This window comes from Lepidochelys kempii, chromosome 14 (assembly GCF_965140265.1).
Source record: "Lepidochelys kempii isolate rLepKem1 chromosome 14, rLepKem1.hap2, whole genome shotgun sequence".
Classification (NCBI taxonomy): Eukaryota; Metazoa; Chordata; order Testudines; family Cheloniidae; genus Lepidochelys; species Lepidochelys kempii.
Genome location: NC_133269.1, coordinates 43,770,634 through 43,904,360, shown reverse-complemented (window position 1 = coordinate 43,904,360; position 133,727 = coordinate 43,770,634). Strand labels below are relative to the sequence as shown.

Here is a 133,727-nt window from a genome sequence, read left to right as displayed (position 1 = left end):
GGGGCTGATTTAACCCCTCGTAGGCCACATCCCCCCATGCACCCCACCCCCCCCACGACAGAGCCCCTGGGTGGCTGCTCGGCCTGGGTTACCCATTAACCAGCAACACCTTCCCCTGCCCTGGGCTGGCACCCAGCTACAGCCCCCGCTGACCAGCCCTGGGAGCTCAGCCTGCAGCTCCGGGCCAGCACTGGGGTCCCAGTGTAACCAGCCGCCGTGCCCCACCCCAGAGGGGCCGCATCTCTGCACTGGACAAGGGGTCCCCATGTCATCAGTCCCCCCACACTCCCTGGAGGGGCTGCGTTTCTGTGCCGGGCCAGGAGTCCCTGTGTAACCAGCTGCTGTGTCCCACCGCAGAGGGGTCCCCGTATAACCAGCCCCCACCCCAGAGGTGGCTGCATCTCAGGGTCAGTGACGGGGCAGCCAAACGTAGGGACCCGGCGAGCCGCGAACAATAATCCTCAGACTTTCGAGAGCTGTGAGACGCCCACAACCTGCCCCGTGGGGTGGCGCCTGCCAGGGCCTGCGGGTTCTGCCCCCCCCAGCCCTGCCGGTGCCCCTCACTCCTGACCCACAGCCATGGGTCACTGGTTTTCTCTGCCACTTTCCTCCTTTGTCCTTAGGCTCCTCGGACTCCCAGTCCCAGATGCCGCGAGTGGCAGCTGCTATCTTGGCTGGGCCCACATCCCCCCCGCCTCCGCCCCCCGGCACCCAGGGGGAGATGAACAGACGGTCCCCGGGGCCTGGAGCCGACAGCTGCTCTCTGCCAACCAGCCAGAGCCGGGAACTCAATCCGGAGGCGCCAGCCCTGGGGACCAGAGAGAGAAAGAGCCAGACAGCGAACGGGGAAAGAGTCCCACTGGGCTGGCAGGGGCTGCGGGTCGGGAGTGTGGGGCACTGGCAGGGCTGTGGGGGGCAGGTCTGGGCTAGCAGGGGGCTGTGGGTCAGGAGTGAGGGGCACCGGCAGAGCTGGGGGGGGCAGGGCTGGGCTAGGAGGGGCTGTGGGTCGGGAGTGAGGGGCACCGGCAGAGCTGGGGGGGCAGGTCTGGGCTGGCAGGGGGCTGTGGGTTGGGAGTGAGGGCACCGGCAGAGCTGGGGGGCAGGTCTGGGCTGGCAGGGGGCTGTGGGTCGGGAGTGAGGGGACCGGCAGAGCTGGAGGGGGCAGGTCTGGGCTGGCAGGGGGCTGTGGGTCAGGAGTGAGGGCACCGGCAGAGCTGGGGGGCAGGGCCGGGCTGGCAGGGGGCTGTGGGTCGGGAGTGAGGGCACCGGCAGAGCTGGGGGGCAGGGCCGGGCTGGCAGGGGGCTGTGCGTCGGGAGTGAGGGCACCGGCAGAGCTGGGGGGCAGGTCTGGGCTGGCAGGGGGCTGTGGGTCGGGAGTGAGGGCACCGGCAGAGCTGGGGGGCAGGTCTGGGCTGGCAGGGGGCTGTGGGTCGGGAGTGAGGGGACCGGCAGAGCTGGAGGGGGCAGGTCTGGGCTAGCAGGGGGCTGTGGGTCGGGAGTGAGGGGCACCGGCAGAGCTGGGGGGCAGGGCCGGGCTGGCAGGGGGCTGTGGGTCGGGAGTGAGGGGACCGGCAGAGCTGGAGGGGGCAGGTCTGGGCTGGCAGGGGGCTGTGGGTCGGGAGTGAGGGGACCGGCAGAGCTGGAGGGGGCAGGTCTGGGCTGGCAGGGGGGCTGTGGGTCGGGAGTGAGGGCCACCGGCAGAGCTGGGGGGCAGGTCTGGGCTGGCAGGGGGCTGTGGGTCGGGAGTGAGGGCACCGGCAGAGCTGGGGGGCAGGGCCGGGCTGGCAGGGGGCTGTGGGTCGGGAGTGAGGGGCCCGGCAGAGCTGGGGGGAGCCTTGCCATCCATATGCTGCAGCGCTGCTACTGGCCACAAGGTGCCAGGCTTGTGCCACTCAACCTCCCTCCCCCTCCCCCAGCCCCCCCTCCCCTCCCCAGCCCCGTTCTCTGGGGGTCTCCCCGCAGGAGCCGGGGGCGGATTCTCCGGTCGGACAGAGGGTCCCGCTGCCCCCGGGGGGAGGAGGAGGGCAGAGAGGGTGGGGTGTGATGGGGGGCGGGTGTGAGGGCGAGGGGTGGAAGGCCAGGGGGCACCACGGGGTGAGGGCCCCTCACTGCATGGCGGGTTACAGGGGCCACCACTCCCTGGCTTGGGCTGAGCTGGCTTCACAGTAGGTCCTACAATAACCAGCACGTCCGCGAAACCGGACCTCAACAAACCAGCCCCGCCCCAGCGCCTGGGGAGACCCTACCAGAACCAAACCATCCCACCCCACTTTTGATCTGGGAGACCCTACAACAACAAAGGGCACCCAGACCCAGGGAGCAGACAAAGGAGCGAAAGGGAAGGCAGCTGATGGGGGTAGGGGCTGGTTTCTTTGGGTCTCCCCGTCCCCCTCCAAGGGGTTGACCCCCTGGCCCCGATCCCGGGGTGGGGAAGGTTCATTAGCCGGAGCCGCTAATCAGCTGGCCTGGAGGATTAAGTGGACAGGCTGGTGAGTCACGTGGCTGGCTCCCAGCTGGGATCCCACCCCCCCTCGGCTCAGCCGCTCTGGCTCCGAGATGGGCTGGCGAGGGACGGACAGACGGACGAAGCCACCGCCACAGAGAGAACCCAGGCGTCCTGGCTCCCAGCCTCCCCTGCTCTAACCCACCAGACCCCACTCCCCTCCCAGAGAACCCAGGCGTCCTGGCTCCCAGTCCCCCAGCCCGCCCTGACCCATGACCTCCCTGGTTGCCTCCCCTCCCCCTGCTGCCCCCGAGGATCCTGCCCTGGGCCTGGCCCCACGGCTGCCCCGGCCCTTCCTCCGTAGCCTCCGGACCCTCTTCGAGATCCTGGACGAGCAGCGGAGTGGGGCCGTGCACCTGTCGGAGATCGAGAGCCGCTGGGGCCGGGGGGGCCCGGGCCTGAGCCCCCCGGGGGGGCCACAGCATGAGCTCCTGCCCCCCGGGGTGCTGCCTGCCCTGCAGCAGGTGGCAGGGCCCAGCGGGGGGTTCCTGAGCTTCCCCTGCCTAGTGGCGGGGCTGAGAATCGCGCTGCTCCGGGACCAGGAGGAGGAGCAGGGGCCCAGGGCGGAGGCGGCTGAGACCGGACACAACTCGGCGCAGGAGAGGACAAGCGGGGGCCAGACACGTGAGTGAGGGGGGCAGAGCGGGGGGCCTGGACTCCTGGGTTCTCTCCCTGACTCCAGAAAGGGAGTGGGGGCTAGTGGTTAGAGCAGAGGGGAGCTGGGAGCCCGGACACCTGGGTTCTCTCCCCAGCTTTGGGAGGGGAGTGGGGTCTAGTGGTTAGAGCAGGGGGGCTGGGAGCCAGGACGCCTGGGTTCTCGGAGGGGCAGGGGTTTGTGGGGAGGAAGACCCCGAGAGGCACAGTTGTCGGGGGTGAGGGGGGGGTTCAGACACACCCGGGGCCCTGCTCAGGCTCAGCAGGAAGCTGCCCCACTGGGGGCAGCCAAGAACTCAGGTTCTTGACCCCCCCCCCCGGCTCCTTCTCAGCTCAGTGAGTGACCCCAAGGCCCCGGTGGCATCTCTCGCGGCTGGGGGTGATGGGGGCGGGGGAAGATACTGGATCTGTATGGGAATGGATGGGGGGGATGGGCAGCCAGGAGGCTGTAGGGCCAGACACCCCCCCTTGGTCTCTCAGGCAGGAGGGAGGGGGGGGCCTCAGCCTGGCAGCATACGGCCGGGGGCTTAGCAGGGCTGATCCTGTCTCCCCGGCCATGGAGAGCCCCAATCCTCTTAGAGCCGGGCCCGCGCCAGCCCCACGGCCAGCCAGAGCCCTGGGGAGCCGGCCCCACGGCGGGGGAGGGGCGAGCCGTGGATTTCCGGTACGAGAGGGGCCCAATTCTGCCCTAGTCCCCCCCACACACACCCTCGCCACCTACCCCAGCTCCCACGGGCGCTGCTCCGAGCGTCTCTCCCCCCAGCCTGGCACCTGGGAGATTTCACTCGCTTTAAGCCGCAGATTAAGGCGTCTAATCCGACCCACCGGCCGGCCCAGCGCCAGCCCCAGCTGCCGCGGACGCCTCCCTTCCCGGATCGCCAGCCTTCGGCCCACGGAACACCCGCCGGAGAATACAAGCAGCCGCCCCGCCCCAGAGGTGGCTGCATCTCAGTGCTGGGTGAGGGGTCCCTGTATAACCAGCCGCCCCGCCCCAGAGGTGGCTGCATCTCAGTGCTGGGGGATGGGGCTCCCTCGGTGGCTGTATCTGCTCCAACCTGGGGCACGTGGCACTTTACCAGAGCCCGGCCCGCCAGGAGAAAAGGTTTGGGCTAAAGGTGACAGGGAAAGACCCGAATCCATGAGATAGATGGAGCTAAATGCACCTCGAACAGCCCGGGGCTGCGGGTCGGGAGGGAGGGGCACCGACAGGGCTGCGGGGGCAGGGCTGGGCTGGCAGGGGGCTGCGGGTCGGGAGGGAGGGGCACCGGCAGGGCTGGGCTGGCAGGGGGCTGCGGGTCGGGAGCGAGGGGCACCGGCAGGGCTGGGGGGCAGGACTGGGCTGGCAGGGGCCTGTGGGTCGGGAGCGAGGGGCACCGGCAGGGCTGCAGGGGCAGGGCCAGGCTGGCAGGGGGCTGTGGGTCGGGAGTGAGGGGCACCAGCAGGGCTGGGGGGCAGGGCTGGGCTGGCAGGGGGCTGTGGGTCGGGAGTGAGGGGCACCGGCAGGCTGGGGGGCAGGGCTGGGCTGGCAGGGGGCTGCGGGTCGGGAGTGAGGGGCACCGGCAGGGCTGCGGGGGCAGGGCCGGGCTGGCAGGGGGCTGCGGGTCGGGAGTGAGGGGCACCGGCAGAGCTGCCTACGTGCGGCCCGGCATCGGGCAGACAGCTGTGTCCGTGGGGGGTGGGGGGGGCAGCGCCAGTCACTCCTGGCGCCGGGCCCCGGGCTACCCTGTTTCTGCTGAGTTGGCCGGGCTGGGCCAGAAGCCCCGGCTTTGTCCCTCGGTCTGTCTCCATGGGAACCCTGCCCCACGGGCCCCACGGCCCCTCAGCCAGCCCTCGAGGCTCCCATTCCCCTCAGTGCCCCCCCAGCCTCTCCCCCGCCCCTTGAATCCCTGCACCCCCCACCCCCACTTCTCTAGCACGCAGGGCTCTCCCAAGCCGAGGGGCTGAGACACATGGGGGGAGCCCAGGGCTGGGGCAGCAGGGGCTGCGGGTTGGGAGTGAGGGGCACCAGCGTGGGACACCCGCCCGTTAATTCCATTGACGAGGGGCGTATCCCTGTCTCCAATACGAGGATTTGTGCCCTCAGTTCAGGCCCAGCTGGGGAATCAATGAGGCCCTGTAATTAATTAGAGGTTTAATTACAGCAGCAAGGACAGGGCAAGGGGACAAAATCTCCCAGAGGGGACAGGCCCCGTGCCCCGTTCCCTGCCCCCTGAGCCAGCCAGTCCCCGCCCTGGGGCCAGATGGGAGCTGACGCCCCCTAGAGGGCACAGGCCCCGCGCCCCAGGCTGGGGCTCACCCCCACCCTTCTCCCCGCAGGCGAGGGGGAGCCGAGGGGCGTGACCCGATCTCGCAGCATCAACAGCGCCCTGAGCCAGGCGGGGCAGCCCCGGAGCCTCCGAGTCCCGAAGGAGCCGCGACGCCACACGATCACCCACGGCATCGACTACGGGGCAGTGAGTCCCCCCTGCCCGGCCCGGCTCCCCACATCCCTGCCGGAGCCCCTCACTCCCGACCCGCAGCCCCTGGGCTCCCCACATCCCTGCCGGAGCCCCTCACTCCCGACCCGCGGCCCCCTGGGCTCCCCACATCCCTGCCGGAGCCCCTCACTCCCGACCCGCGGCCCCCTGGGCTCCCCACATCCCTGCCGGAGCCCCTCACTCCCGACCCGCGGCCCCCTGGGCTCCCCACATCCCTGCCGGAGCCCCTCACTCCCGACCCGCGGCCCCCTGGGCTCCCCACATCCCTGCCGGAGCCCCTCACTCCCGACCCGCGGCCCCCTGGGCTCCCCACATCCCTGCCGGAGCCCCTCACTCCCGACCCGCGGCCCCCTGGGCTCCCCACATCCCTGCCGGTGCCCCTCACTCCCGAGCCGCGGCCCCCTGGGCTCCCCACATCCCTGCCGGAGCCCCTCACTCCCGACCCACAGCCCCTGCTAGCCCTGTCCCCCTTAGCTCTGCCAGAGCCCCTCACTCCCGACCCGCAGCCCCCTGGGCTCCCCACATCCCTGCCAGAGCCCCTCACTCCCGACCCGCAGCCCCCTGGGCTCCCCACATCCCTGCCTGTGCCCCTCACTCCCGACCCGCAGCCCCCTGCGCTCCCCACATCCCTGCCGGAGCCCCTCACTCCCGACCCGCAGCCCCCTGGGCTACCCACATCCCTGCTGGAGCCCCTCACTCCCGACCCGCGGCCCCCGGGCTCCCCACATCCCTGCCTGTGCCCCTCACTCCCGACCCGCGGCCCCCTGGGCTCCCCACATCCCAGCCGGAGCCCCTCACTCCCGACCCGTGGCCCCCTGGGCTCCCCACATCCATGCCGGAGCCCCTCACTCCCGACCCGCGGCCCCCTGGGCTCCCCACATCCCTGCCTGTGCCCCTCACTCCCGACCAGCGGCCCCCTGCGCTCCCCACATCCCTGCCGGAGCCCCTCACTCCCGACCCGCGGCCCCCTAGGCTCCCCACATCCCTGCCGGAGCCCCTCACTCCTGACCCACAGCCCCTGCTAGCCCTGTCCCCCTTAGCTCTGCCGGAGCCCCTCACTCCCGACCCGCAGCCCCCTGGGCTCCCCACATCCCTGCCGGAGCCCCTCACTCCCGACCCGCAGCCCCCTGGGCTCCCCACATCCCTGCCTGTGCCCCTCACTCCCGACCCGCAGCCCCCTGCGCTCCCCACATCCCTGCCGGAGCCCCTCACTCCCGACCCGCAGCCCCCTGGGCTACCCACATCCCTGCTGGAGCCCCTCACTCCTGACCCGCGGCCCCCTGGGCTCCCCTCAGCCCTGCCGGAGCCCCTCACTCCCGACCCGCAGCCCCCTGCGCTCCCCACATCCCTGCCGGAGCCCCTCACTCCCGACCCGCGGCCCCCTGGGCTCCCCACATCCCTGCCGGAGCCCCTCACTCCCGACCCGCGGCCCCCTGGGCTCCCCACATCCCTGCCGGAGCCCCTCACTCCCGACCCGTGGCCCCCTGGGCTCCCCACATCCATGCCGGTGCCCCTCACTCCCGACCCACAGCACCCTGGACTCCCCCATGCCCTGCCAGTGCCCCTCACTCCCAACCCGCAGCCCCCCTGGGATATTTGTGGGACGTGCTGGTGTTCTCTTCTGGGGAAGAACAGACATAATTAGTGAAGTCTTAGAGGATGGGGGGGAATGGGGCCAGGGCCTGTCCCTCTGGGGGGCGCCGGCTCCCATCAGCCCCAGGGCGGGGACTGGCTGGCTCATGGGGGTGGGGAATGGGGCCTGTCCGCTCTAGGGCTGGCAGGGGGACGGTTTCTTTCCGTCCCCATCTCCCTGGCTAGCCGGGCGGAAGCCGGGGCTTAGGGCCATTGTCTCTGGGCGGGAAGCGATGCTGGGCGGCTTAGCAGGGCACAGGCCCCCCCCCAGACTGGGCTCCCCCGGGGGGGCCGGGCCCCTCAGTCAGTGCCGGGCTGGGCTGCCGAGCGGAGCAGGGCAGAGAGGAGTGGGGTGAAGGGGCCAGCGCAGACGGGGAAGGACACGGGGCCCCCCCACCGGCCCCCGCACCCCGCCATGCAGCGCAGCCCCCTGCTGTCGCTGCTGCTGGCCCCTGCGGCCGTGCAACGGGGCTACACCATCCTCATCCTGCCCCTGGGCACCGGGCTGGGCAGCTGGGAGGCGGAGCACTTCTTCCTGTGGGTGAGTGACAACCCCGCCCCCGGGAACCCAGGCGTCCGGGGCGCCCCGCTCTAGCCACCAGCCCCCACTCCCCTCCCAGAGCCAGGGAGAGAACCCAGGAGTCCGGGCTCCCAGCCCCCCTGCTATAACCACTAGACCCCACTCCCCTCCCAGAGCCGGGGAGAGAACCCAGGAGTCCTGGCTCCCGGAGCCCCCCTGCTGTACCCACTAGACCCCACTCCCCTCCCAGAGCCGGGGAGAGAACCCAGGCGTCCTGGCTCCCAGAGCCCCCCTGCTGTACCCACTAGACCCCACTCCCCTCCCCCAGCCGGGGAGAGAACCCAGGAGTCCTGGCTCCCAGAGCCCCCCTGCTGTACCCACTAGACCCCACTCCCCTCCCCCAGCCGGGGAGAGAACCCAGGAGTCCGGGCTCCCAGAGCCCCCCTGCTGTACCCACCAGACCCCACTCCCCTCCCCCAGCCGGGGAGAGAACCCAGGCGTCCGGGCGCCCCGCCCCCCGCTGACCCCCATCTGCCCCCAGCTGCAGCGCCGGCAGGCCCAGGAGCGGGAGCGGGACGCGCTGCTGCAGGGGCTGGATCTCGCCGAGCGCCTGCGGGGCTGGTACCGGCGCCACCTGCTGGAGGCCCAGCGCAAGCAGGAGCAGGTGGGGGCGGAGCCGGTACGTACCAACGCCCCCTAACGGGAGGGGGGGAGAATGGGTCAGTTCATTGTCTTTGGGGGGGTTGGGAGGGGTCAGACCAGTCCACTGTCACAATGGGGGGTGGTTGCGTCCGGTGGTTTTAATTGAGGGGTGGGCAATAGGAGCAGTCAATTGTTTTTCATGGGGGTGGATAAATCTATTGTTAGCCTGGGGAACATGGATCAAACCATTTTTATTGGAAGGGGGGATGGATTAATCCATTGTTATCGTGGGGGGGACTGGATTGATCTGTTAGTATTAATTAGGGGATGGGGATGGATCGATTTTTGGGGTGGATCAAACCATTGTGATTAGAACGGGGATGGATCAGTCCATTGTGAACAAGGGGGGGGTGGAAGGATCAGTCCATTAGGATGATGGGGGCAATAGATTGGTCCATTGTCATGAATAGGGTGGTAATGAAGCAGTCTGTTGTTACTGTCGGGGGAGCAGAGCACAGTCCACTGTGTAAAGTGTGATGGGAGTGGTTTGGTCCATTATTAATAATGGGGGGGATGGAGCGGTCCATTGTGTTTAGTAGGGGAGTGGAGAGAAGAGATTATTTCATTATTACTGTATAGAAGGGGCAGGTGTCCGGTTTTCAACTGGAACGCCCGGTCGAAAAGGGACCCGGGCGACTCCGGTCAGCACCACAGACTGGGCCATTAAAAGTCTGGTCGTGGCTGCTGTGGGGCCAAGGCAGGCTCCCTACCTGTTCTGGGGCACCGCACTGCACCCTGGAAGCTGCCAGCAAGTCCAGCTCCTTGGGGGGGAGGGGGGAGTGGGATGGACTCCGGGGGTCTGCACGCTGCCCCCACCCTGAGCACCGGCTCTGTACTCGCATTGGCCAGGAACCGTGGGGGGAGAGCGGCGCATGGAGCCTCCTGGCCCCCCGCTCCAAGACCCGGACCTGCTGGCTGCTCCCGGGGTGCAGCGTGGTGCCCCAGGACAGGCAGGGAGCCTGCCTGAGCCCCCCCGCCCATCGTGGCACTGACTGGGAGCCCGAGCCCAGAGCCTCCTCCCACACCCTGAACCCCTCACTCACGGCCCCACCCCACAGCCCTTACCCCTTCTGTCATCCCAACCCCCTGCCTCAACCCACAGCCCCCCCCCCGCACTCCAAATCCCTCGGCCCCACCCCACAACCTGGAGCCCCCTCCTGCACCCCCCAACCCCACCCCAGAGCCCACACCCCCAGGTGAAGCCCTCAGCCCCTCCCACACCCCAACCCCCTGGCCCAGGCCAGTGAAAGTGAGTGAGGGTGGGGGAGAGCGAGCCACGGAGGGAAGGGGAAACGAGGTGAGTGGGGGAGCGGGCCAGGGGCTGGGCTAGAGGGTTTGGTTTTGTGCGACCAGAAAGTTGGCAGCCCTAAGAGGGGTGGGTTGTTCTGTTGTTATAAAGAGTAGGTGGGGGTCAGCGGGGTGGATCAGTCCATTGTTATATGGAGGGGGAATGGATTGGTCCATTGTTACCATTAGGGGTGAACGGACTGGACCATTGCCACAGTCTCATGGAGGGGAAATGGACCGATCCATTGTAATGGCTGTGGGACAGATGGGTCCACAGTATTATTGGGAGGAGGCAATGGGTCATTTCATTCTTATTATTAGGGGGATGAGGGGGTGGAACAATCCATTGTTACTGGTGGAGAATATTGGATCATTTCATAATGATTTAGTGTGGATGGATCATTCCACTGTTTAGCGTTGGGGGGAGTGAAACGGATCATTCCATTGTTCCCATGACAGAGGGGCAAACTGTGATATGGGATTCAGTGGGTCAGCCCAAGCTGCCCATGGTGGATACAGGGGACCCAGACGTCCGGCAGGTGACCTGCACGCTCGTTGCAGGAATTTTCCCCTATTGACTATTTCTCCTCACTGCCTCCCAGGATTATTTCCCAGATTCCTGCCCCAATCAGAGCTGCCTCCTGCTGGCCAAGATCCAGGAGGTGAATCTCGGGCTGCGAAACCTACTAGCCAGCCCTGGAAAGGTCAGCGCAGCCGTGGCGGGAGTGAGGGGCACCAGCAGAGCTGGGGGCGGGGAGGGCAGGGAGCCCAGGGCCGGGCAGCAGGGGGCTGCGGGTTGGGAGTGAGGGGCACAGAGCTATTCACTCTCTTAGCTGGTATGAAAAGGGACTCAACTGATCTGTTCCCCCCCATCCCGGCTTCCAGGCTGACCCTCGCCCCTGCTTCCCCTCCAGCCGGTTTGGGGCCCCCCTTGTCCAGGCGGGGAAGCAGCAGGCATTGCAGCAGCAAGCCGTGAGCGTGCTGAAGGAGCAGAACCGGCTCCTCATCAAGGTACGGAGGCGGCCATGGGCCTGGGAGGGGAAATTCGGGCCTCAGAAAATGGCAGCAGAGAAGGGTTCAAGGTGGCCAACTCCGCAAAGTCCGCCCTGCCCCCCTCCGTGCGGGGCAATGGGTCAAGCTGGCCGACGCGCCAGGGGCCTCTGCGCTGCCCCCTGGTGGCTCTGCTGGCTGAGAAGTCGCATCCCCCGGTGGCCCCCAGATCATCCTGCTCCTAGAGTGGGGCAGGGGGAGAGAGTCAAGGTGGCCGACCCCCCCGAGCTCTGCTTGGGGCAAGGTTGGGTTTGAGGCCCGGCTTCGAGAAGGGGGGCGGAGGTGCCGACCTATGAGCTTGGGGGGGGGAGGGCAACGAGGGGAGAGCTCTTGGCTGCCACGGTTGGGAAGTGGGTTCAAGATGGCCACCTCCCGCGTCTTCATCGCCAGGCAGCCAGGAGGTGAGGCAAGGAGGCAGCACCACCCACTGGCCGCCCGAGGAGCCCGCGCTTCCCATCCTGGGGGGCGGCTGCGGGGCCAGGCCAATATGGCCGCCCGAGCGTGACCGCTGTCCTCTCGGCGGCAGGAGGTGTCGGAGAAGAGCGACCGCATCGCCCAGCTGGAGCAGGAGAAGGCGGCTCTGTGCAGGCAACTCCAGGAGAGCCGGGGCTACCGGCTGCCCAGCCACAAGGAGTCCACCTTCATCTGACGGATGAGGTCACTTCCTCCCGCAGACCTACGTGACGGTCACTTCCTGTCTCACACCAGCCGGACCCAAGTCACTTCCTTCTGAGAGAAAAGACGTAATTTTCTCCCGGTGCAATGACATCACTTCCTATCGTTCTCCCAGGGCCACTGAGGTCACTTCCTTCTGCTCCACCCCCCCAATGCACAATGAAGTCATTTCCTGCTGGACCTGGAAGCAACTAGCTCACTTCCTCCTCTGGTCCTATTCTGTCATTTCTTCCTTCCTGTCAGTGGTCCATGATGTCACACTCCTGATGGTATGACATCATCTTCAGACGCTGCTGACATCACTTCCTCTTCAGAGCCTTTAGTGTCACTTCCTCTCCCTCTTCCTCGCCGTTTCTGATGATGTCACTGACTTCTTCACTTCCTGTCCCTTCTTCCGCCAACCCTTGTGTGGTTGCTTCCTGGTCAATTCCAACCCCATCCCACCCTCTGAGGTCACGGCCTTTCTCGTGGACACACACACACACCCCATGATGTCACACTCCTGGCATCTGGGAGCCTCCAGGTGACATCACTTCCCATTTTGACAGGCTGGTCTCCCAGACTGGGGAGTGGGGGGAACAACAGTGAAGGATTATGGGTAACAAGAGGTCTAATAACCGACTGTCCAAAGAGGTTTTTAATGGGGAATACCCACACTGCTTTGCACCAGCATGACCTTTGGCTATAGATCTATGGGGTCCCCACCCCACCGCCCCACACACACGCGTACACACACCCGTCAACCCGTACTTTTACTCTTGTGCATTTTCAGGGTTCCCTGGGGGGGGTGATATATTGTCTCTGTCTAAGTGCCCTCTAGTGGCTGGATTCAGCCCTGCACGTGTGTCATTAGCCCTCTAGAGCTAAAAGCTGATGGGGATTCTCCTTCCACCACCTTCCTTTACCCACAGCATCCCTTTGACAACACATAGTGTGAGCTTTAACCTCTGTGTTAGCCCCCGTCCTCCCCCACTTCAGACAATGGATGTGGGGGGGAGACTCCTCCGCGGTATTTATTCTAACGGCTGTAAATAAATTGATTGCAATTAATATAATAAACTTGGTCAAAAGGAAAAGGACAGAATTCAAGCTTCACCTCTGCATTCAATGTCCCATTCCCCGCCTCGCTGAGCCAGCCAGGCCCCTGGACTGGGGCCAGATGGGAGCCAGCGCCCCCTAGAGGGGACAGGCCCCATGTCCCAGCGTCACAACTAAGAATTGAAACTCACCTCTTCTGCGGCTTTATCAATTTTCTTTATTAACAGCAGGTTAATTAAAAAAACAGTGGTATTTTTAACCAATAAAACATTTGCACAAACACCCAAACAATAAACCCAATTTAAAATCATAACCCCGAAACACCAGAATCACCGGAAACAAATATGATCCAAAAATAATTCACTGAATGGAAATAATTAGCCAAAATATACAGATCAGCCACAACTCTTCCAACCATTAGGAGACGAAATTTAAAAGGCTTCTCGGGATGATCACTGGGCAGCATCGGAAGGCAAAATAGAGATCACAGCCCCCTCATGCTGGGCACTGCAGACCTCACCCTCCCCAACTAAGATCAGGGCCCCATGCACTGCACACACCCCTCCTGACGGAGATCAGGGCACCAGTTGCACTAGGTCTGCATACAGACACTGGATAGTTTCAGCCTTGAAGTGCTTACACACTAGACAGAGCAAGGAGTGGCATGGGAAACTGAGGCACAGACTGGGAAAGGGACTTGCCCAGCAGAGGCAGGAATGGACTCCAGGAGTCCTGATACTCAGCCCTGTGCGTTAACACAAGGCAGCCCGGCTGTTCTGGGCTCTGTGGCCTAGGAGAACGTCCAAGCGGGTGGGCACCCAGGAGGTTCTGAGTTCGAATCCTGCCGCTGCGACTGAGAGGCTCCGACCTCCAGGAGCTCTCGCCATGCCTCACGGGGAGCGCTGGTGCTGGGGAGTCAGGGACGTAAGGTTAGTCCCCCAAAGTTGGGGGGAAATATATTTTTTGCTGGAAATTATTTGTATTTTTAGTGTCGGCTCAGAAAAGCATCTCAAACAGCCCGGTCCTGGGTTCCCCACCCAAGGGTGTCATGGTATGAACCCTGAGTCCCACCCCCCCACACCCAACACGCACTCACTGCACAGTGTTAGAGCCACACGGTCACCAGTCCCTTTTCCCCCAGCAGCCCCCAGTGCAGCTGCAGAAGAGAGCTGACCTGGATGCTCTACCGCAGTTCCCCCCTAGAGGGCATCCAATAGCAAGAGCATCCCAGCCCAGCGCAGTACCACTTGTCTCCACTAGCGGGTGCCATAGCCGGACTGGATGATGTACCCTAGCTCCCCCTCCCACCACCAGGGGGCGCCCTGCAGCATCAGTGTCCCAGCCCAACATGGAAGGCCACATGAACGGCCAATGCTGCCATCCACCACCAGGGGGCGACAGCCAGGTCCCCCGCGGTGCCAGCAGGAGGTGCCGCCACCAGGCACCGATACTCCTCCCCGAGCCGGTTGGTCACCAGAAGCTCCGCCTCCCGGGTGCAGCAGTCAGAGGAGTAGGTGGCCGTCGCCGCCGCCCCGTCGGCCCAGTGGGGCACGGCCACGCCCCCTGCCCGCACCGACCGGATGCCGGCCCCGTCCCAGAGCCGCAGCCTGGCCGTCCAGCGGCGCTCGCGGCAGGGGGAGCCTGGCGGGCCGCAGGTGCCAGCCACCGGGGTGGCGTTGCAGGGAGGAGAGGCGCGATTCGGCACCTGCAGGAAGAACGGGACAGGGTGGCGGTGAGGACGGGCAGGGTGGGCAAACAGGCCAGAGCCAGGCCAGGCACCCACCGGCTAGGGCCACACAGAGATTTTTAACACAGAACTAGGGCAATTACCTGTTAACAACTCACCAAGTTTGGGGGCATTTCCTTTCCTTTGTTTTTTTCCGAATGATTCACAAAGCTTTCTGGGTATTCAATTTCCCCCATTGCTTCATGTCGCTTCCCAAAGTTTTATAGAAACGCTTCCCAAAGTTGCTTGGTTGTTAACTGCCCTCGTTTTATAGTAACGAATCACCACGTTTCTTTGCCATTTCACTTCTGTTAACCCTCGACGACGTTTCATGGCCTTCAACGGACCTAGTCTTACACTGGCGGCGTCTTTGCATATTTCATTTCCCTAGTTTTAGATTAATGACGCTTTGGCATTTTCCTTCCCTAGGTTTACAGTGAAAACTCAAAAAGTTTTTTTTTTTTTTTTTAACATTTCCTTTCCTTAGTTTGAAAGGACAAGGATTTGCCTTGTAGGCAAATCGCTAAGTTTACGGCATTTACTTTCCCGAATTTTATCCTAATGATTCACAGTTTGGGGACGCATTTAAATTTCTCATCTTAACGATTCCCAAGGGTTTGGGGTATTTCATCTCTCTAGTTTTAAGCCAATGTTTCACAGTTTGTCTAGGGAATCAATTGCCCTGGTTTTCTACGGCCGACTGACAAAGCTCTGGCCGCCTTCTCGGTCCCTGCGTTTTGCAGGGACTCACCAAGCTTTTGGGCGTTTGATTTCTCTGGGCGTTTTCTAAAAGACTCACGAAGTTTGGGCCGTTTCAGTTTCAGCGAGTCGGGAAGTTTGCTGGAGGACATTTCCCTGGTTTTCTCGTGGCCATCACAGATCTAGTGCCGCGGTGCCATGTGCTGGCCGCAGCTGACCTTGCACCCCCCGGACTCACCGGCGGCCGGGGCATCACCAGCAGCTGGATGAAGGCGAAGTTGGCGTCCCCGGCCGGGGAAAGGGGGTCGGCGCGGAGGGTGACGGTGACGGCCGAACCGGGGGTGGCGCTGCCGGGCACCCGCAGCGAGATGACGCCCGTCGCCGTCTGGTTCCTGCCCAGCTGCAGCCTGCAGGAGAGGAGGGCTCGGCATCGGTGGTGGCGGGTCGGACAGGGACGGGCAAGGGACAGAGGGATGGAAGCTGGGAGCCGAAGAGAGACAGACGGATGCTCTGGGGCAAGGAGGGACGGGCAGACAGACTGACCCAAGGAGCCAAGGGATGGATGGACCGACGGACAGACCGACCAACCCCGGGAGCCAATGGACAGACTAACGGCCAGACTGACCAACACCGGGAGCCAAGGGATGGATGGACAGACCGACCCAAGGAGCCAAAGGAGGGATGGATGGACAGACTGACCAACCCAGGGAGCCAGGGGATGGATAGACGACTGGGAGCTGAGGGATGGATGGATGGAAGGAAGGAAGGAAGGACGGACGGGCAGACCGACCAACCCAGGGAGCCAGGGGATGGATAGACGACTGGGAGCCGAGGGATGGATGGATGGAAGGAAGGAAGGACGGACGGACCGACCAACCCAGGGAGCCAAGGGATGGATGGTCAGACAGACCGACCCAGGGAGCTGATGGACTGAGAGACGGGTGGCCAGTCTGGGAAGCGGAGGGCTGGACGGAGCCGAGCACAGACAGACAGACAGACAGCCCCGGGGGCGTTACCGTTGGCTGGAGGTGCTGACGGGGTAGCTGGGGTCGCTGCTCACGGCCAGGCCCAGCTCCTGGGGCTCCTCGGGGCTCCAGACCCACCAGGCCACGGTGCCCGTCTGCCCCGGGAACAGGGGCCCGGCGCTGCTCAGCTGGGGGGAGAACCGTGGAGAGCTGGCTCTGGGGTAGGGGAGCACTGCACGCTGACCCCCACTGGGCCCCCTCCCTTTCACATGGCGACCCCCATTGCCTCCCCACCTCCTCCCTGCGGCATGATGCCCCCCTGACCCCCCCACCCTCCTACCTGCCCCCTCCCTGCAGCACAGAGCCCCGACCCCCTCCTTACAGTTCAGTGCCACCCCCCCAGAGTTCCCCAGACTCCCTCACTGCAGCACGGTGCCCCCCACCGAGCTCCCCGCCCCCTCCCTGCACCACTGCACCCCCCACCGAGCCCCCCGCCCCCTCCCTGCACCACTGCACCCCCCACCGAGCTCCCTGCCCCCTCCCTGCAGCCCAGCCCCCCTAGCGCCGCCCTGGGGCCCAGCAGCACCAACCTGCAGCAGGAACCCCACGGCCGAGGTGACCTGGGGGGCCGGTCTCTCCACGCGGCGGCCCCGGCCGTCAGACCCTCTCAGGATCAGCGCAAAGCCCCCCCGGGGCAGGGCTGGGGGCAGGGCCGCAGCGTAAAGCCCTGTCCCGTTAGCCACTTCCCGGAGCGGCAGCTTCCCCCCAAGCCGCCGGCCCGTGATGGGGTTCGCCAGCTCCACCGCCTCCATCCGGACCGAGCCCCCACCCGGCCGGGTCAGCCCCGTCACGGCCAGGACCAATGACAGCGGGAGCCCTGTCGGGTCAGAACCAGAACCGAGTCCAAGCCCCCGTCAAGACAGTCCCTGACCTTGGCAGAGCCCAAAGCCCTTGGCCTCGGATGCAGCCAGCTCTGGAGCAGGGCAGATGGGGGAACAGCTACACACAACGCCACATGGGGACAGCTCACCAGGCACTGAGATGCAGCCAGCTCTGGGGCGGGGCAGCGGGGAACAGCCGCACATAACGCCACATGGGGATGGCTCACCCGGCGCTGAGATGCAGCCAGCTCTGGGGCGGGGCAGCGGGGAACAGCCGCACATAACGCCACATGGGGATGGCTCACCCGGCGCTGAGATGCGGCCAGCTCTGGGGTGGGGCAGCGGGGAACAGCCGCACATAACGCCACATGGGGATGGCTCACCCGGCGCTGAGATGCAGCCAGCTCTGGGGTGGGGCAGCTGGGGGAACAGCCGCAAATAACGCCACATGGGGATGGCTCACCCGGCGCTGAGATGCAGCCAGCTCTGGGGCAGGGCAGCGGGGAACAGCCCCACAACAACTTGGGAGAGGAAGTGACGAGAGGTTCACAGCTGAGTGAAATCAGAGTGACCCGAGGCTGGAATCTGCCCAGCACACGGGGGTTCCCCACAGCCCAGCCCCCTCGCGCTGCCCTGGGGCAATGGGGCCAGCCCAGGAAAGTGAGAGCCCCCTGCTGAGCCCCCCACCCCGCTCTTACCTCTCACGGGGCGACTGTCCAGCTTGAAGAGTCCGGGGTGGGGCCCCTCGGACGGGACAGCGAAGTAATACAGGAAATCCAGCGAGCTGTTGCCTGGTAACAGAGCGGGGGGACCCCATTAGGGGAGAGGTCCCGGGCCCCATTCCCTGCCCCCCCTGAGCCAGCCAGTCCCCGCCCTGGGGCTGGATGGGAACCGGCGCCCCCTAGAGGGGACAGGCCCATGCCCCATTCCCGCCCCCCTGAGCCAGCCAGTCCCTGCCCTGGGGCTGGATGGGAGCCGGCGCCCCCTGGAGGGGGCAGACCCCGGCCCCATTCCCTCACCTCGCACGTGCACCGAATAGTTGCCTTGCACCTGCACCTCCAGGGTCCAGCGGCCGACGGGCGGCCGGGGCGATAGCTCGAGCCGGTGGAAAGTCCCGAGTCGCCGGCCGGTGCCCAGGGGGCCGTTGGCGGTGTCCGAGGTCTGGGAGGTTCCTGGGGGACGAAGGGGCAGATGGGCAGAGGCCGGGACACACAGATCCCTTCCCCCACCCCGATCGGGTGGGGCGTCTCCCCCTCCACTCACCAGTGGGGTCCCAGAGCCGGAAGGCACCCACGTCCCCCTGGATGGTCACGACGGCCCCGTCCACCCGGCTGTCGATCCAGAAGTGGTGGCTCTCCCAGGCGGCCCGCTTCTTCCGCCCCCTCCGGCCCAGCCCCCCAGGGCCCAAGCTGCCCCCCTTCTGGAACTGGAACAGGGTCACCTGGAAACACAGGGCCCCCACCCCGAAAACACAGCAGGGTCAGCACCGTCCCAGACGCCGGGGTCCTCCTCTCCATCCCCCTCCAAGAGGTGAGGGACATGAGCTGCCGTCCCAGACGCCTGGGTCCCATTCCCCATCCCTGTCTCCAGCCCCACCCAAGGGGCTGCGCTGCCGTCCCGGATGCCTGGGTCCCCTCTCCATACCGAGGAAGCAGTGGTCTCGCCGATGATGCCCGCCACCTGCTGGATGTTGGCGTTGTCGGTGAAGATGACCTGGCCCCCGGAGCTACGGGCCAGGTCTACATACAGGTCAAAGCGGTCAGTGGCCAGCACCTCCCGCCTCACCCGCGTCCTGGAGGGGTCCTCTGTGATCAGGAAAGTCACCTGGTGAGGAAACAAGAGGAGGTTAGACCCCCCCAGGGAGTTGCGAGACGGTGGCTTTGTTATTGTAGGGCCTCCTCGAAGTGCTGACGTGGTTTTGGTTTGTTATTTAATCGTTAGGCCCAGATATAACACAAACCACCCTACTAACAAAATGCTCTTTTTGTTTTGGTTTCCTGTCGTTAGGGAGGTTTGTTATTGTAGGGCCTATCAAAAGTGCTCTCCTTGTTTTGATTTCTCGCTTCTCTCGGTTCAGGCGGTTCATTATTGCAGGGCCTCCCGGAAGTCCTGACGTCGTTTTGCTTTATCGCTTACCTTTGCTCTGCCAGTTTGTTACCGTAGGGCCTCTGGGGCATCCGTTTGTTTTGGTAGGGTCTCCCACCCCGCCAGGGGCTGCCCACCTTGCACCTGCGCTCCTGGATCAGGGCCTCCACGCTGTTCCGGAGGTGGGCGTCCTTCGCCGAGGCGTCCGTGAAGACGAAGATCTCGGACATGGGGGGCGAATGCAGCAGGGCCAGCTGGGGGGGATACAGAGAGCTGTCGGGGAGGGGTCAGATGGTGAGGGGTCTGGGGGACCAGAGAGCTGCGGGCGGGGGGAGAGTAGGAGATCAGAAATGGGGGGGTTGTGGGGTGGAACAGGAGGGGAGGTGCCTGGGCAGGGAAATCGGGGGGCTGTAGTGTGGGGCTTTGGATTGGATAAGGGGGTGCTGCTTCAGGGAGTGGGGGGATGGGAACAGGGGAGGTAAAAACTGGGGGGCTGGGGGGAATCAAGGGAGCAGGATTGGGGGGCTCAGAAATCGGGAGCTCAGATGTGGGGGGCTGCAGGGGGTCAGGGGAGCAGGATTGGGGGGCTGCGGGGACAAGGGGGATGGGACTGAGGGGCTGCAGAGCTGGGATCAGATGTGGGGGGACAGCAAGGGTCAGGACGGGGGGGTTGCAGGGCAGGGATTGTGGGGGATGAGAAGTGGGGGGGGTTGGGGGGGGCAGGAGAAGCAGGATTGGGAGGCTGAGAAATGAGGGAGTCATGGGGGGCAGGGGAAGCAGGATTGGGGGGAGGATGAGAAGTGGGGGGCCCGCAGGGGGGCAGGACCCGTCTCTGGTACCTGTAGCGCCGACAGACACATCTCGGGCTCATCGCCCCCGGCCAGGGGGCTGATCGAATTGAGGATCCTCAGGAACTCGTCAGCGTCACTTGTCTTGTGCACAGGGCCGAAGCCTGAAGGGGGAAACCGAGGCAGGGGGGACAGGATCGGGGAAGGGGGGAGTCAAAGAGCAATCGCCTAAATCCCACTTGGCCTCACCCCTGAATCCTCTGACTGGCCCCACTCAGCCCCCCAGTTCTCATTCTGAACCCCACAGCCCGTCCGCCCTGTGACACGACACCCCCATAGTCCGCACAGACCTGTGGTCATGGCGTAACTAAGATATTTTCCATGCAAGATGGGTCACGTGAGGGGTCATCGGAAAGGTTAGAATTCCCCGAATGTGATTATCCTACTTGGGCGCCTGGGTCATTTCTGTATCTGCAGTTAGGAATATTGTCGAGGCATCGATTACAGATGTGGTGACACCTGGGGAACACCCACGAGCCAGGCTGCAATCGGCCCGGATGGCCCCATTCCACCCCTTCCTCCAAGCCCCCGTCCCGCCTTTTCCAGCTTCTGCCCCCGAGCGACGCCGGGAGACGGCGGGGCGGCTTGGGGCCGGTCGCTCGCTTGCTGCTGGCCCCCCTCCCGCTAACCTCCAGGCCTCCCTGGACCCTGCGTCCCCCTGAAATGCGGAGCCCCCCCAAAGTGTGTTAAGCCCAAACATTGGTGGAGCCGGGCCCATATAACTCGCCACCGATGCACCTGAGAGCAAAAGCCTGGAGTCGGGGAGACGGGCTGAGCCCAGGCCGGACGGTGTCTGGCCTGAGAAAGGAATAACTGGCGGGTTAAGCTGCAGGCCAGGGCAGCTGGCCTCAGAAACCTCTGCAAACTGCCTAGAACAGCGTTTAGGGTGGGAATTTGCTGCTTATAACCAGCAGCTTTAGCGCATTAAGCTTCGTTTGCGTATTGCTTTGATCCATTTGCTATGCCGTATAATCACGAAAATCTATTGCTTGTAGTCAGTAAACTTGTGTTTGGTCAAAAACCAGTGCGTGGAAATCCTACCCCGGGGCAGAAAGCTGTTGTATATTCCCCTTCCCAATGAGGGAGGGGGCGAATTTCATGAGCTTGTGCTGTGCAGATCGCTGCGCAGCACAAGATGGTAAAATTTGAGGTTTACCCTCCCGGCCCCTCCCCTGAGCCCAGGGACCCCCGAACGCACCAGGGTCGTGGAAGGGGACAAGCAGGTAGAAGTCGGGCTCCTCGGTCCCCCCCAGCCGGCGGGTGAGGATGTTGCGGGCCTGGAGCCGGGCGGCGCCGATCTCCTCACCCATGCTGCCCGTGGTGTCCAGCACGAAGCTGAGCCCCACGGTGGGGCTGATGTCCAGCAGCCTGTGGGGCCAGGGGGCACAGATGGTTGCTCAGTCACCAGTGGGGCCCGCACCCCCCATCCTGCACCCCAGGGGGCCACCCGGGCTGGGGCAGGAGGGAACGTGGGTGGGGGGCAACATCACGAGGGACAGGGCCAAGCAGGGGGACATCACCCCAGGATCCGGGTGTGGGGGCCAGGTCCGAGTAGGGGGACGTTGCCCCACAATCCAGGGACAGGGGACGGGTCCGAGTGGCGGGACGTGACTCCGGATCCGGGAGTGGGGATGGGGCTGATACAGGGGTGGGGGGCCAGATCCGAGGAGGTGAACATCACCCCACGAGCCAGGTGCGGGGGACGGGGTCCGAGCGGGGATGTGGGGCGGATGGATCGCAGTGGGGGGCTCTCACCTCATGAATCGCTTGTCGTGGGCCAGGTCCCGCCGCAGGTCGTGCAGGAACCGGGCCGAGGCCTCGAGGGCCAGGCCGGCCGCCGGGCCATGCAGATAATGGTGAGGCGAGAAGAGGGGGGATGAACTGTCCTTGTTTATCCCCCCTTGGGGGTCCCGCAGGCGGCTGCTGTCGAACTGCCCCCCGTGGCTGCATTTCCCTGCGGCGGGGGGGGGGAGGACAGAGGAGACGGGGTCCATTAGCCCCTCTGCTCCCCTAAATCTCATCCCCAGAACGCCCCCAAACCACTCCCCATTAAAATCTCCCCCACATTGTCCTGCCTGATTCTTCGGGTTACCCCCTCTGATGCCCCCCATGAGCTCCATCACCCCAATATCAACCCCAACCCTCCCTCGCAAAGGTAACCCCCCAATTATTGGGGTCACCTCTGTCTCCCCAAACCTTAGCCAGCAGCCCCTTCACCCCCAAATCATCCATAGCAACCCTGAGCTCCCTGAAAGGTACCCCACAAATTATTGGAGTCACTGTCTGTGCGCCCCCAAACCTCTTCACCCTCGGTATTATTGGGTGCTCGTTGCCTGCAGCAGAAATCAGAGGCAGCCCCATAAATTTTTGGGGTCCTGCCCTCTGCCCCCCAACCTAACCAGGAACCCCAAATCAGCAAGCTTCGTACCCCCCAGACCTTGGTATTACCCCTTAAAATCTTGGGGGCCTCTCCCTGAAGCCTTGGTACGCACCAGGCATGCACCCCAAGACCGGTGTTTCCACATCACCCCCACATAAGCCCTCCCCCTGGGGGGTCACAGCCCCCCTTTGTTCCCTCCAAATCGTGGCTGCACCTGCAAAATTTTGGGGGTGCTGGTCAATGCCTGGGCCACAAAGCTGTGGGAAATCGGGGGGTGTCTCCCCTACCCGTGGAGAATGGTCACCCCCAAACCCAGCCCAGCCCAGCCGTACCGGGCGGTTTCTCCGGCTCGGTGCCGAAATACCCGCTGGTCAGCAACCCGCGCTCCTGGAGTGACCCCAGGAGGTTCCCCTCACACGTCCAGCCGGTGCAGCTGCAGCAGGTCCGGACATCGGCTGCGGGAGAGACGGGGAAAGGGGGGGTCTGAAGGCAGGTCCGGCCGGACACCTGGGTTCTATCCCCAGCGCCCTGCCAGGACTCCACGCTCCCCCTGGCATGCCGCTGTTCCGTGCCTCAGTTTCCCCAGGAGAACGGAGGAGAAACCATCTGAGTTATGACTGCAAGATGGTTGGGACCAAGAATGTCTTAGGAGTGCAGCGCCCAGCGCGACGGGGCCCCAATTTCAGTCGGGGGGGGGGGCTGTGCAGCGCCTGGCACGAGGGGGTCCCCGATCTCAGTCAGGAGGCGTCTGGGCAGTGCCTGGCATGAGGGGGTCCCGATCTCACTCGGGGGGGGGTCTGGGCAGCGCCTGGCACGAGGGGGTCCCCGATCTCAGTCAGGAGGCGTCTGGGCAGCGCCTGGCACGAGGGGGTCCCCGATCTCAGTCAGGAGGCGTCTGGGCAGCGCCTGGCACGAGGGGGTCCCAATCTCACTCGGGGGGGGGGTCTGGGCACCACCCGGCGCAAGGGGTCCCCAATGTCGGTCGGGGGGGGGGCTGTGCAGCGCCTGGCACGAGGGGGTCCCCGATCTCAGTCAGGAGGCGTCTGGGCAGCGCCTGGCACGAGGGGGTCCCGATCTCACTCGGGGGCGGGGGTCTGGGCAGCACCCGGCGCAAGGGGTCCCCAATGTCGGTCGGGGGGGGGATCTGGAAAAGGCCCAGCGCGACGGGGCCCCGACCTCGGGACGGGCAGACGGCCGGGGTGGGGCTGGTACCTCCGGCGATGGAGCCCAGCTCACGGCCGGGTTGGAGCAGGTCCGGGTGGATCCCGCGGTGGCCCAGTTCGACCCAGTTACTGTGGCTGTAGAAATCCTGCCGGGAGGGGAGGGGGAGATTGATCGGGGGGTGGGGGGAGTTGGGGGGAAGACGGGAGAGAGAGAAATAAATGGACGGACCATGAGCAATCGGCCCAAGGGGCCCCTCGAGACGGGGACCCCGGCCACCCGCTCCTGGCCTTCTGGGTCACCCCATGGGCCGTGGAGCACGACAGCACCTACCCCACCCCACACTGGGGCCGTACAGAGCTAGGGCCGGCCGGAGGGAAGGGGGCAGCAGCCGGGAGAGAGACGGGAGGAGATGGATGGATGGACGGACAGAGCTGGGATGGGTGAATGGATGGACGGACGGATGGACGGACAGACGGGATAGAGATGGATGTGTAGCATGGGTGGATGGACAGACGGATGGACGCAGAGAAGGACAGACGGATGGATGGGGGCAGAGGTGGAAGCGTGGATGGACAGACGGGCAGAGATGGAGGGGTAGCATAGGCAGACGGACGGGGCAGAGGTGGATGGACGGACAGATGGGGGCATAGGTGGACGAACGGATGGACAGACGGACGGACAGATGGGGGCATAGGTGGACGAACGGATGGACAGACGGACGGACGAACGGGGGGCAGAGATGGACGGACGGACGGACAGACGAACAGGGGCAGAGGCGGGCGGACGGACAGATGGGGGCAGAGGTGGATGAACGGATGGACAGACGAACGGGGGCAGAGGCGGACGGACGGACGAACGGGGGCAGAGGCGGACGGACGGACGAACGGGGGCAGAGGCGGACGGACGGACGAACGGGGGCAGAGGCGGACGGACGGACAGATGGGAGCAGAGACGGACGGGTGGGTGGGTGGATGGACGGACAGACGGACGGACGAACGGGGGCAGAGGCGGACGGACGGACAGATGGGAGCAGAGATGGACGGGTGGGTGGGTGGACGGACGGACAGATGGGGGGCAGAGGTGGATGGACGGACGGACAGACGGACGGAGGAACGGGGGCAGAGGCGGACGGGCGGACGGATGGGGGCAGAGATGGACGGGTGGGTGGATGGACGGACGGACGGACGAACGGGGGCAGAGGCGGATGGACGGACGCTGGGTAACCAGAGGGCTGGAGCTGAGCCGCGCCGGCCGGGGACGGCCAAGGGGCCAGGTCCCCGGGGGGCAGGGGGACCCCGGCGTCCGGGGCTGACCTGCAGGGAGTGGAGCAGCTGGCCGAGGCGCTGGCGGGCCAGGGGGTAGAGCTCGGCGCCCAGGGCCTGCAGCAGCTCGCGCCGGGCCCGCAGGAGGGAGGCGCCGGCCGGCCGCAGCCGCTCGGCGTCGAAGTGCAGCACGGGGTCGTCCCGCGCCCAGGGCAGGAAGTCCAGGCCCGCGTTGGCGTTGGCCACCTCCACCAGCGCGGCGCGGAACCGCCGGGCCGAGGCCCCGGGGCCGTAATAGGCCGCGAAGACCTCGTCCGCCAGCAGGGGGCGGCCCTGGGGGGAGAGAGAGGGAGAGAGCGGCCGTGAGACGCCGGGGCCTTCCCCTGGGGGGCGCTGCCTGCCGTCCGGGCCCAGGGCAGGGACTGGCTGGCTCAGGGGGGCAGGGAATGGGGCAGGGGCCTGTCCCCTCTAGGGGGCGCCGGTTCCCATCCGGCCACAGGGCAGGGACTGGCTGGCTCAGGGGGCGGGGAATGGGGCAGGGGCCTGTCCCCTCTAGGGGGCACCGGTTCCCATCCGGCCACAGGGCAGGGACTGGCTGGCTCAGGGGGCAGGGAATGGGGCAGGGGCCTGTCCCCTCTAGGGGGCGCCGGTTTCCATCCTGCCCCGGGGCGGGGACTGGCTGGCTCGGGGGGCAGGAAACGGGGCAGGGGCCTGTCCCCTCTAGGGGGCGCCGGTTTCCATCCTGCCCCGGGGCGGGGACTGGCTGGCTCAGGGGGGCGGGGAATGGGGCAGGGGCCTGTCCCCTCTAGGGGGCACCGGTTCCCATCCGGCCCCAGGGCGGGGACTGGCTGGCTCAGGGGGCGGGGAATGGGGCAGGGGCCTGTCCCCTCTAGGGGGCACCGGTTCCCATCCGGCCACAGGGCAGGGACTGGCTGACTCAGGGGGGCGGGGAATGGGGCAGGGGCCTGTCCCCTCTAGGGGGCGCCGGCTCCCATCCGGCCCCAGGGCGGGGACTGGGGCCCGGAGCCTGGTTGCCCCCCGGGCCAGGCTCACCTGGAACTGCTCCAGGGCGAGGCGCCGGCCCTGGGGGGGGCGGCAGGTCCCGGAAGAGCTCCAGGGTGGCGTTGAGCAGGGCGTCCTCCGTCAGGTCCTGGTGGGTGGCGGAGCCCCAGGCCAGGGCCATGGCCCGGGACCAGAAGTTGGGGAAGAAGCCGAGGGCCCCGTGGGGCGCCAGGAGCAGCAGCAGCAGGGGCAGGGCCCAGAGGGGGCCCCACAGCCGGACCGGGGAACGCGCCATAGCGGGAACATTGAGCTGCGGGGAGCAAAGGGTTAAACAGGGGCAGATGCTCCGGGCAGCCTGGCGCCCCCTAGTGGCGCCCTGGGGCATTGGGTCCTGCAGCGCCCCCTGCTGCCCCCCAACCCTGATTCTTGCAGCCCAGTGACCCCTAGAGACCCCCCACCCTGCTCCCCAGGCCCCCGAGACCCCCCACTTCACCCCCTGCTGCCCCCCACCCTGCTCCCAGCCCCCCCAGCGACCTCCCGCCCCGCTCCCAAGTGCCCCCTGCTGACCCCCACCCTGCTTCCCACAGCCCAGTGCCCCCTAGAGACCCCCCCACTCAGCCCCCTGCTCCCCAGCACCCCCTTGTATGCCCCCCCCCACTGTCTCTCTGGGCACAGCTGCCCCCCCACCCCCATGTTATCTCTGCAGAGCAGCAGGGTGGAGAACGGGGGCGGGGCCCCAGGGGAGTAACTGCCCGGACTCCTGGGTCCTCGCTCCAGGGGAGCAGCGGCTGCCCAGGCAACGCCCCCCCCCATGGACCCACAGGGCAGGTTTGGGGGCAGGGAGGGGGCGAGTTGGGGGTTCACAGGTAGGAGGGTGGCGGGGGGAGGGGATGTGGGATCCAGCCTCCTCGGGGGTCCCAGACAGCACAGAACCCCCAACTCCCCCAGTCAACCCCCCCCAAACACACACACAGTGTCACTCCCACACAACCAGCGCCCCCCCCCACACACACACACCCGAGACACAACCCTGGAGACCCTAACACAACCCCCAGCGCCGCCAGCCCCGAACACCGCCCAGAGACCCACAACACCCCCGCCACAGCACACCTCCTCGAGACCCACAACACCCCGGCCACACACCCCACCTCCCACAAACACACCACAAGACCTGTGCACACCTGCTAGACACACCACACACCACCCCTCAACACCCCCCCACACACACACTGCCAGAGCCTCCCCCCACCACACAATCCCACCCAGCTGGGATACACACACACACCCCTGCCCCCCCAACCCCTGAGACACCACACCCAGCTGCTAGCAGACCCCCCCCCCACACACAACTCCCTAGAGACCAACACAAACACCCCCAAACGCCTGCCCCCCGGACGTCTGGGTTCCCTCCCTCAAGCTGCCCCCCCCCCAAAAAAAATCCCAGAGATCCCAACACCCCCTCCCCCCCATAACTCCTCACCCACATGGGTCCCAGCCTGCCCCCCCCAGCCATCAGCTCAGCCAGGGGAGAGACACCCCAGAACAGGCCCCCCGGCACCCCCTAAATCAGCCCCTGCCTCCCCCGGGGTATCACCCCCCACCTGCCCCAGCACCCCCTAACCCCCCACAACGTGGGTCTCTCTGTACCTGGCTGGCTCCGTCCTTCCCCGGGTCTGTCTCCTTCCCCCCCTCCTGCCCCCCCCCCGGGCGGATCCCCCCCCCGCCCTACGCAGCTCCCAGCGCGGCCGGAGTGACAGCCCGAGTGCAAGAGAGAGGGAGGAGGGGCCGGGCCACGCCCCTCTCTGCCAGAGGGCGGGTGGGGGGGAGGAAAATCCCCCCGGGGGAAACTGAGGCACAGAGCCAGGACTAGAACCGAGTCCTGGCTCCTAGCCCCCCTCCTCGCCGCTGTAACCCAGTAGACCCCACTCCCCCCTCCCAGAGCCAGAGAACCCAGGAGTCCTGGCTCCCAGCCACCCCTGCCAGGCCCCGTTGCCCTCCCCCGGATTCCTGGGTCCCACTCCCTGCCCTGCTAGGGGTGAAAGTCCTGCATTACCATCCCGGACGCCTGGGTCCCATGCCCTCCCCCCACCTGCACTGCGACTCAGCCGACAGCCAAGCGGGTGCTGGCCCCGGGCCCAGCGCTGAGTCACCCCCGGCCTGGCAGGGACGAGGGAAAGCAGCCTCCAGGGGGCACCAGCGACCCAGCCCCACAGCTGGGGGGGGGCTGGCCAGGGTCTCACCTCGCTCCCCCTAAACCCCACATCCTTCCCCCCACACAGCCCCCTTGGACACCACCTCCCCCCCAAGATCCCAATATGGCCCCTGCCCCCTTTGGGGCCCAAATACCCCGCCGCTGGGGGGCGGGGGAAGTCAGACACAGTGCCCCACATCAAGGGAGGATAAAGGCCCACCTACTGTTAGTGGCGGAGGGAGCGCCCCCCTGGGGAAAGGCCCGCACTCAGCTCTGGCTGCCAGCCCGCCCCACATCCCTGGGTGCCCAGCGTCCCGCCCCGGCGCCCCGCAAGGCGCAGCCCCCACCCCCCAAACACCCCAAGGAAGACCCGAGCTTTTCTAAATCAGCAAAATAGTTTAATATCTCCAAAAATAATAGATTCGGCGGGTGGTGGGATGGAAAAAATCGGAGAGTGGAGGGGAAGGGGGGGTTGAGCCAGCCATGGGGCAGCCCCCCAGCAGGTGGGGAGGAGCTGCGGGGTCCATCCGTCTCAGATCATCCTCTGGAAAGTCTCCACCGCCTCCATCACCTTCTGCAGCTCGGTCCGGCTCTGCTGCAGCTGCGGGGGACACGCGGCCGGGCGTGAGGGGTGGGGCGGGGCCGGGCCCCCCCCGCAGCACAGCGCCCCTCCCAGCAACCCCTGCCTGGCCCCCCACATCGCAGCACCCCTGTGTCCCCCTTCCCAGCCTTGCCCCCTCCCCGCTCACAACGCCTCCTAGCGCCCCGAGATGGAACGTCCCTTCCTGACCCCAGCAGGGGGGCCTGGCCCTGAAGCATGGGGGTGGGAGTCCCCAGCAGGGGGGCAGCCGGATACCTTGGCAGCGTCGGCCTCCTGAACCTTGGGGGGCACCTTGGTGCCGTAATCGGGGGTTTCCATCCTCTCCTGCAGCCGCTCGATCTGCTTCTGCAGCTCGCCCTGCTTCCCGGCCAGCTTGGAGATCTCCTTCTCCGCGTCGATCAGACCCTGGGGGGGCACGGTGCCGTGCCCGTCAGCCGCCCGGACGCCGGGGTCCCACTCGCTGGCTCCGGCCCTTTGGGGAGAGCCCCCCGCAGGTCCACCCGGACGCCTGGGTCCCGCTCACTGCTCTGGTTGTCTAGGGGACAGCCCCCTGCAGGGCCACCCGGATGCCTGGGTCCCGCTCACTGCTCTGGTCGTCTAGGGGAGAGTCCCCCACAGGACCACCTGGATGCCAGGGTCCCGCTCGCTGGCTCCGGTCCTCTGGGGAGTCCCGCACAGGGCCACCCGGACGCCAGGGTCCCATTCACTGCTCTGGTCGTCTAGGGGAGAGCCCCCTACAAGACCACCTGGATGCCTGGGTCCCGCTCACTGGCTCCAGCCGTCTAGGGGAGAGTCCCCCACAGGGCCACCCGGACACCAGGGTCCCATTCACTGCTCTGGTTGTCTAAGGGAGAGCCACCTGCAGGGTCTCCCCGGACACCTGGGTCCAATCCCCATCCCAGTCTCCAGCCCCTTAGGGGCGAGATCCCTGTGCTGCCAGCCCGGATGCCTGGGTCCCACGCCCCAGCCCCTCACCTTGAGCAGCAGGTGGACAGTGCACTTGTCGGAGGCGACGGCCACGGCGCAGCCAGCAGGGGGCGCCTCACCCGGGCCCAGCACCCGCACCCGGCCGGAGGAGGAGAGGCTGCGGATATAGGGGGAGCAGCGGCTGGCGGCATCGGCCGCGCCCGAGTCCGGGCACTGCAGGAAACCTGGAGGGGGGGGGGGGGGGCGGGAGAGAGGTCAGGAGGTGCTGGGGGGGGTCATGGGTTTGGGAGGGGGAATCTCCCCCCCCGGCGGATACCCACAGTCGGCTCTGGTCCGGGTGAGGTTGTAGTCGGCCCGCAGGGAGCGCACGGCGCGGACGATGCCCAGCGAGAACTCCACCGTGCCCTCCAGGCCCCGGTCCCGCCAGCAGAACTGCAGCGGAGAGGAAAGGGTTAACGGTGCCCCTCACTCCCGACCTGCAACCCCTGGGCTCCTCCCCTCCCCCACAGCCCTGCGGGTGCCCCTCACTCCCGACCCGCAGCCCCTGGGTCCCCCCCCCCAGCCCTGTGGGTGCCCCTCACTCCTGACCCGCAGCCCCTGGGCTCCTCCCCCTGCCCACAGCCCTGCGGGTGCCCCTCACTCCCGACCCGCAGCCCCTGGGCTCCTCCCCCCCCGCCACAGCCCTGCGGGTGCCCCTCGCTCCCGACCCGCAGCCCCTGGGTCCCCCCCCAGCCCTGCGGGTGCCCCTCACTCCCGACCCGCAGCCCCTGGGCTCCTCCCCCCCCCCCCACAACCCTGCGGGTGCCCCTCACTCCCGACCCGCAGCCCCTGGGCTCCTCCTCCCCCCCCCCCCCCCGCCCTGCGGGTGCCCCTCACTCCCACCCCGCCGGTTACCTGCTCGGTGCTGGGGTAGGGGGTGACGCAGATGCTGGGGGGGGCGTGGGGGCCGCGGCGGGGCAGGCGCTGGAAAAGCTCCTCGCTGACGAAGGGCATGAAGGGGGCAAGGAGCCGCAGGCCGGCATCCAGGCAGGTGTAGAGGGTGCTGCGGGCGGCCGTCACCGCAGACGCCCCCCCCTCGGCGAACACGGGCTTCAGGCACTCCTGGGGGGAGGGGGCAGGTCAGCGCCGGTGCCCCCCGGGCAGGGACAGGCCCCATCTCCCAGAGCCACCCTGTTCCCTGTCCTGGGGCGGGGAGCCGGCGCCCCTGGGGGGGGGAAGCCCCGTGCCCCATCTCCCCCGCCCCCCCCAGCCAGCCACAGGCCGGCGTCCCGGGGGGGGGGGGAACCCCGTGCCCCATCTCCCCCGCCCCCCCCCCAGCCAGCCACGAGCCGGCATAGCTGGGGGGAAGCCCCGTGTCCCATCTCCCCCGCCCCACTCCCCCGCCAGCCCTGCGCCCGGGGACCAGCCCCCCCGAAGGCCCCCCCCTTACCAGGTAGACGTCGCAGAGCTCATAGAGCCAGAAGTTGTAGACGGCCGTGGTGACGGCCGGGAAGTCGTAGGCCCGGAACCCGGCGTCGCTCAGCTCCACGGCCAGGCTGAGCCGGCTCAGGATCCAGCGGTCGATCAGGCTCTCGGCGCCGCCGGGCTAGAGCCGGGGAGGAGAGACACCCGTGAGCAGGGAGGACGGCGCCAGGGGGGGCAGCGGGGGGCTCTCCCCAGCAGTCAGGGCTGGCCCCATTGCCCCAGGGCAGCAGGGAGCGGGGCAGGGGGGCTCGGCAGGGGGCACCGGGCCCCTCTCACCTCAGGTCCCGGCGGGGGCTGGAACCCGGGCCCCAGGGCGCGGACGGCGAATTTGGTGGCGTTCCAGAGCTTGTTACAGAAGTGCCGGTAGCCCAGGATGCGGTTCACGTCCAGGTTGATGTCGCGGCCTGGCGGGCGAGGCAAACGGGGTGCGGGGGAGACGGGGACAAAGTGGGAATTTGGGTCGTGTTTTCATGAGGCTGATCTGTGCCTCAGTTTCCCTAGGGCTCAGCATGGGAAGAGTTAAGAAGGCAGGGCAGGGCAGAGCGTACATCTCTGGGGTGGTGCAAATAGGGTGGTAAAAGGGTGAGCTGAAACCGACCTACGGCAATGGGAACCTCGCTGGCCAGCCCCCAGCCGTCAGCATGGGGCAGAGCCCGGCCCCGAGCCAGAGAACAAAGGGGGCAGGTGGCAGGGTGGTGCTGTGGAGATACCGGTGCCCACAGACAGGGAGACGGAGCCAGAGACCAAGAGGGAATTTTCTGTCATGTTTTTATGGGAACTGGGTGTGCCTCAGTTTCCCCGTGTACGTTGCACAGCTCCCCTAGGGGTGCCAAAGGGTCCCGGAGCGGCGCAGAAGGGGCTGGCTGGGGACAAACCCAGCCCAGACCAGCTGAGGGGCCGGGGAGCTGTAGGGTCTGGGAGCAGTGGGGTCGGCCCAGCCAAGGGGTCCCTCCCCGTGGCAGGGCTCGCGGGGGAAGCCGGGAACTCACCCTGGGAGGTGTACGCGCAGAGGGCGAAGCGCAGGGCGTCCGTGCCGCACTCCGGGATCCCGGCGGGGTAATCACTTTTCTGGGGGAGGCGGGGAGGGAAGAGAGGGATCAACTCCCAGCCAACCCCGTTATCCCCCCTCCCTGCCCCCCACCTTCGGCCCCACAGGTCGCCACTTCCCCCCCAAGCTCATCACCTGGCCCTGCCTGGCTCGCTCCACCTCGGCTGGCTCCAGGTTGCTCTCCAGGAGCTGCGCGTGCAAACCCTGCAGGGGGAGAATGGACACGGCTCAGGACAGCGCCGACCGGGGAGATGGGCCCAGCTGCCAAGAGCCTGAGCCCGTCGCCCAGAGAGCCACATGCCACCCCAGGAATTGCCACAAGTCGTTAACTCTGAAACCTACTGATGGACGCCTCCCGGCTAACCCCGCCTTAGGCACAAGCGGGGAGTCCCCTGCCGATCCAGTCGGCTGTTGGGCTACATGGCAGGGGCAGGGGTTCAGTAACATCTGGGAGGATGGGTTGGGGGCCAGATGTCCCCCGTCAGTGGTTACCTCCAGCGTGATCCCGCTGATCACATCCAGTGGGTCGATGACATTGCCTAATGACTTGCTCATTTTCCTTCCGTGGGCGTCGCGGACGACAGCGTGAAGGTAAACCTGAAACACAGCCGGGCGCGGTCAGGGTTGCCCCGAGGCCCCAGGGCGGGACTGGGGGGGCACAGTGCTGGCGGGGGGGAGGCGCCATGCCCCACTCTCACCTCGCGGAAGGGCAGCTTGCCCGTCAGCTTGAGCCCCAGCATGACCATGCGCGCCACCCAGAAGAAGAGGATGTCATGGCCCGTCTCCAGCAGGGTCCCCGGGTAGAAAACCTGCAGGTCTTCGCTCTGACAGGACAGACAGATGGTGATGGGACAGAGCCGGACGCCTGGGTCCCATTCCCCAGCCCGGTCCCTGGCCCCCCCAGGGGTGAGTCCGCTGTGCTGCTGTTCCGGACTCCTGGGTCCCATTTCCCACCCCCCAGCCCCTCCGAGGGGTGAGAGCCCTGCGCTGCAATCCCGGACGCCTGGGTCCTGTCCCCGCGTCTCAGACTCACAGAGTTGGGCCAGCCGAAGATGGAGAACGGGAAGAGGCCGGAGGAGAACCAAGTGTCCAGGACGTCGTCATCTGGGAACGAGTGACAGGGAGAGATAGACGGACAGACGTCAGTACAGGAGCCGACGGTGCACGCGCGGCAACCAGCAGGGGGCGCTGTTCTAAAAGCAGGTGCCCCTCACTCCCGACCCGCAGCCCCAGGACCCCTCTGGCCATACCTTGCCGCAGTGAGATCTTGTCCGGAGTCACCCCAAAGGCCTTGGCCGCTTTGTCCTTGGCCTCTTCTTCGCTCCGCCCGCTCACCCAGTATCTGCCGTCCGTGTCCTGGGTGGGGGGTTACCAAACGTCAGACACACAGGCCCGTCGACCCCGGCGCTCGCCCTCCTCCCCGGCTCAGACCCCTGGTCCATCTACCCTGGCGTCCTGCCCCTCCCGGCTCAGACCCAGGGCTCTAACCAGCCCGGTTTCCCCTGTTACAAAATCCTGTTGCAGTGAGTTCCACAGGGTAACGTGAATGAAAGCCGGATTCCCTTGTCTCAGTTTGTTTCCTCCTGCTGCCCCGCAATACTACCCCACATCCATGGCTTTGGGGTGGGCACTGACACAGATTCGCACCCCCCGCCCCCCACAGCTATTTCCTGGGGTTTCTGCCCCCCTCACCTCTCCGGGGGGCACCGAGGGGTCGTCGACAGTGACGAAGTAGGCCGGGATGCGGTGACCCCACCACAGCTGCCGGGAGATGCACCAGTCCCTGGGGGAGAAAGCGCCTCAGACGTCACCTGGGATATTACTGCCTCTTCGGGGCAGGGCAGGGCGGATAACAGATCTAGTACTGCTGCCGTACCACAGCCAGGGAGCCGGGGCCTGCCGGGGGGGGGGGTGGGGGCGCAGGTTCCAGCTGCACCAACACGGAGAGGTGTACTAAATAGGTGGATAAAAGCCCTACTACTGTGGCTGCAGAGGAGGGAGCGCTCCCTAGAGCTCAGCAGGCTGAAGGCAGCTAAAAGCCGGGGGGGGGGGGGGGGGTGTCCTCGTCCTGGGCGTTCATCTGACGTCCACCCACTCGACCCGGCTCTCGAGGTGGATAAAGGCCCGGCTATCGCCGCTGCAGCGGAGGGAGCGCCCCCAGGGCCTCACCTGATGTTGTCCATCCACTGGAACCAGGTCTTGCAGTGGAAGGGGGGCAGGATGCGCAGGTCCCCGCGGCGCACGGCGTCGGCCGCCCCCCGGGCCAGCCCCTCACAGCGCACGTACCACTGCGGCTTCAGCAGCGGCTCCACCACGTCCTTCGAGCGGCTGGGGGGGGGGGCGACAAATAGTCCCCGTGTCCTTCCGCCAGCCCCATCGCTCCCCTCGCGGGGCAGCCTTCCGGTGCCCCCCCTATCCCGCAGGAGCCCCCCACCCTCGGGGGCCTAACGGCGCACCGATACCCTTCACCTGTAAAAGTGACCCCCCCCGATACCCTCCGCACCCCCCCCCCCCGAGTCTCCCTCACCGATATCCCTCCGCCCCCTCACAAAGAGCTCCCCTGCCGGCCCACGGGCCGATATCCCTCCACCCCCCCATGCCAATATTCCTCCGCACCTCCCAGAATCCCCCCTTCTGCCCACATACTGATATCCCTCCACCCCCTCAGAGTCCCTGCCCGCCCACGGGCCGATATCCCCCCACCCCCTCACAAAAAGAGTTCCCCCTCCCAGATATCCCTCCTCGGCGTACCCCCCTTCTGCAAACGTATCCCTCCGCCACCGAGAGCAGCCCTCAGATACTCATCCCCCCACATCCTTCCTGATGCAGATATCCCTCCGCCCCAAGAGACCCTCCCCTTGCATCCCGCCTCCGTGTATCCCGCCACACCCCATCCCCCTCTGCAGTCAAACACGTCCCCCTATGCCATCAGCCCACCCCACGCGTATCCCTCCACCCCTCAAAATAGTCCCCCACTAATTCACACATCTTTCCCTCCCACTGGCAAATCACCCCCCCTTCACAGATACCCCTCCACCTCCCTCAGCAAGTGCCACTCTAACTCCCGCCCTCCTATGGGGATATCCCTCCACCCCATCAGAGAGTCCCCCCTCACCTGCACACCGGCACCACCATGGGGTTGTCCTTGACTTCCTTGAACAGCCCCTTCTGCTTCAGGGCCTCCAGCACAGCCCCCCGGGCCTCGAACCGCTTCATACCCTGCATTGGGGGGAGCAAGGAGGGTCAGACCCCTGGGGCCCATCCAGCCAGGTATCCCACTGCTGCCACCACGGATCAGACCCCTGGGGCCCGTCCAGCCGGGTACCCCACCCCTGCCACCACGGATCAGACCCCTGGGGCCCGTCCAGCCGGGTATCCCACCCCTGCCACCACGGATCAGACCCCTGGGGCCCGTCCAGCCGGGTACCCCACCCCTGCCACCACGGATCAGACCCCTGGGGCCCATCCAGCCGGGTACCCCACCCCTGCCACCACGGATCAGACCCCTGGGGCCCGTCCAGCCAGGTATCCCACCCCTGCCACCACGGATCAGACCCCTGGGGCCCGTCCAGCCGGGTATCCCACCCCTGCCACCACGGATCAGACCCCTGGGGCCCGTCCAGCCGGGTATCCCACCCCTGCCACCACGGATCAGACCCCTGGGGCCCGTCCAGCCGGGTATCCCACCCCTGCCACCACGGATCAGACCCCTGGGGCCCGTCCAGCCGGGTATCCCACCCCTGCCACCACGGATCAGACCCCTGGGGCCCGTCCAGCCGGGTATCCCACCCCTGCCACCACGGATCAGACCCCTGGGGCCCGTCCAGTCTGGTATTTCCTGCCCTAGATCAGACCTAGGAATCCCGGCCCCACCGGCCCAAGTTTGATGACCCGCTGCTGACACCACCAGTCTGACCCCTGGGCCCATCCCACTCAGTATCCACACCCCCACAAGCCCGCTGGTCCCCCCCATACCAGGAAGGGGGGGGGCACATTGATGAGGGAGCCGCTGTCGTCGATGATGGTGATGCAGTCCAGGCCATGTCGCTGCCCCACCTCGTAGTCGTTGTGGTCGTGGGCCGGGGTGATCTTCACCGCGCCTGGGGGGAGAAGGAGGGGCAGGCGTCAGACACGCCTGGCGATTAGCTGCTGCCCAGGGGCCTCTCCCTTTTCACCCCCAGCCTCACTCCAATCCCCAGGCACTGACCTCCCTGAGGCCCCTCCCACAACCCTGGGACCTGCCCCCAGCCCCATACTCACTCCACACCCCACAGCCCCTGTCAGAATCTAGGCCCCGCCCCCCCTTCACTTCCCTTGGTGGGGCCCCTTCTGTGTTTCACATCACACCTCCCTAGGCCCCGCCCCCATTCACTAGGCCCTGGGCCCACTGGCTCCTCTCTGTCAGGCCCCCCCATTAGGCCCCGCCCCTAGCCCCTCCCACATTCCCACCTCTCCTCCAGGCCCCGCCCCTACGTACCTGTCCCAAAGCCCATGTCCACGAAGTCGTCGCAGACGATGGGCATGCGCCGCCCGGTGAAGGGGTGCAGGACGCACTTCCCGTGGAGATGCTGGAACAGGGAGGAGAAGAGGGGGGTCACAAGGGGGACCCCAAAACCAGACTGCCCCAGGGGTCACCCAGCAACCCCCTCCCTCCCCAAGCTCACACGTTGCCCACCCAGGGCAGGTACCTGGTAGCGGGGGTCCTGCCGATGCACGGCCACCGCCGTGTCCCCCAGCATGGTCTCCACCCGGGTCGTCGCCACGACAACCTCCTCCTCTGTGGGGAGAGAGTCACATGGTGAGAGCCCCCCCCGAGCCAGCCCCTCCCCCCCCCCCCCCCCCCGGATCAGAGCTGGTGTCCCTACAGGGGACAGGCCCCATGCCCTATTCCCTGCCCCCCTGAGCCAGCCAGTCCCCGCCCTGGGGCCTGATCGGAGGGCGCCCCACAGAGGGGAAAGGCCCCGTGTCCTGTTCCCTGCCCCCGTCCCCTTCCCTGGCCCTACCTGAGTCCTCGAGCTTGTAGGCGAATGACACCAGCACCCCAAATTCCACCTTGTCCTTGTACCCAGGGACGGGCAGGAGGGTCCGACCGGGCAGCTCCTTCTTATCCACCTGTGGGGGGCAAAGCCGAGACGTCACCGACCTTCCCGCCAGCCCCTCTAGTTGGACCCCGCCCCAGCTCAGAGCCCCAGGCCCAGCTCCCCCCCACCTCGATGTCGGAGATGGCAGAGTGCAGGGTGCAGGACCAGTTGACCAGGCGTTTGCTGCGGTAGATCACCCCCTCCTCGTGCAGCCGGACGAAGGCTTCCTGGACAGCACAGGACAATTTCTGCGGAGGAGCAAGAGGAGAGGTGAGATCCCTGCCCCCGGCCGGAGAGACATTGGACCACACATCCCTGTGTCCTGTGCCCCGCACTGCTACCCACGGAGGGAGATTCTCCTATGCGCAGAGCAAGTTCCCACGGGGCTGGCTCCGACCCACGCTGACCCAGTGTGACCTCTGACCCCCCCTCCGGGGATGGGGATCATGGGATGTTCCCCGCACTGGGGGTGGGGGGCACGCCACTGCATAGGGCAGAACTGGGGAAAGGCTGGGGGGGAAGTGATAGGAGCTGCATGAACTCACTCCGGGGCCAGAGGGGAGCCAGCGCCTCCTATAGGACACATCTCCTGGGTCCCACCCCCCACCCCCCTGACCTAGTCAGTCCCTGCCCTGGGGCCAGATGGGAGCCAGCACCCCCTAGAAGGGAAGGGCTCCGTGTCCCATTCCCAGCCCCCCTGAGCCAACCAGTCCCTGCCCTGGGGCCGGAGGGGAGCCGGCGAACCCTAGAGGGGAAGGCCACGTGCCCCATTCCCCGCCCCCCTGAGCCAGCCAGTCCCTGCCCTGGGGCCGGAGGGGAGCCGGTTCCCCCTAGAGGGGCCAGGCCCCGTTCCCCATTCCCAGCCCCCCTGAGCCAGCCAGTCCCTGGGCCCGGCAGGGAGCCAGTTTCCCCCTAGAGGGGCCAGGCCCGGCACCCCATTCCCGGCCCCCCCGAGCCAGCCAGTCCCTGGGGCCAGAGGGGAGCCGGTTCCCCCTAGAGGGGCCAGGCCCGGCGCCCCATTCCCAGCCCCCCTGAGCCAGGCAGTGCCTGGGACCGGAGGCCCCCGGCCCCAGGCTGACATACCGGGTCCATCGTGAAGCAGGCTCTATCCCAGTCCATGGACGATCCGAGCTTCTTGAGCTGATGGTAGATCCTGTCGCCCTTCCTGTGGGGAGACGGAGGAGAGTCAGGGCGGCGCTAGGGGGCGCTGTGCTGCGGGGGGCTCTCCCCTGGCAGCCCGGGCTGGCCCCCAGGCAGCGACAGGGGGCTGTGCTGTTGGGGGGGGGGGGGGGGAAACGCCCCGATCCCGGCACTCACTCGTTCTTCCATTTCCAGACCTCGCGGACGAACGCCTCCCGGCCCAGGTCGTGCCGCGTCTGCCCCCGCTCCCGCCACAGCTTCTTCTCCACCACCACCTGCGTGGCGATGCCGGCGTGGTCGCAGCCCGGGTTCCACAGCGTCGTCTCGCCGCGCATCCGGTGCCTGCGGGACCCACAGCCGGGGTGAGGGGCACCGGCAGGGATGGGGGGCTGCAGGTCGGGAGTGAGGGGCACCGGCAGAGCCGGGGGGGGGGGTTGGGGGCTGCGGGACGGGAGTGAGGGCACCGGCAGAGATGTGGGGGGGTTTGGGGGCTGGGGGTGGGCGTGAGGGGCACGGGCAGAGCTGGGGGGCGTCTCACCAGCGGGTCAGGGCGTCCTGGATGGCGTTGGTGAGCGCGTGGCCCAGGTGCAGCGAGCCGGTGACGTTGGGGGGCGGGATGCACATCATGAAGAGCCCTTTGGGGTTCCGCTCCGAGACGCACTGCCGCTGGCGGGTGGGGGAAGCAGGGGGCGAGTCAGGAGAGCCCAGACCGTGTGTCAGGACCCCCACACCAGCCCCGAAGGGCGAGTCTCCGCGAGCACATGAGGCCGGTGGCCGGAGCCCCCGGGGCTGAGTCTCGGGAGGCCAAGGCTGGTCCCGGTTCGGCGGCACCCGAAATAACCCCACACATGGGTGTGGGTGCGTCAGCGCCCCCTGCTGGAGGGGACCAGCCCTGCCCTTGGTATGCGTGAAAGCGCTCCCCCTGCTGGCCCACCGAGAACCATCCCACCATGTGTCTTATTCCCCCTACTGCTCCCACCCACGGGGGTGATTCCTGTTATCTGGGGGCCACATGATTCCAGGCTCAGGCCCCCCGCCTGGGCCCACTCACCCCATACTCAGGTTTGAAGAAGCCCTGGCTTTCCCACCACGGGTACCAGGCCGCCTCCACATACTGCGGGCTGTAGGCGTCGGGCATGGGGCCGGTCACGTCTGCAGGGGAAGGAGAGAGCGCCCTGAGCAGGGACCCCCCCAGTGTCCTGACCCCCCCGACCCCGCACTGGGAGGGAGGGGCCCATGGCAGAGCAGCGATTGGGGACGAACGGCACACGTCTGTCCCCGTTAACCAGCCAGGCATCGGCCCGCCTTCGTCGTCAGCCAAGCCGGCTCCAGGGCCCGAAACGTTCGGCAGGAGTCTTCCCTAGATTTCTAAAGCAGATCTGTCAGTCGGTCGTTTGTGTTTGTCCACTCCCGAACTAACCAGCCCCCCAACCCATCCCCCCAACAACCATCCATCCAATAACCCACCCACCCCCCAACCAACCAACCAAACCCCCAACAACCCAACCATCCCCCCCAATAACCAACCAACCCCAAACCCATCCCGCCCAATAACCCAATCATACATCCAACAACAACCCACCTCCCTAAACCAACTAACCCCCCGATCCATCCATCCACCCCCCGAACCAACCCATCCCCCCAACAACCATCCATCCAATAACCCACCCACCCCCCAACCAACCAAACCCCCAACAACGCAACCATCCCCCCCAGTAACCAACCAACCCCAAACCCATCCCCCCAACAACCCTGCCACCCCCGAACCAACCAACCCCTCACAATCCATCCCCAACAATCCTTCCAACAACCCACCCAGGCCCAAACCAACCAACCCCCCAACAACCAACCAACCCCAAACCCATCCCTCCCAACAACCCAATCATCCATCCAACAACCCATCCCCAAACCAACCAACCCCCCGATCCACCCCCCAACCATCCATCCACCCCCCGAACCAACCCACCCCCCCCAACAACCCACCCCCCGAACCAACCAACCCCTCACAATCCATCCCCCCAACAACCCAACCATCCATCCAACAACCCACTGCTGGCAGCATCCCCCAACCCCACTGGCTGAGACCAGCACCAACCTCCCCTTTGCCGTGGGGGGCCTGGGTTCGGGTGGGGGGCCCTGGTGCTGAGCAGCCCCCTTCTCCCCCCTGACTCACAGCCAGAATGCCTTCCCCCCGCCCCCCAGTACCTTTTTTCTCCCCCGGGTGTGTGGGGGCGTCGTAGGTCAGAACCCCGGGGTCTTTCTTCTCCTTCTTCTCGGCTTTTACCTTTTTCTGGTTCCCGCGGGAAGGATTGTGGGAAAAGGAGAAAAGAAAAGAGAAAGGATGCGTCACACTGCCCTTCGCCACCGGGGGCGCTGTGCTGCAGGGAGCGAGGTGGGGGGCAGCATGGGGCGCCAGCATGCTCATCACCCTTCGACTTCTCCCCCAAAGAGTTGGGGTGGGAACCCCGGCGTCCTGGCCAGGCCCCAGCTCGGCTGACTCGACTGTGTCCTCGCTAAAACCTAGCCTGTGATTTCAAAACGGCTACACGGTCCCCTGCCCTCTCCCAAACTCTCATGCGGTGTTCCACGCGGCTGCTCCCCAGCCGCCCCGCCCCAGAGCTGGCTGCATCTCAGTACCGGGCGGGCCAACCCCAGGCAGCGTTCCCCAGAGCTGGCCGCGTTTCTCTCACCTCCCCCTGCTGCTGTTGGCTTTTCTCCTTCTTCTGCTGGAATTTCTCCAGCTTCTCTTTCTTCTTTGCCTCTTTCTTCAGCTGAGAGGCGCTCTTGACCGGGGCCTCCCCAGGGCCAGGGGCTGACCCCACTGCTGGTCCCTTCTCTGCAGGCCCCACATGCTCTGGTGGGGGGAAAATCAGGCTGGATTGGACCCATGAGCCCATACAGCACAGTATTCTATGCCTGCCACCATGAATCTGAGCCCTGGGTCAATCCAGCCCAGTATCCCCTCTGTAATATACAGCAGCAGGGAGTTCCGCAGGCTACCGTGAAGCCAACGCAGCAGGGGCATTCCAGGAGGAGGAGGCTTGGAAGGGGGTGCTCTGGGCAGGTGTTGGGGGGTCACTTACCCTGGGTCTTCGGTCTGGGGGTGTCACCCCCACGCGCCTGCTCACACAGCTTCACCGGCCCCAGCACGGCCTGAAACTGGGGCTGGTTGACGCAAGTCAGGAACCAGCGCAGGACGTTGGGGTAAGGAGCCCGGCTGGGGGGGTCCAGCACCTGGGAAAAGACCATGAAAGATTGGGGGGGGGGTTCATTATCAGTATGGGGGGGCAAGGGAGATACCACTATTGAAACAGGGGTGGGAAGGGAAATTAGGAGATACCAATATTACTCCAGGGTGGAGGAATGAGAAGAAATCCTTAACAGAATGGGCGAGGGGGAAGATACCATTATTGGAGTGGGGAGGGTGACAATATCAGGAAATACCATTATTCGAATTGGAGGAGGCAGACCACATCAGGCGATACCATTACTAGAATGGGGGGGGGGAGAGATACCATTACCAGAATTTGAGGGGGAAAGGGAATATCAGGCAATACCATCACTGGAATTGAGGGGGGAAAAAGACACCATTATTGAAATTGAAGAAGGGAGACACTATTATTGGCCATAAAGGTCCGGGGGTGGCGGGGTGGAAACAATATGGGTTCCCAACCAAAACTGACCTTCCAGTCCCCCCCCACCCCCAAGATGTCCTAATGGCCGCCCCACCCAATCCCCGCTCCCCAGTGTGTGGGGGAGAGGGTGGGGGTATCTTGCCTTCTCAGTCCCCCCCACCCCATTTCCCACCCTTCCCCTGACGCACCCACCCCCCACCCAGCAGGTGGGAGAGTGGGTCGTGGGGAGCGGGGCCAGAGGGGAGCTGGGGCACCCACATATTTGTAAGGCAGCAGCAGGGCACAGGCCACAGTCACGTCTGCCAGCGTCACAGCCTCATCCACCAGGTACGTGCGCAGTTTCAGGTGCCCGTCCAGCACGGCCAGCGCCCGGCGCAGCTCGGCCACCGCCCGCTCCACCACCTGGGAAGGCAGAGAGAGACCCGCCAGGGTAATGCAACACACACGGGACCCAGGAGTCCAGGCTCCTACCCCACTCCACAACCTGCTGTTCTAACCACTAGACCCCACTCCCTGCCCTGGGAACCCAGGAGTCCTAGGGCCCACCCCCGCTCTAGGCCTCTCCCCTTCCCCTGACTCCTCTTCGAGGAGTGGGGAGAGAACCCAGGAGTCCTGGTTCCTACCCCTGCCCTAACCACTAGACCCCACTCCCCGCCCTGAGACCCCAGGAGTCCGGGCGATCTCACCTGCTTGCTCTGCTCCGCCAGACCCAGGGCGGAGAAGGCGGCTGTGCATGCGGCAGGGGCAATCTCCCCTTCAGCGTAGCTCACCCACTGCTGCACCAGAGCGCCCCCCGCTGGCCCCTGCCCCCTCAGCCGCTCCGGGGACAGGAGATGAGCCACCGCGGCCGGGCCCGAGACCCAGACCCCCAGCCGGCTCTCCAAAGCCGGCAGCTTGGGCAGGGGGCAGGGGGCAGGGGGCTGCGGGGGGAGCCCCTGCTCCGGCAGCTCCACCACCTCGGGCAGCGCCGGGGCATAGCGGGCTGCGATCAGCACCCGGTGGTTCTGGAAATTGTCCGGGTGCGGGGAGAGATACAGGGTGGGCATGGCGCGGGCTGGGCACCCCGACGACAGGCCTGGGGACGGAGAGACAGAGTTGATAAGACAAGGGGCCCTTGCCCTGCAGGGGGCGCCGGCTCCCATCGGGCCCCAGAGCAGGGACCGGCTGGCTCAGGGGGGCGCGGAATGGGGCACCGGGGCCTGTCCCCTCTAGGGGGCGCCGGCTCCCACCTGCCCCGGTTGCTGGGCTCTGACACCCGCGGGGCTGATGCAATCCCAGAGCCCAGACCCGCCTCCCTGGGGCGGGGCCGAGGGAGCTTTCATTGGGGGAGGGGCGATCCAAGCAACCCCCCCAGCCCCAGCCAATGGCCCTAGGTACCCAGCCCCATCACCGCCCACCACAGGATGGACCCCAGGCAGCTCAGAGGGGGGCAGATGGGGTGGGGGGGGATGCAACTGAGAGGTGGGGATGGGGGGAAGCGGTACCGTCAGGTTCATTTTGGGGGGGGGGCAGGAGGGGCTGGGGAGGGAGGGGGTGTTAGGCCAGCGAGGTGGGGGGCTGGGAGGGTCTATGGGGCAGGGGGGTGTCAGGGCTGGGTGCTGTGGGGCGGGGGTGATGACAGAATGGCTGTGGGGTACGGGAGGTGCGTGGTTGGGGCGGGGGGGCTAGGACGGGGAGGTGGGGGGCTGGGAGGCTCGATGGGGCAGGGGGTGTCAGGGCTGGGGGGCGGGGAGGGGTAGTGTGGGGGGCTGGCGGTGGTTGTGGGGATTAGGACGGGGAGGTGGGGGGCTGGGAGGCTCGATGGGGCAGGGGTGTCAGGGCTGGGGGGCGGGGAGGGGTAGTGGGGGGGGCTGGCGGTGGTTGTGGGGATTAGGACGGGGAGGTGGGGGGCTGGGAGGCTCGATGGGGCAGGGGTGTCAGGGCTGGGGGGCAGGGGAGGGGTAGTGGGGGGGCTGGCGGTGGTTGGGGGGATTAGGACGGGGAGGTGGGGGGCTGGGAGGGTCTATGGGGCAGGGGGCGGGGTTCTATGGGGCAGGGATGACGGAGGGGCTGTGGGGCAGGGGAGGGGCTAGGAAGGGGAGGTGGGGGGCTGGGGGGCAGGAGGAGAGTGGGGGATGGTTGGGGAGGCGGGGGGGGCAGGAAGCACCAGCCCCCCCCCCGGTACCTGCGCTCCCGGCAGCTGCTCCCGGCCCCACGTGTCTCCGCCTCTGGCTGCTCCCCGGCTGCAGGACCCGCCCCGGGCTGCCCGCAGCGCCGCCTGATCCCAGCGACCCCGCGCCAGCTGCTCCCCGCCTCCCGGCCCGCGCTGCCCGGGTCACCCCCAGACCCCGGGGACGCCCCGCGCCCCACTCCGCCCTAGCTCGGCCGCGGGGCGGGCTATTTCTGGTCAGGCCCCTCCCGAGGCAGCCCCAGCCGGGGTCCTCACCCACACGACCGGCACTTGGAGAGCCATAGAGCGCTAAGGGTTGGTGGAGAGAGCGGCTGAGTCACGAGCCCTAGAGCCGGAAAAGAGCATAGAGAGGGAAGGCTCTGGGGAGCATCCCCTGGCGGCGGGAGTGAGTCACTGCAGCTCTGTACGGTGACTACTGGGGGTAGGGGGCACTCTAGGGAAGGGAGAGGGGGTGACCAGTGGGGTAGGGGAGGAGAAATGGGGGCTGGGGCAGGAGAGCCAGCCCATCTTGGACACCTGGGTTCATGACCCCACCCCATCCTTGGCTAGAAGCGTAGGGGAGGGGGGAGTACAAACCCCCGATAAGATATTTGTCCCCACCCCACACATGCTGCTTGGGGTGGGGGCTGGGTTTCAGAGCTCACCCCACCGTTTTCTTATTCTATTATCCCCCGCGCAGCTTGGATCCGCCTTGGTGGAGATGCTCAGTGTCCGTCCCGTCCCCCCACTTGTGAGCAGTTACCTCAGGGCTTTCAGATCATTCCCTGGGGGTCCCTTTTGGACAAGGAAATTTCATAGAGATAGGAATAGAACCCAGGAGTCCCAGCTCCCCGTGCTCTAACCACTAGGCCCCACTCTCCCCCCTGAGCCAGGGAGTGAGCCCAGGAGTCCTGAGTCCCTCCCACCGACAAAGGGCCAGGGACTCGGAGGTGTCAAAAAAGCTTCTGTATTGAGTTTCAGAGTAGCAGGAATGTTAGTCTGTAGTCGCAAAAAGAACAGGAGGACGTGTGGCACCTTAGAGACGAACCAATTTATTTGAGCATCAGCTTTCGTGAGCTACAGCTCAATGCATCCGACGGAGTGAGCTGTAGCTCACGAAAGCTGATGCTCAAATAAATTGGTTCGTCTCTAAGGTGCCACACATCCTCCTGTTCTTTTGGTATGGAGTTTGGTGATTAGAAAATAAGATCAGATGGAACCGGAGCCCCAGGGGAACCACTCCCCAGTCACAGCTCTCCCAGGCGCCCCCTGCTGGGAGGATGCAGGGTGTCAGGCCGCGGGGCGCCCCCTGCTGGGAGGATGCAGGGTGTCAGGCCGCGGGGCGCCCCCTGCTGGGAGGATGCAGGGTGTCAGGCCGCGGGGCGCCCCCTGCTGGCCCCCTGCTGGCGGGACGGGGCTCTCAGGCAGCCCAGCTTGTTGCGCAGCGAGTTCTTGATGACGGCGGCACTGCTGGGCTGGAACTGGGACTGACCCACAGCATAGGCTGAGGGGGGAGAGAAAAGTGGGGTGAATGGCAGCAGGATCCTCTGCCCCGGAATACCCTTATGATGGACCAGTCCATTATAACCCCCCCCCGGGCCAAATTATTGCCTTGCCCTCCCGGGCTACACCATGACCTCAGCCCCCATCCAGGCCGTACCACCATTAACGCCCTCAGGCCGTACCATAACCTTGCACCCCCTGGGCCGTACCACTGCCTGCCCAACCTGAGCCGTACCATCACCATGACCTCCCCCACCCAGGCCATACCATTGCCTGACACACACTGCTGGGCCATACCATCATCCTGCCCTACCCTGGGCCATACCATCATTGCCCCCGCTAGGCCATACCCCTGGGCCATACCATTGACTGACCCTGATCCCTGGGCTATATCATCATTACCCTGCCCAGTCCGCACTGCTGCCTGCCCCCCAGGCCATAGCATCATTGTCCCTCCCAGTCCATACTACTGCCTGACCACGCCCCCCTGGGCCATACCATCATGGCCTCTCCCAGTCCGTACTACTGCCTGACCCCCCCCCCGGGCCATACCATCATGGCCTCTCTCAGTCCGTACTACTGCCTGACCCCCCCCCCCACCGAGCCATACCATCATTGCCTCTCTCAGTCCATACTATTACCTGCCCCTGCCCACCCAGGGCCATACCACTGCCTGACCCCCCCGGACTCACCCACGATGGCGCTGACGACGGGGGGGCTGAGGCGGTGCAGCCCGTTCTCCCCGGACAGGTTGCTCCGTGCCTGCTCCTGGCGGGAGAAGAAGACGTCGAGCAGGAGCCGGGCCAGGGCCGTCTGGCTGCGGGCGCTGGAGTGGGCCAGGGCCAGCTGGGTGGGGTAGAGGAACACGCCCCCTCCCGACACCAGCTCCTGCATCTGGGGGGCAGGGAGGGGAGCACAGAGGAAAGTGGGGGAGGAGACTGTTATAATAGGGACCCCTGGTTCCCCACTCTCCCCCGCTGCACTCCCTGCCCCTCAGCTCACCCCATGTTTCCGAGGTAGCGCAGGGTCCTCATAGAGCCCGGGCTCCGGTCGCACGGAGCTGCCGTCCACCTCCCCGGACGGCTCCACAACACCCCCTGCAGCGGAGACAGGAGTGACCACTTGCTCCCATGCTCCTCCACGAGAACCCAGGCGTCCGGGCTTCCAGCCCTGTCCCCTTGCTCTGACCCACCAGACCCCACTGTCGTCCTAGAGAACCCAGGCGTCCGGGCTCACCAAGTCTCTGGGCCAGCACAGCATTCTGAGCCTCCATCTTGGCGTATCGGTCCCTCAGCACCTCCAGTTCCTGCCGCATCCTCTCGCACTCAGGCCTGGTGCAGAGCTCGGTCGGCCCTGCCCGGACACCTGGGTCCACAGGGCCAGGGGAGCAGGGAACCCCGCAGCCAGAGCTGTCCACGTGGGAGTAGTCGGGGGAGGAGGAACGCCAGGTTTCTGAGGATGAGGTGCTCTGGGGGGTCACCCGACCCTCGTCCTCGGACACCTGGGTCCCCTCAGGGTCGGGCACCGAGGTGGTGACGTCATTGGCATCACCTCCTGGAATGAGACAAGAAACATTCACTGAATGAGACTTCTTGGCCTCTAGAGGAATGGGACCCAGGCGTCCGGGATGGCAGTGCAGCGCTCACCCCAGGGGGCTGAAGACCGGGACAGGAAATGGGACCTAGGCGACCGGGACAGCAGTGCCGGGCTCTCACCCCTAGGGAGCTGGAGACAGGGATGGGATACGGGGACCCAGGTGTCCAGCACGGGGGGCAGCACCCACCTGTGTTGTGTTTCCTTCTCTCAGAGGGCACTCTGTCCCGTCTCCATGTCGCCACCTGGCGGTGGGGGGCCCCCCGCAGTGTCCTGGCCCCCCAGCTGCTCCTGGGACACCCCCCGGCCCGGACCTGGATCCACTTCAACTCCTGCCTGTCCCCTGCGGAGAAAGAGACAGGATGGAGGGACGGACAGGGGGTGTGGAGAGGATGGAGGGACGGACGGAGAGGTGCAAGGGGGGATGGAGGGAGGGACGATGGAGGGACGGACGAACGTGGTGGGGACGGACGTGGCTGCGTCCGGACTGAGCCGTGGGTGGGACGAGGGGGGAGGCCAGTGCAGCATGGTGCCCAGCCTGTGGGGGGCACTCGCTCACTCACCGCTGAGGGCCAGGATGCGGGCGCGGTTCAGCCCCTTGAAGAGGGGGCACCGGGCCTCCACCTCCTGGCCCGGCCGGTAGCGGGCGGGGTCCCGGCGCGGCTCGCTCACCGCCGCCAGCTCGATGATGCTGGAGAAGCCTTCGTCCAGCCAGTCCACCAGGGCCAGGCGCGCCGGCATGGAGAGCACCCCTGGGGAGAGACGGGGTGAGCCCCCTGTACCCCCACCCGGACCCCCGCCCCAAGACGGGGTGAGCCCACCGTGTCCCCTGCCCAGCCCGAAGATGGGGTGAGCCCACCGCGTTCCCTGCCGAGCCTCCCGTCCCAGCACCCCCTGCTGAGCCCACCCGGGCACCCTCTGGGGAGAGACGGGAAGAGTCCACGGTGCCCCCTCATCTGCCACTGCCTGCCCAGCCCCCTGCCAAGCCCCCACCCCACTGCCCCTGCCCACACCCCAGCACCCCTGCCCTGGCAACCCCACACAGCCCTGCTCCCCAGAGCACAGCGCCCCCACCCCACTCCCTGCAGTCCAGCACCCCCTGCTGAGCCCCCGCACCACTCCCCCTGCCCCAGCACCCCCTAGCACGGTGCTCCCCACTGAGCCCCCTGCCCCGCTCCCTGCAGCACGACACCCCCTGGCACCTCACTGGGGCATGGGGGCCAGCCCTGACTGCCAGGGGAGAGCGCCCCCTACCGACTCAGACTCCTTGCCCCCTGCAGTCCAGCTATGGGGCCTGTTGCATTAATGCTAAATATTGGGGTGGGGTCCCCCAAAGGCCAAGGGCCCCTCACGGTCCTGTCATGGCCCCCTCCCCACCACCCATTCTGCAGCAGGAAGGTACCTGGGTTTCTCCTTTTGCCTGCAAATTCTGCTCCTGTCTCCTCGGCTTGCGGCCAGCTGCAAAGGCTGCTGGGAATGGGGGGGCAGAAAGGGGTGGGGTCCCCCCTTTCCTCTCTCTTCTCCCCCCCCCCCCAGCAGTGGCACCAGCTGCAATCGGCCCCCAGGGGTCTGCTAACAGTTTGCAAATGGGACTGGCGGGGGGTGGGGGGTGCCTCTGAGTTAGTGGAGAGGGGCTGCTGCTTGGGGGCTCTGGGGGCCTGGATGGGAGGGATCAGCCCTGCTGGTGCAAAGCATTTGCCAGATGTTTGCAGAGCATTTGCGGCTGGGGGGGGATGTTAACCCCTGGGTGCGCAGGCTGCAGGAAGGGATGGGGATTCGGGGAGTGTTTATGGGATTGGGGTGGGGCTAAAGGGTGATCATTTCGATAGGGAAGGAGGAGCCAGGGAGAGAACCCAGGAGTCCTGGCTCCCAGCCCCCCCCCCCCGCTCTCACCACTAGACCTCGCTGCCCTCCCAGAGCTGGGAGAGAACCCAGGAGTCCAGCTCCCAGCCCCCACCCACTATACCCCACTGCTCTCTCTGTAGAAGCATGACTGCAGACTCACCCAGCCTTCCCATTGGCTGGCACTGCATCCCCACCCATCTCACGCCATCCAATCAGCAGCTGCTTTTGGGGTGAAGTAGCCAATCCTGAACCTCAAGGCGGAACCCAAGACAGTTAAAGGGGCAGGACCCATGTCAGTGACCTCACCTCAGGAAGGGGGATTGCACAATACTCTTCAAGGGGGCGGGACTTCAGGAGCCACTATGACATCATCAAGCCACAGCTCTCAGCCTGGCCAGTGAGGTCATGGCTACTCTTAAAGAGGGCAGGGCCTGATGACATCACTAATGGGAGGAGCTTAGAGGAGCCCACTGAAGGCAGTCCAGTGAAAGGGGTGGATCCTTGTCTGATGACATCTTTTTAAAGGGGAGGAGCATGGAGTTCCCTGATGATGTAATATTTCTTAAACGGCAATATCCCTTAGGACAGGGTATGTGAAAAGGGGTGGAGCCTGTTAATGCAATAAGATCTGTGGGCGGAGCCTGCTATAAGAGTGTTTGCAGGGGCAGAAAGTTAGTGAAAGATGAGGTCACCCTGAGAAATGGGCGGAGCCTGATGAGTAACATTTAAAGTGCCAGGACCCCATTGGACAATGATGTAACACGAAAGGGGCCATGCCTTCCACAGGGTGAGGTCATAGTAAGTGTTTGATGATGCAATATTATTTAAAGGGACAGGCACCATTCTGTGCAAAAGAGAACATGGACCACGCTGAAGGGACCGACTGGGCAGCCGCTCCCCCCATCCGCTCTGGGGGCCCTGAACACACCACCAGCAACAAGGGAGCAGACAAGAGAAGACTGGGTCATAGCTGTGGGCCCGGACCCCTGGCCTCTCAGCCCTGCTGTGGCCTAGATTGCTCGGAAGAGTCTGAGGAAGTCGTATCGCTCCATGCCTCAGCTTCCCCACATGTGGAACATGGATCGATCCAGGCATCTGGGGCCCTACATGGGAGCCCAACTTCTGCTCCCGTGTGTGTGTGTGTTGGGGGGGGAGGTGCGAAGCAAAAATCAACCGAAGCATCCAGAAGCCAGGACAGCAGCTCAACATCTACAATGGGCAGGGCGGGGGGGTGCGCGGAGATGAACCCGGGCGTCTGGGCCAAGAGAGGACGCTGGACTGGAGCGGACCGTCGACCTCGCCACAAACAAGAACAAAAGTTTGTAACCAGGCTCCAAACTTTTATTCCACCTAAGTCTTTGAGCCACGAATCAAACATACAAAAAGCCCTTCAGCCCCCTCAGCCCAAACCCTAAAAAAAACTTCAGCCCCCCACCCCCCGTGAAATGGAGAGGAAATTCAAACACCCCACAACTCTTCCAGATTTCTGCCCGCTGGGGAGTGACTGGGGTTAATGGCACCCCAGGAGCTCAGTCCCTGCCCCCGCCCAAAGATATGGTGGGGGGACTAAACACCCCCCTTACAGAACAGGGAGAAATTAGAGTTTAAAAATAAAAATGAGGGTTAACTGGCCATGGCCCTGGAGGTGAAAGAGGAGGGCTGGAGAGATTCAAACCAGAACTAAAAGGGACCCCCTGCAAAATCTTTTCCCCAAAGGGGGAGAGACACAACAAACCTAGGAACTGCCCCGATATTCATCCCATGAGAGATAAGCAGCTCAGGGAGCACACAGAATTCAGGTGTCCTAGATCTGGGGATATCGGGGGGCAGGGGGATTGAACCCAGGCATCCAGGGCCCTAGAAAGGGCACAGCCCCACCCAATTCTCTAGAGTAGAAGCTGAGCCCCCATGCAGGGCCCCGGGTTCCCCTCTGCTCTTCCTGTTCCCTCCTGAGCACAAGCTCAGACAAACCCAGGAGTCCGGAGGCCTGGGCTTGCATAGGATGAAAAGGAAGAACCCAGGCCTCCGGGCTCCTGGATAGGGGCTCAGCTCCTGCTCCCAACCAGGACGGGGAGCAGCCACGGACCCAGGCGTCCGGGAGCACCAGTTGCCCCATGGTCCAGTGGCAGGAGTTGCCAAGCAGGGAGGATTTTACGGCTGGCAGGGAAGCAGCCGGGTAGGGCGGGTCTCTGTCCAGGGCCCCCTGCGACACGGGGGGGGGGGGGGGGCGTGTTTTGGTGAGCGGTGGGGGAGATCACTGCTTCTGCTGCAGAGCCTCCTTGCGTGCGGCGTCCTGGAGCAGCTGCGTGTCCACCTCGTCTGCCGGCAGCTGCACGTAGCGCACCACGGAGCCCCGGATAAAGCAGTTCTTCACCGACAGCTGGGGAGAGAGAGAGAGAGAGACCGGGGTGAGGGGGAGCGCCCCGGGCTGGCTGGGGGGCTGTGGGAGTGTGGGTGTGTCAGGGCCCGCCCCCCACGTGTGTCCCCGCCCCCTGCTGGCTGGGGTAGGGGGTCAGCATCTGCCCCCCTGCAGGTTGGGAGGATCAGACCCCACCCCCTGTGTCTGTGGCCCCGCCCCCTGCTGGGATGGAGACCAGGACCCCAGACCCACCCTGAGAGAGATGCCATCAGCACCTCTGATTCCCGCCCCCCCCCCCCAGCCCCCCAAACAACCTCCCGCTGCCCACTCACTTCCCACGCACTCCACCAGCAGGGCCCCCTCCACCCCTCCCGGGGGGGCTGGCCCCTTACCATGTGGGGGTACTTCTCCGGATCCGTCACGCTGATGTCGGTCAGCTTGATGTTCAAGTACTGGCAGGACGGACAGACACATGGACGGTTAACACCCAGACGGAGGGGGGCAAGCGGCTGCCTTCTGCATCGCTCTGCTGAGAAAGCAGGGGGCAGGGGATGGGGCACGGGGCAGGGGATGGGGCACGGGGCCTGTCCCCTCTCGCGGGCACTGGCTCCCATCTGGCCCCAGAGCAGGGACTAGCTGGCTTGGGGGAAGAGGGGAGCCCGCAGGGGGCCTTTCCCCAGTAGGGGGCACCAGCTCCGATGCAGCCCCAGGGTGGGGCACAGACTGGCTTAAGGTGAGGCGGGGGGGAGATGAGGCCTTCCCCCTCTATGGGCACCAGCTCTGATCTGGCCTCAGGGCAGGGGGCAGGCTGGTTCGGGGGGCAGGATCGGGGGGCGCCGGCTCCGATCCAGACCCAAGAGGTGTAGGGGGGGATCTCCTGGGCCAGGCCCACCGAGGAGGGGACACGCCCTGAAAATAACCTGGACGTTTCTCACCTGATCCACAGAATGGAGGGTCCCACAGATACTGCAACAGAGAGGGAGGGGTGTTACCACAGGGAAACGGGGCACAGTGGTTACAGCGGTGAGGGGTGCGGGGAGCCCGGACTCCTGGGTTCTACCCCCGCTCTGGGAGGCGAGTGTGGCCTGGTGGGTTAGAGCAGGGGGTCTGGGAGCCAGGACGCCTGGGTTCACTCCCTGGCTCTGGGAGGGGAGTGGGGTCTGGTGGGTTAGAGCGGGGGGGTCTGGGAACCAGGACGCCTGGGTTCACTCCCCGGCTCTGGGAGGGAAGTGGGGTCTGGTGGGTTAGAGCGGGGGGGTCTGGGAGCCAGGACGCCTGGGTTCACTCCCCGGCTCTGGGGGGGCTAGTGGTTGGGGGGGGGGGGGGGCTGGCACGAAGACTCACCTCAGATCGTTTTTCAACTCCACCACCACGTCCTTCCCCACCAGGGATTTGAAGAACGAATAGAAAAGCTGCGGAGACGAGAGGGGGCGGGGGGGGGCGAGGTGAGACCCCCCTTGGAGAGACAGAGACATCACTGCTCCCCGCCCCCCCACTGCCCCCCTTGGTCCGGGGCACCTGACCACCACCAGCCTGCGGCCACCCCGTGCTCCCTGACCCCATCCTCCTGCTGCTCAGCGCCCCCCCCGCTGGTGCCCCCCCAAACCCTGGGGCCAGCCGTCGGGTCGGGGGGGGGGGGCTGATGCATGTCAGCCCCCCGGAGCCCCTCCACGCCGCACCCAGCGAGGGGGCCTCCAGCCAATGCCCCCCCCCGGCCGGGGGCCCCCCACTTGCCTCCAGCAGCTGGAGAAGTGTAGGACACTGTTCACCCAGCGCCCCCCCGTTATCCCCCGGCTCCCCCCCCCGTGCAGCCCCCGGCTCCCCCCCCCCCGCGCAGCCCCCCCCCGTTATCCCCCGGCTCCCCCCCCCGCGCAGCCCCCCCCGTTATCCCCCGGTTCCCCCCCCCCGTTATCCCCCGGCTCCCCCCCCCCCCGCGCAGCCCCCGGCTCCCCCCCCCGCGCAGCCCCCCCCCGTTATCCCCCGGCTCCCCCCCCCGTGCAGCCCCCGGCTCCCCCCCCCGCGCAGCCCCCCCCCGTTATCCCCCGGCTCCCCCCTCCGCGCAGCCCCCCCCCGTTATCCCCCGGTTCCCCCCCCCCGCGCAGCTCCCGGCTCCCCCCCCCCGCGCAGCCCCCCCCCGTTATCCCCCGGCTCCCCCCCCCGCGCAGCCCCCGGCTCCCCCCCCCCATTATCCCCCGGCTCCCCCGCCGCTCCCCCAGCCCTGCGCGCCTCCGGGCTCCCCCCCCCGGGCACACTCCCCGCTCCGCCCCCCCCCGCATGCTCCCCTCCCCGCGGCGGGGGTTCCCCGGGGGGCAGTGACGTCACGCCCTCACCATCCCGGCGGCGCGAGCCGCGTGGAGCAGCCTGAGCCCGGCAGCAGCGATCGGGATCGGGCCCGGGCCGCGCAGGCGCACTCAGGGGGCTTCGTTCCGGCGCGCACTCCGGCGGATGGGGGCGGGGCCGCTCCCTCGCCACGTGACCCAGGACTTGGGAGGGGGAGCGGGGAGGGGACGCTCTTAAAGGGGCCGCTCCCTGTTTCTCCTCTTCTTAAAGGGGCCGCCGCGTGTTACTCAAGCTCTTAAAGGGGCCGCTACCCAATACCCAGGCTGGCTCTTAAAGGGGGCCCCGCCCATTTCACGCTCACCCCCCAGCTCCTGCCCCCCCCCGCTCTCCATGCAGCTCCCCCTACCCCAGCCAGCCTCCCAGGGGCCACCGCGAGCCCCAAAATAGCGCCGGGGCCTGTCCGACTGGGCATCAGTTCGACCTGCCCCCAACGTGGAGGCCCCAGGCTGGCCTCGGCGTGTGTCCCCCCAGTGACGCCTGGCTGGCTACAGCCCCACGTGGGGTCACCGTTTTGGCCAGAGGGATCCCACATCGCGGCAAGGGGCCCGATGCTGGGCCCAGCCCTGGCCAAGCGCCTGTCAATCTCTCCCACTGGTGGATCCCGCCCCACGTAGGGAACTGGGGCGGGGTGAGGGGGATGGACAACTGGCCCTTTAAGATTCGGGGGCCTGGAGGGGGACAAATGGGGTCTAATCCCCCGAGAAGGGGCTGGTGTCACCGTGTCCCCACACCCCTGAACGTGCAGCACCTCGCTCACTGGGGTCCACGATCAATAGGGGTCTAGGGCAGGGAGCCAGGACTGCTGGACTCTTCTCTCAGCTCTGGAAGGGGAATGGGGTCTGGTGGCTAGAGAAGGTGGGGAGGGAGCTCGGAGCCAGGTTTCTAATGACAGGAGAGAAGCCGATCAAGAGCCGGATGGGAAGGTGGGGAAAAATTCCAGCGTCACCTTAGATCCCTTGAGCAATCGCGCTCCTGGGGAAGCTGAAGCCAGACGCCCACACCTGTGCCAGCCAAGACTGGATCTACCAGCCCTGGTGGTAATTGTGAAACCTTCGCTTCATTCCGTCCCCTATTATACTCCAATACTTGCCTAACCGTTCGGAGCACAGGGCTCTTCTCTGAAACCTGTAACTAAAAGATAGGTAAGGGGAAGACTGCTGCTATTTCTAAGGTTCAAAAAATCCAATGGTAAGGAAAGCTTTCTCAAAATTAACACGTGTTATACTCCAATGTTTGGCTAATAGCTAGGAGAAAAACACTTATTGCTAAAACCTTGAACTAAAAAACAGCTGAAGAGACGACTGCATTTTGCTGCTCCTGCTCAGGTAAAAAATAAACCCACTGTTCAGAAAAGCTGCAACAAAATGACTATGTGTTGTGCTCAGATGCTTGGCTGACAGGTAGAAGAAAAATGCTTATTTCTAAAAACTTCTTCAACGAACCCAGTGGGTTTCAACCTTTTGTCATTTGCGGACCACTGCAAAATTTCGAGCCGTGGACCCGTTTTCTGTGGACCCCTGGGAGGCCGCGGATCAGAGATCGAAAACAATCGTTCGATGGTAACAACCACCTTTGGTGGACCCCTTGGGCAGAGTCTGTGGACCCCCAAGGGTCGGCGGAGCACAGGTTGAAAACCACTGAACTAAACCACAGGCGAAAAGAAGAATGGATGTGTCTGCTATTTCGGAGGTAAAAATACCTCATCGGAAGAAAAGCTGTAAAAAATACTTATTGCACTCAAATGCTTGGCTAACAGCTTGGAGGAAAATGTCCCTTCCAGTAAAAAAACCACAAGAACAGGTGACAGGGACGGTGATTTTTGTTTTACTATTTTTATGGTTAACTTAAAAAATGAAGAAGAAAACCCATTAAAAATTAATGCTTCTACTCAAACGCTTTGGTGAAACCTCAAGGTGACAATGGCTTGTAACCGGCTAATGGCTGAAGGGGAAGGGGATCTGGACACAGTGGGGTGGGGGGATATGTTGTAGGGAAGGGTGGAGAAAGAGACTTACCCACCCTCTCTCCTGAGCTTAAAGTTCCTGTAACCACCGGGTGGGGAAACCCGTCCGGGTTTGGGATCCTAGATCGCTTCCCCAGTTGGCAGCTTCAGGCTTCAAACACCTCACAGCACGACCACAACAAGCAAACATCGGGCAGATCCATGGAAGGGAAGGGCTGGGGGGCTGCCCCGTCACCCAACCCAGCGGCAATGGCTTCTGCTTTGAGGGCTGGTCCCAGCGTCCCTCAGCTGGGCAGCCGCCTCCTCTGGCTTTGGCCCCAGCCAACTGAACGCTACCGCCCGAGCTCAGCTCTCCTGTCCCCCCATACAGAGCCCAGGGGCACCCGAGGAAAGGAACGCAACCCCCAAGGACGTACGTGTTCACGCGGCGCATAGCCAACCTGTGGAACTCACCGCTGGGGGCATGACCTGATGGGCAAAAGGATCACAGGGTTCAGAAAAGATATGGATACGTTCCTGGAGGACTGGTCCTTCAATTAGCCAAGATAGCCAGGGACATAAGCCCACACGAAGGGTGACCCTAACCCTCTGACTGCTAGAAGACACTGGGCAAGATGGACCATGCTCTGACCCCACCTGGGGGATCTTATATTCACAGGGCTGTTGGGGGCACCCAGGCCAGGAAACTCCTTTTCTCCTCTCCTGATTGAGTCCGTCACAGGCTTCCTTAGTCAACCACGGTGGCCTGTCCTTTCGGTGAGGGCGAGCCTCCGTCCCGGCTGTATTTCCTGCCCTCCGGTTTCCTTTCCCCTCCCAACACGGGAAACAGCGTTTTACGGCCCCTCCCTCCCTTCCCCCCCCAGCTCCAAACTTCGCTTGATTTTCACCAAACTGTCCCAGGACCGGTATGCAAATGAGGCCTGGCCCAACGAGCACCGGGCTGGACATGGACCCCAGGCAGCAGCTTCCTGGAGGACCACGCGTGTCCTTGGTCACGTAGCCCAAGCCGGCCACTGAGCCGGGCCTCGCACCGGCCACCTCGGCCAGCTGGGAGGCCCCCTTTTCAGCCAGGCCCACCCAGTCCGCCCCCTCCCTGCCCCACACCCTGGCCAGGCCCCCATCCCACCCCAACGCATAACCGCTGGGATTTCTGAGATGTCATTCTGCATTCGCTTCATGTACCCTGCCCAGATACCCACGAACTTGGGGGGCAAAGGGTGAAGACACCCCCATAGGGGCAGGGCCCTCCAGATCCTAGCTCAAGCCAGGAGGGCAGAGAGAGAGGATCAGACGCCCTCCTAGAGCGACAAGGCTCCCCACAAATCCCAGCTCACGTGAGGGGGGCAGGGATGGGGAATCAGCCCCCCCCATCCTAGATCCCATAAATGGAGCCAGGAGGCGGGGTTTCAGATCTGCCGTGCCCCAATTCCACCTCCCCCAAATCTCATCCCCCGCCTTAGCCCCCCAGAAAGAATCACACCCCCCTCCAGGCCTGCCACCAGAGCTCTGCCCCGCCTCAGAGACCCCGGCGAGGGGTGGGGTGGAGGATGCTGGGTTCAGTGACAACCTGGCAGGCTACCAACCCTACTGGCTGCTCTGGGGCAGTTGTGAAAACACCCCAACTTCTCCCCACCCCGTGACTTCGCCCTGCTGTGATCCAGCTGGTCTGGGCATTCAGGGCGGGGAGGCGGATATATAAACCCGGGGCCGTTCCCAGAGGATAAGGGAGAGGCACCCGGAGCGGGACGACGCCGGAGACCGGTAAGGATCTTCTGGAGGGGAACGGAGGGGATACGCCACGCCAGCCCATGGCCCAGTAGCTCTTAGAGGTGTCTGGGCCTGGGGTGCTCCCTCCTGGGAAACAGGGGCTCTGGCAAAGATTTGGGGGCGAGGCGGAGAAAGTGCCGACGCCATCCTGGGCCGTGTAAACAGCACCCTGGAGCAGGAGCCGAGATGGGATTTGCCCTCTGGATTCGGCCCCGGTGCGGCTGTGGCTGGGGTCCAGTTCTGGGGGCCCCCAATTTGAGGAGGGCATCAATCCGTTGCTGAGGGCTCAAAGAAGAGCCACGAAAATTATGGAAGAGCTAGAAACCCCGACTCCAGGAGCTCAGTCCGTTTAGCTGCACAGACAGGTTACGGGGAGACAGGAGCCCCTCTAGGCGTGGCTGGAAGGGGGAGCAGAAATTCCAGGTTAGAGAGTTTTCCTCTCGGATGACTGGACCCGGCACCAGCCAAATGCAGATGGGAAACAAGGTGTGACTTTGTAACAGGGAGGGGAATTAACCCTGGGGACACTTTACGGAGGGTCGAGGCAGAGTCCCCGCCCCGGCTGTGTTTCGACTGAGCCCGGGAGTTTGCTTGGAAGGATCTGTTCTAGTTGAATCGGGAATTAATTCAGGGAAGTCCTGGCTCAGAGAGGTCGTCAAACGACCCGATCAGGGCAGTCCCTCGGATTCTGGGACTGGAGATCGGTCAGAGCTCTCCCGCTGACCCTTGAGCCCGGGGGTGGGGGGCGGCTGCAGCTGGGTCCTGGTTCCAGCGACCCCCGTTTAAATCCCAAATGACCCAGCTGAGGTCAGGGGAGTCCGGGCCAGCCCTGGTGTGAATCTGGAGCCAGCCCGCCGCGGCTGGTGCTGGTCTTCTCACGACACGGACTCAAACTGGTTTGGCCGATGATTCAGGGCGACCGGGGTCTAGCCAGGAGGCGCCCGGCAGGTTGGCACAGGAATCTGGTTCTTGCTGTGGAGGCGGGCGGGTGGGGCGGTTAATTATGCTAGGAGCCGCGACGACGGGCGAGTGGGAGGAGCTGCCCGTAGCGCCGACCCTGGAGAAATGGCACGGCCGGGGGTGGGAGCTGATCTCTGCGTGTGCGGGGCCCTCCCCGGACAGGGTGTGGCGGGATCACGCCGGGATCCTGGCACGGAGCCGGGACGCCCCACCCCAGGCGAGCTGTGCCTGTGCCCAGGAGGGGGGGGCAGGAGGTCGGCGCCCGGGGGCTGTGAGCAGACTCCAGCCCGGCAGCGGATTGGCGAGGCAGGCAGGAGAGAATCTGGCCCCAGCGCTGCCTGACCACTGGCCCCGACTTTCCCCCCCATTCCTCCCCAGGCGCAGGTGAGCCTGCGATGTGCGACCAGTGCAAATGCTTCTGCCTCCTCGTGCAATGGATGTGGCATGTCATCAAGCGGCTGTGCAGGCGGAAGAGAGGTACCTGGGGGGGGGGTGAGCGGGGCACCCGGGAGGGATGAATGGGTATCTGCGGTGGGGGGGAACAGTGGCGTATGGGGCAGACACACATATGGATCCAGGGGAGGATGGATGGACGATGGGGTATGGGGCAGACACACAGATATAGATCCAGTGGGGAGGAAAGAGGGATGGATTGGGGCATATGGGGCAGACACATGTATGGATCTGGAGGCAGGAGGGATGAACAAGGAGGTATGGGCCAGAAACACAGATATGGATCCAGGGGGCAGGACAGATGGATGCATGGGGGGTATGGGGCAGACACACATATGGATCCGGGGGGAGGATGGATGGATGGATGGATGGGGAAGGGGGAAGACACCCAGATATGGATCCGGGGGGAGGACAGAGGGACCTGGGTGGTGGGGGCGTGGCATGGGGCAGACACACAGATATGGATCTGGGGAGAGGTGGACTAGATCCAGAGCCCAAGCCCGTGTACGGGGATGGATAAAATATTATTGGCCTGAGGTTTAAGTTTCCATCTCTGCAGTGACGTTTGCATGTTGCACTGCACTGGGTGCAATAATAACTGCACTGCTATTCTTCTGAGGCCCTAAACTATTCCCATCTGCAGAGGAGCAGGGATACTGGGAGCCGGGACTCCTGGGTTCCATCCCTGGATTTTCTCTCCGTGCCTCAGTTTCCCTTTGAATTGCACACTCATGATATTTAGCTCCCACTGAGGCCAGGTTAACAAGTTACTCTTAGATCAGAATCCAGCCCTGACTCCCTGGAGGTCAGTGGAGTCGCTCCAGATTGACACCGGCTCAGGATCTGGCTCCAGACCGGCTGGGGCAGCGTTAGGTGGTGTCCGGATGGAACAGCAGCTGTTCCCCTGCAACCAGCTGGACCAGCTGCAAACTGGCTGACTGAGCGGAGGCTGGTGACACTAATTAGCCGGCAATTGGCTAATCTGCTGATTGAGCCACGTCAGGGCTGGAATTAAGCTAGTCAGGGCCAGCAGCTCCGGGGAATCATCCACCCCAGTGCCGGTCATGAGGGAGGTAAACTGAGGCACGAGGGCATTTGGAGGAGATGGCCATGGAGTGCAGCTGCTGCTGTTAGAGGTAGAAGGGAATGTTCAGCCTGCTCTAACCACTAGGCACCCCTCCCCGAGCCAGGAGAGAACCCAGGAGTCCTGGCGCCCAGCACCCCCCTGCTCTAACTCCCAGACCTCACCCCCCTCCCAGAACCGGGAGAGAACCCAGGAGTCCTGGACACTACCCCCCTCCCAGAGCCGGGAGAGAACCCAGGAGTCCTGGCACCCAGCACCCCCCTGCTCTGACCCCCATACCCCACCCCCCTCCCAGAGCCGGGAGAGAACCCAGGAGTCCCGGCTCCCAGCCCCCACCTGCTCTAACCCCCATACCCCACTCCCCTCCCAGAGCCAGGAGAGAACCCAGGAGTCCTGGCGCCCAGAACCCCCCTGCTCTAACTCCCAGACCTCACCCCCCTCCCAGAACCAGGAGAGAACCCAGGAGTCCTGGACACTACCCCCATCCCCGAGCCAGGAGAGAACCCAGGAGTCCTGGCACCCAGCACCCCCCTGCTCTGACCCCCATACCCCACCCCCCTCCCAGAGCCGGGAGAGAACCCAGGAGTCCCGGCTCCCAGCCCCCACCTGCTCTAACCCCCATACCCCACTCCCCTCCCAGAGCCAGGAGAGAACCCAGGAGTCCTGGCGCCCAGAACCCCCCTGCTCTAACTCCCAGACCTCACCCCCCTCCCAGAACCAGGAGAGAACCCAGGAGTCCTGGACACTACCCCCATCCCCGAGCCAGGAGAGAACCCAGGAGTCCTGGCACCCAGCCCCCACTGCTCTAACTCCTAGTCCCCACCCCCTTACCAGCACATCGGCGAGTTCGCTGGTTGAAGGCTCCCCCGTCTGTGTTTTCGTTGCAGAATCTCGCAGGAGCGCCGACGAGACGACGTCCTTATTGGGCGACAGGCGTAATGCGGGGTCCTGAGGGGAGCCCGCCCCGCAGCTCTGCTGTCTGCCGGAGCCCCCCGTCCCCTCCCGCCTGGCCGCTCCTGCTTGACGGGGAGCTCGGATTCATGGTCAGACCCACCTGTGGAAGGAAAGAAAGAGCCGGTGGGGGCCACGCGCCCTTGTGACACCTTCTTTGCTCCCTGCATGTGTTTTTCTCTTGGTTTTATTAACAAATCGGGGGGGGGGTAGCTTTAGGCTAGAAATCAGGTCTGGCTGGCTGGCCCTATGGACGGCTGGGGCTCACAGAAGAAGAGACCACCCCAGCCTGCCACGGAGCCAGAGGCGTTACTTTACTGCAAAATTACTGGCATGCCAACTCAAATGTCTGGATACCAGTTGGGAGAAATCCAGTCTGTGTTAAAACCCAAAAGCCTCTCATGCCTCCCAGCACGGTCCTGATCGCTTTCCGCCGACGAAAGCTGCTCGATGTGCTGATTATCACTAGGAAGAAGAGGAGACCAAAAAGGATGACTTAGTTCAGATACTCGATAATGTGTATATTGAAAAAAATCAAATTGTTTACCATAGGCAGACACTCGGGGAGGATTCTGGAGGCGAATGCTCAGAGTGAAAAGGGAAATGGTCCCAATTTCGGCGGGGAGGATGAGATATTATTCCATGACCTTGTTCCCTTTTTAAAGGTAAAAAGACCATTTGAATCAAAACCTCTCTATTCTATTCTATTCTGTTAGGAGAAAAATGCCCCTTTCCGAAATTTCTGGCTCCTTCTGGGAAAAATAACAGGGTGAAGGAACAGTGCTGCTATTTTGGGGGTTCAATAAAAACCCAATAATAGGAAAATCTGTAAAAAACCCATTCGTACTTCTTGTACTCAGACAATCAAGTAACAGTTACAGAAAACACAGGGCGTTAAAAATCCCCAGACTCACTGTGTCTTCCACTGAAGACGGCGTTAACTTTGCGGCCATTTCTACAGTCCAACAAAACCCCCAGAATAAGACAATATTTTTTTAAAAAATGATCCATATCCTACTCCAATGCCTGGATACCAGTTTGGAGAAAACCGCTCTGGGTTGAAAGCTCGAAGCTGGCTGGCCTTCCAGAGAAGTGGTGGGAACTAATTCTAGCTAATAGGGGCTGTGTTCAAAAGTTAATCACTGTTCGACCCACACGCGTGGCTAGCACTGAGGAGGAAAACGGGCCTGGTTAAAACCCCAAAGCTGGGTCTCCTTTCAGGGCAGCTCGTGCGACATTGCTGCTCTTTCTACGGTTAGAACAAACCCAGGAAAATGGTATGAATTCCTTGCCCAAAGCTTGGCCCAGCCAAAGGAAGGTAAAGAAGAAAACAACGCCGACCTAAGCCCAGCTGTCTCTGGGCACCGTCTCCCGCGGGCACCACCCAGGCCCAGCGGGCGCTGTGCAGACAAGGGGATTCCCAGCCCCTCAGCTGGGCTTTCCACCTGTCAGCGGAGGGGATTGTGGGACCAGCCGGGGCTGCGTGCCGGGGAGACGCAGATGTTGCTGGATCCCTTTGCCTGGCAAGCCAAGGCAGACCAGTGGATAAATAAACCATGAAATGAGCTAACAAAGCCCCTGGGTCTGTGTTTGTATCGGCACTGGGGAGAGAACCCAGGAGTTCGGCCCCCACCCCCAGCTCTAACCCTTTGGACCCACTCCCCTCCCCAAGCTGTGGATAGAACCCGGGAGTCCTGACCCCCAGCCCCCTGCTTGGACCATTAGTCCCCACTCCCCTCCCCAAACTTGGGAGAGAACCCAGGAGTCCTGCCTCCCAGCCCCCTTCTCTAACCACTAGCCCCCACTCCCCTCCCAGTGCTGGGCCATTTGGCGCGGCTCCAGGGAAATCTTTCTCCAGCTGAGCTCTCCCTGTGGGTCACTGTCTTGGTGAAAATGGACCTTTGTGTCGGCCCGAGGGCCGTGCCAGCCTCCGGTAGCCAACAGGCCCAGAGATGCCGGCACCGTGCCTCATCAGTGGGGCACCCCCCCGCTCCAGCCCCCCACTATCACCCCCAGCCAGTTCATGTCGCAAAGGGTGCCCCATGGAGGGCAGGCTAGGCCCCTGTGTCCCTCCTGCAGGCTGCCCGTGGGGCAGAGAGGGGCTGGCGTGTGGTGGGGGGGTGCCCCCTCACACACCTGGGGTCCAGCCAGGCACCAGGGCTGGGGTCCCCCCAGTCCCACGTGGGGAGCTTGGGGGGGGGTCTCAGTTTCCTGGAGGGGGAGGAGATGATGAAGCCCTTTCCCCTCCCCCCATAACTAAGGGGGGACTGGGGACCCACCCCCACAGCGCCGTCCTGTCACCATGACAACCCACGGCTGCATCAACTTCATCCCAGGTCCAACAGTGCAGGGAGCTGGTTGCCATGGTGACAGATGGTGGGTGTGTGGGTGTGAGAGGGGGCTGGGAGCCAGGATGCCTGGGTTCTCTCCGCAGCTGGGGGGGGGTTGGGTCTAGTGGTTAGAGCGGGGGGAGCTGGGAGCCAGGATGCCTGGGTTCTCTCCGCAGCTGGGGGGGGGGTTGGGTCTAGTGGTTAGAGCGGGGGGGGGAGGGGAGCTGAGAGCCAGGATGCCTGGGTTCTCTCCACAGTTGGGGGGGGGGTTAGGTCTAGTGGTTAGAGCGGGGGGGGGAGCAGGGAGCCAGGATGCCTGGGTTCTCTCCACAGTTGGGGGGGGGTTAGGTCTAGTGGTTAGAGCGGGGGGGGGGGGGAGCAGGGAGCCAGGACACCTGGGTTCCATCTCCCGGGTGGGCGGGGGGGATGAGAAGCTGTTTGCGGCACCTACCACCGCAGGCGGGGGCGTCTCCTTGGAGACAGGCACCGTGGACCCCAGCGGGGGTGGGCTGTCACTGATCTCCCAGCTGGGAGTCCCTGCATCCATCCCAGGGGCTCCCAGAGCCAGACCCAGGCCAGAGAGACCAGGAGCCCTCGCTCGGCACTGAGATGCGGCTGACTCTGGGGAGGGGCAGCCGGGTAACTGCCACATAGAACAGCTTCAAATGGGGCTGGCTTCTCCGCCCATGAGATGCAGCCACCCCTGGGGCGGGCAAGCGGGCACCAGCCGCACAGAACACCCAGCCGGGGGGTTGGGACAGGAAGTGAAGGCGACTTGTGGGTGGGTCTCCCCGCCCCCGCCCGCCTCTGTCTCCATCCCTGGTTCATTCATAAATACAGCCAGCCCCTCCCCCCGCGCTCCGCCGCCCCCCGCAGCCGGGGAGGGAGGATCCAGAGGCGGGGACCCCCCCGCTCGGAGAGATGCGGACCCTGCGCTGGCTGGCGGCCCTGGCTGCTCTCCTGGGGCTGGGGCTGGCCCCGGGGGCCGGTGGGGAGGCAGGTGAGGGGGGGACATGGAGGGGGAGGGGCATCGGGGGGGTGTGGAGGAGAGTAGGAGGGGCCGGGAGCCAGGACTCCTGGGTTCTATTCCCAGCTTCGGGAGGCTGCGGGTGGGGAGTGAGGGGCACCCGCAGGGCTGGGGGGGGGGGGGCAGATCGGGAGAACAGGAGCAAATGCCAGGACAGATGTTGAAACATCTGGGAGGGGAGCCGGGTCTAGTGGTTGGAGCGGGGGTGGGGGAGGCTGGGAGCCAGGACTCCTGGGTTCTCTGCGGGCTCCGGGAGGGCAGTGGGGGCTGGAGGTTACGGCGGGGGTGGGGGAGGCTGGGAGCCAGGACTCCTGGGTTCTCTCCGGGCTCCGGGAGGGCAGTGGGGGCCGGCGGTTACAGCGGGGCCGCTCCGGTTCAGTTCCCGCAGGCCCGGCTGCGATGTGCCCGCCGCGGATCCGGCTGAATTGCCTCCTACAGCGGCGTAAGGGCTGCGGCCCCGGGGGGATCCGGAGCTGTGGCCCCTGCATCCGCCCCTACCGTGAGGACCCCGGTGGGGACTGCGTCCTCGAGACGCCGCATAGGAACGGTGAGGGGCACCGACAGAGCTGGGGGGGCAGGGCTGGGCTGGCAGGGGCTGCGGGTCGGGAGTGGGGGGCACCGACAGAGCTGGGGGGGCAGGGCTGGGCTGGCAGGGGCTGCGGGTCGGGAGTGGGGGGGCACCGGCAGGGCTGGGGGGGCAGGGCTGGCAGGGGCTGCGGGTCGGGAGTGAGGGGCACCGGCAGGGTCGGGGGGGGGCAGGGCTGGAAGGGGCTGCGGGTCGGGGAGTGGGGGGCACCGGCAGGGCTGGGGGGGCAGGGCTGGCAGGGGCTGTGGGTCGGGAGTGGGGGGCACCGGCAGGGCTGGGGGGGGCAGGGCTGGAAGGGGCTGCGGGTTGGGAGTGGGGGGCACCGGCAGGGCTGGGGGGGCAGGGCTGGCAGGGGCTGCGGGTCGGGAGTGGGGGGCACCGGCAGGGCTGGGGGGGGCAGGGCTGGCAGGGGCTGTGGGTCGGGAGTGGGGGGCACCGGCAGGGCTGGGGGGGGCAGGGCTGGAAGGGGCTGCGGGTTGGGAGTGGGGGGCACCGGCAGGGCTGGGGGGACAGGGCTGGCAGGGGCTGCGGGGTCGGGAGTGAGGGGCACCGGCAGGGCTGGGGGGCAGGGCTGGCAGGGGCTGCGGGTCGGGAGTGGGGGGCACCGGCAGGGTCGGGGGGGGCAGGGCTGGAAGGGGCTGCGGGTCGGGAGTGAGGGGCACCGGCAGGGCTGGGGGGGCAGGGCTGGCAGGGGCTGCGGGTCGGGAGTGAGGGGCACCGGCAGGGCTGGGGGGGCAGGGCTGGCAGGGGCTGCGGGTCGGGAGTGGGGGGCACCGGCAGGGTCGGGGGGGGCAGGGCTGGAAGGGGCTGCGGGTCGGGAGTGAGGGGCACCGGCAGGGTCGGGGGGGCAGGGCTGGCAGGGACTGTGGGTCGGGAGTGGGGGGCACCGGCAGGGCTGGGGGGGGCAGGGCTGGAAGGGGCTGCGGGTCGGGAGTGGGGGGCACTGACCCATCTTCCTGTGTTTCTCCCAGAAGACGCAGCCAAGGGCGACGCGGGACCCGTCGACCTGGCCACCCTCATCCGCTCCCTGGTGGCCAAAAAACAGAAGGGATCCAGGACCCCTGGGACCGAGACCCCCCAGCAAGGTAGGGACTGAAGGGAACAGGGGGCTCAGCTGGGGGCGCTGCTCTGGGTTGGGGACTCAGCAGAGGGGGCTGGGCTGTGGAAAGCAGGGTGGGGGCTCGGCAGGGGGAGCTGGGCTGTGGGGAGGGGGGTGGGGGTCAGCAGGGGGCGCTGGGCTGTGGGGAGCAGGGTGGGGGCTCGGCAGGGGGAGCTGGGCTGTGGAAAGCAGGGTGGGGGCTTGGCAGGGGGCGCTGGGCTGTGGGGAGGGGCCGGGGGTCAGCAGGGGGCGCTGGGCTGTAGGGTGCGGGCTCGACAGGGGGAGCTGGGCTGTGGGGAGGGGGGTGGGGGTCAGCAGGGGGCGCTGGGCTGTGGGGAGCAGGGTGGGGGCTCGGCAGGGGGCGCTGCTCTGGGTTGGGGACTCAGCAGAGGGGGCTGGGCTGTGGGAAGCAGGGTGGGGGCTCGGCAGGGGGCGCTGGGCTGTGGGGAGGGGCCGGGGGTCAGCAGGGGGCGCTGGGGTGTGGGGAGCAGGGTGGGGGCTCGGCAGGGGGCGCTGGGCTGTGGAGAGGGGGGTGGGGGTCAGCAGGGGGTGCTGGGCTGTGGGGAGGGGGGCGGGGGTCAGCAGGGGGCTCTCTGACATCTCTATCTTTGCAGCTGGCTCCATGGGGATTGAGCCCCAGGTTCCTTCGGTCACCGAGACCCCCCCTACGTCTCCCCCTCCCCCCACGACTCCCCCCTCCGCCAAGATGCCCAGCTCCAGCCCCCCCCGGCCGGAGGAAGACCTGAACTCGGCTCCCCCCGATTCCCGGCTCAATGAGGCCGTGTCTCTGCGTGAGTGACAGGGAGGGGGCGGGAATGGGGCAGGGGGCGGGACAGAGCGCCTGGGGGGCAGGGGGGCGTTGAAGGGGTTGGGGGGGCCAGTGCTCAAGGGGTTAATGTCTCTCCCCCCCCCCCACCCCCTGCAGTGCTGGTGTTGATGTGCTCGGTGACCGGGGTCTCAGGGGTGCTGGTGGCTGCCCTCTGCTGGTACAGGTAGGAACTGCACACCCCCCCCCGCAGCCCCCCACCAGCCCAGCCCTGCCCCCCCAGCTCTGCCGGTGCCCCTCACTCCCGACCCGCAGCCCCCTGCCAGCCCAGCCCTTCCCCCCCAGCTCTGCCGGTGCCCCTCACTCCCGACCCGCAGCCCCCCGCCAGCCCAGCCCTTCCCCCCCAGCTCTGCCCGTGCCCCTCACTCCTGACCCATAGCCCCTGCTAGCCAAGCCCCGGACTGCCCTGCCCCTGGCTCTGACCCCCCCACCGCACTCCGTGCCCCCAGGTTGCAGCGGGAGGTGCGGCTGGCCCAGAAGATGGCATATACGGCGTATCGGGGGAATCATTATCGATACCACCAGCCCAGAATGGTGAGATCCCCCCCCCCCCGCCATGCTCACCCCTCGGAGGCTGGAGACCGGGACGGGAATGGGACCCAGGCGTCCGGGACAGGGAATGGGACCCAGGCGTCCGGGACAGGGGCACAGAGCGCTCACCCCTAGGGGGCTGGAGACCGGGACGGGGAATGGGACCCAGGCGTCCGGGACAGGGGCACAGTGCGCTCACCCCTAGGGGGCTGGAGACCGGGACGGGGAATGGGACCCAGGCGTCCGGGACAGGGGCACAGTGCGCTCACCCCTAGGGGGCTGGAGACCGGGACGGGGAATGGGACCCAGGCGTCCGGGACAGGGAATGGGACCCAGGCGTCCGGGACAGGGGCACAGTGCGCTCACCCCTAGGGGGCTGGAGACCGGGACGGGGAATGGGACCCAGGCATCCGGGACGGGGAATGGGACCCAGGCGTCCGGGACAGGAGCACAGAGCGCTCACCCCTAGGGGGCTGGAGACCGGGACGGGGAATGGGACCCAGGCGTCCGGGACAGGGAATGGGACCCAGGCGTCCGGGACAGGGGCACAGTGCGCTCACCCCTAGGGGGCTGGAGACCGGGATGGGGAATGGGACCCAGGCGTCCGGGACAGGAGCGCAGTGCACTCACCCCTAGGGGGCTGGAGACCGGGACGGGGAATGGGACCCAGGCGTCCGGGACGGGGAATGGGACCCAGGCGTCCGGGACAGGAGCACAGAGCGCTCACTCCTAGGGGGCTGGAGACCGGGACGGGGAATGGGACCCAGGCGTCCGGGACAGGGGCGCAGTGCGCTCACCCCTGGGGGGCTGGAGACTGGGATGGGGAATGGGACCCAGGCATCCGGGACAGGGAATGGGACCCAGGCATCCGGGACAGGGGCACAGAGCGCTCACCCCTAGGGGGCTGGAGACCAGGATGGGGAATGGGACCCAGGCGTCCGGGACGGGGAATGGGACTCAGGTGTCCGGGACAGGGGCACAGTGCGCTCACCCCTGGGGGGCTGGAGACCGGGACGGGGAATGGGACCCAGGCGTCCGGGACAGGGGCACAGTGCGCTCACCCCTGGGGGGCTGGAGACCGGGACGGGGAATGGGACCCAGGCGTCCGGGACAGGAGCGCAGTGCACTCACCCCTAGGGGGCTGGAGACCGGGACGGGGAATGGGACCCAGGCGTCCGGGACGGGGAATGGGACCCAGGCGTCCGGGACAGGAGCACAGAGCGCTCACTCCTAGGGGGCTGGAGACCGGGACGGGGAATGGGACCCAGGCGTCCGGGACAGGGGCGCAGTGCGCTCACCCCTGGGGGGCTGGAGACTGGGATGGGGAATGGGACCCAGGCATCCGGGACAGGGAATGGGACCCAGGCATCCGGGACAGGGGCACAGAGCGCTCACCCCTAGGGGGCTGGAGACCGGGACGGGGAATGGGACCCAGGCGTCCGGGACGGGGAATGGGACTCAGGCGTCCGGGACAGGGGCACAGTGCGCTCACCCCTGGGGGGCTGGAGACCGGGACGGGGAATGGGACCCAGGCGTCCGGGACGGGGAATGGGACCCAGGCGTCCGGGACAGGAGCGCAGTGCGCTCACCCCTAGGGGGCTGGAGACCGGGACGGGGAATGGGACCCAGGCGTCCGGGGCAGGGGCACAGTGCGCTCACCCCTGGGGGGCTGGAGACCGGGACGGGGAATGGGACCCAGGCGTCCGGGACGGGGAATGGGACCCAGGCGTCCGGGGCAGCAGTTTCACCTGACCAATGACCATCTCCCCGTCTGTCTGTCTGTCCCCCCAGTACATGGACGCCCGGCTGGCCCAGTCCTGCCAGGTGCACCAGTACGAGCGCCAGAAAAAGATCCTGACCAATGAGGAGTGAGTTCCCTTCCATCCCCACCCCCCGCATTCGCCCCATTGGTTATGAGTGGGGGGGAGGGGCTTAGGGAGGGGCCCCCCCGAATCCACACCCCAAAATCCACTCCTTCCCTTCCCCCACTCCATTCCCCCTCTCCCAAACCTCCTATTCCCCTGAATCTACCCCCACTCCAAATACACTCCCCAAATCATCCCCTTAAACCGACCCCCCCAAACTCCAGGCTCACCCTTGAATCTTCCCCTTCCCATCCCCCCTGAATTTCCCCCCAATCCACCCCCCCCAAAACCCAAACCCATCCAAGTCACCCCTGACCTCTGCCCCTCCCCGCCCCTCTCTGTCCCCTCCGACCTTCCCCCCACAATCCAGCCTGGAAAGTTTGCACCCCAAAATCTCACCCTTCAGTCCTTCAGCCCCCTGCCCTGTGAGCAGCCCACTCGACCCTCCCCCCCAGTTTGGGGGTCTTTTGGGGACAGTTACTCCCTTCCCCCCACCCCCCTCTGGCTGGGCCCACGGGACGTTGGGCCTCAGGTCTAGGTCTCCCCCCTCCCCCCCCGTTTCTCACCCGGATACCTGGGTCCCTTGGATCTCTTCCCCTGGCTGCAGAGCTGCCTCAGCTCCCGGATCCCCCGCCCTAGACCCTGGCCGCGGCCCCGGTCCTGGCTTGTGAGTTTCCTCACCCCGTGTCTGGGTCTGTCCCCCCCCAGGAACCCCCCAAAGCCCGTCCAGCAGCTCTCGACGGAGTCAGAGACTGAGAACGGGGACTTCACTGTGTACGAATGTCCCGGACTGGCACCGGTAGGGGGTGCTGGGCTGTGGGGAGCGGGACAGGGACAGCAGGGGGCAGGGCGAGGGCAGCAGGGGGTGCTGGGCTTCAGGGAGCGTGGTGGGGGGCATCAGGGGGCACCGGGCTGTGGGGAGCGGGGTGGGGTCTCAGTGGGGGGCGCCGGGCTGTGGGGAGCAGGGTGGGGTCTCAGTGGGGGGCGCCGGGCTGTGGGGAGCAGGGTGGGGGCTCAGTGGGGGGCACTGGGCTGTGGGGGCAAGGGCTCAGTGGGGGGCACCGGGCTGGGGTGAGTGGGCTGGGAGCTCAGCGGGGGGCGCCAGGTTGTGGGGGGGGCTCAGCAGGGGGTGCTGGGCTGTGGGGGCGGGGGCTCAGTGGGGTCGCCAGCCTGGGGGGAGTCGGGCAGTGTCGCTGCGCTCTGCCCCTCGCACGGTGCCCTCACTGACGTCTTCCTTTCTCTTTCTTCCCCCTCTTCCCTCGTTCCCAGAGTGGGGAGATGGAAATCCACAACCCGCTCTTCAACATGGCGTCCGCCCGGCAGCGCTGCCCCCCCTAACCCTGCCCCCCTCATTCAGCCCCCCTCCCCCGGAGCAGCACAGTGCCTCCTGGTGGAGACATGGGGGGGGAGGTGGATCTGCTCAGATTTTGGCAACATCTTCCCCAAGAACCCGCCCCCCCCAGAAAACTCGGGGGGGGAGGCTAAAGGTGAAGGGTCATCACTCTGATGCAGGGACCCCCTATTTCTCCCCTGCTCTCTACCCTCCCTGCAGACCCATCTGTCCAGAGCATGGTTCCTTTCAGGGGGCAGGGGCTGTGCTATGGGGCCGGTCCATATGGGGGGGATATTGACTGGGGAAAACTGTACAAGGTAGGAACCATAGGAGGGTCTTAGTGAGTTCAGGAGTTGGGGGGGATTGCATTTGGGGTGACACCAAGAGAAAATTGACCAGGGGGCCCATATAGAAGGATACTGACTGAGACTAAAGAGTGTGCATGTCGGGGGGGTGGGGGGGGAGACCTCTGTGCGGCAGACACCATGGGTTCCCCTCACCCCCCCCCACAGCCCACTCCCAGCAGGCCAAGGAGGGGGCTGGTGGGTACCATGAGATCAGGAGTGACACTGAAGTGACACCAGGAGACAGCCAGGGTGGCCTATATAAGGGGTATATTGACTGGGGGAACCTAAACAGGGTGGGAACCAAAGTTGGCATCCTGCTGGGATGAGGGCAGCTGGGAGGAGGGGGGACAAGTATTGAAGTGACACCCCGGGACCATATTGACCAGCAGGCTAGTGGCTAGGGTGGGAATCATGAGAGGAGTCACAGACTCAGAGGGGACAGGGACTGAGGGGGACCCATATTGAGGTGACACCAAGTCCCCCCACCCACCGACGGTACAGGGGTCGATATAGGGGGATATGGACCAGGAACCGCCCCTCCCCCATACACTCCTCTTCCCCCTAAGGCCGAGCGAGCGGAGAATTGGAAGATCCTGGCCGGGTGCACCACGGCCCCGCGGCGTCATGCGTGTGCTGGCGTGTGGGCTGCGGCGTGGCCCTGAGGCTGGCGTGTGACCAAATGGCCGGGTTTCCCTCATCCGTGACGCCCCGGGCATCGGGCTCAGTCGCGTGGCTGTCAGGGCTCCGGGTGTCCTGGCAGCTCCCACGCCCCGGGCTGCTGGCGGGGAAACATGGGGCAGGTCTGAGCCCCCCAGCAGGGGGCGATGACACAAACACGCTCTGGTCCATACCAGGTTCCCAGGGGAGATCAGAGGGAGATGCTAGAGGCCCCCTGCTCCCCGCCTGCCCAGCTGCCCCCCCACATACTGCTCCCCGCCATGCTGCTCCCCTCCCACTCCGCCCCCCAGTTTCCCACTTATTTATTCAACCCTCCAACTTGGAATAAAAGAGAAAAGCAAAAGAGATGAAGGCATCTGTGAGTCTCGGACACCGGGCCTGGCCCCTCTAGGGGGTGCTGGCTCTGATCTGGGGGGGACACTGCCGTGGGGCTGCCAATGGGTTGCGGTCCCATCTCCTGGGCTGCAGGACAAAGGGTTGGGCCAGGGGGCAGCTGACTGGGGCAGGATGCGAGACATGGAGCCTATGCCCCATAACCCCCCATTCCCGGTCATGTGACCCTGAGATTTGGGGAACCCCCCACGTCCTTCGCCAGGGCCCCCCGCAACCACCGAAGTCTCTTAGGCATCTCTTCTATCAACATCCCCCTGAAATATCTGCCACCCTGAATCCTAGCCAGGGCTCCCCTGCTAGAAAGGACTCACCAGCCCCCCTCAATCCAACTGGACCCCAGGACCCTTCAGTGAACCCTGCCCCCAATCCCAGACACAGTTACACCCAGTTCCCCCAAAGAATCACCCCCAAATATCAGGCACATGCTCCCCAAATTCTCTTTGAATGCTGTAAACTACCCCCCAGTTGGACATGCCCCCCCCAGAAACGGGACCCCAAATTCTCCCTGAGCTTTCACCCTCAATTCTCTACCTGATCCCACTAACTTTCCAGTGCCCCTCACTCCCGACCTGCAGCCCCCTGCCCCCCCAGCCCTGCTGGTGCCCCTCATTCAATCCTGACCCCCAGCTCCCCCCCCAAGGTTGAGGCCTCAGGTTTAACAGCCCATCCAGAGACACACAATGAGCCGCCCCCAGGTCAGCTGGGCCCAGGGCTGGGCCATTGATACCTGAATAGCTGAGTGTGTCACTGACCATCCCGGCCACAATAGCACCCGGCCGGGGCATTCACCCCCCAACAGCCTGCTAAGTGCTGGGGGGCCAACCCCTGCCCCTCCCAGCCGGGAGAGATCCCAGGAGGCCCGGCTTCCAGCCCGCCCTGCCCTGACCACTGCCCCCCACCACCACAGCCAGGGAGAGAACCCAGGAGTCCTGGCTCCCAGCCCCCCCCGTGCCCTAACCACTGCCCCCTGCCCTACGCCCAGAGCCAGAAGAGAACCCAGGAGTCCTGGCTCCCATCCCACCCGGCATTAACCACTGACCCCTGCTCCCCTCCCACAGCTAGGGAGAGAACCCAGGAGTCCTGGCTCCCATCCCACCCGGCATTAACCACTGACCCCTGCTCCCCTCCCACAGCTAGGGAGAGAACCCAGGAGTCTGGGCTCCCAGCCCCCCCCCCGCTCTAACCACCAGACCCCACTCTCTTCCCACAGCTAGGGAGAGAACCCAGGAGTCCTGGCTCCCATCCCACCCGGCATTAACCACTGCCCCCCCCCCCCTTCCCAGAGACGGGAATGAACCCAGGAGTCCTGGCTCCCAACCCCCGCTGCCCTAACCACTGCCCCCCTCCCCTCCCAGAGCCAGGGAGAGAACCCAGGAGTCCTGGCTCCCAGCCCCCCCAGCCCAGACAGCCCCGCCCCGCTCACGCCCATCACAGGCTGCAGAGTGATCAAAACCCGACCGAAACCAAGGGGAGATAAACCCAGGAGTCCTGGCTCCCCCGCCCCCTGGTGCCCCCCGCCCTCGCCCCGCACAATGTATCAAAGCCATTCTCTTGCTAAGCGCCCGGCTCTCACATCAATGGGGCAGCCCGGACCTTGATGGCTCCCCCGGGGGGCTGGCTTCCTGGCCGCCTCCGCTGCCTGTCCCCACGGGCCTCCCCCCAGCCCTTGGCCGTGAACCACCCGCCCCGGTCTCCCCAAACTCGGGGAGTGAGGCCGATGGGCCAGACTGAGGGGGGCTGGGAGCCAGGACGCCTGGGTTCTCTCCCGGCTCGGGAGGGCTAGGAGCCAGCCAGGACGCCTGGGTTCTGCCATTGACTTTCTGAGCTGTCTTTAAAGGTCAAGTCAGTCATTTCACCCTTCTGCACCCCACTTCACTCATCCTGCCTGTAACCCTCCTCCCACACCGACCAGAGCCAGGGAGGGAACCCAGGAGTCCTGGTTCCCAGCTCCCTCCACTGCTCTTACCACTAGACCCCACTCCCCTCGCAGAGCCAGGGAGAGAACCCAGAAGTCCTGGCTCCCGGCCCCCACCCCACCCGACCACCAGTCCCCTCCCGGAGACCCCAGGAGTCCTGCCCCCCACTCTCAGCGTCCCCCTCGGCAGGCCTCGGGGCCATTGTCTGGAGCTAAGTGGGACCCATTGAGCGGCGATGGGGCACTTAGCGGGGGGGGGGGGGCGACCTTGGCAGAGCCCCTGGCTTTGATCCGGGTGGGAGGGGCCGGCTCCTTGGAGCTGAATCGGGGGAGGGAGTGGGGCAGCCAATGCTTGGGGTGGGGCCCGGCCAGGGAGGGGTTAACGAGGCGGGTTGGGGGGGGGGCAACACTGGCGCAGAGGCAGGAGCTGCTGCTTGCTTCTCCCGGACACCTGGGTTCCCTCCAGCCCTGCTTGGGTGCACCAGGCAACTAGGAGGTCAGAGGAGTGGGGGCTACGTTCTCCCGGACGCCTGGGTTTCCTGCACCCCTCTTGGGCTTCACCGGTCAACTAAGAGGTCAGAGGAGTGGGGGCTACGTTCTCCCGGACGCCTGGGTTCCCTCCACCCCCCCCTTGGGTTTCACTGCTTGCCCAGGGGGTCCGAGGAGTGGCAGCCCCGTTGTCCCGGACGCCTGGGTCCCCAGCAGCTGCGCTCCTTCTGAACGCCTGGCTTCCACCCCCTGAACTTTCCCCGGATGCCTGGGTTCCTCTTGGACTTCGCCTTGGCAGGGAGTTAGGGGCCAGAATCTCTCGGTCGCCTGGGTTCTTACCAGCTCCTCCTGCTTAACCTTGGCCAGGACAGCACAGGAGGTAGGAGCCAAATTCTCCCGGACGCCTGGGTCTCTCACCAGCTGAGATTCACCAGGGACGCCTGGGTCCCACCGCTGGCTGAGCTGCATCCCCCGGACGCCTGGGTCCCTCACCAGCTGAGATTCACCAGGGACGCCTGGGTCCCCCCGCCGGCTGAGCTGCATCCCCCGGACGCTTGGGTCCCTTACCAGCTGAGATTCACTTCAGACCCCTGGGTCCCCCCGCCGGCTGAGGTGCACCCCGGACGCCTGGGTCCCCCCGCCAGCTAAGCTGCACCCCAGACGCCTGGGTTCCCACCACTGGCTTATCTGCATCCCCTGGACGCCTGGGTCCCTCACCAGCTGAGATTCACTCCAGACGCCTGGGTCCCACCACCGCAGAGCTTCACCCCGGACGCCTGGGTCCCGCCGCCCCCTCGGCCCGGTGGCCGTGGACTGAGCCGTGCCCTCGAGGTGGCCATCTCCCTGCGTCCCCTGGCCCGTCACCATGGCCGGCCACGTGGGGCAGGAACTGGGGCGCCCGTACCCCTTGGCGGGGCAGGGCCTGCACCTGGACGCCGTCCCGCCGGGCCCAGCCAACGCGCCCCACGAGGGGCCCGGCAGCTTCCTGCCTGAGGCCTACAATGGGGTGGCCCCCGGGCAGGGCTACGGCTACCGGCTGGACTACGGGCCGCAGGGGGGGCTCCTGGAGACGCAGCCGGGGGACCCCGCCGGGCACCAGGCCCTGCTCCGCGCCTGGTGCCCCTTCCCCATGGGCGGGGAGGGCTGGGCTCCCCCCTACGGCCCTGGCCAGCCGGCTGCGGCCTACGAAGGCCTGAAGCCTGATGTCAAGCCGGAGCGGGAGTGTGGCCAACAGGGCCCCATCTACGGGCACCCGGCCCAGGCCTGGGGGGGCTGCTTCCTGCCCCAGGCCGCCGCCCGCCCCCTGGCCACCCTGCCCGCTCCGCCCCCAGGCCCCGCGGGCGAGGGGGGCGAGGGCAGCGGGGCCAGCAGCCCCCGGAGCGATGGCAGCGGGGGCAGCCCCGGGGCGCCGGCGGCCCCCGGCGAGGTCAAGGCGGACGAGGCCGAGAGCGGGGATGAGGTACGGACAGGTTCTGGGGCTGGGCGAGATCCTGGGGGTGGATCTCCCGAGATCCCAGCAGATCCCCTGAGCTACGGACCGGGTCCCTCGGTAGCTCTGTGGATCCACCCTGGGGTGCGAGAGAGATCCCAGCCGATCCCGCCACACCTCAGCTGGGCAGAGTTTGGGACAGGAAGTGGAGTAGAGTCCCGGATCCCAGCTCCCCCTGCTCTAACCACTAGGGCCCCACGCCCCTCCCAGAGCTGGGGAGAGAACCCAGGAGTCCTGGCTCCCAGCCCCCACTGCTCTAACCACTAGGCCCCCACGCCCCTCCCAGAGCTGGGGAGAGAACCCAGGAGTCCTAGCTCCCAGCCTCCCTCCCCCACTCGGGCTAGGCCCTGTGTCCAGCTGCCCCAAAGGAAGATATGTTCCTGCTCTCTAATTGGGACTCCTCCCTGATTTACAATCACCCGTGAATTCCCCCTTGAGGGCACTGGCCCAGGCCCACTCCCCAGCCCAAAGGGGCTGGGAGCCAGGACTCCTGGGTTCTCTCCTGGTTCAGGGAGTGGAATGGGGCCGGTGGTTAGAGTAGGGGGGGCTGGGAGCCAGGATTCCTGGGTTCTCTCTCAGCTCGGGGGGGGGGGGGGAGTGGGGCCTAGTGGTTTGAGCAGGGGGGCTGGGAGCCAGGACTCCTGGGTTCTCTCCCTGGCTCGGGGAGGGGAGTAGGGGCTAGCGGTTAGAGTGCGGGGGCTGGGAACCGGGACACAACTTCCCTCCTTGTCCTGAAGGCGGGCGGGTGTCACCCATCCGCTGTTCCCCAGAGCTGGCCGCAGTGCGGGGCAGGGCTGGTCAGACAGGTGCGGGGTCGTTGTCATTCCTGAGCGATGGGGCCATTGCCTGGGTGATGGGAACAGATCCTCCACCCAGCGCCCCAGGTCTCCCAACACAGGGGCAGGAGTCAGGACTCCTGGGTTCACTCCTGGCTCTGGGAGGGGAGTGGGGTCTAGTGGTTAGAGCGGGGGGGGGCTGGGAGCCAGGACTCCGGGGTTCTGTCCCCGGCTAGGTGGGGAGGGGCTCTGGGTGTGTCAGGAATGGACGATCTCAAGCCGCTCAGCCGGGGCAGTTGTTACCCGGGCTCCATCTGTGTCCTGAGCCCTGGGACTTGAGCGGCCAGATTCCTGCCAGATGATCGCGGGGCCAGAGCCCTGGCTCCAGGCTGGAAACTCCCCCTGCACCAAGCTCTGCCGGTGCCCCCCCACTCCAGACCGCAGCCCCCTGCTAGCCCAGCCCTGCGGTCTGTCCCCGGCTCTGGGAGGGGAGGGGTCTCGTGGTTAGAGTGGGGGCAGGGCGGAGAGCCAGGACGCCTGGGTTCTCTCCCTGCCCCTCCCCACTGACAGGCCCCCGTCCCCTTCCCCAGGAGACCCCCAGCACGGAGGAGATGGAGCAGTTTGCCAAGGAGCTGAAGCACAAGAGGATCACGCTGGGGTTCACGCAGGCCGACGTGGGGCTGGCCCTGGGTGTGCTGTATGGTGGGTGTCACTGGGGGGGCTCCCGGACGCTGGGGTCCATTCCTGGATGGGCTGGGGGGACACCAGGGCCCATTCACAGGGTGCGGAGTGTCCCTGGACACCTGGGCCCATTTCCAAGGGGGTGTGGGGGCAGGGCCCGGATGCCAGGGTCCGTTCACAGGGCAGGGGGGTGTCCCTAGACTCCTGGGCCCATTTCCAAGGGGGTGTGCGGGCGGGGCCCGGATGCCAGGGTCCGTTCACAGGGCAGGGGGGTGTCCCTAGACACCTGGGCCCATTTCCAAGGGGGGTGTGGGGGCGGGGCCCAGATGCCAGGGTCCGTTCACCGAGCAGGGGGGTGTCCCTAGACACCTGGGCCCATTTCCAAGGGGGTGTGGGGGCGGGGCCCGGATGCCAGGGTCCGTTCACCGGGCAGGGGGGTGTCCCTAGACACCTGGGCCCATTTCCAAGGGGGTGTGCGGGCGGGGCCCGGATGCCAGGGTCCGTTCACCGGGCAGGGGGGTGTCCCTAGACACCTGGGCCCATTTCCAAGGGGGTGTGGGGGCGGGGCCCGGATGCCAGGGTCCGTTCACCGGGCAGGGGGGTGTCCCTAGACACCTGGGCCCATTTCCAAGGGGGTGTGGGGGCGGGGCCCGGATGCCAGGGTCCGTTCACCGGGCAGGGGGGTGTCCCTAGACACCTGGGCCCATTTCCAAGGGGGTGTGCGGGCGGGGCCCGGATGCCAGGGTCCGTTCACCGGGCAGGGGGGTGTCCCTAGACACCTGGGCCCATTTCCAAGGGGGTGTGGGGGATGTCCCAGGACGCCGGGGTCCGTTCAGAGAGCAGGGGCTCCCCCGCACCCAGGTAAGACGGCTGGGGCGGGGGTTGCCCGTTGGGTCCGGGCAAGGCTGCCCCCGCCCTCGGCCCTGACCCCCCCCCCCCGCTCCCCAGGGAAGATGTTCAGCCAGACGACCATCTGCCGCTTCGAGGCCCTGCAGCTGAGCTTCAAGAACATGTGCAAGCTGAAACCGCTCCTACAGCGCTGGCTGGACGAGGCCGACGGCAACGCCAACCTGCAGGAGGTGGGTGGGGGGCCCGGGGGGGGGCTGGGTGGGATTTGGGGGGGCACCTGTGGATTGACATCATGGGGGGGCTGGGCCCAAAGGGTGGTTGGCATGTTGGGGAGGGGGGGAGGCAACGGCCTGCTGTGTTTCGGGGGGAGGTTGTGGGGGACCTGGGGGTTGGGGGGACTGGGGGGAGGATGGGCTGCTCTGAGGGGGGGGCTGGGATGAGTGGATGGGTTGGTGTGCTGGGGGGCAATGGCCTGCTGGGGGGCTGCTGGTGTGACTCGGGGGGACAGGGACAGGGGATGCTGGGTTGACTCTGGGAGGGACTAGGGCTGGGTGGGATACTGGGGTGACTTGGGGGGGAATGGGGGAGACGGGGCAGGCCGGGGGGCTGGGGGGTGACTCTGTGGGGGTTCACATGTCAAGGGGGCAATGGCCTTCTGGGGTGACTATGGGGGGGGAATCTGGGGGTGGGGAGGGCTGGAGGGGCCCTGGGATGACTGGGGGAGGTTGGTGGTTTTGGAGGGGCAGCCGTGTTAGTCTGCATCAGCAAAAACAAGGAGGCGCCCTAGAGACTCTAACAGATTTATTTGGGCATAAGATGAGTCGGGGGAGCTGTAGTGACTCTCCGGGGGGGGCGCTGGGGTGACCGGGAATAGGGAGATGGGGGGAGTCGGGGGTGCCGCGGTGACTCTGCGGGGGGAGTCGGGGGGGAGTCAGGGGTGTGACGGTGACTCTGTGTGGGGATGGGGGGGAGTCGGGGATGGGGGGAGTCGGGGGCGCCGCGGTGACTGCGGGGGGAGTCGGGGGCGCCGCGGTGACTCTGCGGGGGGACGGGGGGAGCCGGGGATGCCGCCGTGACTCTGCGGGGGGACGGGGGAGTCGGGGCGCTGCGGTGACTCTGTGGGGGGACGGGGGAGTTGGGGCGCCGCGGTGACTCTGCGGGGGGACGGGGGAGTCGGGAGCGTGATGGTGACTCTGCGGGGGGACGGGGGAGTCGGGGGCGCTGCGGTGACTGCGGGGGGAGTCAGGGGGCATGGCGGTGACTCTGCAGGGAGACGGGGGAGTCAGGGGCATGGCGGTGACTCTGCGGGGGGACGGGGGAGTCGGGGGCATGGCGGTGACTCTGCGGGGGGACGGGGGAGTCGGGGCGCCGCGGTGACTCTGCGGGGGGACGGGGGAGTCGGGGGTGCTGCGGTGACTGCGGGGGAGTCAGGGGCGTGACGGTGACTCTGCGGGGGGAGTCGGGGGCAGGGCGGTGACTCTGCGGGGGGACGGGGGAGTCGGGGGTGCTGCGGTGACTGCGGGGGAGTCAGGGGCGTGACGGTGACTCTGCGGGGAGAGTCGGGGGCAGGGCGGTGACTCTGCGGGGGGACGGGGGAGTCGGGGGCGCTGCGGTGACTGCGGGGGGAGTCAGGGGCGTGACGGTGACTCTGCGGGGGGAGTCGGGGGCAGGGCGGTGACTCTGCGGGGGGACGGGGGAGTCGGGGGTGCTGCGGTGACTGCGGGGGAGTCAGGGGCGTGACGGTGACTCTGCGGGGGGAGTCGGGGGCAGGGCGGTGACTCTGCGGGGGGACGGGGGAGTCGGGGGCGCTGCGGTGACTGCGGGGGGAGTCAGGGGCGTGACGGTGACTCTGCGGGGGGAGTCGGGGGCATGGCGGTGACTCTGCGGGGAGACGGGGGGAGTCGGGGGCGCTGCGGTGACTGCGGGGGGAGTCAGGGGCGTGGCGGTGACTCTGCGGGGAGACGGGGGGAGTCGGGGCGCTGCGGTGACTCTGCGGGGGGAGTCAGGGGCATGACGGTGACTCTGCGGGGGGAGTCAGGGCGTGGCGGTGACTCTGCGGGGGGACGGGGGAGTCGGGGCATGGCGGTGACTCTGCGGGGGGAGTCGGGGGGCGTGACGGTGACTCTGCGGGGGGACGGGGGAGTCGGGGCGCTGCGGTGACTCTGTGGGGGGACGGGGGAGTCGGGGCGCCGCGGTGACTCTGCGGGGGAAGTTAGGGGCGTGACGGTGACTCTGCGGGGAGACGGGGGAGTCGGGGCGCTGCGGTGACTCTGCGGGGGAAGTCAGGGGCGTGGCGGTGACTCTGCGGGGGGACGGGGGAGTCGGGGCATGGCGGTGACTCTGCGGGGGGAGTCGGGGGGCGTGACGGTGACTCTGCGGGGGGACGGGGGAGTCGGGGCGCTGCGGTGACTCTGTGGGGGGACGGGGGAGTCGGGGCGCCGCGGTGACTCTGCGGGGGAAGTTAGGGGCGTGACGGTGACTCTGCGGGGAGACGGGGGAGTCGGGGCGCTGCGGTGACTCTGCGGGGGAAGTCAGGGGCGTGGCGGTGACTCTGCGGGGGGACGGGGGAGTCGGGGCATGGCGGTGACTCTGCGGGGGGAGTCGGGGGCGTGACGGTGACTCTGCGGGGGGTGCCCCGCCTGTCCCCCAGATGTGCAGCATGGAGAGCGCCCTGCTCCAGGCCCGCAAGCGGAAGCGAACCAGCATCGAGACGGCGGCGCGGGGCTCCCTGGAGAGTTACTTTCTTCGCTGCCCCAAGCCCAGCCTGCAGGAGATCACCCACATCGCCCACGACCTGCACCTCGACAAGGACGTGAGTCCCGGGGGGCCGGTGCGCAGGGAGGGGCTCCGCGGGGGGGAGGGTGCTGGGGGCCATGTGTGCATAGAGGACTGCGGGTTCGGGGGCTGGGGGAGGGTGCGGCCCGGGGGAGCTGTGGGGGGGAGGGGTGCAGGAGGCTGTGGGGGGGCGCGGGGGCAGCCCATCCCATGGGGCTGACGTCTGTCCGTCTGTCCCCCCCCAGGTGGTCCGCGTCTGGTTCTGCAACCGCCGGCAGAAGGGGAAGCGCAGCGGGGGCTGCTCCGGGCGCGACGACTGCGAGGGGGGGCCCCTGCCCTTCGCTCCCCCCGGCCAGCTGCCGGGGCCCCCCATGGGGCACCACCCTCAGCCCCCCCAGGGCTACAACACCGCTGCCTTCGCCACCCTCTACGTGCCCCCGTTCCACCACGGGGGGGAGCCCTTCGACCCCACTCCCCCTGGGCCCCCCCTCATGGGCCACCCCATGCACTCCACCTGAGCGCCAGGGGGCTGGGGGTGGGGCGGGCGGACCTGGCAGGAGGGTCAGGGTGGGGGATTTTAACTGGAACCCCCCCCCACCCTTGCTTAACTTTAAGGCAAGGGATTGTGTGTCAATTTCTCGGGAGGGGGATGATTTGCGCACCCCTCCCCCCATTTTTTATTTTAAGGCAAGGGATTGTGGGTACGTTTTTATTTACAGGCAAATCTTCCCCCTCCCCCACAGTCTGAAAGGCCTCAAGGCAGGAGGAAGGACTGGTTCTAGATCAGCCTTGTCTAGACCGAGCAAGCGTTCTCAAGCCAGCACCCCATCTTGGCTCTAGAGGCTCTGGGCTGCAAACACCCCCAACCAGGCGGACTCTAGAAGTGGGATGTTCTCAGTGTGCTCTAGAACCCACCCTGTCCCAGCCATCTGAGGTCTAGAACAGCTCCAGCCTCTCAGTGGACAATCTTGAGCCAATGGTGTTCTAGGTACCTCAACGGGAGACTCCAGAAAGTTCTGTAATATCTTTATAGGGCTAGAATAGCTAAGAAAGCTCTGGTGGCTCGATTCCTGTCAGCTCCTTTCAGGTATCTTGGGAGCAAGTCATGGATCTAGAACCATGAGGAATCCAGAACATCGGCACTTTCAAGGTGGGAGGGTTCTAGTGTAACCATGAATACTTTGGAATCAGGCCATCCACGTTGAGAGCCTCTGGGTGTGATCTAGAACCTCCTGTGTAGCCCAACAGTGGGTAGGGGCTCTAGAACACCCGGGTGAAACTAGAACTCCATCCCGGTGAGCTTCTATCAACCTATGTGTATGACATCTACACCAGGGCTTCTCAAACTTCATTGCACCGTGACTCCCTTCTGAAAACAAAAATTACTACGTGACCCCAAGGGGGGGGGGGGACTGAAGCCTGAGTCCACCTGATTCCCACTGTCCCATGTGGGGGAGCCAAAGCCTGAGCCCCCCGCCCTGGGCAGGGTAGGGGTCAAAGCCAAAGGCTTCAGCCCCAGCCAGGGGGCCTGTAACCTGATCCCCACCACCCAAGGGTGAATCCCTTGGGCTTCAGCCCCGTGCACCAGCAAGTCTAAGCAGTCCTGGTGACCCCCTTAAAATGGGGTCCCAACCCACAGTTTGAGAACCACTGATCTAGACTAACCCCTCTGGCTCTAGAACCCAGTCACCCACTTCTGAGGCCTCCTTCCATGGAGGGTCTGGGGCAGGGGTGTCCAAACCCTATCTCCCCTTCAGGAACCTTAGGTTGCAGGGGGGACAGTCCACAGCTGCAGCAGCTCGTTGTCGACTCTAGAACGGGTACAGTGAGTCTAGAACCTTGCTCCATTTGCCAAAGATGTCACTATACTGAACCACAGTGATTCCAGAACCAACATGCATCAAGTCTAGACCTGCAGTGACTCCAGAAGCAGGACAGGAGGAATTTAGAACCACTGTGACTCCAGAACCACGCAACCCCCTCCAGCCTCCTGAGTGTCCGGCTGCCCCGCAACAACCCCCAGGGACCCCACAGCCCCCCCTCTCCCATCCCAGGAACCCTCAGGGTTTTTTTTTTCTAGATCAGCCACATTCCTCTAGACTTTGTAGCTCTTTTTTAGGGAATGGTGTAAATAGTGTAAGACTCTTTTTCTCCAGCAGGAGGTGATAAAGTCCTGACCCCTCTGGCTGCATCCCTACCATCTGCTCCGCCCCCCCCCCCCCCATCTTTTCTCCCTCTTTTTTTTTGCTGCTGAATCTGATGTGGGGAAAGTGATCTGGGTTTTACTGGGCGGGGGCGAGAATCCCGGGCGGTGTCTTGACGGGAAGCTGCTGCACGCTCGCACCCACCCCCCTCTCGGTGCCTTATTAAATGACTCGTTACCCAAACGCCGGGTGGTGTCCGTGTCTGGCTTTGTAACGTGAGGAAAAACACCCTCTCCTGCCCCGCTCCCCGCAGCCCAGCACCCTGCTCCCCGCAGCCCAGCGCCCCCTGCCTAGCCCCCCGCCCTGCTCCCTGCAGCACAGAGCCAGGGCCGGCGCCCCGTCTTGTTTCCCAGGCAGGGCTCGTGCAGGTCCAAGATCCAGCAGGCCACTGACTCAGGGTAGGGCCTTGCCTGGCAGGATTTAACCCCCCCAAGGCCACCTGGCCTCGGCTACCTTCCCAGCCAGGAAACCCCCCGCCCTGGGCTAGCACCGCAGCCCTGACCCTGCCTCTTCTCACTGGGGTGGGTGTAACAGGAAAAGACTGAAGCTCAGGTCACTGGGGCAGCAAGAGAGAGTCCTGGCTCCCAGCCCCCCCTGCTTTAACCACTAGGCCCCACTCCTATCCCAGAGCTGGGGACAGAACCCAGGAGTCCTGGCTCCCAGCTGCCCCCTGCTCTAACCACTAGACCCCACTCTCCTCCCCGGGGGACACAGCCCAGGAGTCCTGGTTCCCAGCTCCCCTCCCCCCCGCTCTAACCACTAGACCCTACTACCCTCCCCACCTGAACCCGGGCCACACAGAGATCTGCCTGCAGGTTCGGTTTGGCTGTGATCGACCGGATCCGAGGAAGCGACAGCTGTGGCCAGCAGGGAATGGGACCTCACTGTAGATGATGGATTTGCGAGGGGGTCTTGATCTCCCAACTCCCTGCCCCCTGAGCCACAGTTCCCCTCTGGGGGTGCGCTCCTCGGCTTCTCCTGCCCCCGGAGGGTCAATTCCCAGGCTTGCAATACCAGCCTCCCACCGGCAGGCGCGCAGTAGCTGAGGAGGGACCTAGGCACATATAGGGCGCTCTGTGCTGCAGCAAATTTGGAGTGGGCGGCAGCTACACACAAACCATTCGCCAGGGGTTGGTTTTTGTGGCGCATGTTAGACTGCAATGGGCACAAGTGGAGCGGGACAGTGGAGAAAAACAAACAGGTGATCAGTTAGAAACACCCCCCCCCCTTTTTTTTTTTTGGTGCCAGAGCAAAAGAAGGAAAAAATAACAGAGGGGAGAGGTGGATCCGCGTCTCCGCCCGCGGCACGGCGGGGGGAGCCATTCACCAGCGTCGTGGGCGGGAAAGGTCCGGTTTAGGAGTAGGAAGAACCCCGTTTTAGGAACAGGCTGAAAAATCCAGTTTTTCTGGCCTTTCCGGCGCATTTTCACTCCCTTCTTTTCCGTCTCCCCTCCCCTGGAAGGAAGAAGGGAGCGGGGAAGCGGCTCCGTGGGAGGCCATGACGACTGGGTGTATTTGCACGGGGAAATCCAGGCGCAGGGAGAAGCGGCTGCTACGGAAAGAAGGAAGGGAATGGGGTGTAAAGGCTGGCAGATGAATCAATCGCACGGGGGTGTGCGCGTCTTGGATGCCCTCCTGGAGTCCTCGTGGGCGTGGAAACGGCCAGGTCACCTCCTCGTGCGAGGCTGCACAGCTGCCTTGTTTGTCACGAGGGCCGCGTGTAGTCTCTGCGAGCCGCTGCTTCGACGTCCATGCTGTGCATGAGTGCCAAATGCTCTGAGGAGGCACCGGGCCAACGCCCGGCCTGATTGGGAGCGAAAGCCCGGCCCGGTTCGTGTGAGGCACTGCTCAGGCATCGGCCCTCCATTGGCTCTCACCCCACCGGGCACATTTTCACAAGCCACAGCTCACGTGCGCTGGGGCTGGATTGTGGAGCCGGTGCCCCGTAGAGAGGAAAGGCCCCCGTGTCCCATTCCCTGTAGGGGAACACAAATCCCAGCCCAGAGGGATGTCCTCGGCTCCCAGGTTTGCACAATCGTCTTGGCACTTTTGCACAAGTCACGAGTCGGGCATCTCTTGTTTCCATCGCCAGCCACGTGCCCGGCTTACGTTTCTTGCTTCAGGCTCCTCGGCTGTTTTCACCCAGTCCCCACTTGGCTGGCATGGTGGCACTAGCCGCTGGGCATGCACAATCGCCTGGCACATTTCACCAGTCATTGCTTGTCTCCCACGATTTCACCAGTCCCTTCTAAGGTGTCATGTTTCACCAGTCCCTGTCTGTGCACACACAATCGCCAGGCCCGGTGTCACCACTCCCTGTCTGTGCGCGCACACAATCGCCAGGCCCGGTGTCACCAGTCACTGTCTGTGCGCGCACACAATCGCCAGGCCCGGTGTCACCACTCCCTGCCCATCTTGCACCGTCTCCAGTCTCCTGGCCGCCCCGTGCTCCCCTGCCCCGCGGCTACGTGCGGCAGCCCCCGCAGCGGAAGTCGGCCTCCTGGACGGCGCTGTAGCTGCAGCCCACGCAGGCCACGTGGAACCAGGCGTCGCAGCCGTCGCACTGCACCCACTGCACCGTCTCGTCCTGGGGCAGGCGGCAGCGTGGGGCCGCGCAGGGCTCCGCCGCCAGCAGCGTCTGCGAGAACACCTGGCAGGTGTCACGGAGCGGGTGCTTCCGCGGCCGCCCCCGCCGCTTCCTGCAACGGGACAGGAGAGGTGAGTGACGCTGGGCCTCCCCATCTAGGGGGCACTGGCTCCGATCCAGCCCCAGGGCGGGGACTGGCTGACTCAGGGGGGCAGAGAATGGGGCCCGGGGCCTGTCCCCTCTCGGGGATGCTGGCTCTGATATGGACCCAGGGCAAGGGACAGGGTGGGTCAGGTGGGGCCTTTCCCCTCTAGGAGACACTGGCTGGCTCACTAGCCCCTCATGTATCACAGGACCCTACAAACCAATTGCTGCCTCAGTGCTAAACCCGACGGCTCCCCCTTCACCCACGCTGGCCTCTGGGAGGTCCCAATGCCAGGCTGGGGCCCCCCACACCTTATTGTGAGTTTAGAGCCTTTTGTGCGCCCAGCTCTGGGGCAGAGCACCGTGGGCAGTGCCAAGTATAACACAGGGCAGACGATGACAGCTGAGGGTAGCAGGGCAATCTCCAGCCCTTTCGGGGGAGATGTAGGTGCTATGATCCTGCCCCCTCCACAGAGCATGCTGGGACACCGACTCGACTCACCCGCTTGGCGTGACCTGGACCTTCAGTCGCGCATCCGGCTGCGCCCTGCCGCTCCCCGCCCCCTCCGGCGCCTTCCGCAGCGGGCTTTGGCAGCTGTATCCGTCCGGCTCACAAGCCCACGGCTCCTCGTCCAGCCGGGTCACCTCGTCCTCCAGCTCGGGGAGCAGCGTGTGGGCCGACTTCCGACGGCTCCTGGAGGCCCCGGGCCGGGAGGGAGGCTCCGACCTTGGACCCCGGTTCAGGGTGAAAGTCAGTGGCTGTGGCTTGAGCTTGCTGAGGCTGGAGCTTGCTGAGGCTGCCGATGGAGCTGAGGATCAGGGTGGCCTTGGGGCGGGAAGGGCGAGAGGGCCCCGCGGGCCGGGCTAGTGGGCGGATGCGATGGTTGCCGCCAGGCAGCACGGGTTTGAAGCCGCAGGGGAGCGGCCAGGGAGCCTTGGGGGTCGTGATGGCGGCGAAATCCTGGGGCTGCACCCGCACCTTCTGGAAGAGGAAGCAGAACTCCGAGTCGTCAGGCGGGGGTGCCAGGGCGCAGCCCTCGGGCACAGGGTCCGGGTGGCCGAAGGTGACCAGGTCTCCGTCGCTCAGCTCCAGGCGCCGGCCCCGGGGCACCCGCACCGCGTTGACGTAGGTGCCTGGCGGAGATGGGAAGGAGAGAGCGGGGTGAAGGGGGAGGCCAGGGGTCCCTGGCACACTTGGTGGTGGGCTAGTGGCCACAGGGGAGCGAGTCCTTCTCATGGGAACTGCTGGGCTCACGGGGGCGACATGCGCAGAGCTTTGGGTCAGGGAATTTCCAGTGTTTTTTAATTTTAATTAAACGAATAGAGGTAAAACTAGATGGAGAGATGATAGATATTGGGGGAGAGAGATTAGAGAGATGGGGTATATGGGGATGGATAGATAGACAGGCGTGTATGGGGACAGACACATAGGTGTGTATGGGGATGAACAGACAGATAGGCAGACGTGGATAGGGATGGAGAGAGACAGGTGTGTATGGAGATGGATAGATAGATAGATAGATAGATAGATAGATAGATAGATAGATAGATAGATAGATAGACGTGTATGGGAACAGACAGACAGATAGGTAGGTGTGTAGGGGGATAGACAGAGAGACAGGTAGATGTGTATGGGGATGGATAGCTTGATAGACAGGCAGAAAGAGGAGTATGGGGGTGAGGGACAGACAGGCGGATACCTTAGACCAGTGGTCTCAACTATTTATCATCGTGGGCCGCATATGCAGCCCACAACGTGTTACCTGGTCCACAGGTTGAGAACCACAACGCCCCCCTCTCCCCGACCCCCCCCATCACACACACAGACCCTATGCCCAGTGCCTCCCGCCCAGAGACTGCTCCACAGAGTGGGCCCAGGAGTGGAGTCCTGGGCAGGGTGGCAGGGACCCCAGACCCTGTTGTGCGGGGCCGGGTGACAGCCCCATCACTGACCCCAGACTCTGTAGGGCTGGGCGGCAGCCCCGGGCCCCATGGAGCCAGCTGGCGACCCCAACACATCGTGCCGGGCAGCCAGGACCCTGGTGCACTGGGCAGCCGCACGGCCCGGCAGCCATTAGCACACAGCTGTGTGCTAACTGAGCTGCATGCAGCCTGCAAGCCGAGAACCGCTGCCTTAGACAGAGGGGTGTCTACGGGAGAACACAGAGGGAGGGAGGATTGGTTGTCTGTGTGATAACTTACCCTCTGGGATCTTTTCAGTCGCCACTGACATGCAGCCACCTCTGGGGTGGGACATGATTAGTGGCCACCCAGGGACCCTGCACTGAGATGACTGGCCTGGGGCTGAAATGCAGCTGCCTCTGGGGTGAGGCTCGGCGGCTAGTGACCCTGGGCGAGTCTTTAAACAGGAAGTGAAAAGGGAATCGTCTCCGATGCGAAGTGCAGAGGAAGGAATTAACTGGGCGGGGATCCAGAGCAATGGTGTTAAGGCATGAGCCAGCGCTGAGTGCCAGGGCAGAGCGCCCCTGCTGAGCTCCCGCCCCGCTCCCCCCAGCACAGCGCCCCCCAGCCCTCACCATGGGTGCTGCAGTCCACCAGGCAGACCCGCCACTCCCCGGCGGTGCTGTGCGGGTCCCTCTCGGCGTGGATCTCGGCGTGGATGCGGGACACCAGCCCCGGGTTGCGCTCTGACACCAGGGGGACGTCGCAGACCTCGGCCCGGCGCCCCAGCCGGTAGGTGCAGTGCGGCCCAGCTGGCCGGAAGGTGTGCAGGTCCCGGTTCGGGTCATCCCCCGGACTGGCTGGGCCCATCCGCAGCAGCTGGAAGCAGGGCAGGGCCTCAGATGGCATGGCTGGCTCCCCCTCCCCAGCATTGGGGAGGGGGTGCTGGGAATCAGGACTCCTGGGTTCTATCCCAGCTCTGGGAGGGGGTGTGGTATAGTGGGTTAGAACAGGGGGGCTTGGAGCCAGGACTCCTGGGTTCTATTCTTCTCTGAGAAGTTTACTGGCTGAGACAGGAGCAACTCATGGTAGCAGTGGCTGGAAATTTACCCAGCTCCTGCTGCGGGCCTAGACCTGCCCCAACCTCTCCTGCCCCGGGTGTGTGTGTGTGTGTGTGGGGGGGGGGGATTAATTCCCTCCCGTTACCTCCCTCGTTATCTAGCCGACGACACAACAGCTCACGGCATCGTCTCCCCGCCCTGGCTGCTGCTAAAGTGCACTGGCTCCCTGCAGGGGGTGGGGGGACCCCGCTACCGGCCCCCCCGTGGGCTCAGGGGAGCCAAAGCATGGGGGGCTTGGAGGCCTCCCCCTTCCCCAGCTCCGGATCCCCTTTGCCTTCCTCTGCAACGCAGTTCTGGAGCCCGGCAGGGCCCTTTCCCAGCTCTGCGGTTCTAGACCCCCCTCTTGCTGACAGAGCTCCAGAACCGCCCCCCCCGTGTCTCTAGCTCTGCGCTCAGGGCCCAGAGCCTCTCACGAACGCCGGTCTAGAACCCCCCCCATGGGAAAGCGGCTCCAGAACAGCGCGTCTCTTGGCAACGCTGCTCTAGAACGAACACCCTGGTCGGCATGGCAACCTGCTGCGCAGCTCTAGCACCCCGACCCCTCCTGCTCGGGACTCCGGACCCTGGTCTCCTAGCAACGCAGCGCTAGAGCCCCCCGGCCCCAGGGCAGCGAGGCTGGCGGGCACGTGCCCCGGTCGCCTTGGCAACACGGCTCTAGAACCCAGGCCTTGCTGGTAACGGGGTCCCCGCAGTGACGCTGCTCCGGGCCCCCGGGCTCCTTGGCAACAGGGTCCCCCGGATGACGTAGCTCCGGACCCCCGGTCTCCTTGGTAACCGGGTCCCCGCGGTGACGTAGCTCCGGACCCCCGGTCCCCTTGGTAACCGGGTCCCCGCAGTGACGCTGCTCCGGGCTCCCGGGCGCCTTGGTAACAGGGTCCCCCCAGTGACGTAGCTCCGGACCCCCGGTTTCCTTGGTAACGGGGTCCCCCCGGTGACGTAGCTCCGGGACCCCAGTTTCCCCCTCCCCTTGTCTCGGCCCGGCGCTGAGCGTCCGCCGGCCACAGCGGCTGCCCGGGCTCCCGTTCGACGCGCGCTGCCTGGGGAGTCGCCCGCTGATTGGCCGAGCCGGGACGCGTGGGCGCGGCCGCTGCTACCCATTGGCTTTGGCCTGGGCGACCGCTCCCTGATTGGCCGGGACCACGGAGTCACGTGGGGAGCGGGCAGGCGGGCGACTGCTGATTGGCCGAAATTGACAGAAGTGGGGCGGGGCCCGAGCGCGAGCGCCTCAACGGTCGCGGAAGGAGGGGCGAACCTGGGGTGGGGTTTGCGCATGCGCATGCGGGCAGGGACCCGGGGGGGAGGAGCTAGGGGGGAAGAAGCGGAGCTCAAGTGAGGGGCCCAGGGAGAGGAGGGGCTGAGAGGGAAGGTGGGAGGGGAGGGGCGGGGCTCAGGGGAGGGGAAGGGCTGAGAAGGGAGGGGCTCAGGGGAGGGGAGGGGCTGAGAAGGGAGGGGCTCAGGTGAGGGGAAGGGCTGAGAGGGGAGGGGCTCAGGGGAGGGGAGAGGCTCAGGGAGGGGAAGGGCTGAGAGGGGAGGGGCTCAGGGGAAGGGAGGGGCTGAGAAGGGAGGGGCTCAGGGAGGGGAAGGGCTGAGAGGGGAGGGGCTCAGGGAGGGGAAGGGCTGAGAGGGAAGGAGCTGGGAGGGGAGAGGCTCAGGGGAAGGGAGGGGCTGAGAAGGGAGGGGCTCAGGGAGGGGAAGGGCTGAGAGGGGAGGGGCTCAGGGAGGGGAAGGGCTGAGAGGGAAGGAGCTGGGAGGGGAGAGGCTCAGGGGAGGGGAGGGGAGGGGCTGAGAAGGGAGGGGCTCAGGGGAGGAGCTGGGAGGGGAGGGGCTCAGGTGAGGGGCGGGGAAGGGCTGAGAGGGAAGGAGCTGGGAGGGGAGGGGTTCAGGTGAGGGGAGGGGAGGGCTGAGAGGGGTAGAGGCCCAGGTTTTTGCAGGGGGGTGGTGGAGGGAGTTATAGGAAATGGGGGGGGGGATGGAACCTGACCCACAGCAAAGGAAACGGTGGGGGGGTCGTTGGAGAGCAGCTGGGCTGGGGGAAGTGGCAGGGGCCCCGTGGCACCAATCCAGCGCCCAGGCCTAGCCTGCAGGGAGCCCTGGGCTCAGGCGTCTCCCCCCCCACACGGCCCCAGCGCTAACTTTGGGGGGGCGACCCCACGTATCTTCATGGCAAGACCAGCCGGGCGACACTCAGCCCGTGACCCCTTGTGACATGCGGGGAGCCCTGGCCTAACATCGGCCCTGCCCCCACTGGGTAGCATGGGTGGGGGTGGGAGATGGGGTGTGTCCCAACAGCTGGGGGGCAAAAGGGGTCAAGGCAACAGCACGGGGCTGCTCAATCAGAACCGTGGGTAATTAACAGCACCTGTGACGGGGGGGGGTGACAAATCCACAGGAATGTGCGCAAACAAGGAATGTGGGAGCCAGGACTCCTGGGTTCTCTCCCGGGCTCTGGGAGGGGAGTGGGGTCTAGTGGTTGGGGGGGGGCGGGGCTAGGAGCCAGGACTCCTGGGTTCTACGGCAGACTCAGCCACAAGAATGTGCTCGTGTTTAATGCAAACGATCTTTATTCCACATCTATGAAAACCAGCCGCCAGATGGGCGGGGCAGCTCCCCGCCCCCCCATCAGGACGGCCCCTCCTCATCCTCGGTTGCTGCCTTCCTCCTCTGGCGGCGTCTCCTCGTCCTCCTCCCGCAGGAGGGCCGTGCTGAGGCTCTGCAGGTCGTCCAGCACTGCAGCCAAGGTCTCTGTGGGGAGAGGGGGCTGGGAGATCAGTATGGGGAGAGCTTAGCAGGTGAGGGTCAGGGGGCCATACTGGCTGGGTGGGGATCCTGGCAGGGGGAGGCAGGGGGGCCGAGTAGGGAAACTCTGGGTGGGCCATCGCCCAGGCTGGAGGGACTTGGGTGGGGGGCCTCTGGGTGGGCCATGGCCTGGGCAGGGGGGTGTCTGGGTCAGATCCTGCCGGGGGGCTGGAAGCAGGTCGGTACCTTTGGAGGGAGGCCGGGCTCCCCCTTTCCCCGGCGGTGGCTGCTGCCCGCTCCCTCCTGGCTCCCGCTGGGCCGCCAGCCGGTTCCGCTTGTACTGGGCCAGGAGCCCCTCCTGCCGCAGGGTGGCCTGGGGGGAGAGGGCGGGGTCAGGAAGGCGGGTGGGTGCGGTGCCCGGGGGGGAGCCCAGGCCTGGGACAGCAGGGGCTGCGGCTAGGCACTGGGGGCTCCCACAGGGGCACCCCCCAACCCAGCACGTACCATCAGCAGGTTCTTGTCTCTCTCCAGCGCCTGGAGCCGCGCCCCCAGCCGGCCCGTCGCCTCCCGCTTGGCTTCCTCCTGCAGTCGCGCCAGCTCCTGGCTCCTGGCTTTGTCCGGGCTGCCTGGCGCTCGGCCTGACGCAGGGCAACCACTGCGGGGAGAGGGCAGGTGAGGGGGCAGCGGGGGAGCAGTGGGGGGAGCCTGGGGCTGGGCTAGCTGGGGGTCAGGACTGAGGGGCGCTGGCGGGGGCGTCTCTCACCGGCCTTCGTGTGCTCCCTTCGGGCCTCGTTGAGCCTCTGCTCCAGCTCCGAGAGATCCCGACGCAGCCGGGCCTCCACCTCCGTCACCTTCTCCTGTAGGGCTGCGGGAAGGGGGGGCGAGGGGGTTAGCTCTGATTGCCGGGGGAGAGCGCCCCCTGCTGACCCCCACTGCTCCCCACAGCCCGGTGCCCCTTGCTGAGCCCCCCTCCACCCCCCCACAGCCCAGCCGCCCCCCGCCCTGCTCCCCGACACCCCCCACTGCTCCCGCCCCAGTCCCTGCAGCCCGGTGCCCCTTGCTGAGCCCCCCTCCACCCCCCCCACAGCCCAGCCACCCCCGCCCTGCTCCCCGACACCCCCCACTGCTCCGCCCCAGTCCCTGCAGCCCAGTGCCCCTTGCTGAGCCCCCCTCCACGCCCCCCCACAGCCCAGCCGCCCCCGCCCTGCTCCCCGACACCCCCCACTGCTCCCGCCCCAGTCCCTGCAGCCCGGTGCCCCTTGCTGAGCCCCCTTCACCTCCCCCGCCCTGCTCCCCGACACCCTCCACTGCTCCCGCCCCAGTCCCTGCAGCCTGGCACCCCCTGCTGCCACCCACCCCGCTCCCCGCAGCCCCCCGCTGTGCCCCCGCCCCACTCCCCGCAGCATGGTGCCCCCCGCCGACCCACTCCCCACATGGCACCCCCCACTGCCCCCCTCCACGCAGCATGGCACCTCGCACTGACCCCCATCCGCTCCCTGAAGCATGCCCTGCCCCCAGCCCCCCCCGTACCTCTCTCATATTCCTGCCGCAGCCCAGCCAGCTCCCGTCTCAGCCCCTCGGCCGCCTCCAGGCTCTCCTGCAGCTCCCGCTGCGCCCCCTCCAGCTGCCCCTGCTGCCGCCGCGCTCCCACTCCGCCTCCTGCTCCAGCGCCCCCTGCAGGCTCCGGGTCGCCTCCCGCAGCTCCCGCTCCGCTGCGGCCAGATGGGAGACGGGACGGGTTTGTTATGAACCTGCCGGGAGCTTGGGCACTCCCCGCTAAGGCCAGGAGGGGCTGCACCCCAGCCGGGCACCCCAGCCAGCGGTGGGGAAAGACTGTCGGGTGCGGTTCCACCTGTGCCACCGGGGGCCGCCGTCAAGCTCGACCCGGCCCACGTACCTTTCTCCCGGGCTTCGGTCACCTGCTGCTCGAGGACCTGGGCCCCCTTCTTCAGCTCGGCCACCAGACAGTCCCGCTCCTGGTGCAGCAGGGCCAGCTCGGCCCGGAGAGCCTCGTAGGACGGGCTGGGAGGGAAGGGGGGAGCGAAAGGGTCAGACGGCCCCCTGTAGGGGTCCTGGCTCCCAGCCCCCCACTGCTCTAACCACTGGACCCCACTCCCCTCCCAGAGCTGGGGATGGAACCCAGGAGTCCTGGCTCTCAGCCCCCTCCCGCTCTAACCACTAGACCCCACTCCCTCGTGGTGCCCCTGTAAGCGCTGTGCGATCAGCCGGTGCCTGTCCCCGGGGGTGGGGTGGGGCTGGAGAGGACTCACCCGTCGTTCTCCGACCCAGCGGCCTTGGGCTGCTCGTCTCTCTGCAGTCGAGCCAGGGCCACTTTACGAGACACCAGCCCTGCAACCGCACAGATGTAGAGTTATGGCCCAGAGATGCAGCCACCTCTAGGGCGGGGCGGCTGGGAACAGCCCCACAGGGGTGCCGCACGGGGATCGCCCACCTGGCGCTGAAATGTAGCCACCTCTGGGGCAGGGCGGCTGGGCAACAGCCGCACAGTGACTCTGCTCAAAAGTTTGGGACAGGAGTGAAGGGGATCGTGTATCCTGTTGAGACCCACGGAAGATCTGATCCAGGACACCGGGCTGGATAGGCCCATAGGTTTGTCCTGCGGCAGGCGGGACACCAGCGAAGATGGGCCCAGCGTTTGGATTCTCTGTTCCGGTTCGTCCCACTCACCTTGGATGTGTCGACTCTCTTGGCGGCGAAGGTGACTCGGTTTCCCAGCCCTGCCAGGCTCGATGCGGCCGCCTTCAGCTCTGCCTCCTGCCCCCCAACCTGCTGGTGGAGCCTGCGGACAGGATGAGACCAAGGGTCAGAGGGCAGGACCTCCACACCCCGACCAATCACACACCTCGCGTCCCACCCACTGGGCCTGTGACCCCAGAACTGGAGGATGAGGGGACAGCCGGGGTCGTGACCTCAATCACACCAGCCCCAGGGGCTGATGGTCCACACAAGCCAAAACACTGCAGCAAAGGATTCTGGGTAGCAGGGGTGTGGCAGGAGCAGCCGGCTATAAGGTCACGCTAATGGGGGGACAAGATCAGAGCTGGAATCCTGGATGGGGCCAGATCGGAGCTGGCCCCCCTAGAGGGGAAAGGCCTCTACTCCCCAGAGGTCCCCCTGTTTGTCTGTAGAGCGCCCCCCAGCGGTACCTGCTCACGGTCTCCACAAGACCCCGCAAGGCACCCTCGGCCGCTTCCGCCCGGCGCTGGAGACGCTGCCCTGAGTCCTCCCAGTGAGACAGCTCGGCCCGGAGCGTCTGCAAGGGAGCAGAGCGCCAGTCCCAGCCAGCGCCCACCCCGGGTTGCCATTCCCCACCCTCCGGAGCCAGCCAGCGCCCGCCCTGGGGTGCCATTCCCCACCCCCACCCCTGAACCAGCCAGTGCCTGCCCTGGGGTGCCATTCCCCCCACCCCAAGCCAGGCAGTGCCTTCCCCGGGGTGCCATTCCCCACCCCCCTGAGCCAGCTAGTGCCTGTCCCAGGGTGCCATTCCCCCTCCACCCCCGAGCCAGCCATCGCTGCCCCGGGGTGCCATTCCCCGCCCTCCCGAGCCAGCCATTCCCCACCCCCCTGAGCCAGCCAGTCCCGGCCCTGGGGCCGGATGGGAGTCAGTGCCCCCTAGAGGGGAAAAGCCCCACTCCCCGCCCTCCTGAGCCAGGACCAAACCTTGTTGTTCACTCGTTCCATATCAGCCTCAGCTGTCTTATCCTGAAGGCTGTGAAGCAGCAGCGCCACCTTCTGGTCCCTCGACTCCACTTCACCTTGCAGCTCTGAGACCTAGAGAGAGCGGGGGATAGAACTGCTCCTGGGGGATTCTGCGCACCTGCAGAATCCCTCTGTCTCGCATCATTGTGTATTTTCCCTGCATAAAACACATTTTGCCTGAGAGTGCTGCGGTTCTGCCTTTTGCCCCCCGAGGGCGCTGTGGCACCAGAAGAGCCAGCAGCGTTCCTGAGACTTTGAAAGCGGACGGCAGCTTGAGTGCAAGTGACCACGGAACAAGAGATTCTAGGGAATGGCAGGAGGGAGAACAGCGAATAAAGACAGTGGATCTCAAGAAGGCAGACGTTAGCAAACTCAGGGAGTTGGTAGGGAAGATCCCATGGGAAGCAAGTCTAAGGGGAAAAACAATTGAAGACAGTTGGCAGTTTTTCAAAAAGACATTATTAAGGGCACAAGAGCAAACTATCCCGCTGCGTAGGAAAGATAGGAAATACGGCAAGAGACCACCCTGGCTTCCCCAGGAGATCTTCAATGATCTAAAACTCAAAAAAGAGTCCTACAAAAAGTGGAAACTAGGTCAAATTACAAAGGATGAATATAAACAAACAACACAAGTCTGTAGGCACAAAACTAGAAAGGCCAAGGCACAAAACGAGACTAAACTAGCTAGAGACATAAAGGGTAAGAAGAGAACATTCTACAAATACATTAGAAGCAAGAGGAAGATCAAGGACAGGGTCGGCCAGTTAATGAGAGGGGAAAAATAATAACAGAAAATGTGGAAATGGCAGAGGTGCATAATGACTTCTTTGTTTCGGTTTTCACCAAGAAGGTTGGTGGCGATTGGACGTCTAACGTAGTGAATGTCAGTGAAAATAAGGTAGGATCAGAGGCAAAAATAAGGAAAGAACAAGTTAAAAATTACTTGGTCAAGTTAGAGGTCTTCAAGTCACCAGGGCCTGATTAAAGGCATCCTAGAATACTCAAGGAACTGACTGAGGAGATATCCGATCCATTAGCAATTATCTTTGAGAAGTCATAGAAGACAGGAGAGATTCCAGAAGACTGGAAAACGGCAAATATAGTGCCCATCTATAAAAAGGGAAATAAGGACAATCTGGGGAATTACAGACCAGACAGCTTAACTTCTGTACCTGGAAAGATAATGGAGCAAATAATTAAGCAATCAATTTGCAAACACCTAAATGATAATAAGGTGATAAGTAACAGCCAGCATGGATTTGTCAAGAACAAAGCGTGTCAAACCAACCTCATAGCTTGTTACCCTGTCAAAGAAAGTTTTGTGGATGGGGGGAAGCGGTAGACATGGAATATCTTGACTTTAGTAAAGCTTTTGATACTGTCTTACATGACCTTCTCATAAACAAACACGGGAAATGCAACCTAGGTGGAGCTACTATAAGGTGGGTGCAGAACTGGTTCGAAAACTGTTCCCAGAGAGTAGTTATCAGTGGTTCACACTCATGCTGGAAGGGCATCACAAGTGGGGTCCCGCAGGGATCGGTTCTGGGTCCGGTTCTGTCCAATATCTTCATCAGTGATTTATATAGTGGCACAGAGAGTACACTTATAAAGTTTGCAGATGATACCAAGCTGGGAGGGGGTGCAAGTGTTTTGGAGAAAAGGATTATAATTCAAAATGATCTGGACAAACTGGAGAAACTGTCTGAAGTAAACAGTACGAAATTCAATAAGGACAAATGCAAAACACTCCACTTAGGAAGGAACAATCAGTTGCACACATAGAGAATGGGAAATGACGGCCTAGGAAGGAGCACTGCGGAAAAGGATCTGGGGGTCATAGTGGACCACAAGCTAAATATGAGTCAACAGTGTAACACTGTTGCAAAAAAAGCAAACATCATTCTCGGCTGTATTAGCAGGAGTGTTGTAAGCAAGACACGAGAAGTAATTCTTCTCCTCTACTCCCTGTTGATTAGGCTTCAACTGGAGTATTGTGTCCAGTTCTGGGTGCCACATTTCAGGAGAGATGTGGACAGATTGGAGAAAATTCCAGAGAAGAGCAACAAAAATGATGAAAGGTCTAGAAAACATGACCTCTGAGGGAAGATAGAAAACACTGGGTTTGTTTAGTCTGGAGAAGAGAAGACTGAGAGAGGACATGAGAACAGTTTCAAATATGGAAAGGGTTACAAGGAGGAGGGAGAAGAACTGTTCTTAACCTCTGAGGACAGGAGAAGCAGCAATGGGTTTCAATTGCAGCCAGGGCGGTTTAGTGGGACATTAGGAAAAACTTCCTAGCTGTCAGGGTGGTCAGGCACTGGAATAAATTGCCTAGGGAGGTTGTGGAAGCGCCATCACTGGGGATGTTTAAGAGCAGGTTGGACACGCGCCTGTCAGGGACGGTCTAGATAATACTGGGTCGTGCCGTGAGCGCGGGGGACTGGACTAGGGACCTCTCCAGGTCCCCGCCAGGTCTGGGAGTCTATGCTGCGTCCTAGCGCCACAGCGGCCTCTGGTGGGCAAACTGCGGAACTGCAGCACTTCTTCGGCAAAATGTATTTTATGTGGGAAAATACAAAATTCGATGCCCCGTGGTGCAGGGTCCCCCCGGAGTGGAGCTGATCACAGCACCCTGCCCGCGGAGCCAGGTTAGGACAGAGCGGGGCACACAGGGCTGCTGGGGGGTCACAGACTGCGGTTCAGAATGGCTAGTGGGCAGGGACGGCGCCGAGCCTGGGGATGGGGGGCTGCAGAGACCCACGGGGATGCGGGGTGCAGGGACACGGGCAGACGTGCCTGACTGAATGGGAGAGGTTTGGGGTCAGCCAGGGTCTGCATGGGGGAGGCTTCCCAATTCCCTAACAATCCTCCCCCCCCCCCCCCGAAAGAAAAACCTCCCACCCACACCCAGCACCCTCCAGGCTCCTTCCCTCTCCCTCAGCTCCTCCGTTACCCCTGACACCCCCCAAGCCTTTACACTGCAGGAAACACACAAGGTTGTGTACTAACACGCCTCCTAAGGAATCTATTTGTCAAAACAGAATGACCAGCTTCTTCTTTTGGTTGGTCTGTATTGTTACAGACATACTCACTGGGAGACAGTTCGAAATAAATGACCAAACTAATTGTAACTGGCATGATTCTATTGTGCTATTTTGACAAATCAAATGTGCAGAATTTTGGAGAATTTTCAAATATGATGTGCAGAATTTTAAAATTTTGGTGCAGAATTCTCCCAGGAGTATAGAACCCAGGAGTCCGGGCTCCCAGCTCCCCGCTCCCAGCACTAGATCCCGCTCCCCTGCGGCAGGCCCTCACCTTCCTCTGGAGCAGGTTGGTGGCGTCCGCGTGGCCGAGCTCCTGGGATCTGAGCTGCACCATGAGGGCAAAGACCTTCTCCCGCCAGCGCCTCAGCAGGGACTGGCTCTTCTGGGCTGGCTCGGGCTGCAGGGGGTCACAGGGCTGGAGGGAGACATTCGTTCAACACCAGGCTACAGCGCTGCCCCCTACAGCACAGCGCCTCCTAGTGCCGCCCTGGAAAACTGGGCCCGCCATGGGCGTCAGGGGAGAGCGCCCCCTGCTGAGCCCCCGCCCCACAACACAGCACCCCCTTTGCCGGCCTGGGGAACTGGGCCAGCCCTGGATGCCGGAGAAAGCGAGCCAGCAGTGCCAGGGGGCCGTTACCTTCCTGGTCAGCTCCAGCTCCTGCAGGGCCAGGATGTCGCTGAGCGAGGCCAGTCTGAGCTGCAGCAGCTCTGCCGTCGTCCTCAGGGCGTCGCGCTCCCCTTCTAGGCGCTGGGGGTAAGGGGAGGGTGTGAGCGCCCCCAGCTGGGGATCAGTCCTGTCCCCCACCCCCATGTGCGTCAGCGCCCCCTGAAGGGGGGGAATCAGTCCTGCCCCCTGCAGGACACAATAGGAACTGCCCGTGTGTAGCTCGCCCCTCCTCACCTGCACCTGGCCAAGCAGCAGCTGCCTCTCGGGGCCCAGCCCGCTCCCCTGCTCTCCCACATAGGTCCGTAGCTGCTGCAGCAGGGCCTGCTGGGAGGCCAGCTCCGCCTGGGCCGTGCTGCGGGGGGAGAAAGCAGGGGGTTGACACATGGGGATGGGGGCTTCCTGCCTCCAGGGGGCGCCATCCTGCGGCTGTTCCTACCTGAGCTGCTCCTGCAGGCTCTGGCGCTCCCGTCCCCTGGCCTCCAGCTCCTGCTCCAGCTGCAGGGCCCGCTGCTGCAGGGAGCCAACTTCAGCCCCATGGGCCACGCAGAGACGGGAGAGCTGGGGGGAGAGAGGGGACCTGGCTGGGAAGAAACCCAGGAGTCCTGGCTCCCAGCCCCCCCTGCTCTAACCACTAGACCCCCCTCTCCTCCCAGAGCTGGGGAGAGAACCCAGGAGCCCTGGCTCCCTGCCCCCTGCTCTAACCCACCAGACCCCACTCCCTTCCCAGAGCTGGGACAGAACCCAGGAGTCCTGGCTCCCAGCCCCCCACTCACCTCAGCCTGGTGCTCCCCCAGCGCCCCCTGCAGGTGCTCTGTTGCCCTCTGGGTCTGGGCCTTCCCTTCCTCCAGCGCCGCCTGCAGCTCCCGCCGCGCCACCACCAGGTCCTGCTGGTGCTGCTCAGTGGCCACCGCTCGCTCTGCCCTCAGGGCGTCGGCTTCTGCTTGGCCACGCCTCCTCTGCTCTTCTAGCTCCGCCCTCAGGACATTAGTTTCTGCTTGGCCACGCCTCCTCAACTCTTCCAGCTCCGCCTTCAGGGCAGTAGCTTCTGCCTGGCCACACCTCTTCTGCTCCTCTAGCTCCGCCCTCAGGGCCTCCCCCTCAGCCTGGCTCCTCCCCCTCAGCTGCTCCAGCTCCCCCTGCAGGCAGGCCACGGTGCTCTCCCGGGCAGCCACCATGGCCTCCTGCTGGAGAACGGCAGTTCGGAGCCCAGCTAGCTCCGCCTCCAGCCGCTGGATCTCGTGGAGCTGGTGGGAAATGAGCTCGGCCTGCTGGGATATGGCCAGGGCATGATGGGCAGCTGGGGGCTCCGCCTCCCTGTCCAGGGACCTGCAGGGGAAGGAGACATGGAGCCTTTCACCTCTAGGGCGCGCCTGCTCCCAACTGGCCCCAGCGTGGGGACTGGCTGGATCGGGGCAGGAGGAGGAATGGGGTCTTTTACCTGCTCCACACTCCAGGCTCCTCCATCTCCGCTCCTGCCCTCCCCCTGGGTGCCCTAGCGCCCCCTGCTGTCCATCTTTGCAGCTCATCTCGGAGGTGCTGGTTCTCCCGTCTCAGCTCCCTGAGCTCCTGGGGCTGCCAGCAGGGGGGCCCTGCCCTCCAGGAAGCCGTTCCAGAAGCAACCAGGGGAGGCGCCGACCGGCTCTGGAAATGCGAGGGAGGAATCAGCCCCCTAGGACCTATAGCAGAAAGGACATGACTGGGACCAGGCATCCAGAACAGCAATTCGTAGGGCTCATCCCTAGGGGGCTGGAGATGGGGAATGGGACCCAGACATTCGGGATGGCAGTGCAGGGCGCTCACCCCTAGAGGGGCAGAGACCAGGACATAGAATCATAGAATATCAGGGTTGGAAGGGACCTCAGGAGGTTCTAGACCAACCCCCTGCCCAGAGCAGGACCAATCCCCAACTAACTCATCCCAGCCAGGGCTTTGTCAAGCCTGACCTTAAAAACCTCTAAGGAAGGAGATTCCACCACCTCCCTGGGTAACGCATTCCGGTGCTTCACCACCCTCCTAGTGAAAAAGTTTTTCCTAATATCCAACCTAGACCTCCCCCACTGCAACTTGAGACCATTACCCCTTGTCCTGTCATCTGCTACCCCTGAGAACACTCTAGATCAATCCTCTTTGGAACCCCGTCAGGTAGTTGAAAGCAGCTATCAAATCCCCCCTCACTCTTCTCTTCCGCAGACTAAACAATCCCAGTTCCCTCAGCCTCTCCTCATAAGTCACGTGGAATGGGACTCAGGCATCCGGGATGACAGTGCATGGTGCGGGGCTTAGGGGACTCTCAGAGCTGTGGATGTTACCGGTGAGTCTGGGGGCTCCAAAGACGGCCGGCGGGTCCAGGTGACCCCTGGACTCTTCCCTTTTGTCCATTGTTCTGGGGATGGCCAGACGACTCTCCGTCCCGTCCTGTCCCTAGGGGGGAACAGCCTGGCTCGTCTCTCTCCCCTGGCCTTGTGCAGGGCCAGTGCAACCACAAGGCGAACTAGGCGGTCGCCTAGGGTGCCAAGTGGTTGGGGGCGGCCAAAGGCATGCTCCGGGGAGGCGGGGGAGCGGAGGGGAGCTGGGGCAGGGGGGCGCGGGGAGGGCCACCTTGCAGCAAGTAACGGGGGGGTGGCAGGGTGGCGCACAGGGGAACAGCTCCCTGCCCCAGGTCACCTCTGCTCCGCCTCCTCCTCTGAGCGCGCTACACTGCTCAGCTGATTGGCGCCGCCAGCCTGGGAGGCGGAGAAGCGGTGATGGCGGGGTGCTCGGGGAGGAGGTGGAGCAGAGGTGAGCTGGGGCAGGGAGTTGCCGCACGGCTCCCTGGACCGAGGGGGGGGGGGGGGGAGTTGCTGCATGGCTCCCGAGGAGAGAGGGGGCGGCGGGGAGCCTCAGGACAGAGTGGGGGGCGGGGAGCTGCCATGGGGGGTGCTTCAGGGCCGGGGGGGTGGAGAGCTGCCGCAGGGGGGGCACCTCAGGGTGGAGGGGGGGCGGCAGGGAGCTGCTGCAGGGGGGGCACCTCAGGGCAGGGGGGGTGCAAGGTGGAAGTTTCGCCTAGGGCGCAAAACATCCTTGCGCCGCCCCGGCCTTGTGCCCACGTTCCCCGCCAGCCCACATCTGATGCCGTCTGCGGATTTAGGATAGACCCTACGATAACGTCCCGAGCCATCGCACAGCAAACAAGGCAGCTCCTTCCCCTCCCACACCCCCCTTCACAGCCCACGTTCTCCCTTGATCCCGCCAGGCTCCCCTGCCTCTCACTCGCCACCTGCCCCTCCTGCTCCCCTCCAGTCCCCCCTCCCCACCTGTCCCCCACCATCCCCTTCCCCCCTGCCCCCACTCCCATCCCCCGATCCTCCACAGCCTCACCTGCCCCCTTTCCCTCCGCCCAGCGCCGCTTGTTCCCCCCCCCCCGCGCAGGGCATGCCGGGAGTCTGGTCCCCCCCGCCCCGCGCAGGGCACGCCGGGAGTCTGGTTCCCCTCCCAGCGCAGGGCACGCCGGGAGACTGGTCCCAGCCCCCGCGCAGAGCACGCCGGGAGACTGGTCCCCCCCGCCCCGCGCAGGGCACGCCGGGAGACTGGTCCCCCCCGCCCCGCGCAGGGCACGCCGGGAGACTGGTCCCCCCCGCCCCGCGCAGGGCACGCCGGGAGTCTGGTCCCCCCCGCCCCGCGCAGGGCACGCCGGGAGTCTGGTCTCCCCCCCCCCCGCGCAGGGCACGCCGGGAGACTGGTCCCAGCCCCCGCGCAGAGCACGCCGGGAGTCTGGTCCCCCCCGCCCCGCGCAGGGCACGCCGGGAGTCTGGTCTCCCCCCCCCCCCCGCGCAGGGCACGCCGGGAGTCTGGTCCCCCCCGCCCCGCGCAGGGCACGCCGGGAGTCTGGTCCCAGCCCCCGCGCAGGGCACGCCGGGAGTCCGGTCGCCGCGCAGGGCACGCCGGGAGTCTGGTCCCCCCCGCCCCGCGCAGAGCACGCCGGGAGTCTGGTCCCCCCCGCCCCGCGCAGGGCACGCCGGGAGTCTGGTCCCCCCCGCCCCGCGCAGGGCACGCCGGGAGTCCGGTCGCCGCGCAGGGCACGCCGGGAGTCCGGTCCCCGCGCTCCCCACCTGCCCGCGACCGGCTCACTCCGGCTCCCCGCACCCGCAGCGCTCTCGGGAAACGTCGCGAGACCAACCGCCCCGGATCCGCAGGAACCCGAACCGGCCATTCAACGGGCAACGGGGAGGGGCCAGCGCGGGACACGCCCTTTTGCCGAGCTAACCAATCAACATCGAGAGAGTGGAGTCGGTGGGGGGGAACGTACGCCCTCAGGCTTCAATGACCAATCAGTGGTGAGAATGGGATACAGAGTATCCGCCCCTAAGGCGTGTTGACCAATCAGAGCTGTAGGAAGCGAGAAAGGGCAGAAGGACACGCCCCCCGCGGAGCTGACTGATCGTAGCTCAGGGCGGTGGGGTGACGCCCCCCTTGAGTCAACCAATCGTAGCACGGAAACGGGGGCGGGACACATGAAATGGGCCAATTAGAGCTGGGAGAGGTGAGACTCGGGAGTAGGCGGACACGCCCTCCACGGAGCTGACCAATCAGAGCTCAGTGAGAGAACGACTCCAGGGGGCGGTTCTGGGCTCCCAGCGAGGGGCGCCCCCAAGGCGGGAGGGGGGCCGCGTCCCGGACTCCTGGGTCCCAGCGAGGGGAGCCCCCGAGGCGGGAGGGTTTAGGGTGCGGGGCGCGTCCCGGACTCCTGGGTCCCAGCGAGGGGAGCCCCCGAGGCGGGAGGGTGCGGGGGGGTCGCGTCCCGGACTCCTGGGTCCCAACGAGGGGAGCCCCCGAGGCGGGAGGGTTCGGGGGGGCCGCGTCCCGGACTCCTGGGTCCCAGCGAGGGGAGCCCCTGAGGCGGGAGGGTTCGGGGGGGGGCCGCGTCCCGGACTCCTGGGTCCCAGCGAGGGGAGCCCCTGAGGCGGGTGGGTTTAGGGTGCGGGGCGCGTCCCGGACTCCTGGGTCCCAGCGAGGGGCGCCCCCGAGGCGGGAGGGTTTAGGGGGCGGGGGCCGCGTCCCGGACTCCTGGGTCCCAGTGAGGGGCGCCCCCGAGGCGGGAGGGTTTAGGGTGCAGGGCGCGTCCCGGACTCCTGGGTCCCAGCGAGGGGCGCCCCCGAGGCGGGAGGGTTTAGGGGGCGGGGGCCGCGTCCCAGACTCCTGGGTCCCAGCAAGTGATTTGAAGTGATGTATGTTTCTGGTGATGCCATTTCCCACTGCCACTGTTCTCTCACAAACAGTTCCTGTCATGGCATTAGCCTCCATAATGGCAACTATGGCACCATCTCCCTTCCCGATTTGGAGTTTGGTAGGCTTTACCGCCCCCACTCGACTTTCCCATCGTGTGGCACTCAGTGGTTTCAGTGTCAGAGAGGATGTTCCCAGATGTTGCGTCAAAATTTGCCATCCCTGAGTTGATGCAGAGAAAAATACATCCATGCTTTGAAATTAGCAAATTCAGCAGCCTCACTAGAAGCTGATGCTGCATCACTGACCACCAAGTTCAATGAATGAAAACTACATGGGACAAAAAAACCTCAAGGGTTTAACTCTCGGATCCGTGTCTGCATTGCTCTGTTCTTTCCTCTCATGTTGGCACCATTATCGTAGCCCTGACCTCTCACGTCAGCGATCGCAATTCCCGTCTCTTCCAGCTTTTTAAGAAGCACATTTGTCATACCAGCTCCTGTAGTATCATCAGTGTTGATAAATTCTAGAAAATGCTCTCTGAGAGTCACCATTGCAGGGACATTGTCACTAGGTTCTGTTACAAAACGCACCATTGATTAACACCAGCTTCTCAGGGAGCTTCCTGTGTCCTGCTGCTTCCCTGGACCCACTTGAAGGGAACAGGCCGTCAACTGGACTAGTTTGAGCCAGTTAGGCCCTTATGATGCTGATCTCTTCCCTCACTTAGGCCCTGCTACCAGCCTGCTTATTAGTCCCCTTCAACTGAGTGTTGAGAGCCACTCTAGCTGGCACAGAACAGCAGCCATGAGTGAAAGAAGAAAACACCCCTCGGGGACAACATTCAGAAAAAGAAAGCCAGCAAAGAAAGCTTTTCTGTCTAAGCAGGAAGGAGCTCTCCTGAGATACACGGACACAAATGTTCCCGGTGAGCCTTTCGGCCCCAGTGAGGATGTGAGTGGTGAGGAGAGGCCTGATCTTCCAGTTAGTCACAGTGCAGGTGATGGGCCAGCTACTGCAGCATCCATATCTCCATCTCAAATGGATGTAGCCATGCACAGTCCTGAAGAAAAGCGTAGATCAGAGGAGAGGGTGGTGGAGGCGCAAAAAACAGCTGCTGCTGAGTTTAGTTCCTTAAGTCGAGATGATCCAGGACTGTGGACCCCCCTGAGCAGTAGCCCGAGGGACTTCCTTGTACTGCACGGGCCACAGCAAGTGAAAAACTTTATGTTCCCCAAAGACAATGAAAATAGAATTTTCCATCCAACACGTTATTGGTGTGAAATCCCCAATGGTGACAAAGCGGACAGGCCATGGCTTATGCACTCAAAAACCCAGAATGCTGCAAACTGATTTCGTTGCAAACTCTTCCAGTCTAATGTTGGAAGGGACCTCAGGAGGTCATCTAGTCCAACCCCCTGCTCAAAGCAGGGCCAATCCCCAATTTTTGCCCCAGATCCCTAAATGGCCCCCTCAAGGATTGAACTCACAACCCTGGGTTTAGCAGGCCAGTGCTCAAACCACTGAGCTCTCCCTCCCCCTCCAGAAAGGCTCTTGCAAACTAGCAGAACGACCATCTCTGCTCTGATCCTGATCTAGAGACTCTCTAACTCAACTGTAATTTATACGATTCTTTTAACCATTTACTAACTTTCTCCTTTTCTTTTTTATTAATAAATCTTTTGTTTTTAGTTACTAAGGGGATTGGCTGCAATGTGATTTTTGGGAAAAATCTAAATTATATATTGACCTGAGGACAGTGGCTTTTGGCTCGGAAGAACTTTATGTGTGACTTCTGATTTTATCATTTATTACTAAAAAGACCAGTTTGGGTGGACAAGCCAGGAGCTGGAATGCCGAAAGGGGACTGTGCTTTAGCTTCCTGCTAACCAGTGTGGGGATACAAGAGCTCATTTTGTTACTGTTTTGGTTAATCTAATTATAGAATAAACCACCAGTGTTTGGGGTGTATCTGCCCTGTCCTGAATTGGGCATTCTCAGTGGTGATTCATACCAGGCAACAGTCACACCAGTAACAATTCTACTGTCAGCAAATTTAATAATATGAACCCAGACCATCCAAATATGCATTTATCCACATTTTAGAAAGACCACTTTCGGAGGAAAGTCAAATACAATAAATTGCTGACAGCAAAATCAGGGAGATTTCTAAAAGAAAAATGAGTTACATGAAGAACACCTATGGTAATTTTTATACCCAGTTTGCACCTCATGAAAACAGCTTGGATGTGACAGATGCTGGACATTTTAGTTTGAAGGCCGTGCATCTCAAGGGGGTTTTCCATATGATCCGTTCATTTTTATTTCATATTCCTGGTATTGTCAGAGTCATTCCCACCCTGACAGTTACATTATTTACTTGACGGTATAACGGGGGTGGAAGAGAGGATCGAGCAGGAAATGTCGTGCATGATGGAATCCAGCATCATTCCTATATTTGTCATCAATCCTACATTTCTCATCTGTTTTTGCCTTTCCATCCTATATTGGGCAGCGGGCACAAGGGAACGGATTGGGCTTTCAGGGCTCTGTTCATTTTAAATTCATATGGAAACCAACCTTTTGTTTCTGTCTCAAAATACAACTCACACAGCAGACCAGTGCTTTCCGGAAAGTTTTAACAAACAAATTTCCCTCTCGGGTCCATTTACTGAAGGACTTCAATAAGGTGAACAGGAGAACGCAAGCAGTTTGCCTACACAGGGACAATTCATTATTCTAGAAAATATATTAACACATTAAAACTAATGCAATGGTAAACATGACGTAGGTGCTTTTGAAAATCCCACCTGCAGTTACTTAGCAGCACGAGTTCCACTGGAAATCAACGAGTCTGACGTCGCTTCGGTTCCTTTGAAAATTCCAGCCTTCGCACCCCGTACACACGCTAACAGTTGTATGCAAATCTATATTAGCTGGTTGTGACTAAATAACAATCAGCTCACATGAATTTAACACCCCTGTTCCCACCCCAGTTGCTTCACCCAGGCCTCCCCGCACTCTCTCTGCTCCCTTCCTGAGCCTCTTCAGCCAGGCCTCCCCCTGCTCCCCCCCCAGCCTCTTCAGCCAGGCCTCCTCCTACTCCCCCCAGCCTCTTCAGCTGGGCCTCCCCCCTACTCCCCCCTCCCCCCAGTTGAGGGGTCTCTCCAGGCCATAGAGATCAGGGGGGTGGGGGCTAAAGGAGCCGCATGCTAACACCAACCCAGAAGAGCGGGCGGATTCTCTCCCCGGCGAAAGAAGCCCGCGGGAAAGTGAGGATCGGATCCCCGCGATCAGCATCAAAAAACGCCACCCGCCCCTCTTCATAGTCCAGATAAACCCGGATCCTGCGGGGTGCCCGGCTCGGGGACAAGGGGGTGCTCTGCCCAGGGGACGTGAGAGCCCAGTACTCATCCTCACTGCACATCCCAGCCCAGATCCCCTGCTCAGGTTCAGGGCTGATCCATCCCTTCCTGCCCACGGACTCTCTGGCCACCCCTACAGCACAGAGTCCCCTCCACTCCCCCTCCACCTCCACCTCCACCTCCCAGTAATGTCGGCCCGAGGTGAATCCCTCACAGCCCAGCACGCAGGGCACAGTGTCACATCTCTCAGGGTTGTCAGGCAGATCCTGCCGTGTGTCTCCCCATCTCACACGTCTCCGATCCGCAGACACGGTGAGGTCAGGATGGGCCGTGTCTGGATCCAGAGTCACGTTCACTGCAGAGAGAGAATCAGAGCGTGAGGGGCAGAGCTCAGCCCTGGGGCAGGGTCTGATCGTGTCCGTACAGAACCTGCCCCAGCTGGGGAGTGAACCAGGCAACCTCCCCCGTCCAGGATTTACCCAGCTCTGCATGGGGAGCAGCGCTGAGATCTCAGCCATGTGCAGGGGGGATTCACACCCCTGACAGAGCCAGTTCAGTGACAGAGTGAAGGGATCAGCTCCGCTCAGCCAGGCCCCCAAACCCAGAGTCCGATTCTCAGTGATTCCATCCTTGTGCTTGGGGTAAAGACAAGGGGGTTAGAGGGGGGTGGTTTTAAGCCACCTTTGTCCTTCCTTTAGTCTCCCTGGCCCCTAGTTACAGGGGCCTCAGGGCTGCAAAGCAGAGAGCAGCCATAGTGTGATGCCTCCTGTCTATGCCCCCAGCAGAGCCGTCCCTTGGGGAGGGCGAATCCGGGCAACCACTCCGGGCCCTGTGGTTTGGGGGGCCCCACGGGCTGGTGCGATTGGCTGGAGCAGTCAATCCCAGAAGAGACGAGTCCATCACTTCCGCCGCGGACCCCGCACCTCCCTAGGGCCGGCCCTGGCCCCCAGCATGGCCCCCAGCCCACTCCTACAACAACGGCTGGGAGCAGAGTGCTGAAGAGCCCCTGTGCCAATTTCACATGGACAGGACGGGGCGGGACAGGGCCGGGGGCAGGCGCTCCCTTGCACCGGAGCTATTTCCTGGGGACAGTTGCCATGCAAATTGAGGCCCCTTTGCTCTGACAGAGCAGCATAAAAGGGCCAGACGATCAGGCCCATGGAATCTTTCCCCACCTGCACCCACCTCTCCCCACAGATGTGATTAGAGACCCTGGCACCAGAGGAGGCTCCCAGCAGATTACAGGGAATCCAAAGTCCCCCGTCCAATGATGTAACTCTTCACACCCTGTATCCTTGCAGAGCCCCCCGCTCCTAAAGATCAGCCAGCTGAGCAACAGAAAAACTGCTTTTATAGAGACCCCACTGGCCCCCCATGACTCTGTAGCTGCGGTGTGGGTGAGGACACCGCACACTTACTGAGTGGCCGCTCATCTTGTGCTGGTCTATCGGGGACTTTCCAAACTCCACACTGCTGGCCCCAAGGCTATGCAATGGCTAATACAGGATTGCCAACTTCAAGAGATCAAATCTCATGAGATTGTCCCAAAAATCATGACACGTTTGAAAAGGATTCTGTTGTGGTTTCCAGGTCAGTCTCTTGATGTTTGAACTCCCCTGGCCCCTCCCCAGGGTGTGAGCAAGTGACAATTAGTGTTGCCCACTCTCCCATATGTACTGGAGAAGGTGATTTTGGCTCCTGCTGCAGGAGCTCTCACCCCCACATCTGCCCATCTCCTGCCCAGCAATTAATCCTGTCCCCCAGCCCCCCATCTGTTCTGTCCCCATTCAACCTCCCTCAATTCAGTCCCCCAGCCCCCATCATCACTGCCCCATCAGTTCAGCACCCCTACCCCACTGCCCTCCCAGCACTCACCCTATCTGCTCAGAACCCACCATCAATACAGCCTCCCCCAGCCCATCAGCCCCCCACTCACTTCAGGCTCCCTGCAGCCCCCAGGCCATAATAAAGCCCTCCCAGCCTCACCTCTGCCCCTCCTAGGGTTCTTCATCTTCCCTACGCCTGGGGGCTACCGTGGGGTCCCCTCTCCCACTTCCCAGGCTGGCAGGGGAGCAGCCGCACTGGGTGGCTGACAGCGGGAGCCCCAGCCGCGCCCAGGGCTGCTGACAGGATTTCGAAGTAAAATTAAGCCTCAGTTTTAGAGCTCTCAAATGTCGAGGATTTTTTTCAGCCAGACCTGAGAGCTCTATCGCGAGATCATGAGCGAGGCTTAATTCTAAATTCAAACAGAGAAAAGAATCGACTTTTCTGTTTTTAGGAAAGATCTGGGCAGCCACCAGTGATACGGTGTTCAGCTCCTGTCAAATGCAAAATTGAAACAAACCCTGAACTATGGTGCTGCCAATGAGCCACCATGATTCACATGAAAGTTTTCACTCCCCCTTTGATACGAGAAATTTACCTTTGTCCCACTGAGGTTTAGACGACAGTGAGTCTAGAGGAAGAAATGGGTGAAAAAGATGAAATGTCATGTTGATGAATATATTCGCATTGTTCATGTGCGAACACAAAAGCCAAATGAAAAGAAAACAAACTTTATGAAGTTCTAGTTAAGGAGGTTAAGTGCAATTCAGACCAGTACAAACCATTACACACTTCACTAAGAAATAACCACAAACATTAAAAACTAAGGACATGACCTAAGGTTACACGACGGAGCCAGAGATGTTTTACACAGCGATTACACACCTGTGGCTGGCCCATGACAGCTGACTTGGGCTCGCAGGGCCCGGGCAATGGGGCTGTTTAATTTCGGAGTGGATGCTCGGGCTTGGGCAGAAGTCTGGGCTCTGGGACCCTGAGACAGGAGAGGGTCGCAGAGCCCAGGCTCCAGCCCGAGCCCGAACCTCGTGAGCCAGACTCAGTGGACACGGGCCAGCCTCAGGTGTTCAATTGCTGTGTAGACAAACCCTCTGAAACCAACACATAATTCACAGACAGACCCATGACCTGAAACTTTCTCACGGATTAGCATTCAATCAACTTTAAATCTGCCCCTGTACCATGAGTACTTAGTAAACTTGGCTCATCCTTCCTGACAGCCCTGGTGGTCTCATTCTCTCCAGCTCAGGAGGCTAAAAGGTGGAGAATCTCTAAAGCAGGGGTGGGGAACCTATGGACCGTGGACCAGATTCGCCCTGTTGCTAAATTTCATCCGGCCCGCAGCTCACCCCCCACCACCGCAGGGTAGGAGCTGCAAGTACTGAAGCCCCGAGCCTCTGCGCAGAGCCGCGGGAACTAGGAGTGTGGAGGGAGCTGCGGCACCCCCCAGATTTTGCACAGGTTCCTAGCCACCGGCCCCACACCCAGGGTCCCAGCTGGCTGCTGGACCATCGCACGCGGGGTCCCGTCAGCTGGCCCTGCACCAGGGACTCTGCTCCCACCCCCCAGCTGCGGTCCCAGCCTCAGCCCCCTTGCCCCTGTCCACATTTCTCCCCCCGGTCCTGGAGCCACGGCCCAGTCTTGGCCCCACCTCTGGGGAGAGGGGGCACAGACAAGGGTAAGGGGTGGGTGCCAGGTAAAAAGTTTGGGAACCACCGGCTTTCAGCACTCCCCACTGTAAAAATATTTCCAGCGCGACTGCTCACGGGGCTGGAACCGCAAGTGCCGGCAAAGCCTGCTGCGGGGGAAAGCCCCGAGCCTCCACACCCACCACCCACACACCCCCCCCGCCGTGGGTGCGTGGCTCGTGACTGATTTTTTTCTGGGGGTCAACGGCCCGTGAGAGAAAAAAGGTTCCCCAGCCCTGCTCTAGAGCGAGAGCGGGACTGTGAGGACACAGGAGGCCTTGCAGACAGAAAATCCAAACAAACATACTTCAAAACCAGTGAATTCAGCAGGAAGCTCAAGCGAAGGTTCACGTTCATAGCTGCTAAGAAAGGAAAACCCGCAGGGAGTCCGAATGTAGGACCCTAACCCTAACCCTAACCCAGAGCGTCTGTGCCGTATTGAGAGCTGAGTCGGGAATTCATAGGTTCCAAATGATTAGTTGACTATCTCCAGCCACAGTTATTATCCCTAAGAGATTTCCCCAGCTCTGTCAATTATCTGTGTAATGCACGGAGAAAATTCTTTAGGTGACTGTTTATTACCTTTGAATTTCGTCATTCTGGTCTCCAGAGATGCATTTCTTTGAGGAAATTCCCAGATTCTCCATTTCAGGTCCGAAGAAAAGGCCACTGGGTTCTGAAACTTCTCCCTCTCACTTCTGAAAGAACAACCCAGTGTTACTCCTTGTGGAGTCCGTTCATATTTGTGTTTTACTAAAATGTATTTTATTCTAGCGAATGGTTGTAGCTCAGCCGACCGTGGGGGATTAAAGTCTCTCTGGCCCCAGGAATACGTCCAATACCAGCTTTGACACGACAAGCTTCCCCTTCATTTTGGTGAGACCGACATTGGAAAACTGCATCCAGGTCTGGTGTCCCCATTTTAAAATGGACGTTGAAAAAGTGGAGACGGTGCAGAGAAGACCCACAAAAATGATTTGAGGGCTGGTAAAAATGTCTTGCCCTGAGAGCACCCTGGCACTTGAGTGTGGGGTACAAATACCGTCACGGGGAGAACAGACGTGGGCTCCTCAGTTGAGCCGACAAAGGCACAACAAGGACCAATTGCTGGAAGCTGAAGCCAGAGAAATTCAAATGGAAAATAAGAGACATTTTTAAGAGTGTGGGGGGATTAACCTTGGAAGAAACTGCCAAGGGAAGTGGTGGATTCTCCATCTCTTGACAGGGGCGCCAGAACAGGGGGGGCACGGCCCCATCACTTTTATAAGTAGAAGAGCTCTGCTCTCTCCCTTTGTACCTGCCTTAAAGGCAAGTGAAGGGAGAGGGGGCAGAGAGGAGCGAGCAGGGGAGGGGGTCTCAGGGGATGAGGCAGAGCAGGGGTGGGGCCATGGTTTGGGCACCCATGGCCCCCCCACTCCTAGGGAGCTTCAGGTGTTACTGTCTGTTGATGTCTTCAAATCTAGACTGAATTGGTTTCCTGGAAGGTGCTTTAGTTAACACACGTTAGGATTTAGTCAAATACAAGTTATTGGGCTGAATACAGGAATAACTGGGTGAAATTTAAGGACCTGTGATACATAGGCACCGAGTCCATGGGTGCTCCAGGGCTGGAGCACCCACCGAAAAAAATAGCCCCACAGATCAGTTCCTCCCCATGCCTGCCAGCGCCTCCTGGGGATCAGCTGTTCAGCAGCGGGCAGGAGGCGCTAGGCGGAGGGGGGCAGCAAGGGTGGGAAGAGGCTGGGCAGGGCAGGAAGAGGCAGGCCGGGCCTTGGGGGGAAGGGGTGGAGTGGGGACAGGGCCCAGGGCCGAGCCGGGGTCCAACACCCCCGGGGGAATGAGAAAGTCGGAGCCTGTGCTGTGATATACAGGAGGTCAAATGTGATGATCTTACGGTCCTTTCTGGCCTTCAACTTTATGCATTTATGAAACTCAGCAATACCATGTGGCAATGAGTTCCACGGGTTAATAATGAATTGTGTAAAAAAAGGGTATTTCCTTTTCTCAGCTTTACACTAGTTGCCTTCCAGTTGCACTGAACATCCCCTTGGTTTGTGAGTGTGGGAAGCAGGATCACCTGACTTATATCCTGTACACCATTTAAGGGAGATAATTAGGGACAATCCTTGTGGGGATGTCGATACCCATTATACCAGGACCTGGAGTGAGACCCACTAACCCATTTCAAAGATGATTTATGTTCTTATTTAGCTCTTTGGATACATACAATGGTCAGTCCACTAGCACAGGGGTTCTCAGCTTACAAAGGCCAGGGCGTGTCCACCCCACACTGGGGAAGGCAAACGACTTAATGAACTTGCCCTGCCCCAGGGAGCCTTGAGCAGGGTGAGTCGGTGCAGTTCTGGGGGGCAGGGCTGGAGCTGGGGGGAACTGGCTGGCGCCTTCTATTGCTGGTTCATCAATGGCCAGGAGCGGAGTCGTGTAACACAGCTGGGCGTGTCCCTGCCCGTGGGCGTCTGTCTCAGCGCAGGGCCGGCCAGGCTTGTAGCTGGACATCAGCATCACAGGGCGAGAGGCAGCCCAGGCTGGGGATCTAGAGGGCTCAGCAGTCCCACCGTCCAGGCTGCACCCCGGGAACCCCGTCCCACTAATGTAAATCTCCCTTGTTGCAAATGAAAGTGATTACTCCTTGTTCTACCCCCACTGGACTTGAAGAACAGCTGATCACCGCTCTGTGTAGAACAGCCTCAGACATATCTGAAGACTGTTATCAGGCCCTCCCTGAGTCTTCTCTTCTCGAGACTAAACACACCCATTTATTGCAACCTTTCCTCACAGCTCATCCACTCTAAACCTCTGATCATTTCTGTTGCTCCCCTCTGAACTCTCCAGTTTTTCCACATCTTTCTGAAAGTGCGATGCCCACAACTGGACACGGTATTCCAGCTGAGGCCTCACCGTGGCAAGAAGGGTGGAACAACGTCCTTCTGTGTCTTCCACGTGACACTCCTGTTAATACATCTGTGGTGGGGTGTTCACCCCACATCAGCCCCTCAAAAGAGTGAGGGAAGCTGAGAAAGAGGAGATGAGTGAGACAGGCCACACATGAGGGGTTTAGGGCAGAGAAGCAACCCCTAATTGGACGATAAATCTCAGCTGAGCCGGGGGGGGGTGGGTCTGGGCTAGTATAAAGCCAGGAAGCTGGCAACAGAAACTGGGTGCCGCGAGGAAGTCTGCAGCCACCCTGTGTGCGTTGGAAAGGGAAGGAGGGAACCCAGGGGAAGAGTAGGATGCTGGGAGCCTGGCCCTGGGGGAAGGGAGTACTTCGAATCACAGGGCTAGAAGGGACTGCCAGGGTCATCTCGTCTAACCCCTGTACGAGAGAAGGGTGGAGAAGAAAGCCTCTGGGAGGCGAGCAGGAAGCAGCTCAGGGAGAGAGCAGACCATTTAGTGATCAGGCTGGAGGGCTGAGTCCCAAAGAGGAAGCTGCAGCCCTTGGAGCGAGAGATGAGGCTGCAGAGTGAGAGAGAGACAACCGGGGGAGAGACTGCAAGGGGAGGTGTTGGCCCTGGAAGAGAGCTAATCCCCAGAACAGCATCACATGGCCGACTCATTCAATGTGTGATCCATTTTAACCCCCAGATGTTTTTCCACAGTCCTGCTGCCTAGCCAGTTATTCCCCATTTCATAGTTGTACATTTGATTTTTCCTTCCAAAGTGGAGCACTTTGTCTTTATTGAATGTCCCCTTAAACTGATTTTAATCCTCCCTCCTTCCGCCCTTTGTCTCTTGTGTCTATTTAGACTGTAAACTCCCTGGGGCAGGGACTGTCTCTTACTACATGTCTGTGCAGCACCCCGTGTGTTGGGCCCTGATTTTGCCTTGAGCCTCTCGGCCCTGCCATAGAGCTTCTGATCACAGCACGTTATAAACTCCTTAGAGCAGGGAATGTCTCTTCCATCGTCTCTCTTGCCACACCAAGCCCACTGATAGAGCTCACGGCATAATAAGAAACAATTAATAAACAGCTCATTGAATAGTCATCAGAGGGCCCTGACTTTCCATCCCTACCAACCTAGGTGGAGTTTGGAGTCTGTGACCTAGAAATGAGAGAGCCATTCTCCATCCCCAATCTCCTGAGGTCTCCACTCCATCAGCGACACTATAAATAACAACCCTGTCTGTACGTAAATCACTCTTTTCTCAGGTAGACCTATTCTGGAGTCTAGTCAAAATGACAACAGCCCCAAGATTAGATTTAACAGAGGGAGATTGGGAACCAGCCCCACGCTCTGCACTGCTGGACCATGGGGAGCCAGGTCTCATGTCCAAAATCCCTTCCCTGCATTGGAAAGTGAAAGGGAGAGTAAGAAGGAGCCACCTACCTTCTCAAGGTGCCTTTGATGTCCTAGAGAGGAGAGATAAAAGGAAATTCAGTCCCGTATCTCATACTAAGGATCCCTCCTGCTCTGGAGGGGACTCACTTTGTCTTCACAGTTTTGAGGTTCAAAGTGAAATGATTTGTTATTTATTAACATAAACAAAAACATCACACGTGTTGCCTTTGTTCTTTTGGAGAAGTCCTCTGACTGCAGGATCTGGGCCCAGGAAGTTTGTATAAGGAGGCACACGAGCTCTTCGTGTAACGACATGTGAATAACCACCCGGCACATGGAACCAGAGGGCTCAGCCTTCTGATGTGCTGAACAAGGATCTTCCGAAAACTCAGAGGTGTGGGGAAGATCCCCTCCTGCAGACTCCAGTGGGTCCAGAGGGAGGAATGTCCCCCATGCTGTGCTGCCCCCATGCTGTAAACTCTCTCCCCACTCGCCCACAAACATTACGAAGGCCCGTCCTGTGCACTTCTTAACATCCACAGGAAGCTGGGGCTGGGTGAGAACAATGGGTGTGGGGTACAGAGTAACACAGGGCCATTCACTATCCTACATGCCAGGTCAATGCAGGATACCTGAGGAGTGAAGAACGCTGCCCACAGCAGATATTGGTTGCAACAGAGAATTTGACCCTAGGTATCAGCTAGAGAAGTCCAGGATGCTACAGTTTATGTCTCACCTTCTTTCTTGTTTGCTGCTTAGAGGCACTTTTTGAAAATTAAAATAATTAGAAAGCTTTTGAAATTCTAAGGACTACTTATACAGTCAGGATACCATAAGTAATGAACAGCTTCCCTAACTAACTTCAGTTCTGGAAAAAAAAAATCACGACAGCCTCAGACCTCATGTATCAATTTTGAGGCCACTATTTTTCCTTTTTTGGTGTATGTAGGAAGAGTGTCAAAATCAAGTTTAAAATGGAAACTCAGCTTCAATCTTAGCTATTTCTGTAATTAAGGACTGGTTCCATCTTTCATCTTTTGGAGTTAGCGTCTGGAACAGAAAATGCCAGATTGGATCAGACTTTAGGTCCATCTGGTCAGTATTCTGTCTCCAAAGGTGGACAGTGCCAGACGCTTCAGGGGAAGGTGTAAGATAATTTGCACCCCACATTCTCATCCTGCTCTCTAAGAGGTAGCGACTGGCTGAAGCAATGAAGCATAAGGTTTAATATCACTCTGGATATTGTGTTATCCATATAAATATCCTATCAATTCTTGAGTTTTGCTAAATGCTTGATATTAGGGGGCTTATTCCTCCACCCTCTCACTTCCTTGGTCCTTCTCGCCTGAACAGAGAGCAACAATACCCTAAGTCCAAAGATGCCAACAATTCAATGTTTACTGGGGTGAACCTCCAGCAAGCTTAAATCCAAGTTCCTTTTTCCTTATTTTTGAATCCCAACTTACTTCCTGTTTGCCCCTTATTTATATAGTAATATTCTCAGCTATACCTTAACCAATCATTTTACTGAAATTTACCTAACCAATTGTAACATGGTTAGCTAACCAGTTATATCCCACCACCTTCATTAGTTTACACCCAGCAAAATTAATTATCCAGCAGACAGAAACAATCACAGAACCAGACAGAGACCATGAAAATAAACAATAGCAAAGTGGGAACTATAATGACAAAACAATACAGAAATGAGGATTTTACAACTACACCTATAAGGACATAAGGGTTTCCCAGCTGTGTCTATTGGTAAGTGAGTTCTTACCAGACAGAAAACTATCAAACTGCATTTCCTTTTACATCCTCTAGGCCCTTCCCTTTCTCTGGAGGTGATAGATCGGATCACCTTTCCAACAGCCCCAGGTTGCCTGATTTCAATGTGACTGGTTTGGGATGTGAGGATGTGACCAGTTGCTTCCCAGCTGAATGCATCCGATGAAGTGAGCTGTAGCTCACGAAAGCTTATGCTCAAATAAATTGGTTAGTCCCTAAGGTGCCACAAGTCCTCCTTTTCTTTTTCCCAGCATATGGCAGCCCCTGCTGCTTAGCCTAAGAACAGGGTCTCAGACTGTCGCCGTGAGAGAAGGCCCTTACACTGGCAGACAGTGATTTTGATTCTCTCTTTTATACCTCTAGAACTAGCTAAATGATAAGAATACACCTGAATTCTTAAAGTATAGGCCTTTCCAGACAGGCCTGAATATCAGGGGGTAGCTGTGTTAGTCTGTATCCACAAAAAACAACAAGGAGTCCGGTGGCACCTTAAAGGCTAACAGAGTTATTTGGGCATAAGCTTTCGTGGGTCTCAACGACATCTGGTGGCAATGAGTTCCACAGTCTAATTATGTGATGTGTGAAAACATGTTCATTGGATCCGTTTTGAATTTGTCACCTTCTAATTTTATTGCATGTCCCTTTGTTCTTGCATTAGGAGACAGGGAGAACAGAGTTTGGAGTTTGCCATTTTTGGAGGAGTCTTCTCCAACTAGAATTCAAACGAAGAATTTTTTTCATTTAGGACTTGATCCTATGCCCAATGTATTCAAGAAGTATATTTCCATTGACTTTAATGAGCATTTTATCAAGCCCTTAAGGAAAAATAATGTACAGTTTACTAATACTGTATGTTCTGACCATTCACTCCTACACTCCAAAAGTGAAGAGTTAGGAGACTTTCTTGCCCTGTGAAAGGTTCTGGGGGTGTTTCTAACACTGTCTCACCTGCAGGAATTCACTCGCTGGCAGCTGGCACTTCTGCTCCATCTCACTGATCAGGGAACTGAAAGAAGATATTTCCTCAGATAATTTGGCAACATACTCAGCCCTCCTCTTTTCAATTTCCTTATTCAGCTCTTCCAGCTGGGCCAGGAGGAGTTGCTCTTGTTCCTCCAGAAACTGGCGCAGTTGCTGAAATTCAGACACAATCTTCTGCTTCTCAGTTTCTAGCTGTTTCTGAAATGACGAGATACAGCCAGGGAAAGCACAGGTCAAGGACAGGGACATGGAGTGAGTCATGGGACATTTTATAAAGCCTTATGTGTACACATGGGAGCATGTCATTGCAACCCGTAGCATTTAACTCCTGACATTTTATGGAGAACATGCTCTATGCTCAGTAGACAGGTGGTTTTTCAATAGATTTTCAAGAGTCCTAGCTGGTGTTTAGAATATGAATGTATCTTGCATTGTGAGGATATTCTGTGATCCGTGGCATCTGGAAAACCAGATCCTTCAGATAACAGAGAGCACAGCAGGTGCAGGATCCAGAACTGGAGAGGCAAGGACTAATTCTGGGGAGCGAGCAGTAGAACCCAAACTCAGAAACACTGGAAGCAGCGATGTCACTGGGGCCTGTTCCAACGCTCACCAAAATCAACAGGAGTCTTTCCAATGACTTCAGTAGGGTTTGGTTAGGAGTTAAGTGACCATCCTTCTCTGGGGCAGCATGAAAGACCCCCTAAGCTTATATTCCACCAGCTTAGGTTAAAAACTTCCCCGAGGCACAAATTCCTTGCCCTGGGATGGTATCGCAGCCACCACCAAGTGAGTTAGACAAAGATTCAGGTAAAGGACCACTTGGAGTTCCTGTTTCCCCAAAATATCCCCCCCAAGCCCCTTCACCCCCTTTCCTGGGGAGGCTTGAGAATAATATACCAACCAAATAGGTAACCAAGGTGAGCACAGACCAGACCCTTGGGGTTTTAGGACACCAAAAACCCAATCAGGTTCTTAAAAACAGAACTTTATTATAAAGAAAAAAGTAAAAGAAGCACCTCTGTAAAATCAGGATGGAAGGTAATTTTACAGGGTAATAAGATTTAAAACACAGAGGACTCCCCTCTAGGCAAAACTTTAAAGTTACAAAACAAAAAACAGGAATAAACCTCCTACTTAGCATAGGGAAAATTCACCAGCTAAAACAAAAGATAATCTAAGGCATTTCCTTGCTATTACTTACTATTTCTGTAATAATTAGATGTATCATTTCAGTAGGAGCTGGATTACTTGCTTGGTCTCTTTCTTTGTCTCAGAGAGAACACAAAGGAACACAAAACAAAAACTGCATGCATCCGATGAAGTGAGCTGTAGCTCACGAAAGCTTATGCTCTAATAAATTTGTTAGTCTCTAAGGTGCCGCACGTCCTCCTGTTCTTAAAACAAAAACCTTCCCCTACAGATTTGACAGTATCTTCTCCCCTCATTTGTCCTTTTGATCAGGTGCCAACCAGGTTATTTGAGCTTCTTAACCCTTTACAGATAAAGGAGGGATTTTATGCTACCCTTAGCTGTATGTTCATGACAACCCCGCATCCCCCTTCCCAGCTCCGACGCCGCAGAGCCTTTACCCCATATCCCCCCTTCCCAGCTCTGACACCGCAGAGCCTTTACCCCATGTCCCCATTCCCCATCCCTCCTTCTTAGCCAGTCCAAATATACCTGTAGTACGCGCCCCTAGTCACACCCCTTACAACTTATGGTCATGTTCCATTCTGGAGGGTTGTGAGTCTGGGACCTTCATCTCACCTCTTTTGTATCCCATGGGAGGGGTAAGGAGTAAGGTTGTGTCCTGGCCAAGACCGGGCTTTTCTTTGGCTTTTAGTGTTTCTTATGCCTCCCCCCATTCTCCTTTGCCCCTCCTAACTGGTTGCTTGACCTTGGCTTGAGAGAGGAGCCAGGCAGCCTTCCAGTGTGTGCTCATATTTAAAACTTTTATTAAAGCTAATGTTAAAAAAATTATATAATATACAGGTTGGGGAAGGAGTGTCTGCTCATCTTGACATAGTGCTTAGATTATCCACAAATATAAAGTTAGTTTTTAAAAGTCACCCTGTAACACTTTAGAATCATAGAATCAATGAATATCAGGGTTGGAAGGGACCTCAGGAGGTTCTAGTCCAACCCCCTGCTCAAAGCAGGACCAACCCCAACTAACTCATCCCAGCCAGGGCTTTGTCAAGCTGGGTCTTAAAAACCTCTAAGGAAGAAGATTCCACCACCTCCCTACGTAACCCATTCCAGTGCTTCACCACCCTCCTAGTGAAAACTTTTTTCCTAATATCCAGCCTAGACCTCCCCGACTGCATCTTGAGACCATTGCTCCTTGTTCTGTCATCTGCTACCCCTGAGAACAGTCTAGATCCCTCCTCTTTGGAACCCTCCTTCAGGCAGTTGAAAGCAGCTATCAGATCCCCCCTCATTCTTCTCTTCTGCAGACTAAACAATCCCAGTTCCCTCAGCCTCTCCTCATAAGTCATGTGCTCCAGCCCCCTAATCATTTTTGTTGTCCTCCCCTGGATTCTTTCCAATTTTTCCACATCCTTCTTGTAGGGTGGGGCCCAAAACTGGACATCGTACTCCAGATGAGGCCTCACCAATGCCGAATAGAAGGGAACGATCACGTCCCTCGATCTGCTTTACCTGTTCTTATCTGTTCCCATTATACTAACAAACCCATCTGGCTAGGCAGAAGCCACACACTGTGTCTTTGTCCTTTGTTCTTCACACACATTATTAAGGATGTAAGAGTATCAAAAGTCAAACCCAAAATTCTATCTCAGGTTAACAAACAAACAGTTATGGCTGTTGAAAGTAAAGCCAAAAAATGGGGGAGAAATTTGCAAAAAATTTTGAAATTTCAAACTTGTTTCCATTTTTCAGTGTTCAAAATGGGACAACTTTTAATTTCTTTGAAAAATATCATGAAATAACTGGAAAAAATTTCACATTTCTGTTTCCCCTTTTTTCTAAAATGTAATAAAATAATGTCCATTTCCACCACCGCCCCATTTGTTCCTTTTATTCCATTCTCTCTGGAACTCTTCAAAAGTTCTCCCATTTTGGAAAAATTGGCAAAAAGAAAAAGGAAAATCCAGGAGAAAAAACCCGGAAATTATTCATGTTATTGTACTCAGTGGCAAAAAGGAGCAAAAGGGGAAACAAAGGGATAAAAAACATTTGAAATTTTGAAAAAATTTCAGCTTTTTAAAACCAAAATTAAAACTTCAGTTTGAAATGAAAATAAACATTTTTGTTCATTCTGAAATTTCTTGTCAAAAAACTTTTATTATTTATTTGCAAAAGACATTTTCCCACAGAAAAAAAAATGTTTTCTACTAAATCCCATTTTCCTACAGGACATTTTTGTGTTTGAATTTCGACCAGCTCTAGTTGCAAGACTAAAAGAAAAACTACCATTAGCTAAACAAATTACACTCACATTATCAATGGAAATATTTGGATTATTAAAACTCTTTCCTTAATGCTCCATTTTCCTGTTTATACTCAATTAAATCAGAACAATTCTTCTTTACAATGAGAATAAAGAAGTAATAAACTTTCACGGAAGGGAAGATGTTTCTCACTGTTCTTCTTCCGTTAGACTAAGCAGAGTATCAATAATGTCCCTGTGCACATTTGTCTCTGAGTAAGAACAGCACCTACCAGTAGTTCCTGGCTTGTATTTTCCGCACTAGATTTATATGACAGAATCTCTTCTCTCTCTTTTTTCCAACTCTCCAAACGGCTCTGAATTTGTTCCTAACAAAAGAAAAACTGGATTAGCTTTGGTTGCTTTCCCCCATTTTATTTATATTTTCAAGAATATGAAATGCATAATAAAACGGGTGAGTGCTCTAACCACATGACTATACCGTCATTCTCATGCTTGTGGTCTCTCTCTCTCCTGCAAATGACTCTCTAAGGGCTTGGCTACACTTGGAAGTTAGAGCGCATTAAAGCAGCCCCGGGCGCCCTAACTCATGACGCGTCCACACTGGCAGACTCCGTGGCTCCGTGGCTGGAGCGCTCCTGGTGCTCCACCTCGACGAGAAGCCTAACGCTTGATGCGCCCTGGCTGGAGCACCGCAGCACCAGTGTGGACGCCCTGGTCTGTTAGTGCGCTGTGATCGGCCTCCAGACGTGTCCCACAACGCCTGCTCCAGCCACGCTGGTCATCGCTTTGAACTCTACTGCCCTGCCCTCAGGTGACCACCCGTCAGACCCGCCCTTTAAACTCTCTGGGAATTTTGAAAATCCCCCTCCTGTTTGCTCAGCCAGGCGTGAGGTGCTTTCAGCGCAACTTTCCCGGTGACCAGGCCTCCATGCGCCAGGCGAGGCCCCGCATGGAGCAATGGCGAGGTGCTGGACCTCATCAGTGTTTGTGGGGAGGAAGCTGTCCAGTCCCAGCTGCGCTCCAGCCGTAGGAATTACGATACCTTTGGGCAGATATCAAGGGCCACGCTGGAAAGGGGCCATGACCGGCATGGCTGCAGTGCGGGGTTCAAGTGAAGGAGCTGCAGGATGCCCACCGCAAAGCCCGCGGGGCAAACAGCCGCTCCGGTGCTACCCCGTGACCTGCCGTTTCTACAAAGGGCTGGACGCCATCCTGGGGGGCGACCCCACCTCCACTCCGAGCAGCACCCTGGACACTTCAGAGCCCAGTTCAACCAGGCAGGAGGAGGAGGAAAGCGGGAGTGAGGGTGCTGAGGAGAAGGGGGACAGCCCAGCACCCCCAGCATGCAGCCAGGAGCTGTTCTCAAGCCAGGAGGAAGGTAGCCAGTCGCAGCGGCCGGTGCTCGGGGAAGGACAAACTCCAGAGGAGGTTCCCGGCAAGTGGCTTTTATTTTGGGAAGGAAGTTGTTGGGGGCGGGCTCTTGGGGCGAGGAGGGTTAGGGCCGCGTGCCTAGATGCAGAATAGGGCGTTGATGAGCTCTCTCACATCGCGGCAATCGGCCTCAGCGATCTCTTCAAAGGTCTCATGCAGAAGCTGGGCAATGGGCTTGCGCAGGTTCCTTGGGAGAGCCTCTGTGGCCCTTGTCCCAGTCAGGCTAACATGTCCCCACCACTGTGCCGCGAGGGGCGGGGGGACCATTGCTGCACACAGGCAAGCTGCAGACGGGCCGGAGCGGAAGCCGCCTTGCCGCAGAAGACCCTCCCTTGCTTCCCAGGTCACCCTCACCAGCGAGATCTCTTCCAGGACAAACTCATCCTGTGGAAAATGTGGGGACAGTGTTCAGTATAGGGGCCCCCTGCCGCTGTTGGCTCTCCCCGAGGCACAGAAACCCAGAGGACAGTGCGGCCGTGAATCAATCAGTCCCCCTTGCCCCTGTGCTTGCTCACCATTTTGGGGCTCCCGGGGGTTATGTGCGCAACTTTGGGATGAGCGGTTTCTGCTGTTGTGTAGACTGTGCTTGTCTTTAAGTACGGGGGAATCATTGCTCTGTCTGGCGTGAACAATGCTGCTGCTAAGTGTTGCATTTTGGCTTTACAAATGCAGCCTTGAGATCCCAGCCGTCCTTGTTATCAAGGGCCGAAAGACTCCAAAGAATCAGGAAACGTACACGAGAAAGCAAAGAGGACCTGCTGCATGAAGTCATGCAGCTGTCCCTTAATACACATCGAAAAGCGCAGGAGTGGCGGGAGAGTGAAAGGAGGGTCCGCCTCAAGGCATCCCTCATCCTTGCAGCCCCGCGCTGGGGCCCTCTAATAGCCCAGCTCTCTGGCTGTTCAAATTCAGCCAAATACTCTGCCCTGATCCTCCACCTCCTTCCCCCCGGATAACAGGACCCCGGATCTTCATTTTGAAAATATGGTCACCCTACCCCGGCCTCAGCAGATTTCAAGAAATCTGCTGGAATGGGCCAGGCCCGCAACCGTTGTCCATTCTGTATGAGACGCAAACCCCGCTCCCCCGACCCTGCAACGATCCAAAGGAACCTGTGTGAGCTGGAACTTGTAGAGTTTCCTGCCCCCACGTGGATTTCTCCCTGCACAGGGGATGCCCTTGCTCTCGGGCACGCAAATCATACCCTGCTTTACATATCCCGGTGCTATTAAAGCCATACCGCCCTGCGAGTGTGGGTGTCATTACACCCGTATAAAAGTGTATAGCCTCTTCCTGCATGGAAATGGAAACAAGCATTGCTGGCATCAGGCACCTTTACACCTGTCCAACTTGTATTCACACCCGGGGGCTTTTGCTGATATAACTATTTTGTTTAAAAAAAAAAAAAATCCCACCCGTCACCAGCACAGCCCAGTACAAAACCTGTATGCAGAGGAGGCCTGAAAAACACGTCTCCGCAACGTTCTTCCTGTATAAAATCCCTTCTGCTTTTCTACCTTCTCATTGTAGGAAGCTAGTTTTATTACCTTGCTGGTTTTATATTTCTCAGATGGCTCTGTTCTGATTGCTCGAGCCTGCCTGGGCTGGGATGCCTTCCCAAGGCAAAAATTACCTGGGAATCCAGAGCAGCCTCCTCGAGAGGAAGCACGGGGTGGTCTTTGTGACGGCGGGACTCTCTGCACACCACACAGATGAGGGTTTGATCCACTTCACAGAAGAGTTTCAAAAGCTCCTCGTGTTTTTCACATGCTTCCTTCCCCGTTGGGTCTGGGAATTTTTTGGCTATTTCAACTACGGCCCTCAGCTGCCGGTTTGGCTGGAGTTCCCCTTCCTGGAAGGGGTCCCTGCACTGGGGGCAGGGATAGTGGGGCGAGGTTTTGGACCCCTTGCAGTACTGAGTGATGCAGGCTCGGCAGAAATTGTGTCCACACTTGAGAATCACCGGATCGTTAAAATAAGCCAGGCAAATGGAACAGAGAACAGCCTCTTGGAGCTCTTTGACCCGGCTTGTGGAGGCCATGGCACCTGGGAGAGAGAGGAACGTACTGTAACATTCACTTGCCCAGCAATGTGTCTATCCCGGGCTGGAGCTGGCCTCCGCCCTTCCTGCAGCCGCCTGCCCTCTGCCTCCTTGCTGGTCTGCTGTGACTGTGTTCGCTGGGGCCTGGGATCCTTCAGGTCTGGAAAGGAGAAAATATAAGGAGAGATGTAGATAAAATCAGGGCCGGATTATCCTTCTGTGGGCCCCCTTGGAGGCAATGGGGCGCGGGGCGGGGAGGGCGGTCCCGGGAGCGAGGGGCCGGCCAGGGGCAATGGGGCGGGGGCGGGGAGGGCGGTCCCCGGAGCGAGGGGCCGGCCAGGGGCAATGGGGCGGGGGCGGGGAGGGCGGTCCCCGGAGCGAGGGGCCGGCCAGGGGCAATGGGGCGGGGGCGGGGAGGGCGGTCCCGGGAGCGAGGGGCCGGCCAGGGGCAATGGGGCGGGGGCGGGGAGGGCGGTCCCCGGACCGAGGGGCCGGCCAGGGGCAATGGGGCGGGGGCGGGGAGGGCGGTCCCCGGAGCGAGGGGCCGGCCAGGGGCAATGGGGCGGGGGCGGGGAGGGCGGTCCCCGGAGCGAGGGGCCGGCCAGGGGCAATGGGGCGCGGGGCGGGGAGGGCGGTCCCCGGAGCGAGGGGCCGGCCAGGGGCAATGGGGCGCGGGGCGGGGAGGGCGGTCCCCGGAGCGAGGGGCCGGCCAGGGGCAATGGGGCGGGGGCGGGGAGGGCGGTCCCCGGAGCGAGGGGCCGGCCAGGGGCAATGGGGCGGGGGCGGGGAGGGCGGTCCCCGGAGCGAGGGGCCGGCCAGGGGCAATGGGGCGGGGGCGGGGAGGGCGGTCCCGGGAGCGAGGGGCCGGCCAGGGGCAATGGGGTGGGGAGGGCGGTCCCCGGAGGGAGGGGCCGGCCAGGGGCAATGGGGCGGGGGCGGGGAGGGCGGTCCCCGGAGCGAGGGGCCGGCCAGGGGCAATGGGGCGGGGGCGGGGAGGGCGGTTCCCGGAGCGAGGGGCCGGCCAGGGGCAATGGGGCGCGGGGCGGGGAGGGCGGTCCCCGGAGCGAGGGGCCGGCCAGGGGCAATGGGGCGCGGGGCGGGGAGGGCGGTCCCCGGAGCGAGGGGCCGGCCAGGGGCAATGGGGCGCGGGGCGGGGAGGGCGGTCCCCGGAGCGAGGGGCCGGCCAGGGGCAATGGGGCGCGGGGCGGGGAGGGCGGTCCCCGGAGCGAGGGGCCGGCCAGGGGCAATGGGGCGCGGGGCGGGGAGGTCGGTCCCCGGAGCGAGGGGCCGGCCAGGGGCAATGGGGCGGGGAGGTCGGTCCCCGGAGCGAGGGGCCGGCCAGGGGCAATGGGGCGGGGGCGGGGAGGGCGGTCCCCCGGAGCGAGGGGCCGGCCAGGGGCAATGGGGCGGGGGCGGGGAGGGCGGTCCCCGGAGCGAGGGGCCGGCCAGGGGCAATGGGGCGGGGGCAGGGAGGGCGGTCCCGGGAGCGAGGGGCCGGCCAGGGGCAATGGGGCGGGGAGGGCGGTCCCCGGAGGGAGGGGCCGGCCAGGGGCAATGGGGCGGGGGCGGGGAGGGCGGTCCCCGGAGCGAGGGGCCGGCCAGGGGCAATGGGGCGGGGGCGGGGAGGGCGGTTCCCGGAGCGAGGGGCCGGCCAGGGGCAATGGGGCGCGGGGCGGGGAGGGCGGTCCCCGGAGCGAGGGGCCGGCCAGGGGCAATGGGGCGCGGGGCGGGGAGGGCGGTCCCCGGAGCGAGGGGCCGGCCAGGGGCAATGGGGCGCGGGGCGGGGAGGGCGGTCCCCGGAGCGAGGGGCCGGCCAGGGGCAATGGGGCGCGGGGCGGGGAGGGCGGTCCCCGGAGCGAGGGGCCGGCCAGGGGCAATGGGGCGCGGGGCGGGGAGGTCGGTCCCCGGAGCGAGGGGCCGGCCAGGGGCAATGGGGCGGGGAGGTCGGTCCCCGGAGCGAGGGGCCGGCCAGGGGCAATGGGGCGGGGGCGGGGAGGGCGGTCCCCGGAGCGAGGGGCCGGCCAGGGGCAATGGGGCGGGGGCGGGGAGGGCGGTCCCCGGAGCGAGGGGCCGGCCAGGGGCAATGGGGCGGGGAGGTCGGTCCCCGGAGCGAGGGGCCGGCCAGGGGCAATGGGGCGGGGGCGGGGAGGGCGGTCCCCGGAGCGAGGGGCCGGCCAGGGGCAATGGGGCGGGGGCGGGGAGGGCGGTCCCCGGAGCGAGGGGCTGGCCAGGGGCAATGGGGCGCGGGGCGGGGAGGGCGGTCCCCGGAGCGAGGGGCCGGCCAGGGGCAATGGGGCGGGGGCGGGGAGGGCGGTCCCCGGAGCGAGGGGCTGGCCAGGGGCAATGGGGCGGGGGCGGGGGAGGGCGGTCCCCGGAGCGAGGGGCTGGCCAGGGGCAATGGGGCATGGCAGGGGCGGCCCCGCTCCGCCCAATGCGAGGGCCGACGCACAGTGGCCCACCCGGCCCTGTAATGCCAGCGTGACCCTTCCCCTCGGGGATGGGCCTATGCCACACCACACAGCCCCCCTGCCCAACACCCCCCCGACTCCCTATGGCCAGAGCCACCCCAGACCCACTATGCCCATCACCCCCCCCCGAGACCCTCCCACAAATGCACAGCGCCCTGCACAACACCACCCCTGCCCGCAGCCCCACCACAACTGCCCAGCACCCCCCGTCACTGAACCCCCACTCCCTAGTGCCCCAGCACACACAGATCCTCCCCGCCCCTTCACAGCCCAGCGCCCCCCCCAGACCCACCCCCTAAGCCTTGCCTCCCGGCCGCACTCACTGGCCCTGCTGGAATCGCTCTGCCCCCCCCGGGGAGTGATGCGATCAGCCAGGCCAGGACCTGCCCCGGCCGGGGTCCCTCAAGATGCACTTGCCTGGAGGGGCCCAGCCAAGCCCCCCACATTGCCCCACACCCACACCTGGCTGAGACTGGCCAGGCTTCTGCACCAGTCCCAGGTGGCTCAGCTCCGGGGAGACAGGTGGGGCCCCACAGGTGGTGGGAAGCAGAGACTGCCCAGAGCGGGAGGCGCGCTGGGGTCCGGCCAGGGGGCTGAGAGGAGCCGGGGCTGGGGCCAGGAGGTGGAGAGGAGCCCTCGGCCAGCTGGCGGGCAGGCCAAGAGGAGCAAGTGGTGGGCGGGGGGAGCCAGAGGGCTCTCGGGGCGCAGTGCAAGGGGAGCAGGCTGGGGCCCCTTCTGAGCATGGGCCTGGCTCCCTGGAGCCACTGGAAACCTGGCACTGTATAAAATAACGAATATATTGAACTCCTACGTTTGTACAGATTAGACTTTAGACAAATATTTTCCTATGCAGTCATAAAAAGAATTAAGTCAGTCAAGTCACCGAAGAGATCCAAGCATTTTCTAAACAAAAGAGTTGATCGTAAAATCCCTCATTCCGTGCCCACAAAAACTTTGTAGAGGCCAACAGTATCGGCAGAATGATGCCAAAAATATGCCATGATACTTTCCTTCAAACATCATTGTCAAGGGTCCCTCCCCACTCTGAACTCTAGGGTACAGATGTGGGGACCTGCATGAAAGACCCCCTAAACTTATCAGCTTAGGTTAAAACTTCCCCAAGGTACAAACTTTGCCCTGTCCTTGAACCCTAGGCTGACACCACCAAGCATTTTAAACAAAGAACAGGGAAAGAGCCCACTTGGAGACGTCTCCCCCCCCCCAAATATCCCCCCAAGCCCTACATACCCCCTTTCCTGGGGAAGGCTTGATAAAAATCCTCACCAATTGGTACAGGTGAACACAGGCCCAAGCCCTTGGATCTTAAGAACAAATGAAAAATCAATCAGGTTCTTAAAAGAAGAATTTTAATTAAAGAAAAGGTAAAAGAATCGCCTCTGTAAAACCAGGATGGTAAATACCTTACAGGGAAACCAGATTCAAAACACAGAGAATCCCTCTAGGCAAAACCTTAAGTTACAAAAAGACAAAAAACAGGAATCTACGTTCCCTCCAACACAGCTTATTTACCAGCCATTAAACAAAAGGAAATCTTTTCCATTTTCTAGCATTTCTAGCTAGATTACTTACTAATTTAACAGTTGTAAGGCTGGATTCTTGATCTGTTCCCGGCAAAAGCATCCCAAAGACAGAAAGAGCCTTTGTTTCCCCCCTCGGATTTGAAAGTATCTTGTCTCCTCATTGGTCATTTTGGTCAGGTGCCAGTGAGGTTACCTTAGCTTCTTAACCCTTCACAGGTAAAAGGGTTTTGCCTCTGGCTAGGAGGGATTTAAAGGTGGTTACCCTTCCCTTGATATTTATGACAATCATCGTTAGAAATTATTTTTAAACATTCCAAAACAGGATCTGATGTGAATTAGAAATAGATCAGAGTTGCCCTCTTAGTCTGATTGGGACTGGAACTTTGCCCAGGTTCTGGTGTTCTCGAGCTAATCAGATCCATTTCTGATATAATTTTATTATTAATGTGTGTTGCAACATTTAAAAACTTCCTCTGGGGGGCCTGCTCATGCCACACCCCAGAATGAGCAGGCCCCCCAGAGGTCCACTTTTTGTATGACTCTTTTTTGAGTTTCAGGTCAAAAAGGTTGAAATGTTCCTTTTGACCTTTCAGAATGGATTGGTTCACGTTTTGGTTTCAAAAGGCCTTTACCTCACATACCCTCCTCCCCACCCCATAGACATTTCCTTGGCCACAAGGGCCCGTCCCAGCCACCGTCTTCTCCTGACTCCCTCTCTGGGTTTTCCGTGGCTCAGCCCTTCGTCCAAGTCACCCCAGGGATCTTGTGAGGACCGCCCCAGGTCACGTGGTGGAGAAGGGACGGAGGGATGTGTGGCTTGCCAGCAGGGAGGGTAAGGAGTGGTTACGGGGTGGGAGGATGGGGGTCCAAGGCCTGGAGGAAGAAGAGGGTAAGGCTGGTGGGGGTGAGGGGCAATGGCTGGGTTTGTCTGCTTTTTTGCCCCTTGGAGGTGGCGACCCTACCTAACAAGCATTGTTAACTTGCTACAATTCTCAAACATAGAGGGAAGCTCACGCGCTCGTCGTAGCCTGGCCGTGGGCCTGGGACTTCGGCTTTGGAAATCGTGGCCCTAATAGTCTATTGCTGCTGGCTCGGCGTCTGCCCGGGCTCTGAGGCTGCGGCCGCCCGACTTTAACTTCTCAAGGAGGCCCTGGAGTTCCCCCGCGGCCAGGAATCTCATGCCAGCCTCGCCTCCTGGGCTCATGGTGGGTAGGATGTGCTGAACGACCTCTCCGAGGACGTTGGCTAGCTCCTCATAGATCAGCAGGTCCTCGGTGAGCCTCTTAGCCACGCAGACCTTCCCTGCTAGCCCGTTCATGAAGGTAACACATTTCCGCAGCCCGTTCTGCAGGGCGACGATCTTGCCCTGGAGCACGGCCAACGCCTGCCGCTCCGCGTCGATCTGAGCCAGGCGCGGCTCGTTGGCCGCGATCTCGGCCTCCACCCGCCGCTCCTCCTCCTCGTGGCTGCGGACGTCTGCTGAGAACCTGGCCGCTTCGTTCGTGTGTCGATGAACGGCATCCTGGGCCTCGCCTGCGGCTTTATTGGCGGCATCCAAAGCTACCTGCCCACAGCCGACCATGATGGAGCCTGGGGGAAGCGAATGTCATTAGTTCTGGGATAGCGATTTGTACTGGTATTAAACGAGCACTTGGAGGCCCCGACCGAGATCAGGTCTGCCCATCCCCCCAGGCCCTGCACAGACACCCCCCACCCCCGACCGAGATCGGGTCTGCCCATCGCGCCAGGCCCTGTACAGACCCCCCCCCATGACAGAGATCGGGTCTGCCCATCACCCCAGGCCCTGCACAGACCCCCCCCCGACCGCGATCAGGTCTGCCCATCCCCCCAGGCCCTGCACAGACACCCCCCACCCCCGACCGAGATCGGGTCTGCCCATCGCGCCAGGCCCTGTACAGACCCCCCCCCGACCGAGATCGGGTCTGCCCATCGCGCCAGGCCCTGCACAGAACCCCCCCCCCCGACTGAGATCGGGGGTCTGCCCATCACGCCAGACCCTGTAAGACCCCCCCCCATGACAGAGATCGGGTCTGCCCATCGCGCCAGGCCCTGCACAGACCGCCCCCCCCGACTGAGATCGGGTCTGCCCATCACGCCAGGCCCTGTACAGACCCCCCCCGACCAAGTCTGGAGCCCTGTCCACCGGGGCTGCGCAGATACCTTCCCCCTCCCCCCAAACAGAGCTCAGGGCCCCCATCATGCCGGGTGCTGCATGGACCCCCCAACAAAGACTGGGGCCCAAGCGCTGCATATGTGGAGTGGGGTCCCCTAGCTAGTAGCAAACTCCAACCCCCTCCCTTGCTGTGGGGTGCAGACCCCTCCAGCAGCCTGCGGGGAGACGGTCATTCCCCCAGGACTCACCCCCCAGCCACTCACAGTCCCACGGCCCCCCCCCAGCAGCCCCAGCCTGGGGCCTCCTTCCCTTCGGGCCCGGTGCTCCTCACACACGGCCTGGGCTCGTGCCCTCCCCAGTGACCCATGCAGCCCCTTCCCCCCCCCACCTGCCCCCAGAGGTGGGGGCAGCATGGCCAGGTATCCAGCCAGAGCCCTGTGGGGAGTCTCCTGTGTGCTCCCCCCCGGCAGGGCACCGGGGCAGGGCAGCTTCCACAGCCCGGCTGCTGCTCCGGGCAGTGGAGGGTGCCACACCCAGACCCCGAACGGGATCAAGGCCCCGTTGGCCAGTGCTGCCCAGAAGCCAGGCCAAGGTGCTGACGAGCTAAACAGGAATAAATGGGCTGGGATTTGAGAGAACCAGAGTCTATTCCTGGCTCTGCCAGGGCCCCACTCGGTCACCTTGAGCCAGCTGCTGCCCCGCTCCGTGCCTCAGTTTCCCCACCTGTACAACATGGGTAATGACACCCCCCTCCTTTGTGAAGCACTTGAGCTCTGAGGTGGGAAAGAGCTAGATAAGAGCCAGGAATGGTTTGGATTAAACAAGGCCCAAGGTTTTACATTGCTGACTACACGGCAATAAATTATTTGAAATCACGTGGTTCTTAAGTGTGTGGTGAATATGTGGTTATGGGACCTTTCTATTCATGGAACCCATCCACCTATCCCCACACTCCCCTCTCTCCATCCATTCCCATACACCACCCCCCCATCCATCCATCCCCACACCCTGCCCTCCATCCATTCCTCAATTTCCATACACCACATCCATCCATCCATCCCCACACACACCCCCATCCATCCCCATACACCCCCTCTCCCTCCGTCCATCCCCACACCCCGCCCTCCATCCAGTCATCAATTTCCATACACCACATCCATCCATCCATCCCCACACACACCCCTCTCCATCCTTCCATCCTCATACACCCCTCTCTCATCCATCCATCCATCTAGCCTCACACACCTCTCTTTCCATCCATCCATCAATTCCCACACACTCCCCCCATCCATCTATCCCTCTCTCCATCCATCCCCACACACCCTCTCTCCATCCATCCCCCCACACCCATCTCTGCCTCCATCCATCCCAATACACCTCCCCCATCCATCCATCGCCATTCACCCCCCTCTCGCTCCATGCATCTGCATACACCCCCCCATCCATCCCCATATAGCCCCATCTCTCCAAGCCCATACACCCCCTCTATCTATCCATCCATCCATCTTCATACAACCCATCTATCTCTCCCCCTACACATCCATCTGTGTATCTACTCGCTTGGAGGCCTCTTTGTATTCCCTCCCCCTAGTGTAGGACCCACCCAGCTGGATGGTGGATAAGATCCCCTTCTACCACATACAAAACATTTGGCCTGAGCCAAGAAATGAGCCATCTCTAAAGAAGAGGGAATTGTGCTCTCGGTGTCCTGCTGAAACTGCAAACCGGGCTGGGTGACCCAGTCTGAGAACCTGCCAATGTACTTTGTACAGAACAAAACATCCCATGAGAGAGAATCAGAACCACTGCCCCAGAGGGGAAAGGCCCCATGCCCCATTCCCTGCACCCCTGAGCCAGCCATTCCCCATCCCTGGGGCTGGATCGGAGCCAGCATGCCCTAGAGGGGATAGACCCCCATCCCATTCACCAGCCCTCTTATGCTTGCCAGTTTCTGGCTGGTTCTCCATGCTCAGTAGAGACTTGAAGAGCGAGAACTACTGGAAAGGGGATTAAGTGGCCCCATCCTATCGTGCCAGTGGATGGACGGCCTCTCCAAGTCCTAAATCCCTGGTAGCAACTGCGAAGTGTGTGCGATAAGGCGCCACGAGGCAGTAAGCTACAAACAGCACAAGCCACTCACCCGCAATTGTCCCCAGGAGAGGAATAAACATCAGCCCGATGCCGATATCTCGTTGCAGTCGGTTGCGTTCTGCTTCCTCTCGTTGTCTCTGCAGCTCGGCCTGCATTTCTCCGAGGTGTCTGTTGGCCCTTTCCAGCATCTCTCTGGCCTCTCTTTCTGACCTGCGGCAAGAGCCCAGCTGGATCCTTAAGCGCTCGAGGTTCCCTTTCTTTTCCTCTTGCTCATCCTGCAGGTTTTTCTTCTTCACTACTAACTCCTCGGTTGTGGCGTCTACCGACTCCAGCTGCCTTCCCAGCTCCTCTTCTGCTGCTGACATCTCTCGGGAAGCTGCCTCGATTCGTCCCCGGATTTTCCCGTGTGCATTCGGATCTGCCTCGGCTTCAAGTAGGTGTTGGGTGAAACACACCAGTTCCCTCATCCCTGCCTCAAAACGGTCCCGGACGACCAGTTTATAACCCTCATCTTGCCCAGAGCAAGTCGAAAGAGCCATGGGGAGCTGCCACAAGATGATATCCTGCCTGCAAGAACAAAATAACTCTGAGCATCGCAGACAGATGTTGGGTCCAGCTGTTAGCAGAGGACAGCTGTTATCCAATCTGTGCACGGTTACACCTGGGCAAGTACAGAACAACTCCACGGGTGCAGCAGGGTCGCTCCAGATTCACA

The 133,727-nt window shown here is 62.8% G+C and overlaps 11 protein-coding genes across 22 annotated transcripts in view; 3 read left to right on the top strand and 8 right to left on the bottom strand.

Annotated features, from left to right (window-relative positions):
• CLIC1 (chloride intracellular channel 1) overlaps window positions 1-4,026 on the bottom strand; it is an 18,694-nt gene extending 14,668 nt beyond the window's left edge. Inside the window, exon 1 of the mRNA XM_073311854.1 lies at window positions 3,879-4,026. The gene's annotated coding sequence lies outside the window, so the exon portion shown is untranslated. The remainder of the gene's footprint in view (window positions 1-3,878) is intronic.
• SAPCD1 (suppressor APC domain containing 1) lies at window positions 1,779-12,576 on the top strand. 7 transcript variants are annotated; one of them, XM_073311847.1, is made up of 6 exons: window positions 1,779-3,127; window positions 5,474-5,610; window positions 8,328-8,450; window positions 10,378-10,479; window positions 10,690-10,786; window positions 11,216-12,576. In XM_073311847.1, exons 1-6 carry the CDS (start codon window positions 2,716-2,718, stop codon window positions 11,479-11,481), a joined length of 1,137 nt encoding a protein of 378 aa, XP_073167948.1. In that variant the 5' UTR covers window positions 1,779-2,715; the 3' UTR covers window positions 11,482-12,576. The 7 variants fall into 7 exon arrangements, with proteins under 7 accessions (XP_073167948.1, XP_073167953.1, XP_073167947.1 ...); XM_073311852.1 differs by having other exon boundaries at window positions 8,328-8,465; window positions 11,220-11,308; XM_073311846.1 differs by having other exon boundaries at window positions 1,780-3,127; window positions 8,328-8,465.
• A 156-nt stretch (window positions 12,577-12,732) lies between these two features.
• On the bottom strand, window positions 12,733-27,286 carry VWA7 (von Willebrand factor A domain containing 7). Its single transcript, XM_073311845.1, is given in 18 exon segments — window positions 12,733-14,243; window positions 15,202-15,370; window positions 15,980-16,116; window positions 16,519-16,805; window positions 17,508-17,600; window positions 17,829-17,981; window positions 18,073-18,250; window positions 18,454-18,633; window positions 19,032-19,148; window positions 19,734-19,846; window positions 20,941-21,110; window positions 21,498-21,696; window positions 22,455-22,577; window positions 23,335-23,431; window positions 24,600-24,881; window positions 25,602-25,622; window positions 25,624-25,860; window positions 27,198-27,286. Coding segments are annotated over 17 exon segments (2,916 nt in total). The 5' UTR covers window positions 25,846-25,860; window positions 27,198-27,286; the 3' UTR covers window positions 12,733-13,868.
• An 831-nt stretch (window positions 27,287-28,117) lies between these two features.
• VARS1 (valyl-tRNA synthetase 1) lies at window positions 28,118-43,856 on the bottom strand. 2 transcript variants are annotated; one of them, XM_073310481.1, is made up of 31 exons: window positions 43,802-43,856; window positions 42,324-42,712; window positions 41,896-42,039; window positions 41,086-41,236; window positions 40,693-40,856; window positions 40,208-40,292; window positions 39,054-39,154; window positions 38,541-38,668; window positions 38,180-38,344; window positions 37,946-38,027; window positions 36,991-37,110; window positions 36,785-36,893; window positions 36,470-36,558; window positions 36,259-36,349; window positions 35,757-35,881; window positions 34,897-35,000; window positions 33,951-34,109; window positions 33,474-33,564; window positions 33,032-33,137; window positions 32,815-32,885; window positions 32,480-32,605; window positions 32,274-32,378; window positions 31,917-31,985; window positions 31,723-31,801; window positions 31,010-31,137; window positions 30,699-30,854; window positions 30,164-30,370; window positions 29,590-29,701; window positions 29,318-29,493; window positions 28,598-28,747; window positions 28,118-28,342 (listed from the first exon to the last, which is right to left on the bottom strand). In XM_073310481.1, the coding sequence occupies exons 2-31, from the start codon at window positions 42,681-42,683 to the stop codon at window positions 28,274-28,276; spliced, it is 3,822 nt and encodes a 1,273-aa protein (XP_073166582.1). In that variant the 5' UTR covers window positions 42,684-42,712; window positions 43,802-43,856; the 3' UTR covers window positions 28,118-28,273. The 2 variants fall into 2 exon arrangements, with proteins under 2 accessions (XP_073166582.1, XP_073166583.1); XM_073310482.1 differs by lacking the exon at window positions 28,598-28,747.
• Window positions 43,857-44,933: 1,077 nt separating this feature from the next.
• LOC140897690 (uncharacterized) lies at window positions 44,934-48,792 on the bottom strand. Of its 3 annotated transcripts, none has more exons than XM_073310608.1 (7): window positions 48,285-48,792; window positions 47,446-47,634; window positions 47,073-47,225; window positions 46,526-46,843; window positions 46,292-46,386; window positions 45,982-46,183; window positions 45,094-45,290 (listed from the first exon to the last, which is right to left on the bottom strand). In XM_073310608.1, the coding sequence occupies exons 2-7, from the start codon at window positions 47,621-47,623 to the stop codon at window positions 45,157-45,159; spliced, it is 1,080 nt and encodes a 359-aa protein (XP_073166709.1). In that variant the 5' UTR covers window positions 47,624-47,634; window positions 48,285-48,792; the 3' UTR covers window positions 45,094-45,156. The 3 variants fall into 3 exon arrangements, with proteins under 3 accessions (XP_073166710.1, XP_073166709.1, XP_073166711.1); XM_073310610.1 differs by having other exon boundaries at window positions 45,982-46,057; XM_073310609.1 differs by lacking the exon at window positions 46,292-46,386 and having other exon boundaries at window positions 44,934-45,290.
• Window positions 48,793-50,046: 1,254 nt separating this feature from the next.
• Window positions 50,047-53,533, bottom strand: LSM2 (LSM2 homolog, U6 small nuclear RNA and mRNA degradation associated). Its single transcript, XM_073310765.1, has 5 exons — window positions 53,417-53,533; window positions 52,431-52,498; window positions 52,022-52,052; window positions 51,479-51,538; window positions 50,047-51,107 (listed from the first exon to the last, which is right to left on the bottom strand). Exons 1-5 carry the CDS (start codon window positions 53,417-53,419, stop codon window positions 50,982-50,984), a joined length of 288 nt encoding a protein of 95 aa, XP_073166866.1. The 5' UTR covers window positions 53,420-53,533; the 3' UTR covers window positions 50,047-50,981.
• A 10,274-nt stretch (window positions 53,534-63,807) lies between these two features.
• On the top strand, window positions 63,808-71,571 carry LOC140897600 (neural proliferation differentiation and control protein 1-like). 3 transcript variants are annotated; one of them, XM_073310401.1, is made up of 9 exons: window positions 63,812-63,934; window positions 64,341-64,508; window positions 65,522-65,632; window positions 66,261-66,437; window positions 66,572-66,638; window positions 66,922-67,006; window positions 68,795-68,871; window positions 69,577-69,667; window positions 70,138-71,571. In XM_073310401.1, exons 1-9 carry the CDS (start codon window positions 63,856-63,858, stop codon window positions 70,204-70,206), a joined length of 924 nt encoding a protein of 307 aa, XP_073166502.1. In that variant the 5' UTR covers window positions 63,812-63,855; the 3' UTR covers window positions 70,207-71,571. The 3 variants fall into 3 exon arrangements, with proteins under 3 accessions (XP_073166504.1, XP_073166502.1, XP_073166501.1); XM_073310400.1 differs by having other exon boundaries at window positions 63,814-63,934; window positions 65,519-65,632; XM_073310403.1 differs by lacking the exons at window positions 66,922-67,006; window positions 68,795-68,871 and having other exon boundaries at window positions 63,808-63,934; window positions 65,519-65,632.
• Window positions 71,572-74,888: 3,317 nt separating this feature from the next.
• Window positions 74,889-85,239, top strand: POU5F1 (POU class 5 homeobox 1). Its single transcript, XM_073310259.1, has 6 exons — window positions 74,889-75,482; window positions 76,879-76,990; window positions 77,918-78,048; window positions 80,469-80,630; window positions 80,839-81,024; window positions 84,780-85,239. The coding sequence occupies exons 1-6, from the start codon at window positions 74,889-74,891 to the stop codon at window positions 85,047-85,049; spliced, it is 1,455 nt and encodes a 484-aa protein (XP_073166360.1). The 3' UTR covers window positions 85,050-85,239.
• TCF19 (transcription factor 19) lies at window positions 83,929-89,571 on the bottom strand. Its single transcript, XM_073310660.1, is given in 4 exon segments — window positions 83,929-85,496; window positions 86,031-86,326; window positions 86,328-86,662; window positions 88,066-89,571. Coding segments are annotated over 4 exon segments (1,140 nt in total). The 5' UTR covers window positions 88,340-89,571; the 3' UTR covers window positions 83,929-85,261.
• Window positions 89,572-91,089: 1,518 nt separating this feature from the next.
• Window positions 91,090-102,946, bottom strand: CCHCR1 (coiled-coil alpha-helical rod protein 1). Its single transcript, XM_073310357.1, is given in 20 exon segments — window positions 91,090-91,197; window positions 91,199-91,293; window positions 91,534-91,660; window positions 91,792-91,907; window positions 91,910-91,942; window positions 92,051-92,152; window positions 92,818-92,931; window positions 92,934-92,999; window positions 93,185-93,309; window positions 93,558-93,645; window positions 93,984-94,087; window positions 94,455-94,561; window positions 94,969-95,079; window positions 98,329-98,472; window positions 98,695-98,805; window positions 98,959-99,076; window positions 99,161-99,282; window positions 99,498-100,050; window positions 100,163-100,400; window positions 102,847-102,946. Coding segments are annotated over 20 exon segments (2,568 nt in total). The 5' UTR covers window positions 102,914-102,946; the 3' UTR covers window positions 91,090-91,170.
• A 4,134-nt stretch (window positions 102,947-107,080) lies between these two features.
• On the bottom strand, window positions 107,081-124,778 carry LOC140897776 (E3 ubiquitin-protein ligase TRIM7-like). Its single transcript, XM_073310802.1, has 7 exons — window positions 124,371-124,778; window positions 121,576-121,671; window positions 117,856-118,086; window positions 115,168-115,190; window positions 111,404-111,519; window positions 109,714-109,746; window positions 107,081-107,646 (listed from the first exon to the last, which is right to left on the bottom strand). Exons 1-7 carry the CDS (start codon window positions 124,776-124,778, stop codon window positions 107,123-107,125), a joined length of 1,431 nt encoding a protein of 476 aa, XP_073166903.1. The 3' UTR covers window positions 107,081-107,122.
• Window positions 124,779-133,727: the final 8,949 nt, after the last annotated feature.

Excerpts from the sequence above, each read along its gene's own strand:
- LOC140897776 (XM_073310802.1), bottom strand. The coding sequence starts at position 124,778 with ATGGCCTCCACAAGCCGGGTCAAAGAGCTCCAAGAGGCTGTTCTCTGT. Across the intron at positions 121,672-124,370 it reads AGGCTGCTCTGGATTCCCAG|GAACAAATTCAGAGCCGTTT; the intron begins GTAATTTTTGCC and ends TTCTTTTGTTAG. Across the intron at positions 115,191-117,855 it reads CAGCGAGTGAATTCCTGCAG|GACATCAAAGGCACCTTGAG; the intron begins GTGAGACAGTGT and ends TCTCCTCTCTAG.
- LOC140897600 (XM_073310400.1), top strand. The coding sequence starts at position 63,856 with ATGCGGACCCTGCGCTGGCTGGCGGCCCTGGCTGCTCTCCTGGGGCTG. Across the intron at positions 63,935-64,340 it reads GGGGGCCGGTGGGGAGGCAG|TTCCCGCAGGCCCGGCTGCG; the intron begins GTGAGGGGGGGA and ends GCTCCGGTTCAG. Across the intron at positions 65,633-66,260 it reads GACCGAGACCCCCCAGCAAG|CTGGCTCCATGGGGATTGAG; the intron begins GTAGGGACTGAA and ends CTATCTTTGCAG.
- LSM2 (XM_073310765.1), bottom strand. Across the intron at positions 52,053-52,430 it reads GAGTTGAAAAACGATCTGAG|TATCTGTGGGACCCTCCATT; the intron begins GTGAGTCTTCGT and ends TCTCTGTTGCAG. Across the intron at positions 51,539-52,021 it reads CCCTCCATTCTGTGGATCAG|TACTTGAACATCAAGCTGAC; the intron begins GTGAGAAACGTC and ends CCGTCCTGCCAG.
- LOC140897690 (XM_073310608.1), bottom strand. The coding sequence starts at position 47,623 with ATGCCGGCGCGCCTGGCCCTGGTGGACTGGCTGGACGAAGGCTTCTCC. Across the intron at positions 47,226-47,445 it reads CCGCATCCTGGCCCTCAGCG|GGGACAGGCAGGAGTTGAAG; the intron begins GTGAGTGAGCGA and ends CTTTCTCCGCAG. Across the intron at positions 46,387-46,525 it reads TGTGCTGGCCCAGAGACTTG|GGGGTGTTGTGGAGCCGTCC; the intron begins GTGAGCCCGGAC and ends TCTCCGCTGCAG.
- POU5F1 (XM_073310259.1), top strand. The coding sequence starts at position 74,889 with ATGGCCGGCCACGTGGGGCAGGAACTGGGGCGCCCGTACCCCTTGGCG. Across the intron at positions 76,991-77,917 it reads GGCCCTGGGTGTGCTGTATG|GGAAGATGTTCAGCCAGACG; the intron begins GTGGGTGTCACT and ends CCCGCTCCCCAG. Across the intron at positions 78,049-80,468 it reads GCAACGCCAACCTGCAGGAG|ATGTGCAGCATGGAGAGCGC; the intron begins GTGGGTGGGGGG and ends CCTGTCCCCCAG.
- VARS1 (XM_073310481.1), bottom strand. The coding sequence starts at position 42,683 with ATGCCCACCCTGTATCTCTCCCCGCACCCGGACAATTTCCAGAACCAC. Across the intron at positions 35,882-36,258 it reads GGACATGGGCTTTGGGACAG|GCGCGGTGAAGATCACCCCG; the intron begins GTACGTAGGGGC and ends TTCTCCCCCCAG. Across the intron at positions 33,565-33,950 it reads CAGTGGATGGACAACATCAG|GGACTGGTGCATCTCCCGGC; the intron begins GTGAGGCCCTGG and ends TTTCTCCCCCAG.
- SAPCD1 (XM_073311846.1), top strand. The coding sequence starts at position 2,716 with ATGACCTCCCTGGTTGCCTCCCCTCCCCCTGCTGCCCCCGAGGATCCT. Across the intron at positions 5,611-8,327 it reads ACGGCATCGACTACGGGGCA|CTGCAGCGCCGGCAGGCCCA; the intron begins GTGAGTCCCCCC and ends ATCTGCCCCCAG. Across the intron at positions 8,466-10,377 it reads AGCAGGTGGGGGCGGAGCCG|GATTATTTCCCAGATTCCTG; the intron begins GTACGTACCAAC and ends ACTGCCTCCCAG.